General features: G+C 47.6%; 7 protein-coding genes, 1 long non-coding RNA gene and 1 other non-coding gene across 14 annotated transcripts; 4 read left to right on the forward strand and 5 right to left on the reverse strand.

The window, feature by feature from the left end:
* Window positions 1-10,517: 10,517 nt before the first annotated feature.
* Slc22a17 (solute carrier family 22 member 17) lies at window positions 10,518-17,834 on the reverse strand. The gene is made up of 11 exons (XM_047539379.1): window positions 17,817-17,834; window positions 16,712-16,852; window positions 15,998-16,501; window positions 15,806-15,909; window positions 13,402-13,556; window positions 12,664-12,829; window positions 12,327-12,472; window positions 12,071-12,176; window positions 11,695-11,912; window positions 11,298-11,409; window positions 10,518-11,145 (listed from the first exon to the last, which is right to left on the reverse strand). Exons 1-11 carry the CDS (start codon window positions 17,832-17,834, stop codon window positions 10,857-10,859), a joined length of 1,959 nt encoding a protein of 652 aa, XP_047395335.1. The 3' UTR covers window positions 10,518-10,856.
* Window positions 17,835-20,190: 2,356 nt separating this feature from the next.
* On the reverse strand, window positions 20,191-20,264 carry Trnav-uac (transfer RNA valine (anticodon UAC)). The gene has a single exon. It is a non-coding gene; the product is annotated as a tRNA-Val (tRNA).
* Window positions 20,265-20,496: 232 nt separating this feature from the next.
* On the reverse strand, window positions 20,497-30,540 carry Efs (embryonal Fyn-associated substrate). 2 transcript variants are annotated; one of them, XM_047542431.1, is made up of 6 exons: window positions 28,779-30,540; window positions 24,957-25,235; window positions 24,566-24,706; window positions 23,744-24,466; window positions 23,380-23,469; window positions 20,497-21,487 (listed from the first exon to the last, which is right to left on the reverse strand). In XM_047542431.1, exons 1-6 carry the CDS (start codon window positions 28,794-28,796, stop codon window positions 21,053-21,055), a joined length of 1,686 nt encoding a protein of 561 aa, XP_047398387.1. In that variant the 5' UTR covers window positions 28,797-30,540; the 3' UTR covers window positions 20,497-21,052. The 2 variants fall into 2 exon arrangements, with proteins under 2 accessions (XP_047398387.1, XP_047398388.1); XM_047542432.1 differs by lacking the exon at window positions 24,566-24,706.
* A 6,592-nt stretch (window positions 30,541-37,132) lies between these two features.
* Il25 (interleukin 25) lies at window positions 37,133-41,611 on the forward strand. 2 transcript variants are annotated; one of them, XM_047541564.1, is made up of 4 exons: window positions 37,133-37,257; window positions 38,082-38,195; window positions 38,373-38,617; window positions 40,830-41,611. In XM_047541564.1, the coding sequence occupies exons 2-4, from the start codon at window positions 38,187-38,189 to the stop codon at window positions 41,083-41,085; spliced, it is 510 nt and encodes a 169-aa protein (XP_047397520.1). In that variant the 5' UTR covers window positions 37,133-37,257; window positions 38,082-38,186; the 3' UTR covers window positions 41,086-41,611. The 2 variants fall into 2 exon arrangements, with proteins under 2 accessions (XP_047397520.1, XP_047397519.1); XM_047541563.1 differs by having other exon boundaries at window positions 38,082-38,617.
* Window positions 41,612-42,183: 572 nt separating this feature from the next.
* On the forward strand, window positions 42,184-48,371 carry Cmtm5 (CKLF like MARVEL transmembrane domain containing 5). 3 transcript variants are annotated; one of them, XM_047541566.1, is made up of 5 exons: window positions 42,184-42,601; window positions 43,457-43,720; window positions 44,207-44,299; window positions 44,491-44,575; window positions 46,184-48,371. In XM_047541566.1, the coding sequence occupies exons 1-5, from the start codon at window positions 42,476-42,478 to the stop codon at window positions 46,201-46,203; spliced, it is 588 nt and encodes a 195-aa protein (XP_047397522.1). In that variant the 5' UTR covers window positions 42,184-42,475; the 3' UTR covers window positions 46,204-48,371. The 3 variants fall into 3 exon arrangements, with proteins under 3 accessions (XP_047397522.1, XP_047397523.1, XP_047397524.1); XM_047541567.1 differs by lacking the exon at window positions 46,184-48,371 and adding an exon at window positions 44,661-46,159 and having other exon boundaries at window positions 42,197-42,601; XM_047541568.1 differs by having other exon boundaries at window positions 42,212-42,601; window positions 43,568-43,720; window positions 46,184-48,366.
* Myh6 (myosin heavy chain 6) lies at window positions 47,150-71,734 on the reverse strand. Its single transcript, XM_047541561.1, has 38 exons — window positions 71,705-71,734; window positions 71,125-71,368; window positions 69,645-69,788; window positions 69,235-69,391; window positions 69,117-69,144; window positions 68,796-68,907; window positions 68,441-68,533; window positions 67,704-67,767; window positions 67,339-67,437; window positions 66,711-66,814; window positions 66,480-66,618; window positions 65,720-65,988; window positions 65,288-65,458; window positions 63,729-64,038; window positions 63,035-63,105; window positions 62,671-62,758; window positions 62,467-62,584; window positions 62,196-62,319; window positions 61,781-61,917; window positions 59,751-60,006; window positions 59,368-59,610; window positions 59,043-59,219; window positions 58,621-58,766; window positions 58,275-58,365; window positions 55,794-56,183; window positions 55,319-55,445; window positions 55,112-55,230; window positions 54,327-54,523; window positions 53,634-53,817; window positions 53,282-53,447; window positions 53,077-53,201; window positions 51,848-52,156; window positions 51,324-51,527; window positions 50,336-50,461; window positions 49,857-50,132; window positions 48,515-48,610; window positions 47,555-47,689; window positions 47,150-47,225 (listed from the first exon to the last, which is right to left on the reverse strand). Exons 2-38 carry the CDS (start codon window positions 71,323-71,325, stop codon window positions 47,202-47,204), a joined length of 5,820 nt encoding a protein of 1,939 aa, XP_047397517.1. The 5' UTR covers window positions 71,326-71,368; window positions 71,705-71,734; the 3' UTR covers window positions 47,150-47,201.
* Window positions 71,735-76,692: 4,958 nt separating this feature from the next.
* On the reverse strand, window positions 76,693-98,641 carry Myh7 (myosin heavy chain 7). Its single transcript, XM_047541562.1, has 39 exons — window positions 98,512-98,641; window positions 96,583-96,791; window positions 96,179-96,322; window positions 95,740-95,896; window positions 95,627-95,654; window positions 94,942-95,050; window positions 94,767-94,859; window positions 94,603-94,666; window positions 94,125-94,223; window positions 93,783-93,886; window positions 93,035-93,173; window positions 92,814-92,932; window positions 92,545-92,694; window positions 92,112-92,282; window positions 91,223-91,532; window positions 90,906-90,973; window positions 90,494-90,581; window positions 89,543-89,660; window positions 89,272-89,395; window positions 88,862-88,998; window positions 88,349-88,604; window positions 87,282-87,524; window positions 86,957-87,133; window positions 86,037-86,182; window positions 84,720-84,810; window positions 83,624-84,013; window positions 83,257-83,383; window positions 82,960-83,078; window positions 82,067-82,263; window positions 81,344-81,527; window positions 80,992-81,157; window positions 80,731-80,855; window positions 79,860-80,168; window positions 79,417-79,620; window positions 79,172-79,297; window positions 78,788-79,063; window positions 77,613-77,708; window positions 77,356-77,490; window positions 76,693-76,821 (listed from the first exon to the last, which is right to left on the reverse strand). The coding sequence occupies exons 2-39, from the start codon at window positions 96,781-96,783 to the stop codon at window positions 76,804-76,806; spliced, it is 5,808 nt and encodes a 1,935-aa protein (XP_047397518.1). The 5' UTR covers window positions 96,784-96,791; window positions 98,512-98,641; the 3' UTR covers window positions 76,693-76,803.
* On the forward strand, window positions 85,981-100,796 carry LOC124977763 (uncharacterized). Of its 2 annotated transcripts, none has more exons than XR_007107254.1 (3): window positions 85,981-86,216; window positions 94,913-99,933; window positions 100,499-100,796. It is a non-coding gene; the product is annotated as an uncharacterized LOC124977763 (long non-coding RNA). The 2 variants fall into 2 exon arrangements; XR_007107255.1 differs by having other exon boundaries at window positions 94,918-99,933.
* Window positions 100,797-121,695: 20,899 nt separating this feature from the next.
* On the forward strand, window positions 121,696-130,221 carry Ngdn (neuroguidin). Its single transcript, XM_047539959.1, is given in 12 exon segments — window positions 121,696-121,772; window positions 122,102-122,161; window positions 122,901-122,972; window positions 126,844-126,981; window positions 127,317-127,341; window positions 127,344-127,400; window positions 127,485-127,537; window positions 127,774-127,894; window positions 127,990-128,158; window positions 129,284-129,440; window positions 129,586-129,643; window positions 130,042-130,221. Coding segments are annotated over 12 exon segments (942 nt in total). The 5' UTR covers window positions 121,696-121,760; the 3' UTR covers window positions 130,062-130,221.
* Window positions 130,222-138,268: the final 8,047 nt, after the last annotated feature.

The raw sequence follows: 138,268 nt of genomic DNA on the forward strand, positions 1-138,268 counted from the left end.
GACTTCACTGTTGGGCCCTCCCTGAAGTATGGGGGATTGAGACCAGGGGCATTTTACTAGAGCTACATCCCCCGCCCTATTTATTTTGAGACGGTCTCACTAATTTAACTAGGCTAGTCTTGAACTTAGGATCCTTCTGCCTCAGCACCCCCAGTTGCAGGAATTATGAGCATGTGCCAGTATGTCCAGCTTTTTCTATCTTTTGTTGGGTAGTTACTTGGCCATCTTAATAAATTTCTCAGTTTTATATTGTAATATCAGATTGGTCTTAAACTTCTCAGGTACTACATCACTCCCTAGTGCAAGCCTTTGTAGGCTTTCCTTTATCTACTGGGATAGCTTGATATTTAACCTTTGCATACTCTTATTTTGCTGTTCACTTCTGTCCAAATGTTTTATGATTACCTCTGACCTGGGTGCTCTTTTCTCCAAAAATCCTAGGTTAAAGAAATGGATGTGTTCTATATCCATGAAGCCTTAATCCACCTCTCAAGTTGCATTGTATTTGAATTCTCAGGTCAGTGTTCACCAACATATTTTAGCATTTGATCACTATACTATTTCCTATTGTATAATTAGTTAGGCATTTGAGGTCTGTCTTTAGGTACAACTAGAATAGTGTGTGGAAACTTCTGTGGGATACTGGATAGTGTTGAGTATTGGAAGAATTGAACTAAATGATTCTGTTAATGCTGGAGAGGTCTCATCTATCCACCAGGGGGCACTACGTGGCTAGCTCTAAATAAATTGGTTCTTGGAGGGTAATTTTTTTCTTAAATAATTTTTCAGTTGTAAATGGACCCAATACCTTTTATTTATTATGTGGTGCTGAGGATCAAACCCAGTGCCTCAAACATGCTAGGCAACGCTCTACCCCTGAACCACAACAGCATCCCCAAGGGTAAATATTTAGAACCCTTTTCTGGTTTTTATTATGTTCAGTCAGTTCTGCACCATGTCCATTCTCTCCATTTCTATTTTTCACTGCTTAAGCAACCCTTTATTTGTCCTTTGGCAAAAATGCCCTATGAAGCCACCAGTAAGTTCCAAATACAAACGTTTGGAACTAAGATTTTTCTGAATTTGATACTAGTTAGGTTTTCCCTGCTACATCCTGGCCTACTTAGATGTATTGTGCATTCTAGTTAAACGCTAAATTTTCACGTATGGTTTTGCTGGTCCATTGAGCCTACTCTGACCATCCTAGCTGCTCTGTCAAAGTCATACACATCCTTCAAGGCGTGAGCCACATAACAGCAAAACCTTTCTTGATTCTTTAGTTAGAATTAGACATTGATGTACTCAGGGCAAATTGTTACTCTCTCTAGCACTTAATGATTTTATCATTAAGATAATTGCATTCCTTTTTCTTCAGTAGAAGGCAGCCTTCTTGAATGCATAGATTGTACCTTTGTATGTTTCATAGTACCTACCATTTAGTAGATGCTCAAAAGATGTTAATTCTCTGTGGGGTTGCATTTCCTGTCCTGGAGAAGGCAGTAACAACAATAGTGTTCCCTTTGTCCTGGACTTGGTCCTTTCTTTCTCTTTTTTCTTTTCTCTCCTATCCTTAATAGGAGTCTCGTCTCTACCTGGCCTCTTCATTTTTTTCTTTATCCTCACCTGTGGTTTCAAATGCTCATGGAAAGAAAGTTGCTATCCCAGAGCAAGCTCTGTCATTTTTGTTATATGCTTTCTGTTTATCACTCATGTTAAGCTCCTTGTTAACTGAAGAAGAGGAATGAATTTGGTCTCAATAGATTTCAGATTGCAGGGAATGGGCTTTAGAATAAGAGATTAGGAAAACCTACTTAGAAAGCTTATCTAAGGTGGGGGTTTGTGAGTCAAAATTTTTTTAAATTTTTTTGTCTTGTTTTTATATTTTTGTACTGGGGAATGAACCCAGGGTTGCTTAACTACTTACTGATTACATTCCCATCCCTTTTTGTTTTTTATTTTGTGACAGGGTCTTACTAAGTTGCTGAAGCTAATCTCCAACTTGTTATCCTCCTGCCTTAACCTCCTGAGTCACTGGGGTTATGGTTGTGTGTTGCTGTGTGGTACTGGTGATTGAACCCAGCAGCACTTTACCATTGAGCTGCATTCTACATCCCCTTTTACTTTTTTATTTTGAGACCAGGGCTCACTAAGTTGCCTAGGCTGGCCTCAAATTTGCACTCCTCCTATCTCAGCCCCCAGAGTTGCTGGTATTAAAGGTGTGTGCCACCATGCCCAACTTGAGAGTCAGATGTTTAGAGGCCTTTGGGTAATACAGAACACTTTTTGTTGGGGTACTCATGATTGAACCCAGGGCCTTGCACCTGCTTTGCAAGTGCTCCACTACTGAGCTATACTCTCACCCCTTTTTTATTTTTATTTTGGGATGGAGGCTGGTCTCAAACTTGCAATCTGCTTGCCTCAGCCTCCTGAGTAGCTGGGATTACAGGCATGCACCACCACATGTATCTAGCTAATCCAGTACATGTTAAGGCAGGATTTGCTTAACCTGATATTGGCTATGGAGAAAAGCATTTGCTGTTTTTTTGTTTTGCATTTTCAGTTTAGGTTTGTTTTATTTAAATTTAATGTTAATTCCATCCAGATTCCGCATCTGTGGCTCCATTCAGATATCCAGTAGTGTCAATTTGCTTCAAGTTATATGTACTGATAAACAAGTTTGAGCTAGCAAAAGGGAGGAGGTATGCTGAGGGAGGAAGGGTAAGAAGAAAGAAGGAAAAAAACAAAAGAATTAAACACACGTGCAGACTCTCCCTACCACTTCAATGTTTACCTGCTTCAGAGGGAAAGTAAAATTGCTGGACTTGTACAATAATATAACCTTTTTTCTTGCTTTTATATGGTTATGAGAAACCTTTTGGAAGTCATGGTCAAATTTTAAAATAACCCTGTTAATTGCTCATGCCTCTTTCCCCTTTATTCTTATTAATAATCATTCAAACAAATAGACCTTTATTGAGTATTTACCAAGTGCTGATCACTATTATAGGTACTAAGACTTGTAGCAGAAAAAGTAGCCACTCAGCAAAGCAACTTTATTGAAGAAAGGTGTCAGTTTGTTATGCTTCTGATTTGTATCCCACTAAAAAACTTCCACTGATTTTCTAAAAAACTGAGATATAATTAACATACCATGATATTTACCTTTTAAGTGTATAGTTCAGTGGTTTTTTAGCATATTCTATTTAGGTATTTAATGTATATATTATTAGTAAATATAAACTATTATTAGCACCTAATCTTGGAGCATTTTCATCATCCCAGAAATTTTTGGGGGCGGGGGCAGTACCAGAAATTGAACTCTGGGACACTAAACCATATCCCCAGCCTTATTTTGTATTTATTTAGAGACAGGGTCTCACTGAGTTGCTTAGTGCCTCACTTTTGCTGAGGCTGACTTTGAACTCGAGATCCTCCTGACATGTCTCCCAAGCCACTGGGATTACAGGTGTGGGCCACTGTGCCTGGCAAGAAGCTTCATACCTGCCAACAAGTACTCCCTGTTTTCCCCTCCTACCAGCCACTGGCTACTATCGGTTTACTTTCTATTTCTGGATTTGCTGTTGGGTATTTCATATAAAAGGAATCATATGTGGCCTTTTGTGTCTGCCTTCTTTCACTTAGCTTAATGTCTTCATGGTTCACCCATGTTATAGTATCATCACTATTCCTTTTTATGGCTGAATACTTCATTTTATAGATAAACCACGTTTTGTTTATCAGTTGATGGATATTTAGGTTGTTTCCATATTTTGGCTGTTAAAAATAGTATTTCTACCAACATCTGTGTATTGACTATGTACTAGGAGTGAGGTTTCTGAGTTATATGATACTATGGTCTAAGTGTTTGTGTCCCCCCAAAATTCATATGTTGAAATCCTAACCCCCAAAGTGTTGGTATTACAAGGTGGGGCCCTTGGGGAAAATGATTTGGTCTTTAGGGAAGAACCCTCATGACTGGGATTAATTCCCTTTTTAAGAGGCCCCAGAGAGCTGCTTGACCCCTTTACACCTTTTGAGGACTCAGGGAGAAGGTGCCTTTATGAACCATAAAGTTGGACCCCACCAAGCACAGAATCTGCCAATGCCTTGATCTTGGACTTCTCAGTCTCTAGAACTGTGAGAAATTGATTTCTGCTGCTGGTAATATACCCAGTTTATGGTATTTTGCTATAGCAGCCCAAACAAAGGGATTAAAACATGGTAACTATGTTTAACCTTTTGAGAAATTGCCAGACTTTCCAAAAGCAGCTGCATCAATTTACTTTTCCACCAGCAACATATGAGACTTCCTCTCTTTATATCCTCACCAAACTTGTTCTTGTCAATCTTTTTTGATTATATCCATCCTAGAGGGCGGCTATCATTGTAGCTTTGCATTTGCCTTAACTAATGATGTTTAGCATCTTTCATGTGCTTACTGGCCATTTCAATATTTTCAGTGAAGAAATATCTATTTGGATCCTTTGCTCATTTTTTTTTCTTTTTTCTTATTTATTTATTTATTTTTTGCTACTGTGGATTGAAAGGCAATCTACTACTGAGCTAAATCCCCAGAGCTCTTTTTATTTTTTATTTTGGTACTGAATCTTGCTAAATTGCCTAGTTTGTCCTCCAATCTGCAACCCTGCCTAAGCCTCCCAAGTTGCTGGAATTACAGGAATGTGCCACCACATTAGGCTACCTTTGCTTATTTTTAAATTAGGTTGTCTTTTTGCTGGTCTTCTTTATACATTCTGAATACCAGACACTTACTAGGTAGGTGATTTACAAGTCTTTTCTTCTACTTTGTGAGTTTTTTCACTTTATTGATAGTGACCTTTGAAACACAAAGAGTCACAAAAATTTATGTCTGTCTCCTAGTAGTTTTTGTGGGGTTTTGTTTGTTTGTTTATATTGCTTGTTTGTTGGATTTGATATTATTTGAGATGGGATCTCATATTGCTGAACCTGGTCTTCAACTGGTAGGTTCAAGCAATCGCCTTTACCTCAGCCTCCCAAGAAGCTAGGACAACAGGCATGTGTTTCTATTCTTGGCCTTCTCTCAAGAATTTTATAGTTTGGGCTCTTACATTTAGGTCTTTGGTGCATTTTAAATTGATTTTTGGGCTTGGCGTGAGCCAGGGGCCTAACTTTCTTCTTTGCATGTCTCTCTCCAATTGTCCTATCAACATTAAATGGTCTTGGTCTCCATTTTAGACATCAGTTGACAAATCTCTGGATTCTCAGTTGTATCCTTGAATCTATGACTATGGCAGTATCACCTTGTCTTCATTATTATGTTTATGATAAGTTTTGAAATTTTGGAAATGTGGTCTTCCTATTACATTCATCTTCAAGATTGGCTGCTTTGGGTCTTTTACATTTCCATATGGCTTTTAGAATCAGCTGGTCAATTTCTGCAAAAAAGAGACAGCTGGGATTTTAATAGAGATTATGCTCAATCTGTAGATCGGTTTAGGGAATATTGCCATCTTATGCCCCCCCCCCCCCCCCCCCCCGTTACTTTTCTTGGTTTTATTTTTTTAGGTATTGCCATGTTGAACAATGTTAAGTCTTCCAGCATATGAACACAGGATGTTATTCTTTGAACAGTGTTTGATAATCTTGCTCTTTTGTTAAATCAATTCCTAAATTTGCTTTTTTTTTTGCTAATATAAATGGAATTCTTAATTTCATTTTCAGTTTTTTTTGCTGTTGCATATAAGTACAATTAAGCTGGGTGTGGTGGCACACACCTATAGCAGGAGATTGCAAGTTTGAGGCCAGCCTGGATAATTTATTGAGACTTTATCTCAAAATAAAAGGGCTGGCAGCGTATCTCAGTGGTAGAATGCTTGTTTAGCATGCATGAGGTCCTTGGTTCAATCCCCAGTAGCCCAGTACTACCAAAAAAAAAGTACAAGTAATTTTTTTATGCTGATCTTCTATCCTGCAAGTTCAGTAAACTTGCTAAACTTATTTAACAGGTTTGTGTATGTGTTCCTTAAGAGTCTCTCTTTATAAGATTGTGTTATCTGCAATGTAATTTTACTTCTTTCTTTCCATCTGAGTACCCTTTATTTCATTTTCTTTCTGCCTAGAACCTCCTGTACAATGTTGAACAGAAGTGGCTAGAACAAATCTCCCTCCCTTATTTCTGATCTTAGGGGAAAAACTTTCAGTCTTACATTGGTTATGCTGTTATATGGGATTTTTATAGATGCCCTTTATTTTCTTTGCTGGGCTGGGGTGTAGTTCAATGATAGAGTGCTTGTCTAGCATATGTGAGGTGCATGTTTGATTCCCAGCATCACAAAATAAATACACACACACACACACACACACACACATCTGCTGTTCTCCAAAGACGACATATTCTGTCATGCCTATACACTTTGCATTATTTCCTTCTCCTCCTTTCCTTGGCAAACTCAAGACTTCTTGGAAGATTCAATCTAAATATCTAAGGAACTTTCCATGACTGTCTCCTATAGAGTGTGACCTTCTGGTATAGTCTGAATGTTTGTGTTCCTCCAAATTTATATGTTAAAACCTTCTCCCCAGTATGATAGTATTGGGAGTTGGGGCTTTTGAGGGTGGTTACAGCATGAGGACCCTACTATTATAAAAGAATTAGTGCCCTTATAAAAGAGGCCTCTGAGCTGGTTGCAGTTGCATGTGTCTGTAATCCTAGTGACTTGAAAAACTGAGACAGGAAGATTGCAAGTTTGAGACCAGCTTCAACAACTTAGCAAAACCCTGTCTTAGACTAAAAAATAAAAAGCACTGGGGATGTATCTCAATGGTTAAGCACTACTGGGTTTAGTCCCCAGCACCACCATCCCACCCCAAGAAAAATGAGACTCCTGATAATTGTCTTGTCCCCTAAAATGTGAGGATGCAGCTAGGTGCTATATAGGAACCAGAAATTTGGTCCAGACACCAAATCAGTCAACACCTTGATTTTTGAGCTTCCCAGCCTCCTGAACTGTGAGAAATTTCTTTTAGTTATTTTCTTTTTTTATATTTTATGGTGCCTTGCACATGCTAGGCAAGTGCTATATCACTGAGCTGCACCTCAGCCCTTTTTATTTTGAGACAGGATTTCATTAGGTTGCCTAGATTGACTTTGAACTTGAGATCCTCCTGCCTCAGCCTCCTTAGTGGTTAGAATTGTAGGCATAAGCCACCATGCCCTGAGAGAAATTTCTGTTGTTTGTAAGCCATTCAGTTTTGGTATTTTGTTTATAGCAACCTCAACAGACTAACATCTTTTCTGCTCAGAGCTGCTCTAGTACTCTTAACATTTCTCTGCATTTTCTATAGAGCATTGTAATTATTTGTCCCACAGTCTTTACCCAGACTGAGTGAGGTCGGGTGGGGACTGTGTGCTACTTTAGACCTGAGACCCACCAGACGGTAGTAGCTAATTTGTGAAAGTTGGTTGCCAGGCTAGGCTGACTGAGAAGTCATGTAAATACCCTTATATTGCTTTATATAACTTTTTTCTTATTTTTTTTTTTCATATAACTTTTTAAGTTTAGAAATGTACCCTGTATATCCTTTTAATTTTATTCCCAATAGTACATTATGGTTCCTAGTTATGAATTTAAAACATTTTTAAAGTCCATGATACAGTCATTACAGTCTCTTCAAGAAAGGTAGTCATTTCTCTTATTTGCCTGGAAACAATTTCCTTGTAGTTCCTGGGGTACCTAATGAACTTAATTTTAGACAGTGATACTTTCTCTCGTGACCTTTATAAATATTTTCTGTCTGGCATGCAGGAGAAAGATCGCAGGCTCTCACTTCTCTGAATCTAGTATTTACCCATCACATAACCTTAAATAAGTTACCTACTTCTCCATTTGTAAAAGCCTAAAAAATGACAGTTCTTTTTCATGGAATTATTAGTGAGTATCCCATGAGATATGTGGTTGGTGAAGTTCAGAGCAACTGACAAGATGCCAGTTGTTTTAGCTATACATATTGACCTTTTCTGCCTAGAGTAGGAGTTGTTCAGGGACGAAGCATTGTATCTTCCTGTGCTTTACTGATGCCTCTATTTTCTTTGTCCTTATCTCTGGTGGAATCAGAAAATCTTGCTCACTTTTACCTACCTTCCACACAGAGGCTACTAGCTTTCTGATTATTCTTTTTTTCCTTTCCTGAAACTTTTTTTTCATGTTTTTACTGGTTATGTAGAAATATCCCTTTGATCTATTCCTTGAAGAATATATTGAGCAGTATCTTTAAGATATAAAGAACTCTGGCTTTCAGGGACTTTTTTCTTTCTTTTTTTGTGGTCCTGGAGATTGAACCAGTAGGTGCTCTACCACTGGGCTACATCCCCAGCCCTTTTTATTTTTTATTTTGAGAGTCTCATCAAGTTGCAGAGACTGGCCTTGAACTTATGATTCTCCTACCTCAACCTCCCGAGAAACAGAATTACAGGCATGTGCCATTGTGCCCAGTATACATGGACTCTGCAAAAAGTTCAAGAACTTTCCTATCTACCATTCTGTTGCACAATGTCTGGAGTTAGAAAGGAATATGATCTCTTGTTTCATCCTTGTCGAGCTAAAATGTCAACATTGGAGTCAATTGAAACCCAATGGATATTACTTTACACATTGTATGCTGCAGGATGTTTAACTGTGAAAGACCCAGAGTAGGGTAGGAACAGCAGCCAGAAGATCTGGGTTAGAATCCTGGCTCTGCTATTTAATGTTAACCCCCTTTATTTCTCCTTATACTCCATTTTTTCAGTAGTAAAGCAGGGATAAAAATATATTGGGGGTTGTTCTAATTAATTAAATGAGGAAGGTCCTGATGAATTCTCTGGTAGCATTCTTGAGAGTCTAGTAGCATGGCCTGATTCATAGAGCTTGGGCCTCAGATGTGATCTGGCAGAAGAGAAAGGAACTCTGGGGTTGCTGGACTGTAGGTTAATGGACCTTTCTTTTCTGGAAGGAACTGGCCTCAGGACTTCCATTTTCCTAAGAATCTCTTTCCAAAGACCAGTCTAGGAAAATCTCACCCTTTCCAGCCTCCAGGAATTTGTTCCTCTTGGCCTAGAGTTAAGAGCATTATAGAAGGGGCTGGGGATATAGCTTAGTTGGTAGAGTGCTTGCCTTGCATGCACAAGGCCCTGGGTTCAATCCCCACCAAAAAAAAAAAAAAAAAAAAAAAAAAAAGGAGTGCTATGGAGGCATTGAAGCCCAAGGGCTTCTTGCTTCTCTGTCACCTTCAAGAAGCAGCCTCTTGGTGCTCCAAACCACTAGCCTCTTTTCCTCATTAATAGTCCTAGTGTTTGATGGATTTTAAGCTCCTTGAATGGTGGCCTATGACTTAGTATCCAAGATGGCTCTGCTCCGTAAATCTGTCACAGGAAACACTTATTGAAAAAATGAACAAATATTCAACTTTTCAAACATCTACCACTTCAGACATTGGTGTTTCAAAGTTGAATAAGATCCATCCTGAAGGAGCTCACCATACTTCAAAAACATCTTGTTCAATCCTCATAGCAATTTCCTTGAAGGAAATTGGAGGTTAAGAGATTTGCTCAAAGTAGTAAAGCCAGGCCAGGGCTAATTGGATAGGTAGGCCCTGACACTAAGGTGGAAGTTCCAATTACCTGCTGCCACCTCCCAAGGAGAGTCCACTCCTTACTGACAAGGGAAATGCCCAAATGTTAGGGGTAGGGAAGGTGGCCATAGTATGTGGTGCTGAGGTCTAGCTCTGGGACATCTCCACTCTGACACATTAGCTTTGTAACCTTGGGCAAGTTACTGAGTCTGTGAGCTCAGTCTTCTCATACGTAAAAAGAATAATACTATAGTGGATGTCCTTTCTTTTTACCTGAACAACATCCAGTCCCACTTATGGTAACAGTGCCCAGGTTTTGCTTTCCTCTTCTTAGTCGTAACAGAGGTGGGAGTAGCATGTTACTCAAACAAGCCAGCCATGTGCTTGCTGGAAATGAGTTTTCTTTTTTTTTTTTTTTTTTTTCGGTACTGGGGATCAAACTCAGGGCCTTGTGCTTTCGAGGCAAGCACTCTACCAGTTGAGCTATCTCCCCAGCCTGGAAATGAGTTTTCCCTTGATAAAAATGTTAATGGTCCTGCTTCCTGTATTAGGAGACCTTTCAACTCCTGACTTTTTATGGCTAGGTCTGCTTCTTCCATTCTCACTATCAACCTGCCCTAGTACACCTAATAAATTCCCATTTTGTCTGAATTCATCAGAGTCCATTTTTATTGCTTACAACAAAACCTCATTGATCCAAATACCTACCTTACAACTGTTGTTAGGATTAAAATATGAAGTGTGTAAAGCACCTAGTGCAGTCCAGGCAGCAGAGCAAGCAGTAAGTGAAGATAGTTGTATAAGTTAATTTTGGGGGGCAGGGCACAGGGAGGGGGAGAGGAGATTGTTAATGATTTGTGTTCCACTGAGAAGCCTTTCCCCAAGAGACGGAAGGACAACAGCAGGGAGGGAAGTCCAGGCTGTGATATGCTCATTTATTCAAAATGTCTTTATTGAAACAGAATGATAGAGCAAGAAAGAATGAGGTCTGGGAGGATGTCTTTGGGCACAAGATGGAGCCCAGACCCATGGTTACAGTGTGGAGCTCTCTCCCTGTTCCCTGACTCGCTGAGGACATGAACACAAAGCAGCAGGGAGGAGATGGGGGTGGGGGTGGCCCTTGGAGCTCTCCTCCATGGCTGGTGTGAGGTGCCTTGGAGCCTTATGGGCAGCCCTGCCTTCCTCTCTCTTCCTGGTCTCCTTGCCAGGGCCCTGTGCCATCTTTCTATATGGGCCAGCCTCACACCAGGGTGCTCAGAGGCCGCTCAGAGGGCAGGATTGGGGGTAGCAAGCAGTGGGACATGGTCACAGCGGTTAGGGGGTGGCTGCCGCAGTAGGGAAGGCCGGCGGCACAGCTCCCCATCCCGGAGCACCTCAGGCAAGAGCTTGCGCTTGGTCTCTGGCAGAAGCATAATGCTGAGGATGCAGAGGAGGGCACAGGCCGCCAGCACCACGTGCTGCAGGAAGGCTCCATGGCCCATGTGGAGGCGCTGGGCTGGACCACTCAGCCCCCCAAGTGCCCCCAGTGCCATTATTAAACCCAGGCCACGGCCCCTGGGGGAAGATATAGGAGACACTCAGCCAATAGCTGTGAGTCTCACCCCAACTATTCTCTAGCAGCTTCCTTCCATCCCTCAGGCTTTGTCCTCAATAAGAGGCCTTGAGGCCTGGCCCTGCCCCTGCCCCTGGAAGTACCCCTCTCTCACCGGACAGTGGTGGGGATGACTTCAGCAGCAAGGAGAGTGCTGAGGATAACTGCAGCTTGGGAGGAGAAGAGCCCAAGGACAGAGAAGGTGGTGATGGCAGCCTCGTTCAGATCTGGAGGATCAAGAGGGATGACATGAATGGTGGTGGGGAGATCATGCCTGGCCTAGTCCCTGGTGATTCCCTTTGCTCTTAGATCCGATGCTCTATGTGGGCTCTGGGCATTCACTAATTGGGGGAACAGACAGGGTTGCCTGGCTAGGCAGAGGCTTGTGGAAGCTATGGGCAGGGTCTGGGTCTTGGGAGGCCTGTGCAAGAAGTAGTGGCTGAGCCTATCTGAGGCACCTCTGTTAGGGTTCCCTTGTTGAGCCCACACCATGGGGAAGGGAAGATGCTCACAATCCCACAGGCCCAGCAGGACCAGGGAAGCAATGCCAGTGAGGGTCATTGATAGAAGCAGGATGCCCCGACGGCCAAATCGATCCACGGTGACCCCCAGGAAGACACAGGCCAAGGCTGCTGTGCCACTGGCCAGCAAGGAGCACAAGTAGAAGTCTGATGGGCTCCCTCCTCCTCCCACAGGCTGGTAGCAGTGGCGAATGGCGTGGGCAATGAAGCTGTGACCAGGGGTAGGGAAGGACAGAAAAGTGTCTGATTTACCATCTGCAGCCTTCCACATCCCTGGTTATCCTCTATAGGTCTTCCAGCCTTCCCCACCCAGGCAATCCCCATCCCAGATACTGGGCTGGCCCTCAGCTCTGACACTCAGGCTCACTTGGTGAAGCCCAGGATAAGCAGGTTTTTCCAGATGTTGCGGTAGTTGAGGAGGGATGCGAAGGAGAAGGTGGATGTTGTAGGAAGAGGGCAGGTGTTCTCCAGGTCTTTGGGAAAGGACAGAGAAAGGAGCTTAGAGACAGCTAAGAATCAGGATCCTCCCACATGGGGGTGGGGTTCCTGGGAGATGGCACACAGGCAGAAGGCACCTGTCCTATGTGCACAAGGTGTCACCCATAGAGAGCCCTGCCTCTTACCTTGCAGGGCCTCTTGGGCTTCTTCTCCCAGCATCTGCCCATGGGGCCGGTTCCGCTCAGCCAGGATCCTCAGCACAGACTGAGCTTCCTCAATCTGCCGCTTCACTATCAGCCATCGTGCCGACTCCAGAAACAGACCAGGCCAGCTGAAGGCAGGGTGGTGGGGTACAGTGAGGCTTCCCCTCTCCTGACCCAGGGCTAGGAAAACTCCCACCTCTGAGGGACTGAGACAGGCCTGGACCAGGGGCAGTTGAAGAAGAGGAGGGTTCTCTGGGCTAAGAGCTGGACTGGAGGTAGAGATGGAATGGCCAGGCTACACATGAAGGGCAATACTAACCCATAAAACAGGAAGAGGATGCAGGGAGCGGTGATCATTCGCTGCAGAAATCGCCAGTCCTTAGAGACAAGGGCCAGGCCCAGGAACAGGAAGTGCCCTCCCACCCCCACCAATTCCCCTGCCAGGGCCACCCGAAGCCTCTGGGTTGGGTCGCACAGCTCCAGGCCTAGAGATACAGCAGGGACAAGGGAGAAGGGAGAGGCCAGGGAGGAAGGAGACGAGAGGAGAGAGGGAGGGAGAGAGGAGGACAGAGAGCTAGGTCAGACCCTGAGCAGAGGTTGCAGCCATCACCTCCCACAGACTAACCTCTAGGTGGCAAGGAGCTGAGAGATTGTGCAGTCCTCTCTCCTCTCCTGCTCAAACCTAGGAGGGGTCTAGGGTCAGTCTCCCTGAGAGTGATCAGCATTTCCAGTTTACAGGCCTTTCACATCAGGTCTCCTGTTTGACCTCCATCTCATCCCTTGTCCAAGATCACATACCTTGTCAGGAATTATTTTTAAATAAGGTGATATTCCCTGACAGCATTGCTGTAAGTCCAGGGCAATACTTTAAAGATTGTGGGGGGAGACAGATGTGAGAGAAGCAGGGCCTCTGGATACTTCAAAAGCCTGTCTAGAAAATACAGCTGATTCTGGGTAGCTGAAATTCAGGGCTGAAGAAGGGGCAATGGGGACCCCAGGGATATAGAAAGGCAGGTGTGAGACCCAAGGGAGGGACATCTGGCAGGGTACCACTTACGCATCAGGTAGACACCGAGGTCAACTCCAGCAAGCAAAAAGCCCAGGAGGAATCGGAGGGCCATGACGCCAGTGGAAGAGCCTGCAGCAGCTCCTCCTACCCCACAGGGGCCTACCAGCCCCAAGGTCAGCAGCACAATCCCACGCCGGCCAAACCTGGAAAGTGAGGAGGGCTTCTGGTTACCTAGACTTACTGGAGGGAAGATGTCTTGGGTGGGACCCAGCTGGCCATTTCAAAGCTAGTGGTATGAGGATAAGGCTCCCAGAGCAAGAGTTGAACTGAGACTAGAGAAGATGAGAAGGGAGAGTACCATGTGTAGGTGATGTCTGGCTACTAGGCACTGGGATATGGCTATGGTTTGTGGGAGGTGGAACGATTGACTCTTGGGGCTATTTGTCATAGGGCATTTAGGCTTAGATGTGAGGTTGCCCATAGGGGGATGGGATATTGCTTTGAGGATTTGGGACCATTGATCTTTAGGGATAGAGCTATTGGTCAGTAGGAATGGAGCTTATCTTGTTCAAACTAGTTAGAGATGATATAAGGGGTTGGAGCTCCTCATCTGTGGAGGTAAGGCTACTGGTCACTCTTGTGTGTGGGTATAATTTTGGTCAGTGAAGATGGAGCTATTGCTCTTAGGGGCTGAGTAATTGATTTGGGGGATGAGAGGGATGGGTACTAAGTAGGAGATGGAGCTATTGATCCATGAATGGGTCTATTAATCTATGGGGTAGAACTTTTGACCAGTGAGGATGAGACTATTAATTTTTGGAGAATGAAGAATTGGTCTTTGGGGATGGAACCATTGATTCATGGTGCAAGGGTCTTAGTATCCATATGGATGGGTATTCAAGGGCTGAATCTATTAATTCATGGGGATAATCATTAAGTATGGGGTCATAGGCCAGGGGAGATAAGACTATTGGCAAATGATGATGGTCACTGACAACAAGTCAGCGAGCACAGGGCTACTAATCCTTAGGGGATAGACTGCTGATCTTTGGGGATAAGACTACTGATCTATGAAGATTGGGGGTCACTGGTCATTGGAAAGGTAGCACTGATCCCTGGGAACAAGGTCACTAAACCAATGGGGCAAGGTCATTTTTCATGAGGATGGCTTATTGGTTAATGTGGCTTGCAGCCCTAGGCCTGCCCCCAGATTTCTGATTTTAGGAGACTAAATTATTGATCTTCGGTAATGAGGGCCATAGGAATGAGGCTACTGGCCTGTGAAAAAGAGGCCATTAATGAATGGGGATGGGATACTGACCTGTAGCTTTAGGATCATTGGTCCATAGGTGTCTATTGGGCAGTGAGAATGGGTATTAATTTTTTTTTTTTTTTTTTTGGTGCTGGGGATCGAACCCAGGGCCTTGTGCATGCAAGGCAAGCACTCTACCGACTGAGCTATCTCCCCAGCCCCAGGTATTAATTTTTAAGGAACTGGAGTATTGAATGTCAGGATGCCTTTGATCCATGGAAGTTGAGCTATTAATCTACTTAGGTGGGGCTGTATCAGTGAGGATGAGTAATCCACAGGGATGGTCAGTGGAGTTGGAGTTCCTGATCAGTGATGATGGATGGTGTCAAGAAGAAGAGATGGGATTTTTGATCTATGGGGAGAATTACTGGTTGGTGGGGACAGGCAGTTGATGAAGCCATGATTTGTGAAGATGGGAATTTGGGTCTGAGAGGATCTGAAATCCTGAGGATCTATGAAGATGGCACTAGCAATCTATGAGGGGTGCTCTTGAGATCAATGATGCCTGACAGTGGATTTATTTAGTGGTAGGCATGAAACTATGGGTTATTGCAGATGAAGGTACTCTTCTTTTGAGATATCTGTTGATCCATGCGGGAGGGACCACTGTTCAGGGTTGGGGTTGTTTGTAAAGTTGAACTAGTGGTCAGTGGGAATGGTGCTGTTGATATTTAGGAATTAACACTGATATTTAGGAATGAGTCCATTGAGATGGAGCTAATAGTACAGATGGGCTATTAGCCAGTGGGGATTTAATCTGTTAATCCATGAAGATGGTAAGGGAGGCAATTAGGGTGAGAAGGACTACAGAGGAAGAAAGAGGACTTAGTCATAAAGACAGGGTTTTTGTTTAGGGGATGGGACTATTATCTTTGAAGATGAGGTCATTGGTCCATGGATATGGAGCTACAGATCAGTGGAAATGGTCCATGGAGGTCATTCTGTGCAGAAGAGGTATGTAAGGTGCATTTCTTGATGGGGAGTGAAGTTGAGTCAGGGGTAGGTCATTGAACGGAAGTCCAGAGAAGGCCAGCTGAGTCCAGCGAATTGTCCTCGATCTTTTGCAAACACCAGCTGCTTGGGCTAGCTTCCCTAGTACCCCCTCCTCTCTACCATCCCGGCCCCCACGACAGCCCTCACCTGTCTGCGGGGTAACCCAGGAACAGGTAGCCGGAGGCAAAGCCCAAGATGAAGAGGATCTGCTCCAAGATCACCTGCCAGCCCAGGTCACACACCAGATCCCACTGGGGATGTGAGAAGGGTGCAGCAGGTGTGAGGCCCCGCCCTTGCCGCCCTAGGCCCGCCCCCAGACCCGAGGCCCACCTATCTCACCTGGCCGATGGCGTTGGTGGTGAGCACCGGCAAGCCATTGTAGTCCCAGTCCTTGAGGCAATGGTTGAAGTCTGGTGGGGCGAAGCCGCTGCACGAGGGGTCTGTACTGGTGGCGACGCGGCTGACTGCGCTGGCTGCTAGGGTCGCGCTGGCGACGCTAACGCCGCTGGCATTGGGGGGCTGCTCCCAGCCAGAGGCGTTGGGAGGGAAGGCCCCGTAGTGGCAATGCAGTGGGGGCGCCAGCGTGAAGATGGGGTCGGAGGCCAGACCCAGCGCCACGAAGAGAACCGGCAGGCAACAGAGGCCGAGCTGCAGCTGCTGGCCGCCGCCCAGCGCCCCCACCTGGGCGAGCAGCGCCTCAAAGCTGAGGGGGCCTGGGGGCACGGCCAGCGACAGGCTGCTGCCCAGCCCGTCGCCGCCCGCATCGCCCTCCCCCTCCCGCTCGCGTTCGCGCTCACCCTGCAGCTGCTCGGTGGGCACCGCATCTCCGAGTGTCCCGACCTGCTGTGGGGCGAGGTGGGGAGTTGGGGGCAGAAGGGTGAAGCGGAGAAAGTCACAGAGCAAGGGGAGTTAGCCGGTGGGAGGCTACTCAAGCTAGGGCAAGGAACGCAGGTAGGGACAGGGGGATGCGCGAAAGGAAATGCCGGGCGTTCAGCGGGGACCAGGCGGGGTGCGGGATAGAATGGCGTAGCCCCCAGAGGCGCAGGCACTTACTCCGTTGGAGCCGGGGGTGATCTCTACGGTGCTGTCGATTTTGCTGCCGCCCCCGCCATTAGGCTCTGGGGTCCCGGTGGCCACCCGGGGAGCCAGCTTGTCGACCACAGCGGCCCTGCTGGCCCACGCCAAAAGGATGCACTATCCTCTGGCCCAGCTGCGCGCCGGGTGCCCGGACACTGAGAGCCCAAGGGACCCCGATCTGCAGCTCTGCAGCCTCGGGCGCCTCCTCAGTCTCTGCGATCTCTGCGCTGCTTTCCCCTCCTCTTCCTCTAGACTTCCCTCCCCTTCCCACGTCAGCAGAACCTTCGGTCCAGACTCTTCGTCAGAGAGAGGAAGGGGGGCCAGGGCCCAGGGGAGGGAGGGGCTGGGGGCTCTGTCTTCCTTCCCTGGGTCTGCGGGCCACTGCGGTGAAAAGGGAAAAAAACTGAAGGATAGTAAGTAACTCAGACAGAAGCCAGAGGGTTCTCCTTCACTTCCAGTTCTTCCATCATCCATTCATCCACTCCTTCATTCATCAGTGAAATTTATTAAGTACCTACTATGTTCCTTCCAGGCCTTGTCTAGGCTTTGGGGATAATAGAATGGACAAAACCGCCATCTGTGGCGGGGCAGACATGTAAACCAGCAATTGTAGTCCGGCTTATGCATATGGAGGACTGGTTTGGCACTGTACTCAGCTCTCTAGCTTCAGTCCTTTACAAGGAGACCACTTCTCTAGGTTTCACCACTCCATACTGATTGAATCTCCATCATTTTTCAACAGTATTGGCACTCTTGATCATCCCTTCCTCTTTCTTTCCTTTATTCCTTTATTTCCTTTCTTCCTTATCTGCTAAGTCCCACATTCCCTGGTTTTCTTTCTTCTACTCCTTTTCTCCATGCAGGCACATCCTCCTATTCCTTACCATTATTCTGGTCTGCAATCCTCAGAGACTTGGTTCTGGACCCTCTTCTCACCTCATACTATTGTCTCCACTTTGGGATCTCACCCATTCCCAACATTTCAATCACCACTAGTACAAATGATACAAACCTGAGTCTCAGATTTACCCTCCAGTTCTCACCCCTTTTCTGAGCCCAGGATCCATTTTGGATAACTCACAGGGACCTCAAATTCCATATGACCAAACTCATGTTCTTCCCCACTATAACCTGGTCATCTTCTAGTGCTTCCTCCTTCAAGGAATGGCATCATCCAGTTTTGGCCAGTTGCTCAGGGGACAGACCTTGAAATTTCCTCTTAACTTGTCAAATCATTTACAAAATCCTACCCATTCTACTTCCTATATAGTTTTCAGATATTCTGCTTCCCTTCCATCTCTACTATTACCAATACTGCAGCCTTCTAATTCCCAACTGGATTTCTGCATCCTCTCATTTCTACCCCTCCCCCATCTATTACTTATGCATGCACATGGAATGATCTTTTTAAAAATGTAGGTCTGCTGGGCACAGTGGAGCACACCTGTAATCCCAGTGACTTGGGAGGCTGAGGCAGGAGGATGCAAATTCAAGGCCACCCTCAGCAAATTAACAAGGCTCTAAGCAACTTATTTCAAAATAGAAAATAAAAATGGCTGGGGATGTAGCTCAGTGGTAAAGCGCACCTGGGGTTCAATCCTCAGTACAAAAAAAAAAAAAAAAAAAAAATCTTGTGTGTCTGTTCCAGCCTATCACCATGAAGATAAGTGTCCTAGACAGCTCACAAGCTCACACATGCTGCTGCATGCCTGGTCATATGCTCTATGCAGCTCTGTTTCACTTCTTGCCCCAAACTTGCTGCACTCCAGCCACCTGGCCTTCTTTCAGTTTTTGCAATGTCACAGGGTCTTTGCACAAGCTGGTTCTTATACTTAGATGGCTTCTTAGTCAAGTTTTCCTCATCCTTCAGCTGTCAGCTCAAGCATCTTTGCCTCAAAACCTTCCCTAACCCCTATACTTGCTACTCAGTGGAACTGAGGGACCAGCAGCACCCATATCATTTTTTTTTACAGACTTTCTTTCCTTTATTCCTCAAACAATATAGTATCAACAGGTTAAGCACCCATCTCATTTGAGAGCTTATTAAAAATGCACAATCTCAGCCTCACCCAGACCCTTGAATCATTTTCTGTATTTTAATTAGACCCCCAGGTGTATGTACATTCAAGTTAGAGATGCATTTCTCTGATTTTTACACTTGATAGGCATTTCATTCCCCAATCCCAGGTAAGGGCTAGGAAGGGCCATGTGTCAAGTAAACTAGGTCATTCCCCTTTCTCTGCACCCAAGCACCTTTCACTAGTCTCCTCTATTTAAATTTCCCCAATACAGGAAACCCTTCTTTTCTAATACATCAAGACTCCCACAACTTCCCCTCCCTCTACTCCTTTTAGCTTTTCTTCCAGAGTTACTGCAATGCAATCACAGCCAACATACCTTAGGGATTTATTGTCTGTATCTTTGACTTGGATAACACTCTCTTAATTTTATGTGGTGCTGGGCTGTTCACATGCATTTTCTTGGTAGGTCCTTATAGCTACCCTGTCAGACCATTATGATCCTCCTCACATTAAAGCTAAAACCAAACTCAGAGGTGACTGGCATGATTTGCCCAGATATATAAGTACATGGCAGATCTGAGACTTGAACTGCAACCTCTGACTCCAATTCTGGGCTCACCTATTGAAATTCTGTCTGGGAAATGGGAGAGGCTTTCAACACATAGGGGTGAACTGTTGATCCCAGAATCTGGAAATTTTTTCCTTGAGAATGAAATGAGAAGGGAGCCCAGAATGGAGGAGGCAAATTCATAGGGTGCCGAGGTACTAAGATTGTGATTGAAATCTAAGGTGCCCCTTATGTGGTTACTGTGCTAGGTTATTGGGAATGCAGAACTGAAGCCATGGGTCTGTGGCAAATGGCTGGAGCGATACCCCATAGAAACCACAAGCTCTTGACTTCACCAAAGTCTTGAGGACTATGGACTTCCAAGCCATTGTACTTATCTGTCATCTTAGGTCCCCTAGAAGACAGTTTGTCCAGAGGAGTTATCAGTAGGAAGCCTGGGAGGAGTGTAAGGGGCTAGACATTTTTGGAGTCACCTAAGTAAGAGGTACTAGTTAGCCAGCAGCAGTTTCTGGTTGGCCAGAGCTGGCCTATGGTGCAACACTGAGCTTAGGTGTGTAGTTGGAGTGACCTCTAAAGAGGCACTGAGGCCCTCAAGTGGCCAACTTCTCTCCACATTTGCACCTCTCTAGTGACATCATCTGATGAAGGTTTGATCTCCAAGTCAGCAAACTGGGCTTACCTTCCTGGAACACTAGTCAGATTCTCTTGGTTGGTTCTCTTCTTTCTCCAGGTGTCATCTCAGGCCTCACTCCCTAGCCTTCCTACCTAATGTCCCTCCAGTGGTCCTCTCTTCCCCTTGCTCACCTCTTCTCGTTGCCCTGTTGATTTCCACCACCAAGCGTCCATCCTGGTTTGTTTGTTTGTTTTTGTGGTGCTGGGGATTGAACCCAGGGCCTTGTGCTTGTAAGGCAAGCACTCTATCAACTGAGCTACATCCCCAGCCCCCTGGTTTATTTTTAATGCACTTATTTTAATGACTTGTTGATGTCCACTCAACCCTCACTAGTAAGGCACATCATTCACCACATACCAGAGAATTCTCTCTGGTCCTGAGAACCAGTTCAGTGCACAGATGTTGAAGGAAGAACCCCCGCCCCCCATGGATATGGCGAGTGATGCCACCCCCACCCCCATCCCCACAGCACTCCCAAGAAGCAGAGTCAGGGAACCAGACCACAGGGTTTATTGAGATGCACACCCATGCTCAGGCCAACATTCCTGCCTTTAGAGGGGAGGAGCCCTCTGGAGTGTCCCAGACCTTCACATTCTAGGCAATGTCCTCTCACTGTCAGTTAAGTGAGGAACTGATTGATGTTCAGGAGCCAAGAAACAGGAAGGGAGAGAGGCTCTGTATGGTCCCAAGTTCCTGCTACTTGATTCTTGGTGCCCTAAATTTCCAGAGGTGGGAGGCTGTGCAGTGACCTCCAACCCTGGCTGGTAAGGAGGAGAGTCCAGTTCCTCCCTGCCTCAGAGGACCTGGTGCCTACCCCTGACAAAGCAGGGAATAACATTAAATATAAATAATTTATACAAAATGGCTCTCATACAAAAAGCTGTGGGTTGGGGGGAAGAGTTGCCTCTGTAAGAGGCTGAGATGACCAAAAGGGGCAGGAGAGGGGGAAGATACTCCCCTTCCCTAAAACAGCCCTCCATCCACCCAAGACCTGCAGGGGGCGGGGAGTGGGGTACGCCCAGGCAGGGGAGGGGCAAGGATGTGCCAACAGACCCTCAGGGAGCCAGACTAGTGAGCAGGGTGGTGAATCGTAGGGCTTGCCCTGACAGTTCTGTCACACACCGTGCCATCTCCTGGGTTGCAGGGCCTGACGGATAGCCCAGGGCAGCCCCCTTAACTGCCAGCACAGTGGCCTGCAAGGCGTGGCCCAGGGCTGTACCTGCAGTCCCGACCTGCGTTCGCAGAGGGGCAGAGGCTGCCAGCCGACCCAGAGTGTCCCCAACAAACACCAGGCGGTGAGCAGCCACCACCACTCGCTTGCTGTGGGGCACGAAGAGACTCGGGGGCTGCTTGGCTTGGGTGCTGGACATCAGGGCTGCCACAGCCGCCTGCAGCGCTGAGTAGTGGCTCTGGCACTGCCCTGCATAGAAGTGCAGGAGCTGTAGGTCTCCGGTGGACAGAACCAGCGGCTCCCCTGGGGATGGGACCTCCTGAGGGACGAGAGGGGGTCAGTGGGGACATGTTCCTCGTTGCCATTTCCTCCCTTCATCCTTCCGTTCTTCCTGAGAGCAATCCCTTCAGCTCTTACCTCCCACTGCTCATCAGAAAATTTAAATTCTTAGTGGCAGTGAATTGCCCAGACTCAATGTCAGACAGTTCTGGATTCAAATAACCTCAAACCTGACTTCAAACAAGTCTCTGAACTTTTTTGGTTTCTTATTTCAAAACCAAGATGTGTAGGCCTGGGCACTTCTCAGTTTATATCCAAAGGACTTAAAATCAGTATACTACTGTGACACAGTCACATCAATGTTTATAGCTGCTCAATTCACAATAGCTAAACTATGGAACCAAACTAGATGTCCTTCAACAGATGAATGGAAAAGAAATTGTGGTGTATATGCACAAAGGAATACTACTCAGCCTTAAAGAAGAATGACATTATGGCATTTTGCCAGTAAATGGATGGAACTGGAGAATATCATGCTAAGTGAAATATGCCAATCTCAAAGAACAAAAGGCCGAATGTTTTCTCTGATATGTGGATGCTAAATCACAGTAAGGGGAGGTGCTAGGAAAGAATAGAGGTACCTAGAATTAGAGGGGAATGAAGGGAGGGGAGGGGGTTTAGGGGTAGGAATGATAGTAGAATGAATGGGACATCATTACCCTATGTGCATATATGATTACAAGACTAGTGTTACTCTACATCATATACAACCAGAAGAATGAGAAGTTATACTCCATCTATATATGCAGTGTCAAAATGCATTCTACTGTCATGTATAACGAGAACAAAGAGAGAGAGGGAGAGAGAGAGAGAGAAAGAGTAGGGTTGGGGATGTAGCTCAGTGATAGAGCACTTGCCTAAGTTGTGCAAGGCCCTTATTCTATCCCCAGCAACACACACACACACACACACACCAAAACAAAGGACAACAACAAACAGGGAGTCTAGTACTGCACTGTCCAATATAAACATAATGCAAACCACATGTGAAGTTTTAAATTTTTTGGTAGCCACACTAAGAAAAATAAAAAGAAATTGGTATATTTTCTCTAACTCCAAATATTAAAAATGTTACAGTCCCATGTTATCAATATGAAAATTATTAAGTTATTTCCATAGTAAATCTTCAAAATCCAGTGTGCATTTTATATTTACAGCCTACTTCAATTCAGACTAGCCACATCTTGAAGATGTGGTAACCACATGTGGTAACTATATTGAAGAGTGTAGTTCCAGCATGTATCTAACAAGGCTGTAGTGAACATTACTTGAGAAAATAAATAAAAAGGGCTTGACACAGTGCACTCACACCCTAAGCAGTATATGAGCCTCAGTTATCACTGTGATTGATGTTGAAGCATGCAGTGTGCCCAGCACAGGGTCTGGCACTTGGTAAATACCCAATAAATGGTTGTTCTTGTGTTACACCCATTCTAGATAGAGTGGAGGAAACTAATTCACTTTCCTGAGGTCCAGAGAGATTAACTGATTGCTTTGGGTCCCCCACTTCTTAGTGGTGGAGCTGGGATTAGGAGCCAGGTCTCTTAGTAACCCAGGAATTCACAGTTGGAAGGAGCCTTAGAAGTCACTGGGCCCAGTTCTGACCCATAATCCAGAAACTTTCTGTTCCCCTGGTTGCCCAGCTTTGATTCCTCTCCAACACATTCTTTCCCCTCTTTCTGAATGTCTAATATCCTCTTCCAAGTTCCAGCACCTTCCTGTTGAATTCTAACTGCTCTCTACTCTGTCCCTGCTTCATGTGAACTCTAACCCCATCCTAATCTACTTCCCTCCATGGTTTGGTTAATACTCCTTCCCCCAAGTGCCAGCTCTCTTTCCCCAGACCCCTTCTCTAGCACGCCTAAGAGTTACCTGCTGCTCTGGCAGTCCCCTCTCCAGCAGTCTGGGATCCTCAGGGAAGGCTTTATCCAGGAGTTTAGATCCCTGAGCTTTATCCATGCCCTGCAGAGGGGATCAGGTCTCAGTGTAGGGGTGGTGGCTTTCCCAGGCCCCCTTCTTTTCTGAGTTCCTTGACTCGGGAGGGAGCGCTGGTGTTCCCAGGCTGGATTAAGGGGGAGTGTGACACTAGTACATGTGGTAAGGCCAAGAACTGGGGTTCTAGGCCACAGCATGGAGGGCCAGGGAGAGGTGAAGGAGGATGGCAGGGAAACTCTGCCCCAAGCCTCCCCATTCCGTCTCTTGGGGCATTTCTGGGTGTGGCCCAGGAGGAACTCACCTTCAGGTGGACGTAATCATACTCCTCAGTTATTGGGATGCCTTCATACTCATTGTGGGATCCTGTTGGATTGTCCTCCACCTCCCTGCCCTCTGGATCTCCCTCGACCTTGGGGCCCCCAAAGCCAGGCAGGCGGGGTGGGGGTGGAGGCAGAGGCCGGTCCTGGATACTGCCCTTTCGGCCTGGGGCAGGAGAGGGAGCCGGAGAAGGGCTGGGAGCCTCAGGGACAGGCAGGGCAGGCAGAGGGCGCCGGGACAGGCTCTCAGCAGAGGGCAGCCGAGGCCTGTGTGGGGGTGGAGGGCTTCGGGCCAGGAGCTGGGCCAGGGTGTCCAGTTCACTGGAGGCTGAGGCTCCTGGGGGCTCTGGAGAAGGGGGTGCCTCCGGACCCAGCAGGGGCACATCGTAGATGCCCTCATCAGTGTCCCCACTTTCCCCGTTTGCCAGCAGTTCTTCAGGTGCTTCATACAGGTTGAGGAGGGCTGATGCCCGTTTCAGGTTGGAGGGGGCAGCATAGAGGGGGGGCCCTGGTTCCCGCCCCCCTTCCCACTCCAGATCCGGTTCCAGCTCTGTGGGTGGCTTTGGGGCTAGAGGTACATCGTAGGGAGCTTCATCCTCCCCAGGGTGCTGCTGGACAACCCGAGTCACAGGATGGGAAAAGGAAGCTGGGGAGTCATAGGGGTCATTGGAGGGAGCTCGGAAGGCAGTGGGAGGCACATCATAGACCTGGAGAGAGGGAACAGTGATTCACCCTTCAGTTCAGCAATGGACCAGCCCTGAGGGTGTTTGTCCCTTACCCAAAATACACAGACCTTTAGCCCTCACCTCCAAGGCATCTCTGGGAGCAGACAGCTGGATCCCATTGCCTCTGGGGACCTTGTAGATAGAATCAGGGGAGGGTTGGCAGGATCTAGCCAGAGGTCCTGAGGCAGGACAGGGCCGAGCTGGGGGTGGTACCACATACACCTGGGGGATTAAAATAGGTGGGTGGGTCTGCAGGAGGGGGCTGGTGAACCATGTTAGACTTGGAGGAGCTTAGAAACCTGCCCTGCTGTGCTGCCGACAGGGACACAGAACTAACAGGCAGTACAGAGACTTCAGGGAGCGCAGGGGAGAAGAGCAGTGATCTGGGGAACCTGCCTGGTTGGCTGGCTGCAGGTCCAGGGGAGGACAAGGGGTCTCCAGGTTTGGAGTTTGGGGGGGCTTCAGCTCTCACCTCCTGTTCCTCATTGCTGTGTTCTGGGGTTGGGTGTGGTGAGCCAGGCTGGGTGGGGGGTGTTGTGGAGAGGCTGGACTTGGGCGCTGGGCCAGCAGGAAGAAGCTTCACTCTGTTGGCAGGCACAATGCCCTGCTGGCCATGCAGGGAGCAGAGACACCAGCCGTCCAGTCCACCAGCACCCTCCTTCTGCAGTACCCGTAGAACGTCCCCTCGGCGGAAGGACAGCTCCTGGGGGGACTCAGCGGTGTTGTCGTACAGTGCCCGGGCCAGTTGGGCCTAATAGGTAAGGGGGAAGTGAGGAGAGGGTCTGTACACATCTATCTGGTCATGGGAAGACTCTTTAGAGCTTCCCATTCCCTATAACAATTTGACTCCTGACTCAGCACTGATGGGTCCTGCCTTGCCTCTGGCTTCATTACCTTTGCACTCCTCTTCCGTAATATTCTGGCCTCAGGACCTTTGTACTTACTGTTTTCCTTACCCAGAATGCTCTTCCCCTGCTTTCATCCTTTCGATCAGCTTAAAAGTCTCTTCCTCCTTCATCAATGTTTGCCCCACCCATTCTCTTCATTTCTACCATTGTTTCTTTCACAATACCTTATATTATTTGTCTTTTTTGTTATTTTAAAATTATTACTAGCAATTTCTTCCCTGCACAGTGAGCCCTTACTTCTTCTTACTCTCTGTAATAGGGCCTCACCTGGAACTGGTCCTCAGTAGACATTTTTTGAATTAATTTCTCCCAAAGCACATTAAGAGCTCTTGCTAAGGTCTCTCATGGAATCTCCTTCACCTTCCCTCTGTCCCCTAGTCATTGCCCCTCACATGCAAAAGCTTAGATTAAGCAGTTGCAAAACCCCCCCTCATTCTAAGGGAGATTGAGAAAAGCCCCGTTCAGGCACTGCCTAGGCATACATAATATGAAAGAAAACAGAAACCAAAGCAATTGTTTTGTTCTTAGTCTGAGCAAATAAGGTTCTACCAGGAGAGGCTGAGGTTACCATGGTGAAAAGTGCATATGCTCTAGTGTGTGCACAAGGAGGGGGGCTGGCAGGCCAACCAGGAACAAACATCTATCTCCCATTTCCAGTCCTGTCTGGAGCTTTTTCCATTGGAGTCACAGCTCAGGTCAGACACAAAAGCTAAGTGGAGATGACATTTCCACCATGCAAGTCTTTGCATTCATCATTCCATTTAATTCTCACAACAACTTTATGGGGGAGGAACTAGTATCTCCATTTTGGAAAGGAAACTGAAGCAGAGAGGTTAGTGCTTTGCCCAATGACACATGGCTGGTACAGTAGTGGAACATGATTTGAAGCCCAGGCTGTTTGATTTCAGAGCCTGAACTCTCAGCCACTTTACTCCATTGCCTTTCCATAACTGCAGATACATGGATTTGCTTATTTTTGTTTTGTTTTGTTTTAATGGTACCAGTGGTGGAGTCAAAAGGGTCCATGACTCAAAGGTGAGTCAAGCACATATCAAGTCTTCCTTATGCTCAATTTCCCTTTGCTATAACCCTTCATGGTGCTCTTGTTCCAAGACATGCTTTGGCAGAATCAAAACTAAACCATTCAAAATGTCAAAGTATATTATTAAAGGACTGTGTCTGTTGGTAGGAACTTGGGCAATGGTGGCATACACAGCAGTGTTGGAGAACAGCTTCTGGCCAGGTAACAGTGTGATCTGACTAATTCAGCAAAACCCCTCAAGCTAAAGATCTCAGGCAGGCTGCCATGATACCCTGGGGAGAAGGAAGCCCTGCTCAGACAGCTCTAGTGCATGCTCCTCTTGGTTGGTGTTTTCTGCTGGTGGGCAGGAGTTGTCCAGCCCTTCATGGCTAGGTAGTTTTAACAAATGGACTCCTACTCTTGCTTGGTTCCAGATGGATCCAACTATTTTCTTTCTTTTTGTTTTTTGATATTGTTTTAGTTGTCAACAGACCTTTATTATATTTATTTTTATGTGGTGCTAAGGATCGAACTGAGTGCTTCACACATGCTAGGTAATTACTCCACAACTGAGCCATAACCCCAGCCCCTATTTTCTGATTGTTTTGTAACTCCTAAAGGATATTGTCCCACAGGGGGAAAAGAAATTTAAAAATATGCTAACCAGACAACACAAATTCCTGGTTGGCTCCACACTTTTCTTCCTAACTGTAAATTATAAATCAGTGTTTTGGATCTAGTCAGGGGATTAAAAGCAAAGTTCAAGAGGCAGATGGACCCGGGGTTGAGTCCTGGCTCTGACCCTTTTTAACTGGGTAGCTGTGGGTAAGTTGTTTGACCTTTCTCAGCCTCAATTTCCTCCTTTGCAGAATTCCATCTCTTTATCCAAATACTGTTTTTTGTATAATGATAGTAGTGACCTCCCAAGGCTGTTGTGAGGGCTGCATGAGATAATGCATTAAATAACCATGACAGCCAGGTATGGTGGCATGAGCTGGTAGTCCTAGCTACTTCAGAAGCTGAGGCAGGAGGATCCCTTGAGTCCAGGAGCTTGAGATCAGCCTGGGCAACATCGACCCCATCTCAAAAAACAAAAATGTGACAAAGTTTAGCATAGGGCCAGTTGTAGCAAGTGCTCAATAAACACTAGCATTATTAAGGATCCTGTGAGCTTACTCAGCATAAATATCACTCCCTCCCCCACAAAAAAATATCTACTTCCTGGGACTGCAAACTTCCTGAGCCATCACCTTATACCCAAGTACTTCCTGAGGATCTCCCCCTTTCCCAGCTTTAGGCTAGTGTCTTCTAGTCATCATGATTGAGGAACTAAAAGGGATCTGGGAAGGAGCCCAAATTCAACAGGTCCTTAAGAGGAATGGGAGGGTGGGGGTGGGCGGCTCTGTTCTTCTCTTTCCACTCTCACAGTTCTCCCCTTCAGAAGGGATCAGAAAACAGGTGTTACCCTTGCTTTCCCTGTAAATTCGAAGCAGGGCCCAAGGAAGGCAGAAATTGGGAGTTGCCTGAATTCAGAGTACTTGAAGTGCAGGACAGAAAGCAGAGGGGTGGGTCAGTGGAGAGCTCCTCCCTGTGTTGGGTTTGAATTCTATCCAATGGGGCCAAACCTCTGGGCCTTGCAGTTGTAGAAACCCAGGCCAGAGCTACTGATAGAATGAGTGATGATGGGTGTGGCCCCCTGCTCTATCCCCTAGAAGCTGCTAGGGAATGGTTCACTTAATGGAAGTGGCAGGGGGCCACTGTGGCTTTCTGAGAGGCCGCCTCCAACTGTCCCATCATGCCAGCTGTCTCCTCCCTTTGTCCTCAGTCTCCGGAAAGTGGCCTGAGGCAGACTGACATCACCTCCCCTCCTCCCTCTATATTCTGTCTCCCTTGCCTGATCACCCTCCTTTGCTCTGTTTGCCTCCTTTCCTCCATCCCTCCTCCAGAGATAGGTCTCCTATGTCCTTTGGCTTCCCATTTTTCGTGAGCAGCTCCATCCTTTCAACCGTTTTTACTTTGCTTCCCAATCACAGATCCCTGCCAAACACCAGTGGCCATCTGTTCCCGCCCAGAAAGGAGCAGATAGGACTGGGGCTACCCTTGCCCCCTCCCCTCCATCCAGCAGCAACCTCTAGAAAGAAAGAACCTAGGGAGGGGGAGGAGAGGAGGGGCGAACCCAGGAGCAGAAGGAGCAGGGGATGAGTGAGAGGGAGAAAGGAAACAAAAGTGATAGGACACAGCCTCCTGGAGAAGAAAGGGATCGATCAAGAAGAGAGACAAAGAGAGGGCAGAAATAAAAGCCACTGGAGTGCAGGCAGGCTGGGGAGTTTTCTGCCCCGCAGCCTCCTCTCCCTGGTGGACTCACCGACGTGGCAATGGCCATGGCTTTGGCCTCCAGCGCCGCCTGCTTCAGGCCAGGCTTGATTTTGCTGACTTCAGCGGTGGCTGCCCCGCACCATGCTTCGCGGCCTCCAAGCGAGGAGGCCACCTCCGGCTGTGGAGCTTGAGCAGTGGCCTCCGCCAAGGTTGGAGGAGGAGAAAGAAAACCCACAAAACTTCCCAAATGGGAGGCAGCTTGGCCAGGCAGGAGGAGGAGAGGGGCGGGCCGGGGCGTCGCTGCGGGACCTCATCCAAGGGGCGCGCTCTGTACTGTCCCCACGGCCTCCCGGGGGCCTCTGGGTTGGCCAGGCCCCTGGAACTGCCTGCCCTAGGCCACCGAGGCCTCGTTGGCCCGCATGGGCCGAAATATTCGTTACTGGGCTGGGCGGGCGAGGAGGCGGGATCTGGGGCTGCTCTCGACGCCTGTTCAGGCCGCTCAGGACAGCCCTGAGGGCTGGGAGAAGCCGCCGGGACGGTTGGGCTGGACGAGCAAGTTTAGGGGTCAACCCTTTCCACCCGCTGGCCGCGCCGCGGAGCAGGTATCCCAGGGCTGTGGTCGTGGCGGCCCCGGGCACTGTGACAGGACGCGCTGGCAAGGAAGACGAGCGAAGACCTAGCCTTTTGTCCCACTTTAAACTCGCCCAAATAGGCGAAAGGAAGCCAGGCTGGCGCCCAAGTCCTCCGACAGCGTGGCCGTAGGGCTGGGTGGCCGGAGTGGCTGTTTTCTGCCCAGAACCTTGCACCCGCGGCGATGAGGCGGGTTCTCGCCCTACACGCTAGCTTTCACGTCCCCGGGGGGTCTGGGGACGCCAGGCGCCCGGGTCACAGCAAGCAGCGCACAGGTACAACTCAAAGTGGCGGGACAGCCTTCCCGCGCCCAGGGAGCAGAAGGGCCCAGCTCCCTTCCACCTTCGGCCCCGGGGTGCAAGGCCGTGAGCTCCCGCCCCCACCCTCGGCCCGGGCACCCGGCGTCTGCCCCGATCGCACGCACCCTTGGCAAGGCCCCTCGGCGCGCCCCAGGGGTTGAGGCAGCTCCCAGGTGTCTTTGGGAACGAAGAGAAAGGCCACGAAGCAACAGAAGGAGAGGCAGGGGCAAGGGTCCTGTGGGCTCGCCTAGGATTAGGTCGGGGTGGGGACACCAAGAGGGCTGGGTAGGCTTCGGAGTGCCGCGCGTGGCCCCCGGGCTCACCCCTCGCTCGCGGCTCCCCTTCCCTCCCCTTCCCGGGTTCCGGGCTCCCTCTCAGTGCAGTTCTTTCTCCTCCCCTCGGGCCCTCTCCTCTCCTGCGCGGGGCTCAGTCCTGGGGATTAAGAGAAAGGAGGGAGGGGGAAAAGGGAGGGGAAGGGAAGGGGCGGAGGAGAAAAGGGGACGATCCTTCCAAAGGCGGGTGTTGAGTTTCAGCTTAGGACCTTGGGGCCAAACTGCCGGTCCCTGTTCAGCCCCTCTCTCCGGCTCCTGCTTCCTCTGGACCTCTCGGCAGACCTCCGGGTGGTCTGGTCTTCTCCCTGCTGGGAGCTTCGCTCTCCCCGCCACGCCCCCACTCTCCTCCGCCAGCCCCGCGCCTCTCAGTCTCCTTTTCATTAGCCCCACATCTGTCTTTCTCTTGGGGAGGGAGCGCGCTCCTTCCGCCTTGCTGGGGTCCTTAGCCGAGCCTCTTAGCTCCTTAGTGCTGCCTCTGCAGGGGTGGCAGGTTTTACCGGGCTGTTCTTTCGGGGCATGGGCCAGGAGTCTGGAGCTGGATGGACGTGGATTCTGGTCCTGGCGAGAAAACACGAAGCCTTACCATCTGGATCTGCAAGACGGGCCGGTTGGGCGGCCTCTTGGCCTCCCAGCTAGTCTGGGCCTGTCGCCCTTTCTCAGCCTGCCTGGCTCTTGTTGCTTCTAGAAGCAGGGTTGGGGACCACAGGCACAAAAGGGCAGAAGTCTTTCCAGAGTGTCTGCAGATCTAGCTCCCAGGAGTTTCAACTGAGAACTGGGCTCTTAGCCTCCTACATCTCTCCTATCTGCCTCCCTCCAACCACCCTGCTTCCTGGATCTTTCTTTTGGAGCACACATCAGAGCCTCCAGTGGCTTGGGAGAAGCCTATATTCCACTTTTGAGGTTCCTGGTATTTAAAAAGCAAGATAATAATCAGAGTTGAAAAACTGTAGTGTATTTTCAATGTTTATGTTTAACAAACACTTCAAACATAAAATAGACAAGGGCTATATGCATAATCTCATTTGGAGATAATATCAGAAGTCTAATTTAAGGCCCTCTGTGGAGGAGAGGCCTTGGTACTGCCCTCCACCCCCATATTCTGCAGGCTCACACATCCATGTTGCTCAGCATGTGGGGAAATTCCCTGTCCCAACCCCTTCCTCACCCTATTACTTGGGTACCTATGAAGGAGCCCCTGCAGAAGGAAGAAATGTGGAGTCCTTGGGGTGGATTAGTGGGAGATTCTGATGTGGACGTGGGGTCAAGCAGTGTTGGCCCTGGGCTTGGTTGTCAGTGATGGAGTGCAAACCTGGTCAGGGCATGGGTCTAGGAACTTGGAATAGACTGAAACTCCATCAGGACATAGAGGAATTTTTAAATTTACAGATACAGCTGAAGGGAGAGCTCCCCCATCCCAGCTCCAGTTTGGTTAGAGGTGGTCACTAGGAAAGTCTTTCATCCTACTCCAGATCCCAGCCCTGGTGGGTCTGGCTGTCAGGCCCACTGACATGCTGCTGCTAGGGAGAGACTGGGTATAATCTTTGCTCAGGGTCTGCCAAGGCAAATTTGGGGTCAAGGGGAGGTGGGTAGGATACTCTGTCCGCAAAGATGAGTGCTTTACCTGGCACAGGAAGGTAGATGGAAGCTAGAGGAGGCTAAGAGCCAAGGAAGCTGCCAGGACCAGGCAAGATAGTGCCTGGGCAGTGTAGGTGATGGACAGCAGAATGCACGCCAGCATGAAAAAAAGACTGTGCTTCTGGAATGCCCAGGCATGGAATGGAGCCAGTCGGTCTTGGAAGTGAATACTGGTTTATTAGCTGTGTGACCTTGGTCAAGTTATAGACAATCTCAGAATCTTTTTTTTTTTTTGGTACTAGAGATTTAACCCAGAGTGCTTTAACCACTGAGCTACATCACCAGCCCTTTTTATTTCTTATTTGAGACATGTTCTCACTAAGTTGCTGAGGACTTCAATAAATTGCTGAGGCTGGCCTTGCAATCTTCCTGCCTCAGCCTCCTGAGTTGCTGGGATTCCAGGCATGTGCACCACTGTGCCCAACTTCAGTTTCTCATCTTTGGCATTAATTTTGGTGAGAAGTAAATACATGGAAAGTGCCGGGCACACTATTCTTTCATACTTTCTTCTTTACCTTGGCTCCCCACAGTGTGAAAACTGAAAAGGTATCTTCGATGAAGACAGGAGGAGCCTTTCCCATGTCCTATACCCTTTGCCCTCTCCTTTGCCAACAGAGGTTTACGGTGATTTGAATTTGGTTAGGAGGAGCTGCAGGCTCCAGATGCCATTGGAGAAAACCCAGGCTGGGGAGGTCGTGGAGGCCCTGTGGGGGTAGCAGCTTCAGTAAGTGGAGCTCCCAAGATTTGTCCTGGGCATAAGGAGTAGAAAGGCATGAACCCTCCATCTGGCTTCTAGGTCCCCAACCTCTATTTTTCCCCTTCCTAGCAGGATCCAACCAGCTGATCTCTTCCTCTCCTCACCTTGAGACTTCCTTGGCCTCTTTGATCCCTCTTGTTATTCAAAACCTCTCAGGTGCTTGCTAATTCTTCTAGTTCTCATCTGTTTGGACCCACAGTACCCTGACTGTCTTGGTTGTAATCCTGGTTCCAACACTAGCTTGTGACCTTGATGACTTTGTGACCTGTTGGAGCTTCTGGTTTCTTGTCCCAAAAGGACAATAATCATGGGCATAATAATGGAATCTAGAACACCAGCTTGTTGTGAGCATTAAGAAAATCTTGAGAATGGTGCCTGACCCATGATATATAAATGTTGGCCAAATGCAACTATTATTATTTTTATTTGGTGGCTACCCTGGGGAGGGGGGTGCACCAGGATATCGAGGACATGGTGTCTGCCCTCAAGAAACTCATATTACTTATATAGGCTTGAATCCAGTCAACACCTCCCCACTGACCTTAGAATAAAATTCAGATGTTCCACCATGCCCTGTTTAGACTCTAAGTGATCCGGTTCCTACCCACCTCTTCCACCTCATCTCTTACTCCCTCCTTTACCTTTTGTTTTTCATCCACATTGTTCTTTCTATTTCTTAAATATGCCAAGTTCTTTCCCACCTCTAGGACATTGTACATCCTGCTCCCTCTGTCTAGACCACCCTTCTCCCAGATCCCTTCCATCATCACATCAAATACTACAGTTCCTGATTTTCTGAGTTAGAGTTGCCCTCCTGCTCCCCTCCCCAGTTCCACTGTAGCTTTATCTTATAACACTGTTTCATTTGCCTTATAACACTTATTATTATCAGAAATTATTGTGTTTCCTTGTTTATCATCTGTCTCTTCCGAAAAAAGTTTCATGAGGCAGAGACCTTGTCTGTCTTATCTTCTTCTGCATTCTTAGCATTTAGAGTAGTAGTGTTTAATAAGTATTTGATGAATTGATGAATGTACAGACATTCATGGCTGTAGGACACAGCTAAGTAAGCTGAGGGTCCTGGTGTTAGTCAGATTTTTGTTACTATGACAAAATACTTGAGGAAAACAACTTGAGGGAGGAAAGACTTATTTTGGTTTGTGGTTTCAGTCTAAGATTGGCTGACTCCATTGCTTTGGGCCTCTGGTGGTACAGAACATCATGGTGGAAGGGTGTAGCAGAACAAAGCTGTAACCTCATGGAAGCCAAGAAGTAGAAAGCAAGGAAGGGGCCAGAGATAAGATATAACTTCCAGAACACACCCCCAGTGACCCACTTCCTCCAACTGGGACCTACTTCCTAAAGTTTCCACTACCTCCCAATAATGCTATCAAATTATGAATTATCAATGGATTAATCCACTGATGAGGTTAGAGCCCTCATGATCCAATCACTTCCCTAGAGCCCTACCTCTGAACATTGCTACACTGGGGACCAAGCCTTCAACATGAGCCCTTGGCAGATATTCCAGACCACAACTGTCCTCCTTGGGGAGGCACTACCAGTGTGCTGGGAGTATTGAGTTGTTGGGTTCTTTTCCTGTTAATTCTGATTCTCTATGTGTTTCCCTGAGTTCTTCTTGAAGGCAGGCTCTTGAGTCAAAGCACTTTTGTAGTTAAAGGTGATATCTAAGAATAATTAGCACCTGGTGATAGTGCAGGCCTCTAATCTCAGTGATTCTGAGGCTGAGGCAGGAGGATTGCAAGTTCAAGTCTAGCCTCAACTTAGCAAGACCCTCAGTAACTTAGTGAGACCCTATCTCAAAATAAAAAAATAAAAAGGGCTGGGGATATAGCTCCGTGGTAAAGCACCCCTGGGTTAAATAAATAAATTAGCAACTGGTATCATTATCACCTACCAATTAGAACTGAGAAACAATATTCTGGAAGCCTCTATCCATGCCAAGCATTTACCCTTTAGTGACTAGATCATAGGGGGGTGTGTTGGGGTGGGGTGTTTCAAGACTGAGGGCAGCATCTACTTATTAGAAGGTAAAGAAGTATCTCAACATTATTTATTTTGTTTGTATCTTGAGATGAAGTCTTGCTATGTCACCCAGACTAGCCTTGAAATCACAATCCTTCTGCCTGAGTCTCCTGAGTAACTGGGACTATAGCCATGCACCCCTGTGTCTGGTATATCTTAACATTTTAATAACTGGTGCTCCAGCCTCACATGAAGTGAGTGCAGATGGACTTCAGTGGACTCTGTTGAGTCCTCTGGATTCAACACTGTTTTAGGAACTGAGGTGCAGAGCAGCTAGGCTGGTTAGCATCTTTCTGACTATCCAGACCAACTCCCGGCACTACCTTGCTAATACATGCATTTCTGCAAATGAGGAAGGAACAGAGGGAGGACCTAAAGTCAGAAGTTGGAGCTGAACTGAGACTTTGAGGAAGAAGGTAAGGACTTGAAAATTTTTCTGAGAAGGGGCAGGACTATCATATTCTAACTCCCTATGAGCCCCAAGATCCTTCCCAAGCCAAGGGTGGGAGATAAATTCCATCACATCTTTCCTTCCCTTTCCTGGTACGTGCTGACCACTTTTTCCAGGGACACAGGGGTAGGGATCCCAGAAAACCTTCTTTGGCTGTCAGGTCAGGCCCAGGCAAGTCAGGACGTGTTGGGAGGTTACCCTTGATGTCAGGTGCTGGGCGAACTTTCCTTTGCTTCTGCCTCCAGCATCCTCCTTATTGCCACCTCCACATCCCCACACCTCCCCCAGGGATTCCCTGGAAGCTGAAATGACTCAGGGATTCCAAAACTAGTCACCCCAGGAGGAAACCCTCTGGAAAATGTTTCTCATGGCAGGTAGTCACCCTAAAGAGTTCCACAAAGCTGCTACCGAGATAAGGACAGAGACTCTGAGCAAACGGGGTGGGGTGTGCACATGTAGCTCAGAGAACAGGTTCTTGGATCAGGCCCAGTCTTCATAGTGTGGGAAAAGCCAAGCCTGGGGGAGACTGTGTTCTTGGAGGAGCCCTCCCTCTGCCTTCTAGGGGTTTCCTCTGCCCTCAGGTACAGAGGAAGGGAGATTCCCCAAAGGCCTCTCCTGAAGGATAATGTCCCCAGTAACCTAGGCTAAGTACTTTCTGCAGTGTCAGCAAATGGAGCAAGCATCTGGGATCACTTCCAGCTCCTTTGAGCAACCCTTCCTGCAGGGGCCCAAGATCAAGAAATTTGGGCCAAGATTAGACTATAGTTCTGTCCCCTCTGCCCTGGGATTCTGATTATTTCGAGGAGATCCATAGGAATCGTGTTCTTCTGAAACAGCACTGTACCCTAAGAGCCTGGCTAGGGTTAGGGATTGCCAACACCAGAAGCCATCCTGAGACCATGTGGCAGACAAAAGACTGGGCAATAGGAACCTGGAGCAGAGGATCCCCTCCAGCAGGTACAGGTGAGACCTGTCCAATCCATGCCTCAATGAGTATGTTCCTGGCAGTCTAGCCCAGGGACCCTTCTTGGATCCTGACTGACTGAATTTGGCTACTTAAGAAATAGGCAAAAGCTGGAAAAAAGAAATATGAGCTTTATACACTTTGATCAAACTAAGGAAAAGCAGTTAAAATGCTTCTCTCCACAGGCCCCACAGAAGCAGTTACAATTTAAAGAAACAAAAGCCAGGTGACATACATTTATAGCTTTAGTCATCCTGTGTTAGGATGGGGGCAGGGGGTGGATCTTGGTTCTGCCTCTGCTCTCCCACTTCTTTGGTGTCTGTCAGGGTTGGGGATGGCAGTCCTTTAGCTTCCTTCTCAACAAGAGGAAGTTTGTTCTTAATTCAGAGAGGTGACCCTAAATTTACTGTTTCAAACAGAAAAGTATTCACTGTGGTGACTCCCCTTCCGTTTGCCGCTAACTGAGGGTTGACCTAGCTCATATGTCAGGGACTCAGATTTGGAATTCATCAGGCTTAGGATGGAAAACCAGCTTGGCCTCTTTCTAACTATGTGACCTTGGGTAAATAACTAAATTTCTTTGGGTCTGTTTCCTCACCTATAACATGCAGATAATAATTTCCATGTCCTGGTCTTATTGTCAGGATAAAATAAGATGATGCATATCCATAAGATGATGCTTATCATCCTACTTGGCATGTGTAAGCAAGTGCACAGGAGCCAGGTCAACAGTTGATAAAAGGGAGAGGGTGTCTGGGGGCACAGGTGTCTGTGGGCAGTGGGAGTAAGGGATGGTATTCTGCCCTCGTTGTGCTTCCTAAGAGCTCCTGTTCTCCCAAACACCCCCAATTTTTCCAAAATGGCCTTTCCCCACTGTTGCAGACCCCGCCAAGACTCACCAGAAGCACTTTCCCCAATTTTCCAGAATACCCTCTGACATTGTGACTCTCTTTTAGGGTTGCTTTGCCCTACAGCATTTGAAGGAATCCTCCTCACTCTACAGAAAGTTATTCCTGGTTCCTTCTGTTTATTTCCCGAGTCCTTGGTTACTAGAGGAGTATTTTCTGAGGGAAAGCACATGCAAATCAGGAAGCATTATTCTAGAGACAATGTCTGTGTATGAGTGTGTTGGGGTGGGGTGGTCAATGGGCAGGATGAAGAGAAAGGCCTGGACGGAAGTGAACTCTGGCCTGTTTTCTGCAATCCTCCTCAGCATGCTAGACCCCTGCTGGCCTGTGTTTTTGGGGTCCTCCTTTCTGGAGCATATATACTCCCTCTGGTTGATGGTGCACCATGTTACCGGAGTGCTGAGGCTGAGTGGGGTCCCCCCATAGCCTGAGAATGGCAGCTATTCATGCCGTGAGCCTCGTCCTTAAGGCCTTGTGGGTGAAGATGACTTCCTCTCAGGCCTTAGGTAAGGTTGTTACCATGCTCCTCCTCTTCCTTGCTCCACCTTCTCATTTGTGCAATGGGAACAGTCACCCACACCTTCTTCCATCAGGCCCTGCCCATCTAGACAACAACTCGTGGGGTCAGGGTCAGGATTAGGATTAGGACCTTCCTGGCATTCCTGCGGGGAGGTGGGGTTGGGGGGAGGCCTGTATCCCCATTCCCAGGAAGAGGCCAGGGAGAGTGTGGGGATGGGGATGGGGCAGCAACTAGAGAGGGTGAGGCAAAGTCAGGGAGCAGGTACTGAACATTGGGGGGTGCGAGTCTGAATAATGGGGGAGAAACCATAGATAATCGGGTCATAGGAGTTGGGGTCATCAAAGATGGAAAGAGGTCAGAGAACCAGAGGGATGAGGGGTCAAAGGAGTTGGAGAGAAAGGGAATTGTTTACTAATGTGGGTGGTCAGGGACATCTGAAGAAGGGGAAGAGTGGACATCAGATGCTAGGTGGGAGTTGCAGAGATCATGGAAATGAGGCCTCTGGAAGAAAGGCCAGATGATATTCCCTAATTTAGGGTGGAAAACCAACCAGGAAAATTCCTATAATGCCAGTTACAAAGATGCATAATAGCAGAACGTTATTGCTTTGACCCACACCGGAAAGCGTAAAGAGCAAAGCTTACCCAATTAGCTACCAGGCAGATAATGATGTCACCACAACTTCCATGAAGGTAGCATTCTAAACAGCTTTTGGAAATGCTTTCAGGTTTTTTCGGTTTTGTTTTGCTTTTTAATCTCAAGTCACTCCCTCCAAATGATAGTGGAAATAAATTTGAATAAACAAAACAGGTTTGCTGAAAATAAAACCAGGACTCCCAAACCATTCCAGTCAGCCTGCTTCCAGAAGGCCAGTCAGTCAGGGCACCACCAGTGGCTGAGTGAGCAGCATCCAGCATGTACCAGGTGAGTGCAGACGCTGCCAGAGGAGTTGCTGAGAGGAAATTGAGCAGAGGCGTTACTGAGGGTAGAGGGAGGCCAGGCTCCCAGGTTTGGGACCTCAGAGAGCAGCTGGGGAGAGGTTTGAATGGCAAGGCGACTGGATTAGGTGAGAGCAGTTCCCTCACTGGCATTTTCCTACAGGTGGTCGCATTCTTGGCTGTGATGATGGGAACCCACACCCTTAGTTTTCGACTCCAGAAGGACTGCAGCCACTGGCCCAGCTGTGGTACCAGCAAAGGGCAGGATCTCTCCGAGGACTTGTTGCAGGGACCAACTGTGTTCATGTCTCCCCTGGAGCCTGACACCCTTGTCCAGCGCCCAGAATCCTGCAGGGCCAGCGAAGATGGGCCCCTAAATAGCAGGGCCATTTCTCCCTGGAGATATGAGTGAGTTGGCCCTCCCCTCTCAAATATAAAGCCTGCCTGTGCTTCCCTCTGTGTGCTGTCAGGGTGTGTGAAGGAGCAGGCAAGTTCTGCTCAATTCTAGCCTATCTTCTTTTGATCTCAAAAGCCATGAAGTTTCAGGAATTAACAAGCCTAGATTTGAGTCCTACCTGTGACTTCCATTGGGTCAGTTGGGCCAAAAACTCACCCCAAGTTATTTAATTTACTATTTAATCTGTAAAGTGAGATTATACCCCATAGGCCAATATATAGATCAAATGAAATCATGTCTGTAAAACCTGTACTTAATATTGATTCTCTACTTTTCTCCTCCTCCTCCTCCTCTTCCTCCTTTCTCTATAATAGCCCACTTTTTAAAAACTAAAATAGTAGGGAATACAGTATGATACAGGCATGAAGCATCCTAGTACCAAATGTAACTGCCCTGGGTCATGAATAGGTTATAAGTATATGAAGATTGTGAAGCCCTCAATTCTTGGGGGAAGCCTGGCAGCTAGAACCCTCAGCTGCTTATCTTTTTTTTTTTAATATATATATATTTTTTAGTTGTCAATGGACCTTTATTTTATTTATATGCAGTGCTGAGAATCAAACCCAGTACTTCACATGTGCCGGGCAAGTGCTCTACCACTGAGGTACAACTCCAGTTCCATGAGTTGTTTATCTTTTTTTTTTTTTTGCGGTGCTGGGGATTGAACCCAGGGCCTTGTGCTTGCAAGGCAAGCACTCTACCAACTGAGCTATCTCCCCAGCCCAGTTGTTTATCTTTGATCATGATCATGTTATCTTATTCTTTTACTCAGTGTGCCACAGAAATATTATAATTCTCTATTTGTGCCATGATGTGAAAAATATTAGGAAGCACTGCAATAGGGACAGAGATGAAAAAATGTTTAAGATTAGTGCCTTAGGGATCCCAACCATAATTCTTTTGTCTTTGTGTCCTTTTAGGGCTTCTGCATTTCTACTCCCCATGCCTCTCATTCTACTTAGTGGTTTTGGGAATGGATGAAGTTCAGTGGGGGAGGGAGCCCACTTTAACTGAGATTAGATCTCAGGTGGAGTCACCAATTCATAATGCTTTGGAGTGGTCTCAGAAGGTTGGTTAGTTCTGGACCAAATCTGAGGCGTGAAACCTCTTGGGGGAGATTGGGTGCCAGATGACTGACTTTACTTGGGCTCAGACCCCTGGTTAGGAGAATGTGAATCCCTGAAAATCACTTATTCAGCCTTCCCCAGTCTGTTGTATACAACACTCATTCTATAAGCTGCTCCTCAGAAAAAGTGATGATGTCAAGTAAGCTTGGAGCAGCGGCTCCAGTCCCCACCTCCTGAAATTCATCATGCCTCTCATAACACTAAAATCTGCAAGAAGTCTGAGGAAAAGGAACCATTAAACTCATTGTTTCCTAAACTCATTTGACCTCAGAACCTTTTCTTGAAGGCTGTTTATGAGGGAACGCCATTGGGAAATGCTATAGAGGCTGGACCCCAGTTTTCCAGGGCTTCTCTGTATGGAAAACAGTCTCACAACCTTGGGTGAAGGGTTCCTGCTCTGCTGTTGGAGTCCAAACCTTTGGAGTATTTACTTTTTCTGTTTTTCAAGTCTATTTTTGGTCACAAAATCTTTTCAGAATAGGCAAAGAAGTCTTTCCATGCAGTGTTAAGTGTCCTTATCATATATGCTTGGGCAGTGTCTGGTGGGTATAGGAATGACTCCCTCTGGAAAGTGGGACTGGTGGAGAGAGATTGACTTCTTTTTTTTTAAGTTTATCTTCTTATACTTGGCTGTCAGAGTAGTTTTTACTTTTGAAACAATTATAATTGTAAAAGCCCTGAGATGTAATAATTACACTAAGAAACCTCATACTAAAACCCAGATAGATATATGGAAGTAGAACTGGTTGAGTGGAAGCTGAGACAGAAGTCTGCTCATCTTTTCCTGCCTCCTGAAGGACCCCAGGACCAGGTGGAAAACAACTCTTTTGTCCCTACGTTCACTTTCAGTCAGGGAAGATAAATCCCAGAGAGGAGGGTGGTGACTTATTCAAAGTTACACAGCATGCGGGTACCAGAACTGAGACAAGAAGTCAGTCCCCAAGTGCACCATGTCCTTTCTCTAGCAGCCCCAGCCCACCTGGCCCTCCCTGTTCTTGCCTGTCCCTCCAGGGACTGACCAGTTACATCCCCACAGGTTGGACAGGGACTTGAACCGGCTCCCCCAGGATCTGTACCACGCCCGTTGCCTGTGTCCACACTGCGTCAGCCTACAGACTGGCTCCCACATGGACCCCCTGGGCAACTCGGAGCTGCTCTACCACAACCAGACCGTCTTCTACCGGCGTCCGTGCCATGGTGAGCGGGGCACCCACCATGGCTACTGCCTGGAGCGTAGGCTCTACCGCGTCTCCTTGGCTTGTGTGTGTGTGCGGCCCCGTGTGATGGCCTAGCTGTGCCTGCCACCTGCCTGAGGCCAGACCCATTTGCAAGACTGGAGCCAGGTGTACAACCATCTTGCTATGGTGGTCCAGGATACCCAGGCTTGGTCCCTCCGAAGCACCACCTGTACCAGCCGGCTCCTCAGACAGGATGGGGGCCTTGGGGAGGACACACACTTCAGCACTTTTTGGAAGCACTTTTGGAAGGGAGCAGCTGCAGCTTCTGGCTGCTGGAATCTGTTGTCCTGGCATTTCCTTTCAGAAAGGACCTTCAAAGCTCTGCCCATTTCTGGAGGTCACACTTCTTATCCTCCCATCTGCAGCTGCCCTAGCCCAGCACAGGCACTTTTTTCATATTTGCTCTGTTGCCCCTCATTTCATTTGTTCATTCATTCATTCATCCATTCACCAAATACTCCGTGATCATCTACTTTGCACACGTCCTGATGTAGCTACAAGTCCTTTGACATGGATCGTTCTGAGGAGGAAGCTGTTATTGAATGTGGAGAGATTTATCCAAATAAATATCTGTATTTTAAAATGACCTAATTTGTCTCGGATCCATGGTTCTTGAACATCCCATGGCCCTTAACCCGGCACCTGCTCCTTCCTACCACCAGCCCTCACCTACTGCCTGCTCTGCTAGCTCTTCATGCCCTGCAGAGTTTCTGTTACACCCTCCCATCCCTTTCACTCTCTGGCTCCCTGACCCAGCCCTGAACACCAGGGAAGGGTCAGGCCTCCTCCTGGCATGCTGGAGAGACAGAGGCCCATTGAGGCACTGCAGCAGGCATACAGCACCCCCTTGTCTCCCCAACAATCCGCCTTTGTCCTCTGCTGCAGCTTGGTCCTGGGGGTGCTGCCTGGGCTGGGCTCCAGCTCCCACCCTCCCTAAAAGGAAAAGGGAGAAAGGACCAGCCAAGGAAGAGGGTTAAGTTTACAGGAGGGGGAAATAAACTTATTCAGGCTTAGGTCACAGAGGTGCGGGGGGAAGGGGGTGTCCTACTCCTGCACCGTCTAATGCTTTCTCCCCTTTCTTGCAGTTTCTTTCCGACCTCCTTCTCTCCCTCTTCCTTCTCCCATTTACCAGGCTGGGTTGGGCTCCAAGTAAGGGGAGGGGTTAGCCACGCCTTCTCAGCCCTCCCCGTGTCCTCCTAGGGGGCTGGAGCAGGCAACAGCAGAACTCTCTCTGGGCAATTGGGTGAAGGCCCATTGGGAGGCCTCCCCAGCGGCTGCCTTCTCCTGGGCCCCCAGGCAGGCCTCTCTGCTTCATTTTTAGGTTTCTCCAAGTGCCTTCTGTATCCTGTCTGCTTCTGCATTCTTCCAGGTTTCTGGGTCTCTTCCTGGGCTGGTGGCAGTGTGTGGGTAGGTGGTGGGGCTGTGCCCAGTGGGCCCCACGGAGATGTTTAGTGCTTGGAATCGCCGGGACTGGCCCCCCGAGGAGCGGGCAGCTGCAGAGCTCCAGGGCTTCGCTGTGGACAAGAACTTCTTCTCTTCCCTCAAAGGCATCCTGCTGGAAACTGAGCTGGTAACAGCTGCCTCCCCAATCTGGTGCTTCCCTCTCCCCCATCCCCAGCTCCCTGGCCCACCAGCCCTGAGCTGGTTTTCCAGGCTCACAACCCAGAAGTTCTCTTTTTGGGCTTTCTAGATGCTTCTCCTGTCTCTAGCTGTGCCTTCTTCATCTCTTAATTTTCTTGCTGCCTCTCCATTTGAGGGCAATTATAGCAGGTTTCAGTTGCAGCAGGACGGATTGAAGTTAGACAGAAGGACATCTTTCTGGGATGTGGAGGGAGTGTGAGGGATAGGACAGGTATAAAAGCTGGCCTGACTTTTCCCGGCATCTAGGGTGACCACTTCTTGGCATGTCTAAGAAACCCAACTACCAAAAAGGGCAGATTTCCTACAGCTCTGCTTTATTTGTTGACTGCCCCCCCCCCCATGAATATCTATTCTCAGTAAAGGATCTTCTTACTCAGCAAGATCATGGTATAAACCTAAGGCCTCTGCCTATCTGCCATCCTGTATTGCTGGGGAGCACCTGCCTTCTAAGCCTTCTCTCTTGGGGTGGAATCAAAGGCTCTGGTTCTCTTCAGAGAAATTTAAGACATTTGAGAGTGGAAAGAGCATTGTGGGCCAGGGCTGTCTCCTGAGGTGAAGGGACTTTGTGGGCACAACTCCAGAAGCATACTCTGTTCCTGGGGGACACTGCTGTGGTGGATCACCATAGGCTAGCACTCCCTGGAGCTGTACATCTTGGCCTTACTGCTGGGGTTGCTGGGGTTTCTGGGGCTGGAGATGGCCCTCAGTGGTCAAATGCCCTGGAATGGTGTCCCCAACACCAGGGATGGGAGATGTGCCAGAGCTCCTCATTATTCTCTTTAAGGAAGGGAGGCGGGTGCCAGCCTGTGGGGTTCCTGAGGAGGGAAGGGAAAGCCAAGGCCTGGCCAGTGCATGTGTCCCCTTCCGGGCAAGCTCTCCACACTCGGTCCTGCAGGCTCTGACTTTCATCATCTTCATCTGCTTCACGGCCTCCATCTCCGCCTACATGGCCGCGGCACTGCTGGAGTTCTTCATCACGCTCACCTTCCTCTTCCTCTACGCCACCCAGTACTACCAGCGCTTCGATCAGCTTAACTGGCCCTGTCTGGTGAGGAGCCCTGCCTTTCTCACCCCGTCTTGGTCCCTTCCTTCCATCTGATTGCTGAGTTTTCCTTTCTTCTCCTAGCTCCCCTCCACTTCCACACCCCAGCTGGGCTTTGTCCCAGGCTGTGCCCTGTATTCCACATTGTGCTTTCACACAGACAGATTTCACAGTTAAAGGGTCCCTAAAAACGAGGAAGATATATGTCCTTTAGGTCTGCCTTCCCACTCACAAAGGCCCAGCCTCAGCACTGCCCTGCCTGGGCCTGCAAGTTGGGGTGCTCCAGCCACTTGCCTGGGCTGGCTTTTCCCAGTCCTTGGCTGCTGTGGATTCTGCTCCTATTCCCCGGGTAGCATTGTGAGCTCCCTCTCTTGAAAGTGTTCAGGGCCATCCCTATGTAGGAATTGAGGGTTCCCGAGGGCCGGGCTGCTGACTAGCCTGGGAAACCTCTGGGTGATATCTCTCTGCCTTCGAATGTCCCCGGCTCCCCAGGACTTTCTCCGCTGCCTCAGTGCCATCATCATCTTCCTTGTGGTCTCCTTTGCTGCTGTGACCTCCCGGGAAGGGGCTGCCATTGCTGCTTTTGTGAGTCCAGCCCTGTGGGATGCTTTGGCCCCTTAGGACCTCTGACTGATGCTTTGACACTTCTTGTGTTCAAAGTAGAAACCAGTGCCTGGAGCCTGGCTCGTCCCTCTCCCCGTACCACCCACTTCCCTCTCCCTTGATCCAATGGCTCAATAGCCTCTGCTGTGCTGTCCCTGATCCTTCTCCCACAGGTTTTTGGCATCATCCTGGTGTCTGTCTTTGCCTATGATGCCTTCAAGATCTACCGGACTGAGATGGCACCCAGAGCCACCCAGGGTGAGTCTGCTCCCTGAGATGCCCCTATCCCCACCCTAGCTGCCTCAGCCTCATATGGCTTCCCTGCCTGGTTCCATCCTCACAGGGAATCAGCAGTGACTTCTGGGCTACCTGTCTCCCAGGCCCACCCAGACACAGGGAACCATGGAGCCCAGACATGTCTCCTTTGGATTCATTGACCCCCTGGTCACCATCTCCCACACCAGGTCTACAGAGGCATGTGCCTAAGAAGCCAGTGGGGATGTATTGGTGGAGCCTGGTGCCCTGGGCCTGATTCTTGATAAGGTTCTGTCCAGAGGAGGGAGGGGGAGGAGGAGAGGGAAGGAAATTGTGCCCCCAAATTAAAAGATTCAAATTCTACTATTGAGTCTTCTTGCTCTCCAGAAATTAAGGCAAATTAGGAATGTCAAGTAGTATTCATGGAAATGTTGCCTGGAGCAGATCATGATCCCTATCTGGGACCAGGTCTGAGCAGTGAGGAGGTGGGAACCAGCCTGAAGAAGCTGAAGGCATTCACCAAAGCAAAAATGCCCCACAGCCTGAGGCAGCAGAGGGAGAGATTTGAGAAATGCTGTACTCAAGGCCACTCTATGATGTGCCTGGTGGTTGGGCACCTGGAGTTCTGTGACCTGATGTGAGGAGGTGTCCACTCCCTACCTGCACACTCCTGTCAGTGGGCTTGAGCTGAGGTGCTTGCCTGGGGGCTTGTGTAGAGCTCCCCCTCGTGGTGTGGGGAGGACTTAGTCAGCAGGTGTCTGGGGAGAGGGCAGTCAGGGCCTTCAGAAGAAGAAATTCACAAAATATCAGCTGGTCAATGCCCTCATTCTACATAAGTGAAAATTGGGGCTCAGTTAGGGGAAGTGACCTTCTGATTTGTGACAGAGCTAGGGCTAGAAACCAGCTCTCCTAACACCTAGGCAGGTGTTCTAGATATGGTACGATATGAAGCTTCCTTGTAGCTCTGAAAACAATGACCCAGCCTCATCTGCAGCTCTTTCCCCCAATGGGCCTGCTTTCCCAGCTTGCTGGTTCCTCAGAGCACTTTTCCTGAGTGCCTTTTGTTCCTGTGCTGGGCACCAGGCATTTAGAAGTGAAGCCCTGTCCTTGAGCCCTCATAAATTGGGAGACAGGCTGGAGGACCTCCCACAATGAAAGTTATGGGAGAGCTCAGCTCCAAGAGGGTTTGGAGCAGCACCCACAGCCTGGGAATCAGCTTGGCCAGATCCATGGAGTGCAGTGCAGCTGGGATTTCCCTGCCCGGTCCAAGGCAGGGCCCAGCTCAGTGGCTCCATCCAAGCTTACTTGCTGTTCCCTATCCCCAGTGCTTGATTGTTCCTGTCATGAAATGTCTTCCTTTATCTTTTGGGGTGCTCCTTACAGTTGCAGGCCCCAGTCCCCAAGTCCTGCTGGACCCTGGATCTTGAGTTGTGGGGCAGTGCTCTGCTCCCTGGGTGGTGCCCACTCCTCTCTTGGATTGACTTTGCCTGCCTCTGGGTTCCTGTTCTCCTATCCTTGTGTCCTGTTCCTCATCAGATCTGACAGCTTCTCCTGGCAGGTTCACCAAGGCTAGAACCAACTGGATTTTGTTTCTCTGGATTCTGCTCACAGCTCTCAGGCTTTATGTATAATTAATCCTCAAGACCAGTTGACTGACCTGGCCGGGGTGTAAATGGAAGGGCACCACCTGAAGGAGGTATAGAGGAAGCTCAACTGGGGGAGCTGGGGAGAGGGGTGCCAGGTGAAGGAATGAGAAGATGGTCTGGAGAAATGTCTGGATGGTCTTGTCAAAAAGTTCAGTGGAGGCCAGGGCTTTGCTTTGAGTAGCAGGAAGTCAGAACCAGTTGGACCCTGAACAACTATGTGACCAGTCCTCAGTAGAAGCTCAGAGAGAGGAGAACCTTGCTCAATGGTGAGTGCCTGTGTATGCCCCTGTGCTTGTACATGTCTGAGAGTGAGAATGGACGAGCGTTGCCATGTTTCATCCACCTTGCATATCGAATGGGCTCAGCATTGACTTGCCCCAGAATCCTGAGATCTCTCATAGAAAGGTGCTGACCCGCAGAGGCTGGGGTTAGACCCCTGGGGCTGATAAGGGTCATTCCCGTGAGCTATTTCTAAGGAACTGACTACAGTAGGACCTGTCCCACATCCTTTCCCTGCACCTCCCTTCCCAGGAAGCTCTGAGCCACTTTGGGTATCAGCAGGAAGTTCGTTTGCAAAGAGCAGGTATCCCAGGACAATTTCAATGCCTCTAGCTGCCTCAGAGATGGGTAGGTAGGAGGGTGGCTTCAGCTTTGGCATCAGATTTCTGTATCCCAGTGTCTATAATTGGTTCAGCCTGTTGGTGCCTTTATTTCTTCCACTGCTAAAATTTCTGCCCTTTTCCCTTAGGGTTGACTGAGCAGAGCTGGCACTCATGCCAGCAGGCAGGACACCTCACTTCTCAGGGCTTGGTTTCCTCCTCTAAAGATGTGAGGTGCTTTGCTTCCCACAACTGATACAGAGGCTGTGGCCACCAGCCCTCTTGCTCCAGGATGGGCTGCAGGTGGGAAGGACAAAAAGGCACAGACAGTGTCAGGTCTCACGTTTATTGTGGGTGAGCCTCAGTCAGGTTTTGGAGGCAGCATCACTCTTCATCATGCATTTTTTGCTGAGAAAGGAAAAGAGGTTGTGAGGGGCAGTGGCAAGAGGGAGGAAGATGTGGGGAAGATTCGCTAGGGTTTTCAGAGGCAAAGGGAGACACCCACAGAAAGGGAAAGGTTAGGGCTGGGGATGCAACTCAGTGGTAGAGTGCTTGCCTAGCTTGTTCAAGGCCCTGGGTTCAATCCCAAGCACCACCAAAAAAAGCAGGTGGCAGTTAGGTTTCAGTGATCTTGGGATCCTTGTTGTGGGTGCTTACAGTTTAGGGGATGAGGGGATGGGCATGGGCTCTCTGCAGAGATTCCAGTCTGACTATAGCAGCCCAAGTGAGGGACCCACCTTGGCACTGATGTCACGGCTCTTGGCCCGAAGCTTGTTGACCTGGGACTCAGCGATGTCAGCCCGCTCCTCTGCCTCATCCAGCTCGTGCTGCACCTTGCGGAACTTGGACAGGTTGGTGTTGGCCTGCTCCTCCTGTGGGGAGAGGGAGGTTGTGAGGATGAGGTGAGATGGGGCCTGGGACAAGCTCCTTGTCCCTGAACCACTCACTCCTTACCCAAGTTCCTGCAACAACCTTTCCAAGGGTCGCCCGCACCTGGTATTACACCCTCCTCAAACTTTTCCAGTTTTCAGAATCCTTCACGGCCACCCAGTGCCCAGAATGAATGTCATGCTGGCATGCTCCCCTCTCCACCCCAGAATCCAACTTCACTACACCTATTCCAATCATGACATGATGCTTGCTGACCCCAGAACTTCCTGCACAGATGTGCTCATTCATACCTCATGTCCACATTTTCCTGCTCACCTGATGTCTTCCCCACTGTGTGATGCCTAGTCAGGTTCCCTTTCAGGCCTGATTCTAACTGCATTGCCACCTTCCTGCCCTCAACACCGATGGCTCCTCTCCTGTATTAGCATCTCCACTGCTTTCCTCTGGGCTTATGGTGTGTGGACTATGAGCAGCTGGTGGGCCGGTGCTGGGACACTACATCATGAACTCAGAGTGTCTGACACAGTTCTGAGCTCACAGGCATAGAGAATAAATGTCTGATAAAGATTAGAGTTGAGGAGCTGGGGTTGTGGCTCAGTGGTAGAGCGCTTGCCTGGCATGTGTGAGGCCCTGGGTTTGATCCTCAACACCACATTAAAAAATATTTAAAATAAAGTTATTTCCATCTACAACTAAAAATATCTTTAAAAAAAAAAGATTAGAGTTGATGCTTCATTCAGGCCTGGCTATGGCAGATACACAAAGTAGGTGTGTTGATGAAAGAAGGGAGAAAACCACAAACTCACTGCCTCCTCGGCCTGGCGCTTGTAGGCCTTGACCTTCAGCTGCAGCTTGTCCACCAGGTCCTGCAGCCGCAGCAGGTTCTTTTTGTCCTCCTCAGTCTGTGGTGTGTGGGTGGGAGAAACCAGTTTTCAGAGAGGAACAATTATAGTTACCTTTTCCTCCTCCATATTCCACTCTTCTCCTCAGGCCTCAACCACCCCTCCCTCCCTCCAATAGCCCAGGTCAAAGAGGTGGCGGGTAAGAGTTCATCTCTGACTCTACTTATAGGTTGAAGGCAAGGCAAGCTTCTGAGTCTGGGACTCACAAAACAATGAGGCTTGTGGTTCAAATGCTGGAAGTCAAGGAAGGCACTCAGAACCTAATGGAGTTCCCTAATATGGTCTTATGGATATGGATATGCCTGTGCCAGTCTTAATCTGGTGGATAAGTTTCCCACCTATAGCAGCTTGGCTGCTCTTGTCTAGTGGTTCTGAGGTGACCAGAGAGAAATAATGAGGAAGGCAGAAAAAAGTGGGTATTATCATAGTCCAGATTATTCTAATCTATCATAGTCCAATATTCTAATACACTGCCCTGGGCCAGAATTTGGGCATCAGGATCACTGGTTCCAGCATCACTTGATTATTCCTATCTCCATATCATGTATGTGCCAGGATGCCCTTTCCAACTTTGTCCGCAACAAATCTTCAGTTCTACATCTGTAATCTCTTTCCTGTGCCTCTGATAGCCACCTGTCAAATAGATTAACATCTCCATCTTCTTGGTCTTTCCTTTCCAGAAGACTGAAAATAACAGGGCAAGGGCCAAAGCTCTGAGCTATGCAGATGGAGGTTTTTCTCTAAGGCCTTCTCTGTGTGGGTCCCAGAATTCCCATGAAGCATTCTGAGTTTTTTCCCATCACCTGATTCATGTCTTCCTGTCAGGCTGGTAGAAGGTGGAGAGATTTCTTGGACTATTCTGAAGCCTTCATGGTAGCACTTTGAGTTATTAAAAAAAACCTAGGATGGGGTGCTGGGGAGATAGCTCGGTGGTAAAACTTAGTATGCACAAAGTCCTGGATTTGATCTCCAGCACTGCAAATAGGAATCAAACAAACAAATCTGGGGGGATTCTGGTTAAAATAACTTTCAGGAAATAGAAATGGATTCTCCATTTGCTACAAAAATTCATGGACTCAAGTGGAACTGACTCAAGGGAATGTGAAAGAAAATAAATCTACAGACAGCATCTCAAAGAGCAGGTGATAGGAGTGCTGCCCAGCATTCCTTGACAGCAGCTCAGCAGGTGCCCTGTGTGTGCTGGTGAAGCAGCTGCCACATCTACTCCTGATCCACCTGCCCGCACCTGGTAGGTGAGCTCCTTGATGCGCCGCTCACTCTTCCTCATGCCCTTCACCGACTCTGCATTGCGCTTCTGCTCTGCCTCCAGCTCGTTCTCCAGCTCCCGCACCCGGGCCTCCAGCTTCTGCAGCTGCTTCTTGCCACCCTTGAGGGCAATCTGCTCGGCCTCATCCAGCCGGTGCTGCAGGTCCTTGATGGTCTGCTCCATGTTCTTCTTCATGCGCTCCAGGTGGGCACTTGTATCCTGCTCCTTCTTCAGCTCCTCTGCCATCATGGCGGCCTGAGCACAGGAGAAAGGATAAAAGAACTTGGGCCTGGGGCCTGGGCCTCTTCCTCTTCAAAGGTCTTCTCTCTCCCATCCTGCTATCTGCTTCAGCAGGCCCTGTAGCCCTAAGCACTGCAGACTCAGGCTGCTGGTGCAGCTGGGACCCAGAGTCCCTGTGTGTGTCTGTAGGAGAGGCAGGGAAGTAGGCAGTCACTCACATCTGTGATGGCCTTCTTGGCCTTCTCCTCGGCATTCCTGCACTCCTGCACTGCCTCCTCCACTTCAGTTTGGAGCTGGGTCAGGTCTGACTCCATCTTCTTCTTCTGATTAATGAGGCTGGTGTTCTAGATATGAGTAGAGAAAACTATCGTATACTTTGTTATCTTTTTCACACCACAATCCAGAGAGAATTGAAAGTGGTCACACTAAAACAACAAACCCTGCTTTGAGGATAGACATTGTTTTGCACCTGTTTTCCACCTTCCTGTGGATAAGTTCTAGATATTATATGTAAAACTGCTTATCTCTGAAGAAAGACTTCAAATAGCAAAAGGCCCACAGTTCTACTCCTGAACTCTTCAGTTGCATGTTTATGTAGGAGCATGAAAATATTCCAAGGAAAATAAAAACAAGTTCTATACCAGGACAATATTCTGGAAATGATTACAGTTAGAGAAAGAATGTAGTGGACTAAGGAAGAGAACACAAGTTCAGTGGATGGTGTCATTTGTGCACACACTAAATTACAAGACAAAACTCCGCAGGGCACTGCAATAGATGGGCACAAATACCCACTGCAGAATATAACTGAAAACAGTGTGAGTGGAATTGCAGAAAATGGTAGTCTATCTGTAGTTCAGGTGGCAAAGAGATTCAGTTATGTTTCTTTAGACTCCCATCTTTACGGAGCAATCTGGAGGCTGTCTTCTAGGTCAAGGGTATGGAATAACAGCATGCATTCTACTACTCCCAGATTTGTGACTTTGGCAGCCATCACCAATCAATCATGACACCTTTAGTTTTTGAGGCTAGACCTCTTCTCAAGATAGTGTTTCTGACAGCTGCTACTAACATGAGAATTGGACCAAGAGGTGAAATAATTTGCAATCCTGGTAGGACAGACTCACTTGGAACATCTGGTTTCTGTAGATGTCTTGGGCTCTGACACTCAGCAGGGTTCCACATGATGGCCCCTGAACCCCTCACCTGGGAGTGCAGCAGCTGCACCCGCTCACTGGTCTCAATCAGCTCCTGCTCAGCCAGCTTCCGTGACCGCTCAGTCTGCTCCACCACAGCCCGCAGCTCCTCCAGTTCAGCCTGCAGCAGGGTGTTGCGCCTCTCCACGATGGCAATGTTCTCCTTCAGGTCATCATTGGCACGGACTGCGTCATCCAGCTGGATCTGGGTGTCCTGAGGGGAAAGCACGAGGGGATGGGCCGGGCACTGTACCATCAGGCTCCCATTCTGGCTCTGGCACACCCCATCCTACATTCATCAACCTCTTGTCAACTGAAGAAAAAGGGGCATGTCCTCTCAACAATTCTCTAGCGCTGGAGGCGGAACTGGTTCAGGACATTCATATTTTCCAGCCTCCAAATTGGGAAGGCAGGTGGCTCCCACTTTCTCATCTTTGTTAGCCCAAAACCATTTTTTTCTGGCCTTCACTATTCCTCTGGGCTCTCCCACTCACTCTGACTCACCCACCTTCTGAGAGCCTCAGGTCCTGTTACCTTCAGATGGGCTTGGGCGATCTTCAGGTGCTTCTGGGCCTCTGAGGCTGTCCTGTTGGCTTGGCTGAGCTGGATCTCCATCTCATTGAGGTCACCCTCCATCTTCTTCTTCACCCGCAGGGCCTCATTGCGGCTGCGTGTTTCTGCGTCCAGAGAGGTCTGCAGCGAGTCCACCACCCTCAGGTGGTTGCGCTTGGCCTGCTCCATCTCCTCATCTTTCTCTGCCAGCTTCCGCTCAATGTCGGCCTTGATCTGGTTGAACTCCAGCTGGGCACGAAGGATCTTACCCTCCTCATGTTCCAGGGAGGCCTGAGAGGAGGATGGGGACAGGTGTCTGAGGTGGACAGTCAGGGCCCAGGGTGGAGTCGGGGAGGGAGGCCCATAGGATGTCAGGTGTCACTGGAACTGTGGCCTGAAGATGAGATGGGGAGGTGGGCCCTGCTCCCAAGATCCTGTGGAAGAGGAAGTGCTGAACTTCCTGGGCTTCCTGACTCATGGGGCTTCCTCTGTGAAGGAAGGAGTGTGAACCTCTCTTTTGCCAGACCCTTGGCACTAACCTGGCAGGGATTTGTCACCCACCTAATGATCACAGAAAAAGAGGGATTTCTGTAATGCAAAACTCTCTTTGTTTTCTAGGTTCCTCTCCTTTAGTGAGAAAAGTTAGAAGTCCCCAAACTCAGGGCTGTTCTCAGTGTCTTAAGAATGCACAGAAACAATAGCTAATGTAAATGTTTTAGTGGGTTACATCATTAATCTTCATAATAAGCATGGAGGTATGTACATAATAAGATCTCAGAGGTGGTACATTAATGTCATCTAACAAACAAGGACACTGAGGCACAGAGAGGTTAAGGACCTTGCCTAATGACACAGAGGAAACTTGGTCCTCAAACCACTTCAAACTCAGGTCTCCACTGTCTGAGTTGTTATTAAGATGGCCCGGGCTGGGGATACAGCAGTACCGCAAAAAAAAAAAAAAAGAAAAAAAAAGAAAAAAAAGATGGCCAGATTCCAACTTCAAAAAATCCTCTGCCTAAAATCAAGACTGTGACATGTCCCTTTGTGCAGAACTTGGCATTGGAGTTATTCATGGGTAGTGGGGCAGTAGATAGCCTTTCACTAGGAATGGGAGCTAATAGGTTTTGTCCTGTTGTCAAAATCATTCCAGGGCGAGGGTGAGGTGAGACAGTGGGGCAGGCTTGGGGGCAGTGCAGGGAGGGCCACCTCACCTCAGCCTCTTCCAGGGCTGACTGCAGCTCCAGCTTCTCTACCTCCAGCTGCTTGCGGACCTTCTCCAGCTCATGCACATTCTTTCCTCCTTCTCCCAGCTGCTCAGTCAGGTCGGAGATTTCCTCTGGGGGTCAAAGAGTCAGAAAGCTCAAAACATGGTCCACTCTGACCCTGTGGTTCCGCCCTGCCTTGGGGCCAGCTCACCCTGCAGGTTCTTGTTCTCCCTCTTAAAGGTTTCCAGGTGCTCCAGAGACTCCTCATAGGCATTCTTGAGCTTGAAGAGCTCCGTGCTGAGGGAGCGCGCCTCCTTCTGCGAAGACTCCAGCTCCGACTGTGACTCCTCATACTTCTGCTTCCACTCGGCCAGGATCTGCGGGGGACGAGGCTCACTGTGCAGCCTCCGCATCCAGTCCCACGTCCAGGGCTGCTCCAGGCCCCTGGCCCAGGCTCAGCCTTCCTCCCCTGCCTCCAGGGAGGTGGGCTCTGACCCTGCACTAGCACCATCCCTCTGGGCCCCCAACCCTGCACACTGGCTGTGGCCCCACCCATGGCTCACCTTGTCAAAGTTCCTCTGCTTTTTGTCCAGAGCAGCGGCGGCAGCGTTAGAGCGCTCCACGTCCACCATCAGGTCCTCGATCTCGTTCTGTAGCCGGTGCTTGGTCTTCTCCAGTGAAGAGCACTTGGCATTGACGGCCTCCACGGCCTCCTCAGCATCCTGTAGCCTCTGGGCCAGCTTCTTCCTGCGGGGTGGGGGAGGGGGAATGTGTGTGTCTGATTCTACTTGGGAACAGTGGGGGGACTAGTGTTGACTTTCTCGCTGGTACTGCAGATGAGGAAGACCCATGCCCTCCACAGCTCCTTGGGACACTGGAACCCCTGCCTAGGGGAGACAAAACTGCTGGTGCCTAGAACAGTCCATCAGCACAGGCTGCTCAGCTTCCTCCCACTCCCTCATTAGGCTGATTGTTGATAGCTCCTCTGACCAACAAGCTTTTTGCTCGTCTTATACGTGAGCATTAGGTATAACCCGGGCCAAAAGCTCGCCTGTCACAGGAAGAGGGTCAGGGCCAGCCAGGGCTCACAGATCACAGAATCAAGGCTTTCTTTCTAGCACCTCTATTTCCCGCCAGGTTTCACCCATCCTTCTGTCACTCCCGCCCCAAACCACTTACTCATATCCACTCTGTCTATCTCCACCCCAGGTCCTCTGTTCCTGTCTGAGAATCAGGGTGGGGCATTCGGCACTCACTTGGCCTCCTCCAGCTCCTCCGTCCGCTGGATGGCATCTGTCTCATACTTGGTCCTCCACTGAGCCACCTCTGAGTTGGCCTTGGACAGGACACGCTGCAGCTCAGCCTTAGCCTCCATCTCCTCTTCATACTGCTCCCGCAGCAGGTCACAGTCATGCCGGGCTGACTGCAGTGCATGGGCCAGGGCGTTCTTGGCCTGGGGAGAGGCGGACACCAGGAGGTGGAGGGAATCCTTACCCCCATTCTCTAGATCCTTATATGTATTTATTTCAATCAAGCCCAGCCTCATCCAGCATGAGCACTGAGGTGGAATCTTAGTCTTCAAGTGGCTTCCCAGTTTGCCCACCCCGCACCTTTACAAATAAGGAAAGACGTACTAACTGACTGGGTGTTGCTTAGCTGGAGGGTTGGAGAAACTGGACTAGTGTCCCCCATTACAGAGGCCTCTCTCCAGCCTCCAGGCCCAATTCTCTCTCTCTCCCTCCCTCCCTCCCTTCCTTCCTTCTTTTTGTTTTTTAAACTAGGGATTGAACCCAGGGGTTCATGAATTCTAGGTAAGCACTATACCACTGAAGCTACATCCCCAGTACTTTTTAATTTAAGAGAGCCTCATTACTTGCCTAGGCTGACATCAAACTTGTGTTCCACCTGCCTCAGGCTCCCATGCAGCTGGGATTATAGGTGTGTACTATTGAGCCAGGCTCTCCAGACCCAGTTCTGGAGTTGAGGTTCAATGCCCAGGGACACCATCAAGCCTGTCCCTCTTCTCCTAGTTGGGCCTCACCTTGCCTTCCTCCTCCAGCTGCCTCTTGAGGTCTTCCATCTGCTGGGTGTAGGAGAGCTTCCCCCTCGTCAGTTGGGAGATCAGAGCCTCCTTTTCCTCCAGTTGCCGGGCTAACTCTCCTATAGGCAGAATGAGGAGTTTGTGGGCTGTGGAAGAGAAGAAAATGCCCTGTGCAGGACAGGAGCAGGGATGGTCAGGGGCACCCACCATTCTCGGTCTGCAGCTTGGCTCTCTGCGTGGTGAAGTCATTGAGAGAGCGCTGGGCCTCTTCCAGCTTCATGCGGTACTCATTAGCCTGGTCCTCCAGGGTCCGAGACACTTTCTCCAGGTTTGCCTTCAGGCAGTAATGGACACAGAGAAGGTGAATGTGGGAAGGACCAGGGTTGGCAGGGAGAAGGGACTGGGTTAACCAGACTACAGGAAAGAAGAGAGGGCGAAGGTGGGAAGAGCACAGAGGGCAGGAGGGTGACAGAAGCAGTGTGGGAAGGGATCAGTCTGAAGAAGGGACATGAATCCAAGAAGGGAGGAGGTGAGGGCCAGGGAAGAGCAGGATGGAAAGGAGGAGAAGATCAAGGGAGATGAAGGGAGTGAGAAGGACAAGAGAGATGGCACATAGAGAGAAGATGGAAGGAAGGCACAGCTTTGGAGAGAGGAGGGAGGGGAGCGGTGGAGCTGGGCTCACCTTGGCCTTGATGATCTGCTCCATGTTGGAGGTGACATCGTCCAGCTCCAGCTTGAACTCGCTCTTCTCCTTCTCCAGCTTCTGCTTCACCCGCTGCAGGTTGTCGATCTGCTCACCCAGCTCGGCCACGCTGTCAGCGTGCTTCTTGCGCAGGGCCGCAGCTGTGGCCTCGTGCTGCAGAGTGGCCTCCTCCAGGTCCCTCCTCATCTTCTGGAACTCAGCCTCTCGCTTCTTGTTCATCTCGATCTGCACAGATGTGGCCCCGCCAGCCTCCTCCAGTCGCTCACTGATCTCCTCCAGCTCTCGGGACAGGTCTGAGCGCAGCTTCTCCACTTTGGCCCTGGCAGTGCGCTCGGCCTCCAGCTCCTCCTCCAGCTCCTCTATGCGTGCCTGTGCCCAGATGTGAAGGGCTCAGACCTGCTGCCTGGACACCTCCATTGGGTCCCCACCCCGAGACTCTGAAAATTCCCAAATGGTTTGGTTCCTCTTGAGCAGTGGTTCTTAAAAGGGGCAATTTTGCACCCCTAGGGGACAGGTGGCAACGTCTGGAGGCATTTTTAATTGTTATGACATAAGTGGGGATGCTACTGGCATCAAGTGGGATATCACTAAGCACCATTTAATGCACTGACCATCAACAAGAATTTAGTTGAAGTGAAACCTTCAAGGCAAATCTTGAGGGTTTCCCAGACTCCATCTGGGCATCTGCCCCTCTAAATTCCAAGAGTCTGTGTTCTGAGGAGAACCACGAGATCCTAATGAGATCAGGAATCTCAAAGTCCACAGTTTCACTGTCTTACCATAATACAGGAGAGAGGATGCTTATATTTTTACAAATGTTTGCAACAACATTTCAATTGCCTCAGAACAATCAAATACTATTGTAATTTTCCAAATTAACTACAAAGTCTGATCCACCATCTTCCTCACTCTTCAGGGCTTCCTCTTTTTATGACCAGGCCTGGAGTCTAGCTTGATTGCTCCCTTTAGGTCAAGTGAGTGCTAGCAGAGCACCCTTCTCTTTATTGTGCCCCTATCTCTTTGCTCTGGCCTTAGCCTTGATTGTGACTAAATTGGGAGAACGTCCCATTTGATCTGCTGTTTGGTTAGCCAGAAGCAAAGGGGAAGATTGGCATTCCCTTCATCTGGGAAAATAGGTGGCTTTAGTGGACAGTTGAGTAGGTTCTGGGAGGAGGAAAGAGGGGACCTGTGCTTCTATTCCTGGGATGGAGAAGGTGGAACTTATGCACAAGGATGAGAAGAGGAAGGGAAGAAACCACAGCTCATTGCCAAGACTAGGTGAGGATAACAACATTGTTGTTCTGGGTCCAAAAGGCCAAAGAAGTTGCCCATGCCCAGGGTAGAAGATCCTGGGAATGGCCCAATATTCTGGTTAAAACCCAGAGGAGGCACCCAAAATTGGATGAGAATCTCCCTTGGACAGCTTAAATGAGTCAAATTGTGTTTATATGCTAGTTGTACCCTGGGCCAATGACCCCATGTGCTGAGGGGAGACGAGTTCTTTCTATAAGCTGCAAACTACTCAGAAAATGAGAGAACAAGGTCCTGCCCCAGTAGCTGAGTGCCTGTTTTCACTACGCCCAGATATGGCCATGCTTCTTCTGTGGCTATAAAATTGAGACAGTACCTGCCTTTAGACTTCCAGGGCTTGTTTGACAAACCCACCACTAAAAACACATTAAAGTTCAATGTACATTAAAGGTAAGAGAGACTGGATTGGGTTGTTTTTGTTTTGTTTTGTTTTTTGAGATGAGTCCTGCTGTGTTGACTAAGGCCTGCTTCAAACTCCTGGGCTCAATTGATCCTGCTGCCTCAGCCTCCCGAGGAGCTGGGAGTACAGGTGTGTACTACCATGCCTGGCTTATGGTTGTTCCTTTGTTCTCCTCTTGCAGAGGGATGAGAGAGATGAAGATGAAAGAATATTTTCTTGCTAGGGGTTGGCTGACTTCTGTAACTTTGCATTAAAATGACATTAATGTGAGCTTTCTAGCTGACACAGTGTTCCATACACATTATCTCCTCTGGTCCTGAAAGGCAGGTTTGTCAGTCCCATTTTACAGATGAGAAGAGAGTCTGAGGATCAGAAAGGGTGACTTGATCTGAGAATCAGAAAGGTGGTAGGAGCTTCCCCCACCCATGCTGAGGGCAGAAATCCCTGATGGAAGGATCAGGGGAGAACTGAGTTCCATCACTAACCTCAGAGCAGAAAATCCATCATGCAAAGCACATCTCAGAAAGAGAAACACTTTTAGTAGGTACAATTCTCCCCCAAAATAGCTTTGCTGAAATAATATGTCCTTGCTCTACTAGGGGTAGGCTGGTGTTCTGGGGTTCCTGTAAGTCAGGGATAGTTGGGTCTCTGGTGCTGCCTGGAGTTCTGGATATTGTCTAAAACCCTAAGCAGCTCCCTCAACCTCAGGACATTGAACTGCCCCTTGGCTGCACTGGGAAAAACATCACCTGGTTTTCCTTCAGTTTCTTCTGCAGCTGAAGGGCCAGAGCCTGCTCATCCTCAATCTTACTGTTCTGCTGATTAATGTCAAACTCCTTCCTGGAGGAGAACAGGGGTGGTGATTGGTGGTCCTCCTTCCCCTGGGCCATTTTTTTTGCTTGCCTCAGCATGGCAAGCTGGCCCAGACATAAAGCCCCCCTCCCTTCTGGCCCAGACAGTGAAGGTGGAGGGTTGTGATTACCCTCATTTCCAGTGTATCATGGGTACCCACACCCAGTGGAGGTGCAGCACCCAGGGCCCCAACTACCAGGTCCAACACCTCCATTAACCCTTCCAGACTGCCATGGTGCATACTTCTTGAGCTTTTCTTCCAGCTGCAGTTTGTCATTCTCCAGGTCCATGATGCTCTCCTGGGTCAGCTTCAGATCACCCTCCAGCTTCCGCTTCGCTCGCTCTAGGTCCATGCGCACCTTTTTTTCTTGCTCCAGGGATCCCTCCAGCTGGTGGAGAGAAAAAAATGAATAATGTCCCAAAAACCTAAAATTCATACATGTTCATCTACTTTCTCTTAAACTTGAAGTCCAATGGGTTTGAAACTCAAATCAGCAGAGAAATCCTGAGAGCATGTACGATTCAGAGACCCAGCCTAATGCAGAGAGCAAAAAATCTCCAGGGACCATAGAACTTAGTTTGAGGGATCAGAAACTCCTTTGACCATTGGTGTTGACAGCAAAATATTGATCTGAGGGAGATAGGACATGGTTCTTTCTACTCACATCATCCACCTGCTGCTCCAGCTTCATCTTAGACTTGGTCAGGGTATTGACTTTGTCCTCCTCAGCCTGAAGGTCATCCAGGGCTTGCTGGTGGGCCTCTTGCAGAGCTTTCTTCTCCTTGGTCAGTTTGGCAATGATCTCATCCAGTCCAGCCATCTCCTCTGTCAGGTTCTTCACCTGTCAACCCCAAATCCCAGCCCCTTTAGGGTCAAAGATTACTAATCTGCAGACATCTATGGGGACCTCCAGGCCAAGGACCAGGACCATATTCTGGCCTGGGAATCCTGAGGAGACCTGGGTTGGAGTCAGAGGGAGCTGCCCTCACCTTGTTCTCTGTTGCGTGCTTCTCCTTTTCCACCTTGGCCAGTGTCAGCTCCAAGTCATCAATGTCCTTCTTGAGCTCAGAGCACTCATCTTCCAGCTTGCGCTTCTTGGCTGTGAGCTCAGCATTCATCTCCTCCTCATCCTCCAGCCTCTCAGTCATCTCCTTCACCTTGGCCTCCAGCTGGATCTTGTTCTTGATCAGCTGGTCACAGCGCTCCTCTGCATCATTGAGGTTGTCTTGTTCCTGAGAGAAGAGGACAGGGAAGAAACTGGTGATTAAAAAGAGGAGAGATGCAGGGTCTAAAGAGAGCCGAGCTCTTAGACTTGGAGTTATGATCTGGGTGAAAGAAAGGGAGAGATGACCAGATAATCACATGGACTTACTGCCTGCACTTGAAGCTGCAGGTCATTCTTCTCCTGTAGAAGGGACACCATCTTTTCCTCCAGTTCCTTGCGGCGAGCCTCAGACTTTTCCAGCGTCTCTTTGATGCGCCCAAACTCCTCCTTCATGTTGGCCATCTCCTTCTCTGTCTCTGCGCTCTTCAGCAGTGGCTTGATCTTGAAGTAGAGCTTCATCCATGGCCAATTCTTGACTCCCATGAAGGCCCGAATGTTCCACTGGATTACCAGCAGGGCATCCCTGACGAGGAAATGTGGAGGCAGGGAGGAACCCCATGAAGGAGCACTTCCCAATCATGGAACCAACTGCACTTAGCCTTCCTCCCATCTAAGCAAGTTTGTAGGCACCAGAAGCAGGAGCCCTGTCTTGTAGCCTCACTCCCTGCATGTACTCCCAACCCAACATCACTACACTGAATATGGAATTGCTCAACAAAAAACTATTATTTAATTCAACCAAAGGGTAGTTTTTATCTTGCATGGTGGAGCATTAATAGCAATAGAAGCTACCACTTTTGGTGTCTACAGTGTTTCTATTCTCATGAGACCTCACGTATGTTAAAAATCATGCACATCTGAGAACAACTGTAATGTGTATGTTATAAAGCATGAAAACAAAATGACTTTCATGAACCCATCACCCAAACAAGAGGTAGAGCTTTACCAGCCATTGAATCTACCTATGTGCTACTCCCTGTACCATTCCCTAGGTCCCCCACCAAAAGCAGTCATTGCTCTGAATCTTTGTTTGCTTACTTAAAAAAAATACTTTAACAATATATGTATTGTACTAAGGACTGAACTCAGGGCACTTCACCACTGAGCTATATCTCCAGACCTTTTTATTTTTTATTTTGAGACCAGGTCTTACTAAGTTACTGAGGCTGGCTTTGTGGTCCTCTTGCCTCAGCCTCTCTCATTGCTGGGACCACAGACATGTGTCACCACACCTGGCAATGTATGTAACGTTAAACAATGCATTGATGATTTTTATTATTTGTGAACTTGATAAAGATCACATTATATAATATGTATCCTTCTGTGACTTACTTTTGTTCAAACAAAAATATGCTTTAAGCCAGGCGCAGAGTGAACACCTGTAATCCCAGCTACTTGGGAGGCTGAGGCAGGAGGATCACAAGTTCAAAGCCAGTCTCAGCAACTTAGTGAGGCCCTAGGTAACTTAGTGAAACTGTCTCAAAAAAAAAAAAAAAAAAAAAAAGGGCTGTGGATGTGGCTCAGTACTTAAGTGTCCCTGAATACCAAAACGTCTCTAGTACCAAAACCAAAACAAAAAATTAACAATATGTTTTTTAAAAAAATTTTTTTGTAGTTGTAGATGGATAGCATGCCTTCATTTTATTTGTTTATTTTTATGTGGAGCTGAGGACTAAACCAGAGCCTTACATGTGCTAGGCAGGCACTCTGCCACTGAGCTACAGCCCCAGTCTAACAATATCCTTTAAGGTTCAACACACTGTACTATATACTTGTAGTTCACTCTTTTCATTGCTTTGTAATATTCCACTGAATGGTTATAATACTATTTATCTGTTCAGCTTTGGATAAAACCCCTGGAAATTCAGGTTGTTTTCTAGATTTCTGCTATTATGACCAATGCTTCAATGATGATTCTTTTCTTTTTTTCATGGTGTACATGTGTAGTTGCTCTGTGGAAATTTACTCAGGAGGAGAATTAAAAAGTTTATGATTGTTCATTTTTAAAAGATAATGATAAATCAGTTCCAAAGAGGTTGTACTAATTTACACTCTTAACAGTGGGTCAGCCCTCTAAGTGTTGGTCTAGCTGGTGCTTTAAAAAGTTATTTCATTGGAGTATTTTTATTAAAAGAGAATTCAAAATGAAACCCAAGGTGGTAAAAAGTGAATTTTTCAGGCAAGCAAGTAATTGGCGAAGCCAGGATATACAGCCCAGTCTTCCGAACCATGTTAGTTGGCACCTCTTGTCCACCTCTTGCATCTCTGTGGTGCCTTTCCTTTTCCTCCTGCCTTACCTGCGCTCCACGATCTTCTTGAACTCAATGCGCATGAGCTGGCCCCGGGACTGTGCCTGGATGCGTGTGATGATGCGGCTCAGCCTCTCATCTCGCATCTCCTCCAGGAGCCCCAGCAGCCCGGCCTTGAAAAACACCTGTGGACAAGGGTTAGAAACAAGGAGACCTCAGTCTCAGAGAGGAGATAGATATCTGGGTGGAGAAAGAGTGGGAGGACCCTGGATGAGTTCCCAGAGGACTCATCACCCAAGCATTCTGCACCCAGTAGTGCAAATGCAAAAAATTAGAGAGAGAAGTGAAGTCTGTGTTTCAGCTCTTCAGCTGATAAGGAAGCCAGGAATGGGGTTCTACCTCCTGCAGCTTCACCCAACATGGCTACCTGCCTTGCAACCACCCAACAGGGCTCTAGACTCACCTTGGTGTGTCCAAACTTGTACTGGTTGTGGTCAATGTCCAGAGAGCCCAGCAGCTTCTCTGCCCCTTTCCTGCTGTCAATGAACTGACCCTCAGGGATGGCCGCTGGGTTCAGGATGCGATACCTGGGGAGGAGAGTGCCTGAGGTCACCTGCTTTGTGCATGGATTCTGCTCTGCTTACAGAATTCAAGGGCTGCCTGCAGACTCCTGCTCCTTCCAGGCAGCCCAAGCTCCCCCTGCTCCCTGCACTCTGGGGCACGTCTGAACCCACCTCTGCCGGAAGTCCCCATAGAGGATGCGATTGGGGAAGCCTTTCCTGCAGATGCGGATGCCCTCCAGCACACCATTGCAGCGCAGCTGGTGCATGACCAGGGGGTTGTCCATCACCCCTGTGGCAAGAGGTAGGGGAGGGGGTCAGTCTCAGGGTAAGTGGATGACAGCATTCTCCCCAGACCAAAACCTTCCCTGGAGTCACCTGGAGCCTTTCGTTCATTGGGGATGATGCAGCGCACAAAGTGAGGATGGGTGGTCCTTAGGTTGGTCATCAGCTTGTTCAGATTTTCCTGGGGTGGATAAGGATGGAGAGTTAGGAACCACAAGGGTCTTCCTTTAGGTCCCTGAGCCCTGGGTCCCAGGCACCCTGTCACCAGAACTATTCATGGGACAGGAGGTTGACAACTAATTCATGATGTGATTTCAGGTGTGTCTAGAATTTACATGCTAAAAATTGCCCCATAACTTTGGCCTCTTTCCTCCTCAACCTCAGAGCATCAGGATAGGGCAATGCAGCCTGAGGTTTCCCCCCCAGAAGTCTTCAGGAATCCCTGGGCCCTTCTTACCCGGTGGAGAGCAGACACCGTCTGGAAGGATGAGCCCTTTTTCTTGCCTCCTTTGCCTTTACCACTATCCCCTAGTAACAAGAAAAGGAACGAGGAACAAGAGCTTAACAACAGAGGAACCCTAGGGCAGGGGCAGGGCTCTGGCATTCAGCAGCTATGTGACTTTGGTCAGTCTCTTCTCCAAGTCTCAGGTTTCCCTGAGGATGGAAGTAACTACCTCTAAAAGCTGGAAAGAGGATTGGATAAGACCGAGCACATAAGGTGGCTCATTGATAGGCACTGAAATCCCATCAGTAGCCTAATCTCATTCTTCTAACCCTATCCTCCATTCTTATGTCTTCCCACTTTCTAGTTTTCCTATATTTTAAATTTCAATCCACAGCCTTTTCCTTCCTTTCTGAATGACAGGCCCATTTGTTCTACCATGTGTTCAGTGATCCTCTCACTGTATATTAAGAACTGCTCGCATGGCTCTATGCTGGGTCTGGGACAATGTTGTGCATATCACCCTTACTGACCTTGAGGAAAGACATGTGCACCACTGTCCAAAACACAAAGTGGATGATGGCAGGTATTACTGGGGAGGTACAGATGGACTTCAGATGGATTTCCCAACTAATAACCTCCCCTTGCCTATTTCTGAACCTTGCAGCTCCACACGTCTCTTGGTTCAGTGGAGGGGCTGCTTCCTTACCACTATCAGCAGAAGCATAGGAGGAGAAGAGTGTGGCCATGAGCTTGAGGGAGGACTTCTGGTACAAGCCCACCACTGTTTCATTGAGTGGGTCCTTGTTCTTCTCCAGCCAGCCCAAGATGTTGTAGTCCACGGTACCAGCATAGTGGATCAGGGAGAAGTGGGCTTCCTGCTTCCCTTTGACATTGCGTGGCTTCTGGAAGTTGTTGGACTTGCCCAGGTGGTTGTCATACAGCTTGGCCTTGAAGGTCATGTCGGTGGCCTTGGGGAACATGCACTCCTCTTCCAGGATGGACATGATGCCCATAGGCTAAGGTCAAGGTCGGGAGGTGGAGAGAGAATCGCTTAGTATATTCCCAGGCTTCCAGAATCCCACTTCCTGGCAGAGAAGACTCTATAGCCCAGTGTTGCTTGTGGGCCAAAGGGAGCCTGTACTTATATCTCTTGTCCCAGAATAGGAAGCCAATATTTCTGGAATTAACCTAAATCCAATTATACTCAGGTCTAGCTTGTGTAACCTTTCTCTGCCTCAGTGGACCCAGCAAAGAGCTATGTACTCCTAATCACCCCTCAAGACCTCAACATCTCACAATGTTGCCCATTTTTTCCTGATGTCTCTGCCCCAGGGACACCAGGCCAGGGACAGAAGTGTCAGAGGAATCAGACTGCAGGCACAGGTCAGACGTCTCTCTACTGGTCATTAGTAGCAATGCTTCAAGAGTCGGTTAGAGGGATCCAGGTTCTGCACAGCACTCTGCCCTTCAGAGAATGTGGTTCCTGGCTTTTCTTGGGGTAGGAATCCTTTTGACAATTTGGTTAACCAAAGAATGTCTCTCTAGGAAAACACACATATGCACCTACACATACATATATCTATGTTTGTACATATGCTTTTTTCCTACAGTTTTAGGATAATAACCCAAAGATTGTGAGAAGTTCCCATTTTCTGAAGGCAGTGACTGGCTAGATGCAGGTTGGATACTCAGACTGTCTCTGTGACCATACCACCCTTAATGCTCCAGATCTTCTCTGGTCTCAGAAGCTAAGCAGGGTTGGACATAGTTACTACTTGGATGGGAGATACTTTGGCTCTGGTCCATGTTTGCAAAGAGCAAAGGCACACCAAGGGCAGTCAGCACTGGCATGGGTGACTGCTGCTCACCTATCTCTCCTGAGAAGTATCCGTAGAGAAGAAGGGCTGCAGACTGGCTTATCTCAGTGAACAGCAAGGGAATGGGAAGCCAAATGTATCTAGTTTCAGCCTAGCATCTTTCCATGAATGAGGCTTCTTATGGGGTGGAGAGGGGCCACTCCTTCACTAAGCTTCACTCTTAACATAGAAAGGTAACCACCATTTTGGGGAATAGGATTAGAGGTCCCAAGGAAAGACCAAAGGGGCTCATCCTGTGTATGCCCATGATTTCACAGTGGGTGAAAGCTGGGTCTGGAAAAGGACCTGGGATTCTGGGGACTCTAGTTTCTTGAGCACAGAAGGGAGAGAGGCTGCCACTTTGTCTGATATGGCAGAGGAGGGGGACGCAGTGGGCGGGGCCAGGCACCTTCTCGATGAGGTCGATGCAGGCCTGCAGGTCCATGCCAAAGTCAATGAACTCCCACTCGATGCCCTCCTTCTTGTACTCCTCCTGCTCCAGCACGAACATGTGGTGGTTGAAGAACTGCTGCAGCTTCTCGTTGGTGAAGTTGATGCAGAGCTGCTCAAAGCTGTTGAACTGCAGGCGGGGAGGGGCAGGAGCAGGTCAGGCAGGCGGGTGTCTGAGTGGTCAGGGGCGTCAGCCCAGGGCTGTGCCATGCAGTGTGCCCAAGCCCAGCAGGGGTGGGACTGGTCCCCTCCCAGGTCAGGGCAGGGGAGTGGGGCTTCCCCTGAGGTCAGGGATGATGACTGCCCTGTCAGTGCCACTGCCTTCCCATGCTGGACCCATAGCTGGCCCTTCACAAGCGACTGTGAGTGTGCAAGAGGCTCCCTGGCTCACATCGAAGATCTCGAAGCCAGCGATGTCCAGGACTCCTATGAAGTACTGGCGTGGCTGCTTGGTCTCCAGGGTGGCGTTGATGCGTGTCACCATCCAGTTGAACATTTTCTCATACACTGACTTGGCCAGTGCTCCAATGGAGTAGTATACCTGCTGCACGCTCTGCCCCTTAGTGACGTACTCATTGCCCACTTTCACCCGAGGGTGGCACAGCCCCTTGAGCAGGTCCGCTGAGTTCAGCCCCATCAGGTAGGCGGACTTGTCAGCATCTGGTTGAGGAGGAGAGAGTGAGCACTTCCACTGATCCTCCCTCCCTGCCCCAACCCACTTCTGGTCAGTGCAGCTGTGGATGTGGGAGGATTCCCTGTCTGCCCACCTCCCCTGTGTCCCTGACCTTCCCAAACTGTCAACCCATCTCTTGGCCCCACAAGCCTCAGGTTCTCCAGGAACCAGCCTTTCTGGAGACAGTGAGTGGACAGAGACCTGGCTGGGCTCTAACTGAGAAGAAAGCCTATATGCCTGCCCCTCAGAAAAGGCCAGCCTCTCCCACCACCTACTTCTTTTGATTTCCTTCCACTTTCTCTCTTGGGGTCCAAACAAGCCTGTTTTCAACCCAATTCCTTAAGAATTGTGGAAAGGACCTTTGGAAACAGCATGGGAGATGCAGCTCCTATGGCTATATCTGGCATGATAAGTCAAGAGGCCTCTTTGGCCCAGTCAGCACCTTGGGCCTCTTGGTACTGCTGCCTGCCCTGCCTACCTTCTGTGCCGTCTGGCTCTGCCTGCTCCTCCCGCTGCTTCTGCTTGAACTTCATGTTTCCATAGTGCATGATGGCGCCTGTCAGCTTGTAGACACCAGCTTTCTCCTCTGGAGTGAAGCCCAGCACATCAAAGGCGCTCTGAGACAGAACCAGAAGGGTAGAGGGTGGTTGGAGCAGTGGCCAGGAGCTCTCATGAACCCTCACAACACCACCCAGGCCTCCTCACTCACATCAGTGGCCATGAGCTCCTCAGAATCATCGATGGAGGCCACAGACACCTCTCCCTGAGACACGAAGGCATAGTCGTAGGGGTTGTTGGTGACCAGCAGCATGTCTGAGAAGGCAAGGGAGGACAAGGACAAGGCAGGGACAAGGAGATAGGGAGAGGGCAGGGAAGGGAATGGGGAGGAGAATGGAGGAAGAATGGAGGAGAAGAGGGCAGGGAACAGGTACAGAAAAGGAGGATCAGCAAGGACCAAGGAGAGAATCCAAAGGACATGAAGACCTACGTGGGGGACCCAGGAAGGGAAGATCCCTGAAGTCCCAACAAAAAGAAAGGGAGGATGGTAGGGAATGGTGTGTGGGGAAAGGGGAGGCAAGTGAAGAGAAGGAGAAAAGTCAACCAGAAAGGAGAAGAATTGTGCCAGGGAGAGGGTGGAAAGAAGTCAATGAGAAGGAGTAAGGAGTGTGATGGAGCAGTGGGGAGGCAGGAGATGCAGGGCTCCCAGGTGGGGAAGGAAGAGAGTGCGCAGAGGGAAGGGGAGCAGGCAGGTGGCAGAGTGAGGGGAAGGAGGATCCGCACTGCACATAGATGGGCTTTGGGGTAGGTAGTGGGGCAAGGGTGCAGGCAGGGCTCACCCAGCAGCTCTGGCTTCTTGTTGGACAGGATCTGGTAGAAGATGTGGTAGTTCCTCTCAGCCTTTAGCTGGAAGATCACTCGGGACTTCTCCAGCAGATCTGAGGTGGGGAAGATAGAGAAAGGTGAGGTGGGAGAGGAAGGAAAGTGAGGAGAGCCAGCAGAAGGGTGGAGATGGGGAGAAAGGTTCCTGCAGAACAGTAGCAAGACCCATGGGAAAAGACAGTTAAAGAAAAAGAAAACTAAATCCACAAAGCAGATGCACACCTAGGGAGAAGATGGAGGGAATGAGGAGATCGGGCTGTGACTGGAGGGGAGGCAAAGGAGAAGGACTCAGAGGATGGGCAGGCTCCCTGTTGCTACTCACAGGTCTCTATGTCTGCAGAAGCCAGCTTTCCAGTGGCTCCAAAGTGGATCCTGATGAATTTCCCCTGTGGGCAGATGGGACAGGATAAGGGAACTGACCAGAAGGGACAGAGTGAAATCATGCACCTCAACTCTACCCAGAAACCCTGGTGGTTCTGGAATATAAATGACCTATTTGGTGTCTCAGTTTCCATTTTCAGTAAAATAGAAAAGAGTGTCCATGCTCACATACCACTGGGGATCTGAGTGGAAGCAGCAGCCCAGGGACTAACACATGGAGAAGTCTCCTGTTTACGCCTCTTATATTATCTCACATAATCCTGCCAGTACTATGCAAGGTAGACATCATGACCCCTGCTTCATGGTGACGGAACTGGGCTCAGGGAGGTGTGGGGACTTGCTGAGTACACAGAGAGTCAGGCCTCTGGCTCCAAAAGCCTGTGCTCTCTTCTCATGTCCAATGCGGGAGAGCTTTACAAATACTCAGAGATATCTAAAATATGACCCAAATCATCCCTTTTAATTGACTAGGGAACAGCTGTGGTGACTCTGGACCACTTCCCTTGGGTTCCCAGAACTGGGTCGTGAGGGTTTTTTGTGTGTGTGCACATGCTTGTTGATATCCCAAAGCTAGATACAGTACAATCAACTGAGTGTGCCAACTGTTGGCAAAAATAGCACCCCCTTCTCCTGTCAATGCTGGATGAGGCCACTTGGCAGTGGTCAGGGACCACTCACGAAGCGGGAGGAGTTATCATTCCGAACGGTCTTGGCGTTGCCAAAGGCCTCCAGAGCAGGGTTGGCTTGGATGATCTGGTCCTCCAGAGTGCCCTGTGAAGGGAGCAGAACCATGGGCATTCATCATCTGTCCACCTCCAGGTGGTGTTGGGAGGGCAGCAAGGCTGCCGTGGCCCTGGGGGGTGAGGTGGGACTGGATGAACTGCTGGTGCGTCTGCAGCTCCTAAGGGAGTCAGACCTCAGATCTCAGAGTGTGACTCCTGCTAAGAAGGTCTTCTGCACAGTGTCGACTCTGAGGAGCCCTGCACTACCCCCAACACCTTCTCCCCTTCTGAGCCTGTGACCCACACGACACCTTGTTTGCATTGGGATTGTCCTTCTTGCCGCGGTCACCTATAGCTGCAATACTGGCAAAGTACTGGATGACACGCTTTGTGTTCACAGTCTTCCCTGCTCCGGATTCTCCACTGGGGACAACAGGGACAAATCAGAACCCAGGATTCCTGCTGTTGTTCATAGAGAGCTCAGCACTTGCTTTCCCCTTCACAGTCTAAGCAACCAGAGTCCAGCAGAGTATGAGATTTTCCCTCTAGAAAGAGTCCAACACCTTACACTCCCTGCAAGCAGCTCTGGCTACCACTACCCCCACCCCCGTGGGTGGATGGCACTTGCTCACGTGATGAGGATGGACTGGTTCTCCCGATCTGGAAGAGAAAAGAGGAGAGGAAATTCAGTGAGGGCTGAGGGCCCAGCTGGGTGTTGGGTTGAGGGCACAGGTCAGGTGCAGGGCTCACCCGTCAGCATGTACTGATAAGCGTTGTCAGAGATGGAGAAGATGTGGGGTGGGGCCTCGCTCCTCTTCTTGCCCCGGTAGGCGGCCACCACCTCGGCATTGTACACAGGCAGCCACTTGTAGGGGTTGACAGTGACGCAGAAGAGGCCTGAGTACGTCTGTAGTAGGAGACAGGGTTGGGCATGAGGTTAGGGAAGGGGGAGAGCTTGGGATGGGCACTGGTGATAGTCAGGGGCATCCCTGGTCATTTCAGCCAGCTTCCCTCTTTCTGTAGCTGACCAGGGTTGGAGGGGAGACGGGACTGGGTCCCTTGGGAATGTCCCTATCCCCTTTCTTTTGGGAGGATCCCCCTGGCCGACTGAGGCCTCCATCCAGGACAAGGAACCCCTGCACTGTGCCACAGTCGCTCACGTAGATCATCCAGGCTGCGTAGCGCTCCTTGAGGTTGTACAGCACCGCGGGCTCATGCAGGAAGGTCAGCATGGCCATGTCCTCAATCTTGTCAAACTTGGGAGGGTTCTGCTGCATCACCTGGTCCTCTTTCACGGTCACCGTCTAGAGAGGAAACGGGTGGTAGGAGAGGATGACCACATTCCCAGTCTGTGCTTGCCAGCCTTGTCCTCTTTTCCCAGGACACAACGTTGACTTGGCCTTGCTCCCCTAGATCTTCCAGGACCAGGGTTCCAGCTCTGCTTCTTCTAGCTGCTATAGTACACATTTCCCAGATAATTTTCCTGATCACAGACTTTCCACCCTAGAGACTGTCCTAGGACCCTTTTATTTTGCCAGTTCTCCTGATCCTGTCCAATGATCATCACCCCCTGTCCCTATGTTTTAAGTATCTAGGGGCAAACCTGGGTGCTGGCAGCTCTCAGATATGTGCCCACCTTATGTGTTACCCAGAGTTGTCTCCTGGGGCCAGTGCTCTAGGGCATCAGTTGCTCAAGGCAAGGGTTTCCCTTACCAGAAAAGCAGCTCACCAACCCTACACATCATCTCAGCCGCTGTTGATGTGGTTTGATTGGCATTGGTCAATTTGCCATGGCATGACATATTAGATCCTGTCAGTAGGTATTCCAGCATTTTTTAAAGTGGTGGTTGTGGCTCTCAACAAGTAAATGATTTGCCCTCACAGTGACCAGATAGTGGCAGAGTTAAGATAAGAATCAAAGCAAGTGCCTCTTGGGTTTTGGCACAGTATTACATGTCTCAGTAGATGCAACATTCAGTCAGCAAATACAGAAGGTTCATGGCTCTGAACCCTGCTGGTGACCTGTGGTGATTCTCATGGCTAGGGTGAGCAAGCTGGGAGCAGGGGCTTCTGAGTGCCAGTCACTGGTCCCAGTACTGAGCTTTCAGCACAAAAGTTCCAATATGTCCATTTGGGTCTAAGAGTTGGCTTTCGGTTTAGGTGAAGAGAATTTGAGAAAAGCAACCAGTGGAGGAAACTGAGGCACAGAGAGGAGGGATACAAGTGCTGGAAGAGGGATCTTCTTTCTTTCTTGCTCAGGGTCTCACTAAGTTGCTGAGGCTGGCTTTGAACTCTCAATCCTCTTGCCTTAACCTCCCAAGTGCTGGGATTATAGGCATGTGCCACCATGCCCTGTGGGGCAACAAGGAGGAGGCTTCATTTAATGGTGTGTCTGTGCCTTCTTTATCTACAAGCCTTCTCTGGGGGGGGGCGGAATAGTGAGCTTCCCAACTCCTTCCAGCATCCTCTCTGGCAGGGGGGCGGGTGCATCTTCTTAGGGTCATCTGAGAAGGCTCAGATCCTGTGCTGTCGAGGGAACATGGCCTGGCATCCCTGCTCTCTCCTCAGGCCCTCAATTCCCACTACAGGTGGCTTCCCCCCTCTCCCTACCCCCCTGCCCTGCTATTATGCCCCACACACCTTGCCATTCTCAGTCTCAGCAGTGACCTTGCCCCCTTCCCGGGATACAATCTTGGCCTTGACGAACTCTTCCTTGTCATCTGGCACAAAGCACTCAGTGCGGATGTCGAAGGGCCTGGTCTGGGCCTCCAGACGCTCCTTCTCTGACTTGCGGAGGTACTGGGCTGCTGCCCCAAAGTCAGCCATCTGGGCGTCTGTCATCTTGTTGCTCTTCTGGGTCCGAGGCAGGAAGGACCTGTTATTCCTGAGGTGTACCCAGACTTTGGTGGGTGGCCTTGTCCTTTTTGCCCCTACCCTTTGCCCCACCTCTTCCCTATTGCTTTCCACCACCCCAATAGGTGCTTGCCTAGGCACATACTGCACCACCCGCTCCTGTCCCGGGAGTTCTGCTTCCCTTGCCCTCTGAGGTCACCTGAAGGAGGACTTCCAAAAGGGGGTTTTGTGGGTTGGAATTGACTGGAGTTTGCCAAGGAAAGGTGCTAAGCTGCTTGGGAGAGAGACAGAGGACCCTAGTCCAGCAACCTGGCTCTCAGGAGAAATCTGAGTTGCTGTCTATGGAGAAAGTTAGGGTGGTTCTCACCTGGTTATCTCTTCTCAGAGAATCCTGAAGAGTTGGGACCACAGGTGGGGCAAGGTAGCCCAGAGGTGCAACCGGACAGAGAGAAGAACAGATAGAATGAACAAGAGATACAGGCCAGTTGGGAAGAGGAGACTTGACCCAGAGAGCCAGACTGAGCAGAACAGACCAAAGCAGGGAGTGAGGCAGAGAGGCAGAATGAAAGAGCAGAAAATATGCAGAGGGGCTGGGGATGCAGCTCAGTGGCAGAGCACTTGCCTAGCATGCACCAAGCCCTGGCTTCCATCTCCCGCATTAGGGGTGGGGCAGGGAGAGGGAGGGAGAGAGAAAGAAAAAAAGAAAGAAAGGGCACAGGGTTAGTGAAAGTGTGAACCATGACATGCAGACACAGAGTGAGAAACAGAAAGGCAGATTAAAACACAGCCAAGAAGGAAGGGCCAAGGAGAGAGACAGGTGGAGAAGCATGATCTGGACAAGGATTGGTGAAGACCAAGACCAGATAAGACCAGGACAAAGGGAAGGAAAACACCCAAAGGAGGGAAAGGAGGCAGTGTGTGGAAGACACAGAAAGGTGTGGAAGAGAAATGGACTCAGAAGAAAGAGGGCTGGTGTTGCCAGTGGAAACCACTCTCGGAGGGAACTTCCTGGGCTGGAGGAAGGCAGCCCTAGCAGAATCCATGGACCTCCAGTGGGCCCGCACCCTACTCCCAGGGAAGACAGGTGCCCTCAAGGGGAGCTGTCTGCCCTGACTGCAGAGCCCTCATCCCAAACTCCCTCTTACCTGTGTTGGAGGAGTCTCTGTCTGTCCACAGAGCTCCAGTCTCTTTATATCTCACTTCCCCCACCCTGCTGCCTAAATTTGGAGTCCTTCCGGAGGGACCCTCTCCTCCCACCTATCTTGCCTCCTGGCTCCTCCTCCCTTGATCCCTTGGCTCTGGAGGTGACAGGAGGACAGCAGGGCCCCCAGGTTTGCCCATGAAAGGTCTGTTGCCCCAGCCCCTCTGGCTCCAGGGCCTTTTTTTAGTCCTTGGGCACATTCCTCCCCTCCAAAGGGCTGATGGGCAGATAGTGAGAAGACAGGACCTTCTCGCACCTCCTCCCCCGCCCGCCATGGCCCTTACCTCGGTTATTTTTAATCTGAAGGGTGAGTTGAGCACACTGGGTGAGGGTCACCTTCTCCTGCAGGACAAATTCTTGTCCCCTGCCCCCAAGTCACAGGCCCCCTCCTTGGTTCTCTACCCTCTCCTTTCTACACTGGTTGTCCTCACACAGCCTCAGGCTGGGAGCATCTCCCTGCTCTCTCAGATCTGGAAAGTCCCACAGTTCTGGGGGCAGAGAGGGCACTGTCCAACTCCCTGACTCAGTTTCCCTTCATCAGGCAAATTATTTCTGTTCTGCCCTTACTCTGCCCAAATGCTCTGCTTGGTTTCTATTCCCCAAGTCTCCAGCCAGGTGTTCCCTCAAGGACTTGAGGCTACCTTGATTTGGGGGCACATCTGGAGCTCCCACCCCTTTCCTGGTGCTGCTGACACAGTGGAAAAGCTATGTGGGAGAGACCTCTCCCACATAGCTTCAGGTAGACTTGCACAGAGACTCACAGTCTAGTACCGTCACCGGCAGACTTGACCAGCCATAAGTTCACGGCCATTTTCAGCAACACACAGGCAGATTTTTTTACTTACCCACTTAAGCTTGCAGCTTTCCCTTCCTGCTTTTATGCACATCAGTGCACACATTTGCACACCAACATTTGCACACATAGGTTTTACTGTTCAACTGCCACCCTTCATTCCTGGTGGAGAGACCAGAGGTGTTAATCCTGGGGCCTGAGGGAGGACGGGTGAGGGTGGGGGGCTGCTCCCTTCTGCCTCTCTGGGCTGCCAGAGGGTGCAGGTGCTGCTGAGGATGGCTGGGGCGCCTAGCAGTCCTGGGGATTTACACCAGCTGGGCCCCGGGCTCTGCATTCCAGGGGTGTGGGCCTCTGCAGACTGCCCTCTGCCCCAGGTAGAACTCTGGTGTCCCCTCCCAACACTTCTGGGGCTCATACTCACATGCCCTGCTTCATGATGTCCTCAAGTGCCCGGGTCTTCAAGGCACCCCTCCCCATCCTCCAGGGCTGCCACTTCTCAGAGGCTGTAGGTATTGGGTCTTCAACAGGCCGTGACTGGTATGACTTAGTGGACATTGTGTTCAGGAAACAAAGCCAGACTCCCCTGCTCTGGCTTTCCTCTACACCCTCACACCCAGGAACAGTCTACCAGCTTCTCCCTCCCACGCCATCTACTGTCACCTCTCAATATAGCTCTAGGGTGTGGAGGTGGGTAGGACAGACAGGGGTCAGCTTCTCTGGGTAGAAGCAGTCTCCATTAAAGATGTGGCTTCCCCCAAAGGTCATCAACCCCCTAGGACACTTCACTGACCCATTATGGGGATCAAGAACACACATCTCTCACTAGGGGATTTGTACCCTTGAAGGAACCTGAGTTGATCCCAAATCCCCATCTCCTGCAGGTACATATGCCAAGTTGTTACTCCCAGGGGATGCAGGCCACCTGTCCCCAGCTCTAGGTCACTCAAGGTGCCAGTATGCAAACTGGGGGTTAGCCCATGACCCAGTGCGTCACTGCCTGCTTCCCATGTCCCTGGGGACATGATAAGGGGCTGAGAACACCAGGTCAGGTTGGGTCAGGTCCAGGTGACAAAGACCAGGCTCTGTCCTCAGGGAACCCAGTGCACCAAGCATGCCAAACTTGGTATAGGTGGTGATAGGAGGGGTAAGGGTGGGCAAGTGGTTTCTGCTTCTCCTATGGAAGGAGGAAGAAGGCAGGAGTTAACTTGGCTCTGCGCTCTGCCCCCCTGTACAGTCCTGGTTTGCCCTCCTCTTCCTTTGCTAGGCCCCCTCCTCTTCCCTGGCTCTCACATACTCTTCTCCATCTTCGTTCAGCTGCTTCCCAAACCAGCTCCGCATTCTGCTGGGAGTCCTGGAGTGTGCAGGCACAGGAGGGAGACTCCAGTCCAGGTGAGGAAGACCAGGAGACAGGGTTGATTTCCTTGGCCCAGGTGGCCCCTTTTCTGTCTGGCTCCCTGTGTCTGCTGTCTATCTGTCCCTGCGTCTGACCTTTCTTTCCCTCTGCCTGGTTTCCCAACTCAAAGTCAGCTCTGGCCTCTGCTTCTCCTTGGGACCATGTCTCTGGCTATCCTGGGGTCTGACATGAGACTTTGCCTTGTCTTTTAAGCTCTTGGAGCTCTCGGCCTGTCTCTGCTGCCACATCTTGTTCTGGATTCCTCATCTACCTCTCTCCTGCTTTCCCTCCTCCTTGGTTTTCCTGACTCTTGCATCTGAGGGTGACCCAGGGTTCTTCCCTTCACCCAGTTTTCCTTCCTGCTCTTTGAGCTTCTCTGTGTGAGGCTCTCTCTTTTCCTCCTCTCCCTTATCCCCTCTCAACATCCTCCTTTCTGCAGGGACTCAGCCTGGAGTTTGCTGTCTGCACCAGCCTGGCTGCCCTAGTAGCATCTAACTCTTGCTCTCTTAGGTTCTGGTTCTTAAATTCCCTGAACTTTTCCATGCATTTCCATCTTCACATGTGTCTTCCTTTTTCTCTGCTCATCTCTTCATTACTCTCCAAGTCTGTTTCTAGGAAGAGGAGAAGTGAGGAAGGAGCCAAGAGGAAGCTGGGAGGAACTGGGCTCCTTCTAAGACTTCCTCTTGTCTGGTATCTTTCTTTTTTCTCTGTTTTCTCTGCTCTTGCTATCTCTGGGTTCTCCCTTCCTCTCTCCACAGTACCTCCTCAGGTCTTTCCTCTTTCCTTCCCTGTTCCCTTTAAATGCCCTCCCTTCACCTGCTATTCTCGATACTGCTACCGCTCCTCCCTGGCATAGTGCCCTTGCTCTGACTGCTTCACTCAGTGCTGAGCCCAGGGAGGGCTGTGGAGCAGGACCTGGTTGTGCATGGGGTATGTGTGCACAGGGGTGGGGGCGAGGGGAAATTCAGTCCAGGGCTGACCAGGTTCCCAGAGGAGCTAGCTATGTGACCCATTATCTCTCAGGCCCCTAGTCCCAGGCCTACCCTAAGCAGCTCAGCTGTGGCAGCGACTCCAAGGGTGCAGGGCTTGCTTGCTTGGAGGAGGCCTTGCTCCTTCCTCCACCTCCCAACCCTCCAGGGACTGGTACCTCCCTTCATCCCTGGGGTCTTTCCTAATTGGCCTTCCCCAGTCTTTCCTCTACTCCTTCCTCTGCCTACCTCCCCTGAGATAGCTTGCCATACGTGGTCCAAAGAGCCCCATCTTCCAACAACTGCTTAAGGGGGAGGACTTGAGAATGGAAGTTATAGTGGGGATATAAGAGAGAAGAAAGGGGTACCTGGAAGAAAGGGGCTGAGCCTTGGGATGAGAGAAAAGAAAGACAGGTGGACTGAGGGTGCTTTTCTCCTGGCTGTGGTAGGGAGAGGCCTGGGCCCCTTGAGGGGCTGGTGTTGGAAGGGCATGTGGACTACAGCCATGATGCTGTATTCTCTGAGACATGCCAGGGGCTGCAGTGTAGAGGACCATTATCGCAACAGCCTGAGTGGCCCACACCCCTGTGGACCCATGGACACTGGTCAGTTCCTTCACACTAAATCTCCTCCCCATAGCCCAGATTCAGGTGTTACCAGTGCAGAACAGTGTTGACTGGGGCTGAAATATAGGACTTCGTGTGTCCTAGGCAAGATTTATGGATTTCCCTAAATTCCCTTTCACCCCGAGGAATGCTAGACCAAGGAGAGGGCTAGAAGGACAGGTGTCACCTCTCTGTTGATTTGGCTGGGTGGGAGATCCATGGGGGGATTCATGGGCCAGTTCTGCTCCTGGGAGGGTTCAGAGCCTCACAGACTCCCTGGGGAGGTCTCCTAGTCTGACTTTTGAAACTACCCTTCCTCCTCTAGAACTCCTCTACCCCTACCCCAGCCCATGACTGTCAGGCAGTGAAGAATAGTATAGAGGCAGGCTTTCAGCTTCAATGAAAATTGCTTTATTCTGCATTCTTCCAAGGGGTTGTTATGAAAGGTGCTGGGTCTTGGACTTCATTGGCACCCTCAGGGCTGGACAGATCAAGATGTGGCAAAGCTACTCCTCATTCAAGCCCTTTTGAAAGAAAACAAAGTTCAAATTAGCTCTGGAGAGGCAACCATGTGGGCAGATGGTACAGAAAACAGGTGAGAACAGGGCATGGATGGAAACCCTGAGGTGGGGCAGACGTGTTTTCACTATCAGTGAGAGGGGGTGTTCTGGAGGTAGAGCTCTGGGGTGGGCCAAAGGGAAGCTGCCAGGTGAAGACAAGATGGTACCCTGATGCTTGTCAGAAGCCACTCATCTAGGAGGGAAGTAGAAGCTAGCAGTTGAGGCGAAATTGAGATATACTGGGTGGATGTAAATTGGAGTCTTGTAGGGTTGATGACCACCCTAGGACTGGGATTTACAGATCATTGAAAGTTAGAATAGGAAGAATCTTAGAAATCACAGGGAACTCAATTATCTTGGCCTCTGGGGCTTTGTGGTTCAATAAGGAAATAAATGATAAGGAGGCAGCTGTGGTGTGTTGGGTGCTCTATTTGAGGCTGACAGAGCAGGTGCACCTGCTGTTGGGGGCGACAAATGCAGCTCAGGGGCAGGACCCACCTTGGCACCGATGTCACGGCTCTTGGCCCGAAGCTTGTTGACCTGGGACTCAGCGATGTCAGCCCGCTCCTCTGCCTCATCCAGCTCGTGCTGCACCTTGCGGAACTTGGACAGGTTGGTGTTGGCCTGCTCCTCCTGTGGGGAGAGGGAGGATGTGAGGATGAAGTGAGATGGGGCCTGGGCTCTCAGCCTTCAGCTTAGGGGGCCAGCTCCCCTTGATTCCTCCTCCAGGCCTTAACCCCAACAGAGTCACTCACCGCCTCCTCGGCCTGGCGCTTGTAGGCCTTGACCTTCAGCTGCAGCTTGTCCACCAGGTCCTGCAACCGCAGCAGGTTCTTCCTGTCCTCCTCAGTCTGTGGGGGAGGGGTAGGCAGGAGTGAAGCTGGTACAGTCATTATGTACAGCTTCTCTTGTCTTCTTTATCCTGAATGTAATATTCTGAACCAATTCTATTCTCTGACTCTCACTAAATGCTTGAATTCTCCCTATAATTTCTTATCCAAAAGTGTGACTATTTCTGGACATGGTGGTGCATGCCTGTAATCCCAGTAGCTCAGGAGGCTGAGGCAGGAGCATCTCGAGTTCAAAGCCAGCCTCAGCAATTTGTCTAGGGCCTAAGCAACTCAGTGAGACCTTGTCTCTGAATAAAATATAAAAAGGACTGGGGATGTGACTCAGTGGTTAAATGTCCCTGGGTTCAACTCCCAGTACAAAAAAAAAGAAAGAAAGAATGAAAAAATAAGAAAAAAAAATGTGAATGTTTTAAATGATGTGTACCAGGAAGGAATACAAGGAACAGATGGGATTCCTGAAATTATGCCCCAAATTGTGTGTGTGTGTACTCTTCTATGGAGCAGACTCATGAGGGTGTGGACCTCATGGAAGATAAATTCCCTGGCTCTGGAACTTGGTATGTGTTGGGATGACTTTGGGGCTGTGACTGTGATAGAATTTCCTGGGCTGCAATGGAGTGACAAGGACTTGACCTAGGTTAAGGACAAAGTGTACTTATAGGGATGGTGACATGCTGGATTAGAACAGAAATTCTAATTGAGAGTTTGATTCTAGAAAACACCATGGATATCTAGAGGGTACTGTCCTGAGTAACTAAAGTTTTTGAGATTTGTTTGAAAGGCTTTTTGGTGTGGCTTTGGTGTCTTTTGGGGTGAGCAAGCCTACACATTTGCTTTTTGGGGGCTGTCTAGAGGCCTGGGTATATCCCTAAGGTGTGGGCTGAGGAGCATGTTGAGGTGGTGACTGATCTGGGCCTGGTGACGCCCTGGTGAGGCAGGGCTAGGCAAAGTGAGATAGGGCCACCAGGGGCTGCACTCCAACCCCAGAAAAGGTAAGAGCAAACACTTCATTCCCTTGGGTGCTTGTCACTATGGCTTAGTGCAAAGGCTAGAGCCACCGCCCTGCCCTGGGAGCGCACCTGGTAGGTGAGCTCCTTGATGCGCCGCTCACTCTTCCTCATGCCCTTCACCGACTCTGCATTGCGCTTTTGCTCTGCCTCCAGCTCGTTCTCCAGCTCCCGCACCCGGGCCTCCAGCTTCTGCAGCTGCTTCTTGCCACCCTTGAGGGCAATCTGCTCGGCCTCATCCAGCCGGTGCTGCAGGTCCTTGATGGTCTGCTCCATGTTCTTCTTCATGCGCTCCAGGTGGGCACTTGTATCCTGCTCCTTCTTCAGCTCCTCTGCCATCATGGCGGCCTGAGCACAGGAGAGTGGGAGCACATGGTCTAGTCAAGTCCTTCACACCCTCATGGCCGAGCCCAGGGGGACATGGGCCTGGAGTGGGTGAGCAGGGTGGGGACTCACATCTGTGATGGCCTTCTTGGCCTTCTCCTCGGCATTCCTGCACTCCTGCACTGCTTCCTCCACTTCAGTCTGAAGCTGGGACAGATCTGCGTCCATCTTCTTCTTCTGATTGATGAGGCTGGTGTTCTGTGGTAGGTGGTGGGCAGAGCAGGAAAGGCATTGAGCATCCCTGTGTGACTCCCAGCCTTACCAGCTGAGTCCTGCAGCCCCTGCTCCCTCCAGGAATGCACAGGGGCACTGCCCACCTGGGAGTGCAGCAGCTGCACCCGCTCACTGGTCTCAATGAGTTCCTGCTCAGCCAGCTTCCGTGACCGCTCAGTCTGCTCCACCACAGCCCGCAGCTCCTCCAGCTCAGCCTGCAGCAGATTGTTGCGCCTCTCGACGATGGCGATGTTCTCCTTCAGGTCATCATTGGCACGGACTGCGTCATCCAGCTGGATCTGGGTGTCCTGAGGGTCAGGAAAATGAGCATGAGATAGAAAACTGGCCTCAGGGTCTTTGCAAGGCCCTTGCATGGAGCTGGATGTGGGTGGAGAGCCCATTGCAGTAGCTCAGGAGGGACCTGATGGAGGTGTCTGCAAGGACCTTGGGGCAGGAGGGATCTTGTGCCACCACTTAACCAGGACACATGGAATCCATTTCCCTTTCTGGGTAAGGGAACCTTCTGTTTCCAAGAGTCTTTGTGTACCTTCAGCAAGCTCTGGAGGCTCTTGACTTGCTTCTGGGCCTCAGCAGCCATGCGGTTGGCATGGCTGAGCTGGATCTCCATCTCATTGAGGTCACCCTCCATCTTCTTCTTCACCCGCAGGGCCTCATTGCGGCTGCGTGTTTCTGCATCCAGAGAGGTCTGCAGCGAGTCCACCACCCTCAGGTGGTTGCGCTTGGCCTGCTCCATCTCCTCGTCCTTCTCTGCCAGTTTCCGCTCAATCTCTGCCTTGATCTGGTTGAACTCCAGCTGGGCACGAAGGATCTTGCCCTCTTCATGTTCCAGGGAGGCCTGAGAGGAAGGTGGGGACAGGTGTCTGTGGTGGACAGTCAGGACCCAGGGTTGGGTGAGGGCTTCTGTTCACAAACCATGGATACAGAGAGGGTGCAAGAGTGACGTAAGTGGCTCAGTCAGAGAAGCAGAAAGAGGAGGGGGAAAAAGAGAATGTACAAGGCAAATGAAAATAAGCCTAAGAAAAGGTGATTTGGGCCCTCACAGTGGAGAGCCAGCTAGGAAGACAAAGAGGAAAATGAAGAAAGAGGTGTTGCCAAGGAAACAGAGGCAATCAGGCACAGAGTATAAAAAACACAGAGGCAGGCAGAGGAGGAAGGGGAGGTGAGTGGAAATAGGAGCTCATCTAAGATACAATAGGTGAAATGTTTGCATGGAGTTCAGTGGCCCCACATGCATTCTTTCCCCAAATATTTGTCGAGTAACTACTATGTTCCAGGCACTGACCTGATGTCTGCAGATGGGTCAGTGCACAAAATGGACCCAGGGGAGATGAGAGCAGGAACTGCAGCCATGAGCTTGGCCTCTGCCACCCCTCCCCTGCTCTACACTGAGCATTCACCTCAGCCTCCTCCAGGGCTGACTGTAGCTCCATCTTCTCAGCCTCTAGCTGCTTTCGGACCTTCTCCAGCTCATGGATGCTCTTTCCACTAGAACCCAGCTGCTCAGTCAGGTCAGAGATCTCCTCTGTGTGAAGGACATGTGACTCAGTTGGGGACTGCTGTGGTCCAAAAGGGGCAGGAGGTATGTCTCTTTGCTTGAGGTCCCTGGGCAGTCCCCCACAGGGACATTGCACCTGTGGGCTGCCTTGGGGCTAGCTCACCCTGCAGGTTCTTGTTCTCCCTCTTAAAGGTCTCCAGGTGCTCCAGAGACTCCTCATAGGCATTCTTGAGCTTGAAGAGCTCCGTGCTGAGGGAGCGCGCCTCCTTCTGCGAAGACTCCAGCTCCGACTGTGACTCCTCATACTTCTGCTTCCACTCGGCCAGGATCTGCGGGGGACGAGGCTCACTGTGCAGCCTCCGCATCCAGTCCCACGTCCAGGGCTGCTCCAGGCCCCCGGCCCAGGCTCAGCCTTCCTCCCCTGCCTCCAGGGAGGTGGGCTCTGACCCTGCACTAGCACCATCCCTCTGGGCCCCCAACCCTGCACACTGGCTGTGGCCCCACCCATGGCTCACCTTGTCAAAGTTCCTCTGCTTTTTGTCCAGAGCAGCGGCGGCAGCGTTAGAGCGCTCCACGTCCACCATCAGGTCCTCGATCTCGTTCTGTAGCCGGTGCTTGGTCTTCTCCAGTGAAGAGCACTTGGCATTGACGGCCTCCACGGCCTCCTCAGCATCCTGTAGCCTCTGGGCCAGCTTCTTCCTGCCCAGGAAAGTGTGGGAGAGGATCGGGAAGATTGAAGGTGTAGATTTGGACAAGTGGACATGAGCCTTTCAGAAGACAACCTTGAAAACTCAGAAGTAGTGTTCAGAGAAGCCTAAAGACAGGCCCCAGGGACCAAGAACTGGGCAGGCAGAGGATCTTGGTGGCGTGTGTGAAGACCTGCGGCACCCAGGAGGGGTATGGGGTGGCGTCCCTCTGACCCTGGACCAGCCTCTTGGCTGTGATGTGGAGAAGGCGTGGGCTTCTGCAGATCCTCACCTCCCCCACCACAGTGCCCTGCCCCGTGGGAGCACTCAGCCCTCAGACAAACCTTTTGTTCGTCTTATATTCGGATGAGAAACATAACGCGAGCAAAAAGCTTCCCCGAGAGGAGCAGGAGGTGGGGCCGGGGCAGGGTCCTCCTCTACTGTTAAACACTAGCTACGCATCCCCTGTGTGGAAGCTACTAAGGAGAGGACTGGGCAGAAAGTTCTGACCTCAAAGGGGCCTCAGTCAAAGGCCGGCTGACTGGGACTCACTTGGCCTCCTCCAGCTCCTCCGTTCGCTGGATGGCATCTGTCTCATACTTGGTCCTCCACTGGGCCACTTCTGAGTTGGCCTTGGACAGGACACGCTGCAGCTCAGCCTTAGCCTCCGTCTCCTCTTCATACTGCTCCCGCAGCAGGTCACAGTCATGCCGGGCTGACTGCAGTGCATGGGCCAGGGCGTTCTTGGCCTGGGGAGAGGCGGACACCAGAAGGCGGGGGTCAGCTTTACGCATGAGGCAACCCCAGCCCTTGCCCATTTCCTCACCCCAATCTCAACTTGCTCCCTTGGCTTCCCCAGTGGATTTGGCACATTTTGCTGAGTACTAATAACAAAAAGTGCCAGTCCAGCACAGCAGCCATCATCATTACTGCCATTTACAGGAGGAAGAAAGACTCAGAGAGGTCAGGAGGTTTCCCCAAGATCACCAGGCTATAAGAGGCAGGTTAGTATTGAGCCCTGGACTTTATTTAAACTCAAGTTCTTTCCCTTTTTTCATAAACTCAGCAAAGTGCTAAGAATAGGTCCAGTTTAGCGTCTTTCTTCCGTTTTCAGATTGTCCTGCTAATCCCAGGATCCACTGATGAAGTCTCTGCATCCCATACCTGTGCCCAGCCAAGACTATAACCTGCCTCCCTAGTTCATTTTCTTGCCACCTTCTCATACCCTGTCTTCCCCCCGGGGGCACCAGCAGAGAGGTAGAGACCCTGACCTGGGGAATAGAGTTAGAAGTCATGTGGTAGGGTTGGGTTATTATTTCTTTTTGAGATTCTCAGACACTAGTGGATAGACAGCAATCCTCATTCTTGGGAAAAGAAGGGATGCAGATGCAGGGCCAGTTGGTGTGCCCCTTGCTTGGGCCTGGTTGCTGGAGTCCAGGTCTCACCTTAACCTCCTCCTCTAGCTGCCTCTTGAGGTCCTCCAGTTGCTGGGTGTAGGTAAGCTTGCCTCTGGTCAGCTGGGAGATTAGTGCCTCCTTCTCATCCAACTGCCGGGACAGCTCACCTGGGTTGGCATCAAGGCACTTTCAACTCTTGAAGGTTAGCCATTCCTCTCTCTCCACAACTCCTCCCTTAACCCTTAGGTCCCATTTTCTGGAGAGACACTGCATGTGCATGTGAGGGGTGTGTGCACCTGAGCCTGCTGTGGCTCAGGAGGCCAAGAGACTGGGATCCAGGCTTACCATTCTCCGTCTGCAGCTTGGCCCGCTGGCTAGTGAGGTCATTGACGGAACGCTGGGTCTCCTCAGCCTTGCTTCGATGCTCATTCATCTGGTCTTCCAGGGTCCTGCACATCTTCTCCAGGTTAGCCTAAGGGAGGGATAAATTATGCGTGGATATTGGGGGTGGGGGCTGAAAGGAATGAAGGGGTGCAATTGAAGGAGAAAGGAAGAGGGAAAGTGTGGAAGGGAGGAGGGAATTAGAGAACCATGTAGAGGAAGGGGAGTGGGAAAAGGAGCCATCAAGGAAGAAAGAAGAAAAGGGAAGAAAGAAGAAAAGGGAACAAAGTGGTGTTACCTTGGAGGAGGGGAGTGGTGGAGCTGGGCTCACCTTGGCCTTGATGATCTGCTCCATGTTGGAGGTGACATCGTCCAGCTCCAGCTTGAACTCGCTCTTCTCCTTCTCCAGCTTCTGCTTCACCCGCTGCAGGTTGTCGATCTGCTCACCCAGCTCGGCCACGCTGTCAGCGTGCTTCTTGCGCAGGGCCGCAGCTGTGGCCTCGTGCTGCAGAGTGGCCTCCTCCAGGTCCCTCCTCATCTTCTGGAACTCAGCCTCTCGCTTCTTGTTCATCTCGATCTGCACAGATGTGGCCCCGCCGGCCTCCTCCAGCCGCTCACTGATCTCCTCCAGCTCTCGGGACAGGTCTGAGCGCAGCTTCTCCACTTTGGCCCTGGCAGTGCGCTCGGCCTCCAGCTCCTCCTCCAGCTCCTCTATGCGTGCCTGTGCCCAGATGTGAAGGGCTCAGACCTGCTGCCTGGACACCTCCATTGGGCCCCCACCCCAAGGCTCTAAGACTCCTAGCCTGCTGGGAACATCAAGTGAGTTCAGTTCTACCAGAGAGGTGGGCATGAAAGCATTTGGGGAAGGTGGTTTGAACAGCAGAGTTAGCCTTCCTTTAGGTGGATGCAATACATTCTCTTTATGGAAAGGAAAGCAGTTGAAGTTTGATCTTGAAGGACAAAGAGGCCTGGGATATTTACATCAGTTAAAAAAAAGATAAAAATTTAAAAGCAATATCTGTCTGATTAGACAACTGTAGACCTAACTCAGTGTCTGCTGTTGAGAACCTCAGAGCTCACTGTCAGGGTTGAAAGGCTAACAGGGTAAGGCTAACAGGTAATGGGGAAAGGCATGGCGACCCAGAGGTCTGGAGTTGTCTTCCCATGGCCACCCAGCTAAAGCCAAGCTGAGACAGCAAACCAGGATTTCTACCCTCCAGACCTGGACCTTTTCAGAGTTTCTTCTCATGTTTTCTTTGGATCACACAGTCCCTGTAGGGGACACTGTGATAGCTTTGTGTCTCCTTTCATGAACACATAGTAAGCTCCTGTAATGCTAGGGGATGGGATATCCTGTAGGAGGGGAGCAGGGAGGCTGAGAACCAACTAGGGACTACAGTGTCCAACCTGGGCTTCCCAGACCTCACCTGAAGCTCTTTGAGCTTCTTCTGCAGCTGGCTGCCCAGGGCCTGCTCATCTTCAATCCTGGCATTGAGTGCATTCAGCTCAAAGTCCTTCCTAGGGAAAGATGGAGTATAAGGTAAGGAAGGCTATTTGTGCTCTCTGGGGGCACACAATAGCAATTGGAGATTACCATAAGACATGATTTAATCAGAAAAACAGTGTCCAGGGGTATGGAAGATCCCTGAAGCTGTAACACCTGCTATAGGATTGAAGTCCAACAATGATGTAGTGGGAAGAGCCTGGTAAACTGAGCTCCATGGGTCTTTCCTCTCTTTTTTTCTTTTTTCTTTTTTTTTTTCCAACTATAAAATGAGGGGGGTTGGACTAGCTTATTTCAAATGTCTCTTTTAGTTTGATGGTCTTTAGTTTGTTACTGTTACTTTGGGCAACTCGTTAACCTTTCTGAGTCTTAGTTTTCTCTTTGGTAAAGTAGGACTAAAGGTATTTTTAAAAAGCTGGGGAGGCTGAGGCAGGAGGATCACTAGTTCAAAGCCAACCTCAGCAACTTAGCAAGGCAACACAAGCAACTCAGTGAGACCCTGTCTCTAAATAAAATATAAAAAGGACTGTGAATGTGGCTCAGTGGTTAAGTGCCCCTGAGTTCAATTCCCAGTAACCACCCCCCAAAAAGTGACTGAGGAACCAATGGAATCCTAGATTCATCATTCATTCATTCAGTAAATTCTGCACCTCGGAAAGTGGGAAGTGCAAACACAAGCCAAGGCACCATAAGATCATCAGATATCAAAATATGTTCTGCAAGTCACCATGCACCAAGTCTAGAAGATGGGTGCATGTTCTTTGGAAGAATTTGCAATAATTGGGACCACAAGTTATTAAAAAAATATGAACTGGTCCCTCCACTTCTTGGGCATGTGGGCAGACCCAATTTTTTGTGGCCCTTTGGGTTTTCTCCGAAAAACCCAAAGGGACTTTCCTAAGAGATTTTTATGTGGCAGGTTCCTCCATTTCAAGCAACTAGTCTCCAATAGTGTCATGTAAAAAGAGACCAAGCATTTATTTTCATCCCTACTGAGTGCCCCACAGGAAGAAAGGGCTTGAAGGAAACTATTTGCCAGGGAGGACAACAAGGCCCCAATGTATGGGTCTGGGGGAGCACAGCCCTCTTCCTGAGGGTACTTGCTGCAGTTTAAGCATCCAATTATGGAAGCTGTCTGAGGGCATTGCCTCTCAGGTTGGGTGTCACCTTGTCCTGCAGTGGGCAGAGCAGGCTGTAGGGTTGGGGAGGAGGCAAAGTGGTGGGCAGGGGAACGTGGTACTTTTTTAGCCGCTCATCCAGCTGCTGCTTGTCATTCTCCAGGTCCATGATGCTCTCCTGGGTCAGCTTCAGGTCACCCTCCAGCTTCCTCTTGGCTCGCTCCAGGTCCATGCGCACCTTCTTCTCTTGCTCCAGGGATCCTTCCAGCTGGTGGAGAGAAGGCCCAGCCATGCCCCATGAGGTCAGGTACCTGACATGGTGATTTTGTAGCTCAGTTACTCCACATTTGGGGAATCCTTGGAGAGTGTTTGAGGCTTAGAAAGACTAAGAGTGGGCCAAATATTACCAGGGGTTGTGAGAGCACCAACCATGGAGAGGCTGCTTGATACATATGTAAGGAATGAAGGAATGATTGTGGGACAAACTCAAAGCTATAGTCATTCGTTCAGCATCCTATAAGCACCTACTGGTACCAGGTTCTGTGGTAGGACCTGCAGACACAATTGTCTGTACAGGTTCCTGTTTAAAGCTGTGACAGATATTTAAATAAGTGTAGAGTGATAAGGCATTCGTTGACCATACACCCATCTGAGGGAACAGTGATCACTTATGATCAGATCTGCCCAAAATTTCCAAGTGCAAAGATCCTCCTTGAGGAGCCTCACAAAATTCCCAAAGAAATATATCATAGTATTACAAGAAGCCCCCTAAATCCTGTGGTCAAAGGAAGAGATATATAAGTTTAAAGTTAAATTAAATAAGAAAGTCCATCTGTATCATTGATCACATCAGTGAGATTAGATGCATAATTTAGAATTGACCTATCTCCTGATTTCCTTTTCCCCAGTTTCCTTCAGAAAGGTATCAGGAGAATGAACTTCCTCCAACACTTCCCTCCCAAAATACACAGCCACACAGTCACACCCTTCAAGCACAGATGGACATTTTCTATCTAGGCTCTGTCACTCTGGGTCTACTTACATCATCCACCTGCTGTTCCAGCTTGACCTTGGCTTTGGTCAGGGTATTGACCTTGTCCTCCTCAGCCTGAAGGTCATCCAGGGCTTGCTGGTGGGCCTCTTGAAGAGCTTTCTTCTCCTTGGTCAGCTTGACAATGATCTCATCCAGCCCAGCCATCTCCTCTGTCAGGTTCTTCACCTGTCAACCCCAAATCCCAGCCCCTTTAGGGTCAAAGATTACTAATCTGCAGACATCTATGGGGACCTCCAGGCCAAGGACCAGGACCATATTCTGGCCTGGGAATCCTGAGGAGACCTGGGTTGGAGTCAGAGGGAGCTGCCCTCACCTTGTTCTCTGTTGCGTGCTTCTCCTTCTCCACCTTGGCCAGTGTCAGCTCCAAGTCATCAATGTCCCTTTTGAGCTCAGAGCACTCATCTTCCAGCTTGCGCTTCTTGGCTGTGAGCTCAGCATTCATCTCCTCCTCATCCTCCAGCCTCTCAGTCATCTCCTTCACCTTGGCCTCCAGCTGGATCTTGTTCTTGATCAGCTGGTCACAGCGTTCCTCTGCATCAGCCAGGTTGTCTTGTTCCTGATGGCAAGGCACAGAGGGAAGGATGTTTAGTAGGCAGGGTCCTTGTCCTCATGGGTAGATGAAGGGAGAGGTACAGCCCTCAAAGAGGAGAGGAGCGCTACAATATTCTCAGTTGAGCAGAACCTTGGAAGGATGGGAAAAGGAAGAATTTTAGGGCAATGTGGCTTGGGAGCATTTGGGAGAGGAGGAGAGAAGGAGGAAATTCTCTTCCTCTAGACTCTTCCATTGAAGGAAGGGAACTGCATTTACTGATGCCAAATACTTTATGTATGTACAAGGTATTCTCTGTTTAGAGATGAAGAAATTGAGGCTCAAAGATGTCTTGTGGGCTGGGCATGGTGTCACACACCTGTAATCGCAGTGACTCAGGAGGCTGAGGCAGGAGAATCTCAAGTTCAAAGTTAGCCTCAGCAATTTAGCGAGACCCTAGGCAACTCAGTGAGACCCTGCCTCTAAATAAAATATAAAAAAGAGCTGGAGATGTGATTAAGGGGGGTTAAGTGCCCCTGAGTTCAATCCCAGTACAAAACAAAACAAAACAAAACAAACAAACAAAAAAAGATTTGTTGTTTCCCTAAGGTCATAAAATTATTAAGCTGTGGATCCAGGCTGAACCTAGGTAGAAAGCATATATATTTAAAAGTTAGTTATTTTCCCCTTTCCTCCTCCTGAAGGACCACTTTGGAGGTCTTTGGAAATGAAATCCTAGAATCTTCTGCCTGTGAAGGACAAGATGTGAGCCCCTGGGTGGGGAGTACAGAGTTGTTGGAGGTGTAGGAAGAGCAAAATGGAAGGGTCAATAATAACGCCAGGAGCCTCACAGCCTGCACTTGGAGCTGAAGGTCATTCTTCTCCTGCAACAGGGACACCATCTTCTCCTCTAGTTCTTTCCTGCGAGCCTCGGACTTCTCCAGTGCATCTTTGATGCGCCCGAACTCCTCCTTCATAGTAGCCATCTCCTTCTCTGTCTCTGCGCTCTTCAGTAGTGGCTTGATCTTGAAGTAGAGCTTCATCCATGGCCAGTTCTTGACTCCCATGAAGGCCCGAATGTTCCACTGGATTATTAGCAGGGAGTCTCTGCAAGGGCCCAGCAAGAGAGCCGGTGAGAGAGCCATCCAGCATCCTTCCCACTTGTGGCCCTGACTCCCAGGTAACACCCCCTTTCCTCCATCCATTCCACCCTCCCTGAGGTCCTCCAACCCTGAGAACTATACTGTATCTATGGGAGCCCCTGCATCTCTTTTTGAAGACTCAGTGAGGTCTTTCTTTTGACTCTGCCTTTGAACCAACCTGGGCCTTGGAGAGACTGGGAACCTCTTCTTGAGATCTCTCACCTGCGTTCCAGCAGCTTCTTGAACTCCATTCTGGAGAGGACACCCCGGGACTGTGCCTGGATGCGGGTGATGATGCGGCTCAGCCTCTCATCTCGCATCTCCTCCAGCAGCCCCAGCAGACCTGCTTTGAAGAACACCTGCAGAGAAAGTGTGTGTCGGGTGTGACCAGAAATTTGTATGAGGGAAAAGAGGTGGTGGGGATTATCTTGGGAACGGCAACAATTTAGAAAAGAATTGAAGGGAGGAGGTCAATGGCAGTTGGAGTTGGAATGGGGGAAGTGTTGCTGGGATGGGGAGGGGTAGCATATGGTTCAGAAATATCCCTAAGATGATTGGTAAAGGGAGCCAGGAGGTGAGGAATCAAAGGACAAGAGACATTTTTAAACAATTTGTTTCCTGCTTTTCCTCACCTTGGTGTGTCCAAACTTGTACTGGTTGTGGTCAATGTCCAGAGAGCCCAACAGCTTCTCTGCCCCTTTCCTGCTGTCAATGAACTGACCCTCAGGGATGGCCGCTGGGTTCAGGATGCGATACCTGGGGAGGAGAGTGCCTGGGGTCACCTGCTTTGTGCATGGATTCTGCTCTGCTTACAGAATTCAAGGGCTGCCTGCAGACTCCTGCTCCATCCAGGCAGCCCAAGCTCCCCCTGCTCCCTGCACTCTGGGGCACGTCTGAACCCACCTCTGCCGGAAGTCCCCATAGAGGATGCGGTTGGGGAAGCCTTTCCTGCAGATGCGGATGCCCTCCAGCACACCATTGCAGCGCAGCTGGTGCATGACCAGGGGGTTGTCCATCACCCCTGTGGCAAGAGGGGAAAGCAGAGGAGTGTGTGAGGAGAGCAATGGGAAAAGAGTCAAAAGTTCTGGGTTCTGATCCTGCAACTGGCACTTATTAGCCTAAAATCTTAGCAAGTCAGTTAATAATATCCTCCATTTGTTTAATTTTTTCCCTAGCTACACTTTTAGGAATAACCAAAGGCTTTCACATTTCTTTTTTTATATGTCTCTCTTCTGTTTTTATAGGTGTGGCCAGGACAGATATATTCCATTTTCTGGATGAGTAAGCTAAGGTCAAATGGGTTAGTGACTTGCCTAAGGTCATGGAGCTGATCGAGATCAGAGCCAGGCCTTGAACCCAGGTCTCTGAGCTTCTTTCTGTCTCCTTACATATAAAAATGGATTGACAGTACTTGGTGCAGTGGCACACACTTGCAATTGGCTGCTTGGGAGCTGAGGCAGGAGGGTCACAAGTTTGAGGCCAGACTGGACAACTTAGTGAGACCCTCTTTAAAATAAAATGAAAAGGGCTAGGGATAGAGCCCAGTGGAAGAGTGTCCCTGGATTCAATCCCCAGCACAGCACACACACACACCATGGATAGACAATCCTTGAATTTCTCATTGAGGGGTTGTAAATCACTGCTGAGGTGATATCCATCAGAGTGCCTTACACACTATCCTGAATGACACATTCCAAATGTAAGGTAACACTGGGAGCTGGTGGTCTGGGAGACCTCACAGGGGACAGGAAGAGAATAATGTCACTTGGAAAGAATAGTGTAGTAGATGAGGAGATGACTTAGAGGGACCTGTCCCTGGCCCATCCATGGGCTGGTCTGAGTTCATAGGCTCACCTGGGGACTTTGTCTCATTGGGGATGATGCAACGCACAAAGTGGGGATGGGTGGAGCGCAGGTTGGTCATTAACTTGTTCAGATTTTCCTGTGGCAGAAAAAGCAAGAGGAAAAGTAAAGAAAGTAAAAGAAAAAGAAGTAGGAAAGGAAGAGATGGAAGAGAAAGAGAGATGGAAAGAATGCAAGGAGATGAAAGGGGTGGAAGGCATGTGGAAATGAGAAGAGAGATAAGATTAGAGGCCAGTAGATGAAAGAAAGGGATGACAGAGAAAAAAGGATCAAGAATGGCTAGAGGAGACTGGGAGGGAGAGGAATAGGAAATGAAGAAGGCAGGGAAGGGCCAGGGGTGGGGGTTTGGGAACCACAGTGGATAGAGAGCTTTGATGAATTGGAGCTGGGGTCACACACTCACCCTGTGCAGAGCTGACACAGTCTGAAAGGATGAGCCTTTCTTGGCTTTGCCTTTGCCCTTGTCAACAGCTGTGGGAAAGGGAGACAACAAAGGAACATCATGGGAGATTGAGGGCATGGGGTGAAGAATCACAACTTCTCTTCACATCCCACTGGCTGAGAGTCTTCAATGCAGTCACCTCCACTCAGTTCCATCCCACTAAGTCTGTAAACCCCAGGAGCCTGACAGGAAAGAAGCAGGGTATAGCAATTGACCTGTTCCAGAAGCATGGCAGACACCCTGCTCCTCAGTCCCCTGGGACCCCAGTCTCTACTTACGTGCATCAGCCCCAGCATAGTTGGCAAATAGGTTGCTGAGAAGCTTGAGAGAGGACTTCTGGTACAAGCCCACCACTGTCTCATTGAGTGGGTCCTTGTTCTTCTGCAGCCAGCCCAAGATGTTGTAGTCCACAGTACCAGCATAGTGGATCAGGGAGAAGTGGGCTTCCTGCTTCCCCTTGATATTGCGTGGCTTCTGGAAGTTGTTGGACTTGCCCAGGTGGTTGTCATACAGCTTGGCCTTGAAGGTCATGTCGGTGGCCTTGGGGAACATGCACTCCTCTTCCAGGATGGACATGATGCCCATGGGCTGGGGGTGGAGGGGAGAGTGTCATTGAGCGTGCTTCACACAGTGGAGATGGATTCTGCTTCACTGTCAATGTTTACTCATGGAGATGCCCCTTGTATCAAGCTATTAGGCTCACCTCTGAAGACAGTTACTATGGACTGGCATCTGCTCAAGCTTTCCACAGGTGGAGAATTTTGTTGGTGAGAGGGACTCTAGTGAAAATCTTAGAATGTGGCTGCTATTTGTGGTTTACACATCACTCCATCACCCAGATCCCTGAGGTGCCAGGGTTGAAAATAGGTGTACTTTTATGACCCCACCCATACCACCCTTACACATCCTGATCCTTGGATATAAACCAGGGCCATTAAACACTCCAGTGGGGGAGGTTGTCTTTCAGGTGTCCATCCTCCATGTGTCCACTCTCAAGTCCCTGGAAACTCAGCTGTTTCAGATGCCTCCCTTTCCTGGATAATAGGACAACACAGGACTCTGGAAACTGGGGCTTGGAACTCTTCAACCTCAGTCCTATTATTCAGAGGGGCTGTCACTTTGTCTGATATGGCAGAGGAGGGGGACGCAGTGGGCGGGGCCAGGCACCTTCTCGATGAGGTCGATGCAGGCCTGCAGGTCCATGCCAAAGTCAATGAACTCCCACTCGATGCCCTCCTTCTTGTACTCCTCCTGCTCCAGCACGAACATGTGGTGGTTGAAGAACTGCTGCAGCTTCTCGTTGGTGAAGTTGATGCAGAGCTGCTCAAAGCTGTTGAACTGCAGGCGGGGAGGGGCAGGAGCAGGTCAGGCAGGCAGGTGTCTGAGTGGCCAGGGGCATCAGCCCAGGGCTGTGCCATGCAGTGTGCCCAAGCCCAGCAGGGATGGGACTGGTCCCCTCCCAGGTCAGGGCAGGGGAGTGGGGGCTTTCCCTGAGGTTAGGGATGATGACTGCCCTGACAGTGCCACTGCCTTCCCATGCTGGACCCATAGCTGGCCCTTCACAAGCGACTGTGAGTGTGCAAGAGGCTCCCTGGCTCACATCGAAGATCTCGAAGCCAGCGATGTCCAGGACTCCTATGAAGTACTGGCGTGGCTGCTTGGTCTCCAGGGTGGCGTTGATGCGTGTCACCATCCAGTTGAACATTTTCTCATACACCGCCTTGGCCAGTGCTCCAGTGGCATATATCACCTGTGAGGTAGGGGAGCGACCCAGATGAGTTGGGTTGCTGGGAGAAATGAATTTGAAAGCTCCCACTTCTCCATACTAAGATCCCCACCCCAACCATTTATCTTCTGAAGATGACCCACCTGCTGGACATTCTGTCCCTTGGTGACATACTCATTGCCCACTTTCACCCGAGGGTGGCACAGCCCCTTGAGCAGGTCAGCTGAGTTCAGCCCCATGAGGTAGGCAGACTTATCAGCCTCTGGAAGGAAAAGTCAAGTAGCAAGGTTGGTAAGGGTTCCACAGCTCTGCAGATGTAGCCCTCAGTGGCTCGACAGCTCCACCCAGCTTCCCTGCCTCTCACCTTCAGTGCCGTCTGGCTCTGCCTGCTCCTCCCGCTGCTTCTGTTTGAACTTCATGTTTCCAAAGTGCATGATGGCGCCCGTCAGCTTGTAAATGGAGTTCTTCTCCTCTGGAGTGAAGCCCAATACATCAAAGGCGCTCTGTAGGCAGACCCCAAATTGGAGGATCCCAGAAAAAGAAGTATGACTGGTAAATGAGATCACTCATAAGTTAGGGAGAGCTTGAATCCTTAGTCCCTGTGGGTTCCCAGACTCCCACGCCCAGCAGAGAACTCCAAAACAAAGATGGAAGATGCAAGAGCAGGGTGTAGCCTCGGCCCCGCCCACTCTCAGTAGTCCTGGGTCTTCTCTGGAGCTGCTACACACTTATGCTTCCAGTTGCTATGCTTGCTCCCCTCCTTGGCCTCCCATACCTGTCTGTATCTGTTCTTTACCTAATATCTTGTCTCAGCCCCCTGACTCCCTTTCCCTTCTCCTTGGTAATGACTTATTTCTTGCCTTGTCTGCCTCTGTGTCCCAGGCTTCCAGCCCTCTCTTGTTTAACTGAACACCAAGTACTGGCCTGGCCTGTCTCATCTCACACATATCCCAACACACCCTTGTAACAGGGCACATTTTGGCTGTCAGGGAGGCCATACTGCTTTGAACAACAGATAGTCAGTGACTTTGCTTTATTCCTGACATAGTAGACTTTCCCCTTGTGTCCCTGCTGCCCATTTTCCATTCTTGGCTTGGTCCTCACACACTTACATCAGTGGCCATGAGCTCTTCAGAGTCATCAATTGAGGCCACGGTAGTCTCTCCTTGGGAGATGAATGCATAATCGTAGGGGTTGTTTGTGATCAGCAGCATGTCTAGGAGGGTAGAAAGTGGTTTGAATATGATATAAGCCCCTGACTTTCATGGGGGCTGCCAGCCATAGTACATAGCCCAAGAGCAAGCACAGGATAGGGCTTGACTTGACTCTGCAACCCACAGACCTGAATCCAACAGCGCCAGGAAGCCCAGGGCATGCTAACAGAATCCAGCCACAGGCAGCAGGGACCAGGTTGCCATGGAGATAGCTGGTCTCCGCTGGTGGCTCTGACTCACCCAGCAACTCAGGCTTTTTGTTAGACAGGATTTGGTAGAAAATGTGATAATCTCTTTCTGCTTTCAGCTGGAAAATAACCCTGGATTTTTCCAGAAGGTCTGTGAACAGTCAGATAGAAGGAGAGAAAGAAAAAGGTTAAATTTTTTGATATAAGAAAAAAAGAGGAAGATAAGTGGTAAATGTAGTAAGTAAAAGTCAGAGCGGGGAGACTGGCATGATACACGGAGATCACACTCACAGATGAAGACAGAGACCCAAAAGGAGAGGGATTGTCTCAGAGAAAAAAATCCCAGAGAAACACACAAATGTGCAGAGACAGAGACGGAGAAAGAGCCAGAGGAAGTCTCAAAGACAGACAAATAGACAGACCTGAAGACACAGACACATAGAGATAGACAGGAAGAGAGAAGAAAAACAGAGTGGGGAGATAAGATGATCAAGGACAAAGGTGAGCCCTAGCAGATTCTTGGTACTCACAGGTCTCTATGTCTGCAGATGCCAATTTCCCTGTAGCCCCAAAATGGATTCGAATGAATTTCCCCTGAAGAGATGGAGGAGGGTAATGATGAGTTGGGGGAAGTCTCATACTTGAGGCCATCCCTTAAACCCCTATTCCAAACTCAAGGTCAGGGACCACTCACAAAACGGGAAGAGTTGTCATTCCGGACAGTCTTGGCGTTGCCAAAGGCCTCCAGAGCAGGGTTTGCCTGGATGATTTGATCCTCCAGGGTGCCCTGCAAAGGTCGAGAAGAATGGCAGATGAGAGTCTTCCCTTCCCTTTCTTCAGTGCAGGCCCTTGGAGGACAACCAGCCTACCTTGCCTGGATTCTGGTCCTTTTTGCTGCGATCACCGATGGCGGCGATGACAGCGAAGTATTGGATGACCCGCTTGGTGTTGACCGTCTTCCCAGCCCCGGATTCTCCGCTGTCAGGAGAGTCGGGCTCATTAGGCAGAGAACAACACGCTCGAGTGAGGAGAGAATGTATGTCCTATCTGAGAGTAGGACCCCTGAGCAGGAAGCTGCTGGATAATATGCACCCAAAACACACAGCTGTCTTCAGACATTCATAGGGTCAGGGGTAACAGCCAGGCAGAATACCTCAAGGAGGCACTGGGTTTGGGCAGGTTGAGCTCATGCTTGATGGGGCAAGGTCAATGGAAGGAGATGGGTCTCAGGTATTTTAGAAAAGAATGGGTGGGGCTTAAAGAATGGGGAAAGTTCCTGAAGGAAAATGAAGAGGTGAAGAAGACATGGTGGCAATGGGCTTATGGGTAAATGGAACGTTAGAGTAGGCAAAGGAGATGAGAGAGGAAAAATAGGGGAGGGATGGGGAGGAGAAAAGAGGGAAAAGCAAAGAGAAGGGTCAGAGTAAAGATCAGGGAAGAAAGGGGAGATGGGCGTGATGGCAGAGGGGAAAAGGAAGGACTGTAGTGCTCTGGGTCCCTGTTGGGGCTGGGGTTAGGGATTCTGAAAAGGAACAGTGCAGGAACTATACTCACGTGATGAGGATGGACTGGTTCTCCCGATCTAGAAAAGAGGACAGGCAACAGGGTGAGGGCTGAGGGCCCAGCTGGGTGTTGGGTTGAGGGCACAGGTCAGGTGCAGGGCTCACCTGTCAGCATGTACTGATAAGCGTTGTCAGAGATGGAGAAGATGTGGGGTGGGGCCTCGCTTCTCTTCTTGCCCCGGTAGGCAGCCACCACCTCAGCATTGTACACTGGCAACCACTTGTAGGGGTTGACAGTGACGCAGAAGAGGCCTGAGTAGGTCTGGTAATAGAAAAGTGGGTTCCAGTGATGAAGTTGGGCGAGGTGGAGATTTTCAGAGTTAGAGAAAGACCCCAGGGGAGGAGAAAGGGAAATGAAAACCTCTAAATGGGTTCTTGTGAGTCATGCCAGCTCCCAGGGTATTTGAATGGAGCAAGGATTTAGGGTCTAAATAGATAGAGTGCCACACTGCCTGGGCACCAGAAGCAGACATTTTGACTCAGGAGTGGAAACCCTTGGGCCAGGATGGTTCCAATGGAAAGTCTGGTGCCTCCCTCCACTCACGTAGATCATCCAGGAGGAGTAGCGCTCCTTGAGGTTGTACAGCACCGCGGGCTCGTGCAGGAAGGTCAGCATGGCCATGTCCTCAATCTTGTCGAATTTGGGAGGGTTCTGCTGCATCACCTGGTCCTCCTTCACAGTCACTGTCTGCACATCCCCCACAGACCATTCTGTCAGCCTGTTTCCCCTTCTCCTCCCTCATCAGGGAGAGGAGGAGGGCAAGTTACAGGACCCTGGTGTCCAGCAGGGAAGGAACCAGGATCTCCCTGAGAGCATAGATTGGATTCTGGGAATGAGAACGGTTCTTTAAGGGTTTGGATCTGTACCCAAAGGGAAGGAGACCCAGTCTGGCATGGTGGCATACGTCTATAATCCCAGAGGTGCGCCCACCCCAGGTAGACACCCACCTTGCCATTCTCAGTCTCGGCAGTGACTTTGCCACCTTCTCGAGACACAATCTTGGCCTTGACAAACTCCTCTTTGTCATCAGGCACAAAGACATCCTTCTTGAGGTCAAAGGGCCTGGTTTGGGCTTCCAGCCGCTCCTTCTCTGACTTGCGCAGGAAGGGGGCGGCAGCCCCAAACGCAGCCATCTCCGCATCCACCATGGCTGTGCCTAGAACGAACAGGAGTAGCTGACTTTCCTCCCATTGCTCTCTCCCTCCAGTGGGGGCCCCCAAACCTAGCACATACTCAAGGGGAGTTATCAGTGAGTCCCACATTTTTAACCAGAGAGCAGCATAGCAAACCTACCACAGTAGAAAGGACAACTAGCTTTCGTTCAGACTGGGCTGTCTGAGAGCAGGAATCTGACTATATCCATCTTTGACCCTCACCAATCTCTGCCCTCCCCTCAAAGTAACAGGTAAGCTGATTTTGGTAGCCAAGATGTCCTCCCAAAGGCAGGGCAGAAATGGGAGTTCCATAGGTTGGCTTTGGGACTGTCATGCCCAATCTCCCCAGATACCCTGCACTCTGTCTTCAGTTTTTCTTACATTGGTTCCTCAAATGTGTCTAGAGATGAGGAAAGGGGCCCAGGCCTACAGGGGACCTGGAGAGTGACCCAACCTGCCTAGCACCACCTCCCCTCTTCTCCCTGACTCTGTCCTTTGGCACCCACCCTCCCCTGGAACTGAAAACAATCTGGAAGTGGTGGCCAGTTTCTCGGGTCCCATGTTCTTTCTTCCTTTCCAAATACTGTCCCCTCTTCCCCAAGGACTAGTTCTAACAGTTTCCTGGTGTTAATGCAACACTTGGGCCCCAATCCTCCCACTCTTGTGTATATCCAGAGAGGGAAACTTTTTTTGAGTCACCTGAAAGACAACAGTGGTCACATTCATTCAGTGCTTTCCACTAAAAACACTTCTACGCATGTTCACTTACTCAGTCCTCACCCCACTGGAGAGATAAGGGAATCAGGTATGAGTAGCTTGCTTGTCCAAAAACACAAAACAATAAGTGATAGAGCCAAGTCTTGAACCCGAGCCTCATGACTCCAAAGCCAGTGCTTTTCGATCCTGTCCCCATTTTGCCAGACTTTGTGGGCATTTTTAGAAATAAGACACCGTGAGTGTCCTCACACAGACCATTCATCACACAGCCCAACACTGCCATTGCCACATGCCCTCTGATGAGCACACATGCTTATCCACACATGTCACACAAAGGCAGGCTTCCTTTCTATACCTTAGGACCCCCCCACAGTGTCCCACATGTGCCTCAACAACAGATGTGCACATAGACATATGTGTACAGAATAAATAGGCTTGCGTGGCTGTGTGACCACACCATGTGCCTGTGATCTCCTTCTGCAGGGTTACACACTGCAATAGTCATGACTCCTGTCACAGAGCAAGGCCTCCATGTGTATGGACACGGGAAGTTATATGTCCCAGAACTCACTGAACTAGCTTCCTATATAATCATTCTCTGCCATCTTTCACTCCTCCCCCAAATGGACCTGCTTGTCCTCTGACATGATGATGAACACATCTCCCACTTATCCATATATTAGATAGTGAAGTACACACCCTCCCTTACATTCAAAACATGTGCGCTGGTACACACGTGTGCGCACACACACACATAGACACACACGCTCTTCTTATGCATTCTGGTCCTATATGCTCAGATACAGATATCTTCCCCTGGGAATGCATGAGCCCCCTCATGCCCATGGCACAAACATACATGTTTAGATCTGCACATGTGTGCTCAATGACCAGACCTGGTACTCTGCATACAGCCCTACAAGAAGCTTGCTGTTCCTAGGGGAACCGCTTCTTAAACCTGGAGCCCCCTTATCCCAGGGGAAGGCCTCCAGCTCCCATTCCTACCTGAGAGCAGCAAGGAAACACACAGAGAGCAGGAGAGAGCTGAGAGTCAGACCTGGTCTCAGGGGCTGTATATATGGGGCAGCAGGGTGCCCCCACCCCCACCTGCACCCAGTCCCTAGCCGGATTTAGAAAGGGCTGTTGTCACTAAAAGCATTTCCCCCGCCCTGCCCCCCCCTGCCCAAACAGTGCTCCCCCTCCCCCTCTAGCTAGGAAACAATTGGAAGTGGTCGTCATTGTTATGGCATGGAGTGTGCAGGGTCTGAGTTCCAGGGGGCGGGGTGGCTCAAAGTGCAGCAAAAATATCTCCCAGGCCAGACCTCACATTCCCCAGCTGGCTAGAGAGCAAATTGACCACGACCACCATGACCTCTGGCAGACTGGGCGCTGGCTGTCCTGTACAGTGCACTCCTGGCCCCTTTCACTCTGCCCCTGCGACCCCTTACCCCCCCCCCCCCCCACACACACACACACTGGCCTGGCCCTATTTCCACAGTGTCTTCCCTGTTTCCCTGCCCTGGGCCTGTATCCAACTGTGAGATGGGAAGAGGCTGAGTTTCAGCAGCAGAAAGGGATAGGGCAGAGTTGGGGGCATGGCCCCAAGGAGGGAGCTGACCTGGGGCAACTGGAAGGAAGTGTCCTTGTCAGGTGGTAGGAACAATGAATGACCAGGAGCTTAGACATGGGGACCCTGGCTCAGGCACTGATTTCTTTGGACTAGCAGTCAATGTGTTGAGGTCACTGAGCCTCAGAGCCGGATAAGTCTTTAGTGATCCATCCAAGTTCTTCATTTTAGAGGGAGGGGAAGTGTCTTTTCTAAGGTTGTACATAATGAGAACAGCAAGATTTCAAGGTGGGAGACCTCAGCAGACAGGGGACAGAGCCTGGAAAGGGAGACTGGGATTCCAAGGAGGTAAGGACCCACTGTGTCAGAAGGCAGGACCCAGTGGCCTGATTGTCCCCATTGGGAGTCCTTTCCTGACTCATTTTACTCATCTACCCTGCAGGTATTAGATGTGCTAGCCCAGGGCCCGACCCTCTTAAGGCTATGGATAATATGGCTGCTCAGAGTGAGGAGACCCCTACCAATACTGCTGTTGCCTGACCCACTGAGCCTCCACTGAGGTGACCTCTGTCCAGACTTGGTTGTGATCAGTCTTCTGGCAAGTGGGGAGAGAGACAGGATAGGAAAAACCTGCCCTGCTCCTGGAGGCCCAGGGAGCAGCCACAAGGGAGGAGAGGAAAGGAACCGCTGGGTGTCTGCGTGCAAGCCTCACTGCTCCGTGTCCAGGCAACGGCTGCGTGGTTTGGTTTGAAATCCTCCCTTCTTCCCAAGCACAGCTCTCAGCGCATGCGGATTAATTCATCTGATTAACTGTCAGCTTGGAGGAGAGAGGCAGGCCTGGGGGATGGGGTGCCCAGCAGGTACATTTTGAAGGTGGAATGGGCACAGCAGGGAAGGGGAACTCCAGGAGAGGGCCCCCATGGGGGTTGCTCAGTAACCGAGTCTGAGGGCATTGAACTGTCGGGGGGCGTGCAGGCAAGTGGGGGACAGATCACAGACTGCAGGGGCTCTGTCTGACGCAGCAGCGGTGGCTCTGCAGTGCCAAGGTGTACAGTTGCTGAGGTAGCCCCAGCGGGCCTTGCTGCTAACATGCCCAGCAGAACAGAATCTTGGGGTCCTGGCTCAGCCCTGCCAGATGCTGAGGAATCAACTCCACTGGTAGGGACTTCAGGGATTAGTAATAAAGGGCAAAAGCTCTTTTACCACCCCTTCCAGCTTTCTAAGCACAAAAGTGCTATCCCTTCCTGATTTCCCAGGGCTCAGGCACAGATGCAGGCAATTGAGATGCATAAAGGATGCTCAGGACACAAGTAACCACTTCCAAACCCTGGCCCAGTGTCTTCACCCTGGCCCAGCCTCTTCGGCAGTGCAGTTGGGAGGCCTTTTCTACAGTTAATCAATCACACTTTGTTTTTCTTCTTTCAGGTTTAGAGGGCTCTGGTCCATTGATGTTTCCATGTTACTCTTCTTCACTCTTCAATGCAAAGTAGAACTCAACTCCCTAACTCTGTGTTCTCTGACTCATATTGGAGGGTTCAATGTCCTTAAGGACCCCCACTCAGTCTCTGACTCCTCTAGTACCTGCCCTTGGTGCCCTTGGACAATCCATCATGATCGTCCTCCTTCTTCTTTGCTCCTTTATGAAGACAGATTCCTTTATTTAACAAGTATTTATTGAGTATCTACTATGTGCTTGGTTTGTTCTAGTCCTTGAGAATAAAACAATGACCAAAAGAAAGATCCCTCCTCCGGGCAACTGTATTCAACGGTTAGAAGTAGAATCCAGACCTAAGCTTATTGCCAGTGCCTTTGAGCATGCACGTGCATGTTCCTAGTGGGGGGAGTGAGGGCTGGGGTCCATGCTGTGGGGTGGGTGGCAACTGTGCAGCATGTACTACAGAGTGATAGCAGACAAGACAAAGGAGAACAAACCAAAATGCTATAAATAAAAGGGCTGAGGGAGAGCAGCCTCACCAAGGTAGACCAAATAAGGCCTGAGTGGAAGGAAGGTGATCTGTCTCCCTGTTCTTCACCCCCCTCCCCCCCTCCCGGCATTGTGCCTGCTTTGTCTGGGCTCTGTCACCACCCTGATCAAGTGTCAGGCCCAAACAGGGGCCATTTGCTGTGAACGTGCCAGCAGGAGTCCAAAGAAAAAGTTGCTAAAATTACTACCAGGAATTGCGGGGTGGGGCAGGGGGGCACTATGGCAAACTAAAATAGACCTTAGCATGGAAAGAGGGAAATCAGAGGATCCCCAAAACCCAATGGGAAGGGAGAAGTAGGGGGCAGAAAGAGGCAGGGGACCTGGCCCTGGAGGAGGAATGAGGCACCAGTTGTTTTTGCACATGGGAGAGGAGACCTGCCAGTGAATGGGGGTGGGGTGGAGGCCAGCTCTCCCATCTGCCTGCCTCTAGAATCCCTGACCTTGCAGGGACCTGATTCTGGCTCCACACGAGCCTGGGCTTAGGGAGCTGAGCTTTGTGCCTGTGTCAGGTTTCCCTTTACAGACAGCTGCTCCGTCTTGTCATTCTTTTGTCTTCCCGCTGCCTCCGACACCTTTTGTACCTCTGTACCCCTGGCTCCCTACTCCACAATCTCTGCTTTCTGATCGACAGTGGACAGCTGGAAAGACAGCCCAGTTAGTTTGGGGTGCTTTGGAAAGGTAGATCTCTCCTTTGGGGAATGTTTGGAGGGGTACAACTCACCAAAAAGAAGGCATCATGGAGAGTGACCAGTCTGGATCTGGAGCTGGAGGCTTGGGAAGGCCTGTGAGGAGCAGCCTGGGGAACTTGGAGTAGGTCACAAAATCCACCTCGAAACCCATCTCCTCCATTTTCCAGCTGTGTAGTCTAGGTCAGTCATGTGATCTGTCTGAGCCAGTTTTATCATCTATAACATAAGCATAGTCATATTTACTCGAACAGGTAAAGGGTCTAGAATACTCCAGACATATAGTGGGCCCTCAAAGCAGGCAGTTCTTATCCTTAAGAACATAGACCTAAGGAAGCCAGACTATAGGTGGTAGGGCCGATTACTCTACTGTAAGTCCTTTGTTCTATATCCCCCTCAGCCCCACTAAATCCCCTTGGGTCAGAGGTTCATGTGGGCCTGGGTGGATCTGGCATCCCACAGTACTGTGCTTTCATCTGCCCAGAGGGTGGCCGTCCATCATGCCAGGGGGCCAGGATGTTCAGGTTGTTCTAGGCTCAGCCCAGGCCCGCAGTGCAGCCCTGAGTCAGGAGAGGCACCATTGCCTGACTGCTGTCCTCACGAAAGGCCAGTGTATATCCTGAGACCCACCAGGAGCTGGCCCGGGCCAAAAGGTGACATAGGCCAAGACACCAAATGAGAGCACAGACCAAGCATCAGCCAGAAGTTTTTGTGTCCTAGCCTGAATATCTAGGGGCCCTGGTGGAGCTGTCTGGTAGAGTTGGGCTGGCTCCAGAGCCTGGAGGTTGGGCTGTGGATGGGAGGCAGACAAAACTAGAGTCCTAAGGAGATGGGTAGAGCCAGCCTTAGGTTGACCAGGGGTCCTTCAGCAATTCCAACCACCCCTGGGCTGCAGCCAGACTAATCATAGGATGCAGAGGTCCTAGAAACCTCTAGAAGGAGAATTTCTAGGGTACTGTGATGTGAAATAATTGAGAAAACTAAAAAACAACATCCTGAAGTCATCTGCTGGACACTGGTGTCCAGACTGGACCCTGTGTGCTGCTCTCTTTCTCTCTTGTTTCTCTCTATGTTAGGTTCCAGTTGGGGACACACACAGGCCTTTGATCCTCCACGTTAGAAACTCTGCTTTGTTCACAGATATCCCTAGGGTAGTGTCCTGTAGCTGCCAGCTTGGCCAGCACAGGATATGGAGAACCACGGGATATACTGGAGTGGAAGTTAATTTCTCAGTAAGAAGCCAAGAGACTGAGTAATCAGCAGTCCCCTCCCAAGGGAGAAGGGATTCTTTTCCTCATTCCTTTTGTCAGATGCCCCTCTTCCTTAAGCAGCCTTCTGGAAACAAGCCTGTCTCCCCACCCTCACCTCTACTCCCTAACCATAAGGGCAGTTGAGTGAGCACAATCACACGTCTGCACACGCATGTGTGCATGTGTGCACATCTCTGCACAACACACAGCTGGCAGATCTGAGTTACCATCTGCAGTTTTAAGGTAGAACACTGGTGTTTGGTGAATTTTCCTGAAGGGCCTCCATTCCAGTCCCTAATCAGTTCATCCTGTCTCATTCTCTTTCTACCCCCAGCTGGGTTCTTGTCAGTCATCCAGGAAGATGCCTCACTGGCCCTGCTGTATGCCAGGCTCTTTGCAGGGCACAGGAGGATTGCATAGCCTCTGCCTTACAAGCATTCCCATGGGCCAGGGAAGCCAAATGCACCATGCTGGAAACTCATGGACCAAACAGTATGACCCAGATCTGGAACACACAAGGGTAGAGATGTTCTTGTCCAATGTGGATTAGATCAGTTTAAAGTTTCCAGGTAGCGACATGGAACTGGAGCTTCAAGGAAGGATAAGGCTTTGAGAAGCATTGTAAATCAGATTGTATTCTAAGTGGTGAAATCATAGGATAGATAGGCAAAGGTATGGAAGGCAAATAGTGTGGTAAGTTAGAAAGGACCCCAGAGAGTGGACCGCGGATGTAGCTTAATGGTAGAGCACTGGCTTAGCACGTGCAAGGCCCTGGGTTCAAGCCCCTGAACTCCCACTCCCACACACACATGCACACAAAAGAAAGAAAGAGAGAACTGGGAGGACCCAGGCCTTATCAGACTATGCTATGGGGTCTGGAGACATAAGATAGAAAGGAGGAAAAAAGGTGGGGTCACATTGTGGAGGAGGGGATGGGAATGTATGAATGTCTATTTGTTCCAGGTACCATGCACATTATTATACACATTACCTCAATTAATACTCATAATTGCCTGTCACTTAAATTGCAGTCTGTGGATAACCAATGGGGCTCATAGAAGCCAAGATGATTGCCCAAAGTTAAGCAGCATATGTGTCTTTGGAATTCCAACCTATGTCTGTTTAATTCTATAGTGCTTTCCACTGATCTGCCATATTTCTCAGACCAGAAAAATGAACAATATCCCAGAAGCAATGAAGAATAACCACAGCTTTAGCTGTATTATGATGTCCTGAAAGCAGAGTTTGAGGGACCCATCAGGGTACTGTGGGGGCACTTTGAGGGAAGAGAGGCAGGAGATAAGGAGTCTATAGGAGGCTATAGTAACAATCAAGGTTGAGAGTAGGGTATGGTGGCACATGTCAGTAATCCCAGAGACTTGGGAGGTTGAGGTAAGAAGTTGGTAAGTTCGAGGCCAACCTTGGCAACTTAGTAAGCCCCTCAGCAACTCAGTGAGACTCTCAGCAACTTCACAAGACCCTGTCTCAAAAATAGAATAAGAACAGAGTTGAGAATGTAGTTCAGTGGTAGAGTGCTTGCCTAGCATCTATGAGACCCTAGGTTGAATCCCCAGTACCATCAAAAAAGAATGTTGAGGGGCTAGAATTGTGGCTCAGCGGTAGAGTGCTTGCCTGGCATGTGAGGCCCTGGGTTTAATACTCAGCACCACATATAAATAAATAAAATAAAAAAAGACTCATAGACAACTAAAAAATTAAGAAAAAGAATGTTAAGAGACATGAAGAGGAAAGGATAAGGCTAGAAGTTCTTCCTAAAGAAGGAATAAAGTGCTTTGCTGACAGGCTGGATACTGGAAATGGGGAAGGAAGAGTCAAGAAGCCATTAGGCAGGCAGAAGGAAAGACAACGTGTTCACTGTGGGGGAGTTGGAGGTAACAGTGGGGAAACCAACCGAGGGTGTTTTACTGTCCTGTAAGAAGTCAGAATTATGGGACTGGCAGACAGATCAGATGAAGGAGAGCTGGCTGCCTCAGGGTGGTAGAAGAAGACTTGAGATTGGAGACAAGAGGAAAAACCCAGGAGATGCCTTCAGTGCAAAGATGACAGAAGGAAGAGAAGCCCAGAGAAGATGGAGAAGGCCACTGGAGAGGCCAGGAGAACGAGGAAAGGAAGTTTCCTAGAAGCCACAAGAAGCATTTCAAGAGGAGCAGGTGGCCAGTAGTGTCAGATTCCAAAGAAAGGCTGAGTATCAGGAAGACAGAGAAGGGAACTTGGGTAATTTTGGATCGAGCAGCTTCTGTTGAGCTTCAGGGCAGAGCCGGGCTGCAATGAGTTAAGGAGAAAATAAGTGGACAGGAGGTGGAGGCAGTAGGTATACACCGAGCATTTGAGGAGTTTGGCAGTGAAATGAATGAGATTAGGCAGCCACCAAAAGGGAAAGGGGCCAAATGGCATGGTTTATTTTGTTTTAAAGATAGGGTAGTCCTGAATGTTAAGAAGCGGTGATAAAAGATGCCCTTGTTTTGTTCTCCATTCCCTTTTACATTTTCTGTTTTCTTATACCTGTCTCCTGGGAAGTCTGGAGGATAGTTTGGGAATACCTGGAACTGGGGTTTCCACCACCTAAGGTGGGTTTGCAAATGTGAGGCTTAGCTGGCTCCCCGCTCATCTCCAGATGTACACACAGGGAGCTTGGAGCAGAACTTGCTGCTCTTAACTTACCAACTGACCTGAAAAAGGTTTCGACCTCTTAAGTTTATGGAATGGGGACTAAAGGAGGTCTGGAGGGCAGGGAGCAGCCTCGTGAGCAATCTGGAACATAACAATGACTGGTAACTCAGTGTCTTCTCCTTGGTATTTGTATTTACTTAGAAAGATGATTCTGGTTGGAAGGTACAAGTGCCTCTATTGGCCCAACCCATAACCCTGGCCTGGGATGACTTCCTGGTCTCTGTAGGTAGAGCTCTTGCTGATGTTCCAAGAGTTTGGTAGAATGCTGAAACGTCTCTGATGTTCCTATTCTTCAAGGACATATGACCTTCCTGCCACTGGTTGTATAAGTGTTGGTGAAGGGCAGAATTATAATTCCAGTTCTTTGTTACATGTGCCCAAAATTCTCCACAAAATTAGAAGGGGATTAGGTTGACAGATACACACACTATGCAGGTCCTTCTGGACATGGGAAAGGGTGGTGAACTGCCTCCTGGTTTGAGACTCCCAAAGTCAGATTTGGAAGAGAGGAGCTTGGGGGGCTGGCTGTTGCTTTCCCTGAAGGGAGCCTTTCAGGGGCAGCAGGTGACCTGACGGACTGCCTCTTGGGCCTATGGACAGACAAGTGACTGACAACCGATCAGGCTCCTTGAAGTCTGAAAGGACGACCTGCAGCAAGAAAGAAGAACTTCATCAAAGGACTTTGAATTTACTAGATTTAAAAAGCTGAAACATTCCAAGCAGGAACAATGGGAAGGGATCAGGAGGGTGCAGTTGTTGATTTGGTGTGAGTGGGGAAAGGTCTGGAAGGTATCCCTGAGGAGCCTGGGAGAGGGGTGAATAAGGAGGCCTGAAGAGTAGCAAGGCTGGAACTGGCTGAGCTAGGTCCAGCTGTGGGATCCAAGGCAGTCTTGGAAATAAGTCAACACAACAGAAAAAGTGGCAGAGCTGCATGTTTGTGTGTTATTGGGGGAGATGACCTTGCTCAAGGGCAAAGCCAGGTGCAGGGAGGGATGCCAGGGCAGGGGCATGTACAGATTCCAGCCCTGCCTCCCTGTGCTGGGCCCCTTGTCTCTGAGATTACAGTCTTGGCTTCCAAGAGCAGTTCCAAAGGGGTGGGGTAAAACAAAGCAAAGGCCCTTTTGTGGTGCTGGGTCCTAAGAATAGCTGTGGCTGGGCTCCAGGAGGTGTCTCCTACAGCCTGCGTGTCCTGGGACTTGTTCTCAGAGGTGTCCCTATGTCTGGTGTCTGGGTTCTGATTGCTAGTTGTTGGGGGAATGGAGGCCATTAGCCCACCCCACCTCAACCTCTGTTACCGCTGCTCACCGGGTTCAGTCAGGGGAAAAAGCAAAGCCACAGGGTCAGAGGAAGAGTGAACACAAAACTGGCCTAGATGGAGCTGGAGCTGGGGCTGGGGCTGGAGCTCAGTGGTGCAGCACTTGCCTCGCAGATGTGAGGCACTGGGTTCCATCCTCAGCACCACATAAAAATAAATAAAAATAAAGCTAAATATTGAAAAAAAAAAAAGTTCTAAATGTGTTAGGGGAGGGAGGGAAGACAAAGGTAAGCCTGGGAAACAAATCTGGATCCTACAGCAGAAGACAGCAAGACTCTTAGCAAGAGAGGGGATGGGACAAAGGCACCAGGAGAGGCCAGAAGTGGACAAAGGAAACCATGCATGGAAAGACATGTAGGAAGTGGTGGAAGGAAGTGGATCTAGGCAGAGAGGGAGGGAAAAAAAGGTGCAAGGGACCAGAACATGGAAAGAAAGGGATGAGGAATTGGGTGGGGGACAGGAGGAGGGTAAAGGAATGAATGCAGGTTGGCAGAAGAGAGCAGAGGAAGGAGGAGAGAGAAGGGGCAAAAGACAGGACTACTCCTACAGCCACAGGGGCAGGGCGGTGGCGTAGCTCTTGGAAAAGCTTAGGAGAAGTCTCTCCAGTGAGCGCCATTCCTGTGAGATAACAATGCAGTTCAAATCCCTCCCTAATCTCCTCTCCTATTATTAGCCCTGTGTCTGCTCTGTGGAGAGGCCACAGGTGCTAGGGGCCCTGTCCTTTCCCCAATGCCCTTGGCTAGAATTAAACAGACGTGCCTGCGTGGTCATTTGCTAAGCATGGTCCCTCTGGCTTCTGTGCAATGTCACTAGAGAAGGGTGTCGAGAGGCGGTGGGAAGGAGGTGGAAGGTCATTGGACACCCCCTGTGGATGAGGCAGCATGCAGACAACCGAGTGGGGTAAAGAGACATGGCAAAGACTGTGCTGATAGTTTTCAGATCAATAAAATATACGTAAGACCAACATCATAACAAGATGCAGGGTGAGAGAGTTAACACATGGAAAACAACTGAAAAAATGATCACATAGACAGGAACACAGAAGTTCTGCTACGGAAGGGAAGAGCAGAGAGGGAGGGTTTCAAGGCAGGTAAGTTTGGCCTTGGGTCTTCAAAAATTGGACCTTGAGGAATCATGTCCCCAGTTGCTGGCCAGTGTTGTGTGCATTCTGGAGGGAATGAGGGAGACCCTAGGCATGATTTCTGTGCCTACTTCTCTGGTCCAACCTCTAGAGGACAAGGTTGCTGTAGCAGAAACCAGTGTGTAATGGAATCCTGGAATTTCTAAGTAGAACTGGGACTTACTGCCCTTTACTTGAGACTGCTGTTTTCTTTCTTGCCCAATGTCTTCTTTTTATGTTTTCCCCTTGGCCTCCCTCTCATCTTCAGTCTCCCCAAAATAATGTTCATTGTTTTTATTTTTATTTATTTTTTATGTTTGTGGTGTTGGGGATTGAACCCAAGAGTGCCCTACCACTGAGCAACATCCCTAACCCTCTGTAGTTTTTATTTTAAGACAGGGTCTTGTTAAGTGGCCCAGGCCGACCTCGAACTTGAGATCCTCCTGCCTCAGCCTCCTGAGTAACTGGGATTACAGGCATGTGCCACCATGCCCCGTGATTGTTTTGATTTTTTAAGTGGTCAAAAGTTATTGTGTTTATTTTTATCTTGAGCTTTTTTGACTCTGATGAATCTAATAAAATAAATGGATGATGAATAATGTACCAAAGAGGGTGAACAGCTGCCGTTCCTACGAGGGCTCCAATTGCTCCTGCAGGACAGGACATAGATGAGATTCCCTGAGTCTTATTCAGGCAGAGGGTGGGGGAGGGTGGATACACCCTGCTCACTTTCTCTCTCTCGGTCTGTATTTCCATCTATCCTTCTCAAATCTCTTTTTCCTTCCTCCCTCTTTCCTCCCTCTTCCTCCATTCCTTCTTTATTTCAAATCATGAAAGTAATCCTCATTACTTTAAGAATTCAAACCCATTTTGCCTTGTACAAGGTAAAAGATATGAAGCCCTTCCCACTATACAATCTCATCCTAAAGATAACTATAGGTAATAGTTGAAGTATATCCATCTGGAATCTTTTATGTATATGTAAAAAAATACATGTTGTGAGGGATTTTGTTTGTTTTAGACTGAGGTCTTGCTATGTTGCCCAGGCTGGCCATGAACTCTCAGGCTCAAGTGATCCTCCTGCCTTAGCTTCCCAAGTGGCTGGCACTACAGGCATATGCCACTGTGCCTGGCATGTAGTAGTAGTAGTAGTAGTAGTAGTAGTAGTAGTAATAATAATAATAATAATAATAATAAACAACTGGGATATACAAAAATGAAATATTTGTAGAATTTGGAAGTTTCTCATGTCATGGATGACCCTAGCAGGGACTCTTCATTTGGACTTGCATTTTTCAATCAGCAACAGATATAGAGGCTCCATAATAATCAGGTCTCAAAAAGGAATCAAAATGAATTTTTAAATGAATCAAAGAGGCCAAGGAAGGATAAGTAAATAAGAGGAAGTCAACATTTTCCCCTTTCTATATCAGCTCTTCTTTTGCCCTTGAATAAAAGGGGTCATTTGGACAGAGAAGACCTGCCTGGGAGCAGAAGTGATGGTAGGCACATGGTGGTCTTGGGTCATGTGGAGGGGTTATTACCTATCTCTGCCTGTGAAAAAGACTTTTTTTTTTTCACAACAGTAACATTGATATAATTTATTTTGCAATGTCACTTCTGAAACATCATTTTTTATGCTAAGAAATTTATCTGACCTTTTTTCTCTTTTGAACACTGTAACTTATCCCAAAGGTCACATTTGTACCTGTCCTTTGTTGTGGAAGTTCTGAAGTTCTGACTTTTTAGACAAAAGTCAATCAAAAGTTCTGAACAAAAGCCTAATTTAGTCACTGACTCTGAAGCAGCTCTTGAACTGACAGTTGGTATAGCATGGACAGTTGGACTCCTGATGTGAAAAAGCATGGGACCAAAACCATCAAAATCACCCAGTGCTCCACTCTCCTGCTCTATGCTCCTCCTGGCTGCACATGCCACAGAGCCAATAATAGTTCCTCTGCACCTTCCCAGAGACCCATCCTATGCCCTGGTCAATCAAAGGGAATAATACAGACTAGAAAAAAAGAAAGAAAAACATAAGGCGATTATTATGGATCCTGAGAGTGCTTAGTCAATTGAAAATGGGTCTGAAACATGGGCCCTTCCTGTTCTGCAAATAGGGAACATGCAAGCAGAGGACTGAGGATGGGAAGGAATCAAGAGAATGGAGGATGGGAAAGAGGAGTGCAGGGAGTAGGGTCTACTGCTGAGCCTTAGAAAAAGGCCTCACCTCTCTGGGCAGTGCAAAGGATCCTGGGGAGGTGAATATGAAGTAGTCTGGCTTTCAGTCCCTCTGTCCTTTTCTCCCATGCTCATTGCAACTGCAGCACCAGTCCCGTTCCAGTCACTGGCACCATTTCAGGATCTAGGAGGAGGGATCCAATGGGCTCTGGCCCACACCTGGAAATTCAGCTTCAGTCTTGTTCTTAAGACTTGGGCCCCACCCTGTGCCATAGTCTGGTAACTGAGCCCTAGTCTTATTCCCTGTCAGAGGACCTGTCTTAGTAACCCTTTTAGTACTTTTGCCTGCTATTCCCCAGAAATTTAATTTTATTTTAAACCCCAACCCGGAAGCTGGGGGTCCTGCTCCCTTCTAGTAGGAGACAGCATATTTTAATGCCTAAGAACTAGGTTTTGGAGTCAAATAGCCACAGATTCAAAAATCCTGGTTTTACCATGGACCAGCTATGTGACCTAGGACAACTGAAGACTCTGAGAGAAAAAAATGAGGTATCATATACAATCTCCTTACTCAAAGCATATTCTGTGGACTGGCAGCATCAACATCTGCCGGAGTTTGTTAGAACTGCAGAATCTTGGCCCCAACCTAGGCCTATTGCAATATTAGCATTTTAAGGAGACCTCCAGGTGATTTCATGCACATTAAAGTTTGAGAAGCTCTAATGTAGAGGGAAGAGCACAGCTTTTAACCACGAAGATCTTGCTTTATATCTCAGCTCTAAACTTCAGTCTAATCTATAAAATGTGGATGGTAATACCTACCTCATATACTTAGCTTGAGGATCAGTAACTGATCTTGAAGTTACAGGCACAGCCCACAACAAAAAGTGAATGCTGAATAAGTGGTATTTATTATCATCTATTACTACCACTTGCCTGTTTGGCCTTCCAAACCTATTCCAGGGCCCTATTGTAGAAAATCTTCCTGATTCTTTATTTCTTTTTCTTTTTCTTTCTTTTTTTTTTTGGTACTGGGGACTAACAACTGAACCATATCCCCAGTCCTTTCTTTTTTTTTAATCTTATTTAGAGACAGGTTCTTACTAAATTGCTTAGATCCTTGCAAAGTTGCTAAGGCTGGCTTTGAACTTACAACCTCCTGACTCAGCCTCCTGAGCAACTGGAATTACAGGCATGTGCCACCTTGCCCAGCACATCTCTGATTCTGACTACTTTAATAGACTAATTCCTTTTATCTACCATTAGGCTGGTCTGGTTGTCCTTCCAACCTCTGCCCCATGGCAGTGAGTCCTGTCTAGTTCTAGATTATAGTTCCTTCCAGGTTGACTGTTCAGTTAGAGTTAATGGGCATAACAGTTAACAGGAACATCCCCCACCACACCCCCAGGAATTCATTCCACCAATATTGATCAAGTACCAAATTTGTGGCAAGCACAAGTTTTGACTTCAGAAGTTCACAGCTTACTATTGTTAGAAAGGTAAACAGAAGCACAATGAAATTTTGAGTTTATCTGAGTAAACAGTAATTCATGAATCAGGCAGCTCCAAACCAGAAGTGATTTGGGAGTTCCATAGCTGAAGGAGTGCAAGGGGAGGCTTTTATGGGATGAAGATGGAAGTAAAGCAAAGAAAATTTTTGATTGGTTACAGTTATAGAGTTGCCTTATTTGATTTATCCTGTTGTTAAGTCCCCAGTGCAATAACTTGTTGCTGCTTCTGATTGGTTGAGTTTATGTTCTGTTTTTCAAGGGATAGCTCATATTAAGTTTTGCTTATGTTTGCATATCAAGCAAGGTGAGAGTTACTTAAGAGGCTTAACTAGCTTCATCTGCTCAGGGATCCTTCAGGTCCAGTCTCCATTGTAATTTCCTTTGACAACGTAGAGGAGCAGGCAGGCTCAGAGGCAGTGGCAATGTAGCGCAACAGGTACTACGAAGGCTGAAGTACCAAGTGCCATGACAAAAAAAATCCTGCATGTCCTTGGAGCAGCATGTGAGTCCACCTTATCTGGAGTAGGGATCAAGGGACTCTCCCTGGAAACCACACTTAAGGTGAGATCTTCTGGAAAGGCTGGAGGTAAATGTGAGATCAGAATAGCCAAAGGTTCGAGAGGAGCTGAAACCGATTCCCTGTGGCTACAATGGGAGTAATCAGGGAGACCATGGTAAGAGAAGGGCCTAGAAGGCAGGCGGGGGCTAATTGTAAAGAACTTTGTGGACCATGTAAGGGAGTCATGATTTGAACCTATAGACACCAAGAAGAGATTAATGTGTGTGTGTGTGTGTGTGTGTGTGTGTGTGTGTGTGCTTTCTTTTGTTTTATTTTCAGGGTGTATTGGGGTGGAAGGCAGGGTCTTTTGCATGCTAGGCAAGTGCTGTACCACTGAGCTACATTCCCAGCTCTATTAATATGTTTTAAGAGGGAAAAGTGACATCAACTGATTGTATAGGATAGGTGCTAAAAACAGTCATTTTTGGAAAAAGTAGTATTAAGTTTTATAATATGTTTGCATAAGCAATTCAAGATTTGTGGTCACAAGTAGGAAATGAAGAACACTGCCTGCCTATAGAAGTTGGGCATTAGGGAAGAGATGGGGAAAGGGCCCATGGAGAAAGGCATTTCTTATCATTTCTACTATACTGTACATCCCACCTTTAAAATATTTTGTGTGTTCCCTTCTTTTCCATTCTTAAAAACACTATGCAAGGCCCCCTTTCATGCTTGGATAATTGCAATAGCAACTTAACTTAGTTCTTAACTTAGTCCTCCAGCTGCTCATTTCACCAAATGTCCAGCAGACTTAATTTCTTCAAGTGCCTCTTCTTACATATGTCATTCATAGGACTCACTGGGTTCCCAGTTGTCTCAAAGACAAATCCTGGACTCTGTCTGGTATTTAAAGGCACTCCATGAACTGCCTGATTGCCCCACTTTATTCTGTCACCATCTTCCTCCTCCAGATCTCATTGATCTACAACAGCACCCTCACCCTAGCTTGGGCTTTTCCACTCCCTGACTTGGGTGGGAATTTTCTTGCCTGTCTTTCCAGATACAATTCAGTGGCTCTTCCATGAACACACTTTCTGATCTGATACAGTTACTCCTAAAATGCATAAAAGCATACAAAACTTTTGTTGAAACTCTACAAGTACAAAGATGATACCCAAGGCAAATTCTCCTACCCAATCACAATCACTATTCTCGTTTTGCCTGTTCTTTCCAAGGGGTGTGTTTTGTGGGGGGAGATCATTATCTTTCTTTTAATGGCTGCTGTGTGTGTGTATATATATGTATATATACATATGTATGTATATATTTTTAAAATATTATTTTCATTGTCAATGGACTTTATTTTTTAAAATTTATTTATATGTCATGCTGAGGATCGAACCCAGTGCCTCACACATGCTAGGCAAACACTCTACCACTAAGCCACAACCCCAGCCCACTATATATTTTCAAAAATTTTTGGGCTGGGGAGATAGCTCAGTCGGTAGAGTGCTTGCATTGCAAGCACAAATCCCTAGGTTGGATCCCCAGCACCGCCAAAAAAAAAAAAAATTTTATGTATATAATCTTACATTTTATCAATCCAGATTCTATATTTCTAGAACCTCATAATTTTTATAACTTTAATTTATTGCACTAATATTTGTAAAATGGGAATAATAAAAAGGGGGTCAACACATAGTATGATTTTTGATTAGGACACAGAAAGAAAATAGGAAGACTGGGAGACCCTAAACTCTGCTATATGTTATCTACAAGAAACCTATTTTAAATATAGAAACACAGCTGTATTACAAGTAAAAAGATGGAGAAGGATAGACCATGCTAACACTGATCAAAAGAAAGCTGAAATAACCATATTAATTGTAGACAAAGAAGACCTCAGAAACACAAAATTATTGGGGATGAAGAGGGAGCATTGTATAATGATAAAGGGGTCAATTCTCCAAGAAGACGTGACAATTCTTAGTGTATATGCACCTAAAAAGAGAGGTCAAAATACATAAGGCAAAGACCGATAGAACTACAAGGAGTAATAGATAAATCCACTATCGTAGTTGAAGACTTCAACACCACTCTATCAGTAGATATGGCAGATAGAAAATGATAGATTTGGCAAGTAGAAAATCAGTAAAGGCTTAGTTGACCTGAACAGCCATCAATCGACTGGATCAAATGTTTAAAATACTTCATCCAGTGACAGCAGAATACACATCTTACTCATGTTCACATGGAACATTCCTCAAGATAGTCCACATTCTGGGGCATAAACACACCTAAACAAATTCAAAAGAATATGCATTGTACAAAGTGCATTCTTAGATCACAGTGAAATTAAACTAGAAATCAATAGCCAGAAAGAGATCCGTAAAATTTCAAAATATTTGGAGATTAAACAACATACTTCTAAATAACACATAGGTTGAAGAATAACTCTCAAGACAAATTAAAAATTATTTTAGAATAAATCAAAACAAAAATACAACTTACCAAAATTTGTGAATTCAGTGTCAATTCAGAAGTTAGTATCACCACAGAAATAGTAAAGAAAAAGTAGTAAAGAATGGTTTGTTGTAAATTTCACTTTGAATGACAATAGCCATTTGCAGCAGAAACGAAAAATGGGGTAAAAGCTATTGGTTGCATGAGAAAATTTTAAGAAAGTAAAATGAATACTATCAAGAAACATTTTCAACACACAGTGATCTTGATAACAAGTTTCCACTCAATAGTGAAAAAGAATTGATGAAATTAGTTCTGAAATAACAATTAAATGTCCAGGGGCTGGGGTTGTGGTTCAATGGTAGAGCACTTGCCTGATATGTGTGAAGCCCTGGGTTCAATCCTCAGCACTGCATATAAATAAATAAACAAATACATAAACAAAATAAAGGTTCATTGACTACTAAAAATATTTTTAAAATATTTTTAAAAATTAAATGTACAAATTTAAGAAAAATTATTTTTAAACAGAATCTGAGATTGTAATTTTATCTAGCTATAAAATGTCTTAGATTATGGGGCTGGAGATATAGGTCATTGGTACAGCACTGCTTCCTTAGCAAGCACAAGACCCTGGGGTCAATCCCCAGCACCACAAGAAAACAAAACAAAACCCCACATAAATCCATTTTCTGGATGGGATATGTAAAATAAATTATTATTTCAGATATGAAAATTTCACCCGAAAATTGTGAGGAAAGGCTAAAAAAGAAAGATTTTTTTTAAAGTTGAAATATTTTAAATTTGAGCTATTAAACTATTGCCCATAGAACTCAGGACATTTCTAACAATATAAAGTTCACTTGGTTCAAAATTTCAAAAAAATTGCAAGTGCCCTTTCTTTCATCTTATTTCCTTTCTTTCTCTTTTGATACCGGGGATTGAACCCAGGGTTGTTTAACTACTGAGTCACATCCCCAGTCCTTTTTAGTTTTGATTTTGAGACACTGTCTTGCTAAATTGCTGAGGCTTGGCCTTGAATTTGCCATTCTCCTGCCATCTCTCCAGAGTCACTGGGATTACAGGCTAGCATCATCATACCTCTTTCTTTCTTTTTTGGTATTGGGAATTGAACCCAGGGAAGCTTTACCATTAAGCTATATTCCCAGCTCCCTTTTGAATTTTTTTTTTTTTTTAATTTTGAGACAAGGCCTTGCTTAAATTGCTGAGGCCAGCCTTGAACTTTCAATCCTGCATCAGCCTCCCTAGACTTTAGCTTTACATGAATCATGCAGTATAAGAGACCCTGTCCAATTAATACTTTCGGTGGCTGTTGTTTTCTTTTTTGTGTCAAAGGATTTCTAAATTTATAAAGAAACGCTGTCAGTTTGAGGCTCCCTCCCACCAAAATCAAACTCATGGCTTAAAAAAATTTTGTAAGATATGAAAAATTTAGTTCTTATCAAAATGGATGGTGTTCCAGTCATGTTAGGTTAGAAGTCTAAATTTACTGGAATTTTAAAACAAGAAACAGACAGCATGGTAGCATACGCTGTAATTCCAGTGATTCCCGAGGCTGAGGCAGGAGGATCCCAAGTTTGAAGCCCTCCTCAGCAATTTAGTGAGGCTTGAGTAACTTAATGAGAACCTGCCTTAAATAAAATATTTAAAAAGGGGTGGGGATGTAGCTCGGTGGTTAAGTGGTTCAATCCCCGGTACCTAAACCAAACAACAACAACAACAACAAAGGCAGAACTGATGTGGCTACACATGCCTGTAACCCCAGAAACTTGGGTAGCTGAGGGAGGATCATATGTTTGAGGCCAGCCTCAGGCAATTTAGTGAGAACTTCTCTCAAAAAAAAAAAAAAAAAAAAATCATCCAAAGGGCCGGGGGTGTAGCTCAGTGGTATAATGCCTCTGGATTCAATTCCCAGTAACACAGAAAACAAAATAATAACCAAAAGCACGAGAGGCAGAGAAGATTATCAACACAGAGGAGAAGGCAGTGTGACTAAGAAAGCAGAGACTGGAATGATGTGACCAGAGTCAGGGAATGCCAGTTTGGAAAAGTCCAGGAACAAATTCTCCCCTAGCTCCTTCATAGGGAATGTGGCCTCACTGACACCTTGATTTCAGACTTCTGGCTGCTGAATGGTAACATTATAAACGTCCTTTGTTTTAAGTCAACAAGTTTATGGTAATTTGTAAAAACAGCCATAGGAAACTAATAAGACATGAAAGATAATTTTAAAAATCAATAACAAATTTAATAAAAGAAATGCAAAACTAGACTCTGAAAACTACACAATATTGTTGAAAGAAATTAAAGAAGACCTAAATAATTGGAACGACATCTCAAGTTCATGGATCTGAATGTTTAATATTGTTAACATTAAAACACTCCCCAAATTGATCTAGATTCTACATAAACCCTATCAAAATTCCAGCAAGATTCTTTTGGCGTAAATTCACAAACTGATCCTTAAATTCATACTGTGAACCACCCAAGATAGCCAAATAATCTTGAAAAAGAACGAAATCAGAGGATGAACATGTCTATTGTTGCTGAAATCTCGGTCCTTGTCCCCAATGCCAATCCAATAACGAGGACACGATTTTGAGAAAAAGGAAAAAGAAGGTTCATTGTTTTACTAGCAAAGGAGAAACACAGGGAGCTCCTGGCCCAAAGGCTGTGTGATTCTGCCCATCAACAGGAACAGGGGCTTTTAAAGAGGGATTCCATGAATCCTCTGTCTGGAGTTGTAATTCCCTTGTTAATTTGGGAGATAGTTATTTCTGAGAACTTCTGGTCCATCCCCAAAGTCTGGGTTATTTCGTTCCTATGGTGGGTGTGTACTCAGAGACAGAAAACTCTGACTAGGATGGGGAAGAAAGGTAATCATGTTTCCCCTGAGATTATGGAGGGCGAGAGATTAGGGAAGAGCAGGGAGAGAGGAAGAGAAAGAAACATGTCCATTTTTTAAAAAGTTGCAGTGGCAGAGCAGAAGGGTTATATTCAAAGCATAAACTAAACCACTATTACACTATTTATTTATTTACTTACTGGTTGATCTATCTATTTATTTATTTTTGTGGTACTGGGGTTTGAATCCAGAGATGCTCTACCTATGAGCTACATCCCCAGCCCTTTTTACCTGATTTCTTAGTTTATAGTTGTTTTTGTTTGTTTTTGGTACTAGGGATTGAACCCAGGGGTGCTTTACCACTGAGCTCCACCAACCCTTTTTATTTTAATTTTTTATTTTGAGACAGAGTTTTGCTGAGTTGCTTGGGGCCTTGCTAAATTGCTGAGGCTGACCTTGAACCTACGATTCCCCCTGCCTTAGCCTCCTGAGTTGCTGGGATTACTGGTGTGAACCACCATGCCCAGCTAGTTCTCCATTTTAAAACTATTACAAAGGTACAGAAACCAAGATAGTATGGTACTAGTATGAGGAAAGACATATAGATCAATGAAATAGAATTTAAAATCCAGAAATAAATTTGTACATTTATGGTCACTTGAGTTTCAGGAGAAGTGCCAAGACAATTTCACGGGGAAAGAATAGTCTTTTCAACAACTGAATATCCACATGCAAAGGAGTGAGTGAACTCCTACATTACACAATGCATAAAATTTAAATCAAAATGGATCAAATGCTAAGTGTAAAACCTCAGTTTTTGGAAGAAAACCTAAGCACAAATCTTCATGAACTTGTATTAGGCTACACTCTCTTAGATGTGACACCTAAAACACAAGCAACTCAGGAAAAAATAGATAATTCGACTTCACCAAAATCAAAATGAAAGACTTTTGTGCTTCAAATAATGCCATCGAGTGAAAAGACAACCCACAAAATATTTGCAGATCATTTGTTTATGAAGAGACTTGCATCCAGAGCATGTTTAAGAACTCTTGAACCAATGATAAAATTATAAATAACTCAATGAAAAATGGGATATGCAAATGGCCTATAAACACATGAAAAGATGTTCAGCATTGTTAGCCACTGGAGAAATATAAATCAAATCCACAAAAGACACTACTTCATGCTCACTATGGTGGCTATGATTTAAAGGGTAGATTATAACAAGTGTTGGCAAGGATATGGAAAAATTGGAACTCATTTATTGCTGGTGGCAATGTAAAATAGTGCAGTCCTGTTTTGGCCTGTTATTTCTAAAATGGTTAAATATAGAGTTACCATATGATCTAGCAACTCCACTCTTATTTATGATTTTTTACTTCTTTAAAATTTTTAAAAATTTTAAATTACACATGACAGTAGAATGTATTTTGACATATCATACATACATGGAGTACAACTTCTCATTTTTGTGGTTTTACATGACGTGGAGATTCCACTGAACATAGGAAAGTTACGTCCAATTCATTCTACTATTTTTCCCATTCCCATCCTCCCTTCCCTTCTTTTGCCTTTGTTTTTAATCCAGTGAACTTCTATTCTTCCCTCCCACCCCACACCTGCCTGCTTATTGTGAGTTAGCATCTGCATATCAGAGAGAACATTTGGCCTTTGGTTTTGGGGACTGGTTTATTTCACTTAGCATGAAAGTCTCCAGTTCCATCCATTTACCAGCAAAAGCCATAATTTCATTCTTGTTTATGGCTGAGTCATATTCCATTGTGTATATATAACACATTTTCTTTGTCCATTGGTCTATGGAAGGGCACCTAGGTTGGTTCTATAGCTTAGCTATTGTGAATTGAGCTGCTATAAACGTGGATATGACTGCATCACTATAGTATGCCAATTTTAAGTTCTTTGAATATATGCTGAGGTCCACCCCTATTTATATACTCAAAAGAAACATGCTCCCACAAAAATTTGTATACAATTGTCATAGCAGAACTAGTCATAATGGTGAAAAAAAAATTCTTTCCAAGACCTTTTTGGAAGCAACCAAAATGTCCATGAAGTGATGAATGAATAATCAATATCCATACAATGAAAAATTAATCAGCAATAGAAAGGAATAACATTCTGATGTGTGCTTTAATGTGAATGAACCTTGAAAACATGCTAAATCAAAGCAGTCAGTCACAAAAGACTTCATATTGCATAATTCCATGTTTAAGAAATGTCCAGAACAGGTAAGTCTATAGGGAAACCAAGTAGATTAGTGGTTGTCCAGAGCTGGGGTGGAAGAGGGGTGGGGAAAAAGGAGGAATGGGTACTGGTTTCTTCTGGAGTGGTAAAATACTCTATAATTGATTATGGTAATATTTGCACAACTCTAGTGAATACAGCAAAAACCACTTAACTGTATCCTTTAAATGGTGAATTTTGTGATGTGTATATTAAATCTCAAAAAGGATATTAAATTTGCTCAGACTGGGATGTGCCTATAGTCCTAGCAATGGGAAAGTTGAGTCAGGAAGCTCACTTGCATCTAGGAATTTGAGGGCAACCTCGGTAGTAGTGTGATCCCATTTCAAAAAATTAAATAGTTTTTTATCCAGTATATTGGTATATGTACATGTAAGTGTTATGAATTATGATCAGTTTGTGGAACTGTTCAAAGAAATAGAAAACAAATGTAATGATCTCGTGTTCTTTGCTTGTTGGTTTAATCTGTAAGAGCTTTACTGAGATTTATTATATTGTTAACTCCAAGACTTTCTTGTAACATAAGGAATGGTTGATAAGTACTTTAATAATTAAAAAACAAGTCAGTGAAATTCGTTTTCTTACGAATACTCGTAATGCATATAAACAAAGTTTGAAGTTCCAAGGAAAGGAAAAGCTTATTTTTTTATTTAGCTAGACAGAATTGAGGAACTGTTGAAATAGAAACTATTCATAAACAATACAAAAGCTGTTGGTTACCTACTACGCTTTTAGGGCACTCCTAGCTTCTGAGCTGGGCCTAACGCAGCAAATGACTGTCAAGAGACACTGCCGCCTTCCAGAGTCCAGCAAGGCTCAGAAACCAGGACTTCCCTCACCCAGTTTGCCGAGACAGGGGGCTCATCCTCAACTCCATAAGACAGCTCCAAGTCAGATCGGATTCTATTACTAGGTCGGCTACACCATCGCTATGGAAAAAAAAACCTCAGGGCCATCATCTGTCCTTTTAATGCTTTATTTCCCAATGCAGATGATGGAAACATTTTATGTCCATTCCACCGACTTCACAAGCCTGCCAGAAGCGAGTGAACTGGGAAATATTGAGAAAAGATGAGGGAGCATAGGAAATATGCGCAGACTGGGTCTGAACCAAGTTCTGAGGTGGCCCTGTAGGCCCAAGGGGAAAGTTACGTAGGTATAAACTGTCTCCTTGTTTGTAGAACGTATTCCTCCTGCTGTGGGCATGGGCGCCTTCCCTCTCCGCTCCCGCGTCCGCACGACAAGGGCAGGCTAGTGTCCTTGCAATCGGCTTCTGGCTCTGGGTTTCTCTGGTCCAGCTCTCGAATTTACAGATGAAAAAGACTGAGAGACCGAGTGACCTTTCCATCATCACACAAGGACTGCGTCTTGGAAGTGAAGCAGGCAATGGCGGCTCCGCAACATGAATTCCTCGGAGCGAAGCCGAGTTCCGCCACCTAGTGGCCAGTTCTTGTACTACAAGAAAAACTCCATGAAAAAGACTGGTACTGCGGCATCTGGGAGCCAATACACTCTCAGTTCGCTCAGTTGATTCCTTTATCCATTGGGAGCTTAAACTTTCAATCAATCACCAACGCAGTTTTTATTGGTTTGGTTTCAATCATTCTTCACAATTTACCAATCACATTCTTCTCTCCGAGACCATCTTTACGTCATTAGATTGCCTCCTGAGTCTGACGAATTTAGCCAGTTCCTTTATTCCATTGGCTATATCAGGTCCCGCCTCCCTCCCATCCTGTTCCAGACGGAAGTGAGAGAACCCCTATTCCTATTGGCTGCGGTTGTCTATCAACTCTAGGAAGCAGGTGTTAGCGCTCAGGAAATGCGACAACGGAAGGGGCGGGTTTGCAAAGATGGCAGCGCCGGTGAGTGTGGTGTACTTTCTCGCGTCGCTATTACGGACTGCTCCTTTCTTTCTAGTGACCCAAAGGACACTGTTGGCAGCAGGGAAGGGTGCTGATGAAAGTGGCTTCAGGGAGATGGCCTCTCTAGAGCAGCCAGGCAATAGTAGGGAGACTTGGGGCAGGAGTTACCTCTCCTTTCCAGTAACACGAGGGATTTGCTTTCAGGCTAGGCTGCCGGTGCACCAGGGTGAAAAGGCCCCAAGTGTGGAGTGTTCGAAGGAGAGGGGGAAGTTTCTTACCCCAGGTATTCCTTCTTCTTATTTGTATGACTTTTTCTTTCTCTTCTGTAGGGGGTGCTGGAGTCAGACGTGCCTAGTGCCGTGACACTCTTGAAAAACCTCCAGGAACAGGTGAGGAGTGTCGTCCCTTTGGAATAGATTAGTCACGGATTGGCTTTGACTTTGTGTGCTTTGGGAGCAGATATTTGGGTGCTATCAAATACCGTAAGAGTGGAATAATTTAACAAAAATCCTTTCAGATCAGAACTGAAAGTAATAGATTATTTCATCCAAGGAAATACAGAAAACTCTAAAACGAAGTCATTAGTCAGTTCCTTTTTTTCTTAAAGCTAAGGAAACCGATGCTGGAACAGGAGTGATTTACACTTTGGGTGCCCACCTAACATACATTTATATAGTTTTATGCTTTATAAATTCATTCAGGGCACATAAAGTTATAGTTCTTCTATCACCACTGTTCAATTCTCATCCCCTCCAGCATAGTTTGATAAGGATGTCCCCCACCCCCACAACTTTAAGAAATGTTCTCTTTTTTAAAAAAAATTTTAGTTGTAGATGGACACAATATGTTTATTTTGTTTATTTTTATGTGGTGCTGAGGATTAAGCCCAGTGCCTCACATGTACTAGGCAAGCGCTCAACCACTGAGCTGCAACCCCAGCCCTGTTTCTATCCTTTGAAGAACTATCAGAACCACCTTTCCTGTTCTTTCCCAGATTTGAGAAGATAGTACTGTTGTTTGGACAGTGTTTCAGATAATTTTTAGGTGGCATTGTTTAGCTTTTGCCTTTCACAGTTACAGACATGACTTGATGTAGCCTAGTCAGCTGTTTCTGTGGTCTAATTTCAGGTAGTGGCTGTAACCGCACAAGTGCAAGCACTGACCAAAAAAGTTCGAGCTGGAGCCTATCCTACAGAGAAGGTAAGATGTGTTTAAAGAGTAAGCATCCCCTAACTGGATGTTCTCAATAATTCATTCATCATAGATGTATTGTGTATTTTATCTCCCAAGTGCTAGAGCTTCAAAGATGGATAAAATCCTACTTCTGTGCTAGAATCTCATGGGGAAGATGAATTGAAGCAATAACTATGAGAATTAGCATTTACATTGCAGAGTCTTCAGGAGTGAGGTGCTAACCAAACAGTGAGAACTGCCAGAGGAGCAGAGGGAGTCAAATCAAGGAAGGCTTCTCAGAGGAGGTAGCAGGCTTTTGAAAAGTACAGAGGAGTCAGAAACAGAAGGAAGGAGCATGTACAAAGGCACAGAGGTCTGAAAGCATGGTGATGTTCTGGGGTAGGAGATAAGTAATTTCTGGATGAATGTACATTTCATATGTATGTGTGATGGGGGTAAGAAGTAAGACTGGAAAAAGTCATTCTGAAGACCTTTGTAGGCCAATGGAGGAGTTACTATTGTGTTTCATCTGATCTAAGATGCTAGTAATTAGAACCTACTACTTGATTTTATATATGGTAGTCCCCTTATCTGAATTTCACTTTCTGCAGTTTTAATTGCCTGAGGTTAATTGTGGTCTGAAAATATTAAATGAAAAATTTCTGACATAACTTATACCTTTTAAATAACTTTTATTATAGTGTGAAGTTATAATTGTTCCATCTTACTCTTTGCTGTTAATTTTTGATTGTGCCAAAGTTATAAGTTAAAATTTATCATTGGTATGTGTGCATAGGAAGAAACCGTGTGTGTGTATATATATATATATATATATATATATATATATATAGTATGTATGATTTGGTATTATCCTCCCCATTAGAGACATCCACTGGGGGTTTTGGAATGTATCACCTGTGGATAAGGGGAAATTACCTTCTTAAGAAAGAATCTATTAATCTGTAACATAATGCTAAGATACTATTGACTGAAACATGCATCTAAATTTTAGAGATGTTAAAATATGAAAATGGTGCATCTAAAAATTGAAGTATGATAGTTTCCAAATTAGGGTCTGGTAGAACCTATTAAGGGATTATTGGTATTAGTCAGTGTGGGAGGACAACTCTGGAATTCTTATACCTACCTAAACTAGAAAACTCTGGTAATATTTGTTTTACATATTGAGCTTTTGACCTAAAATCATATTTAAGCAAACTCTTTTATAGGTAAGTAAAAATACAGAAGTCATTGTAGTAGGTAAGAATCATTGAAATTTTTTTGAATGGGAGTTATAGCAGACTTGTATTTTTAGAAAGATAAGACTATTCTTTCTCATGATTTTTTTTTTTTTTGTGGTGCTGGGGATTTGAACCCAGTGCCTTGTGCTTGCAAGGCAAGCACTCTACCAACTGAGCTATATCCCCAGCCCATGATTTTTGTTTTTATTGCATATCTTTAGTTATTTTCTCTCATATACTCATAACCAGTTTGAACTTGACAGCGCCAATGCCCAAGCATTGTCAAAAGATCCTGTTTCTCAAATTTTACCTATTTATGTCCTAGGTACCTTGCTTTGATAATATTAGTGCTGGGCTGTCAGCCTACTTCTTAGATCACTCCGTATTTGTTTATTCATTAAACAGATTTATTTTCTTTTGGGATCAAAGATTTTTTACAAGGTGCTTAATAGGTTTCAAATTGCCTTCATGTTATTTGTGCCTTGTGATTATTCTTTGGGGCAGGAATAAAATATTGTACATATTTTACATATGGGAAATCTGAGGTCACCAGGTTAAGTGACTTACCCAATATTTAATTACCAAATACCTAATTCAGAATTTAAACTCAACTTGTCATTCTTTAAATCCTTTTCTCATGCTCCAGTACCATACTGGGGCTACTAACAAGAATTAATTATATTAATTTAAAGATACCCAAGGCTCAGGTGAGTCAAACTGAGTTTGAATCTCACCTCTACTCCTATTACTTTGTGATCTTAACTAAGGTAAGGCTGTGGACTTTGTCAGTTTTCATTTTATGTAGTCACAAGACTCATTTGTCTTATTTTATAAGTATAACTTAAGTCATGCTCACATATATTGCTTTATTTTGTTTAAAAATAAATATAATATTCTCTTCATTTTCTGCCTATAAATATAGTACACTTTATTTATTGTTGGTGGTGGTATGAATCTAACCCTCATGTGTGTTAGGCAGGCACTCTTATCACTGAGCTACACTCCAACCTCATAATAAAATTTTAATTTTGGATAGTGTGGGAGATACATAAAACCACAAAGAAGAAAATGAAAAATCAGTTTAATCACCGCTTTGAGATAACATTCTTTTGAGGTTGTGTTTTTTGTTTTTTTGGTTTTTTTTTTGGTACTGGGAATTGAATTCAGGGGCACTTGACCACTGAGCCACATCCCCAGCCCCCCCCTTTTTTTTTTTTTTTTTTTTGCGGTGCTGGGGCTTTGAACTCAGGGCCTTGGGCTTGGGAGGCAAGCACTCTACTGACTGAGCTATATCCCCCAGCCCCCCAGCCCTATTTTGTATTTTTTTAAATTTAGAGACAGGGTCTCACTGAATTGCTTAGTGCCTCACCATTGCTGAGGTTAGCTTTGAACTCACGATCCTCCTGTCTTAATTTTTATTGTAAGAGTGATGTATGTGCTGGGTGTGGTAGCGTGCGCCTGTAAATCCAGTGGCTTGGGAGGCTGAGGCAGAAGAATCATAAGTTCAAAGCCAACCTCAGCAACTTAGTGTGGCCTAAGCAATTTAGAGAGACTATCTCAAAATAAAAAGTGAAAATGAGCTGGGGATATGGCTCAATGGTTGAACACCCCTGGATTCAATCCCTGGTCCGTCCCCCCCCCCCCCCCCCCCCCCCCGGCAAATAAGTACTTATTTTAATTAAGAATAAGTTAATTTAAAAATTGGCAACATTGAGACATTTTTGATTGTCATAACTTTGGGAAAGGATATAGATGAGTTGAGGCCAAGGATGTTGCTGAAAACCTGCAAAAACAGCACAGCCTCCATAACAAAGAATTAACTGACCCCAAATATCAGTAGCTCTGAGATAGGATACTTTGTTACAGACTTTTTAGAGGGATACTTTGTTGATTTTTTTTGCTTTTGTTCTTCTACTAGTTCTCTGAGCTTTGTTTCTCTTGTGTTAGCATAATTTTCTCTGTTGGCAATTTTAAGTGTAGCTCCTTCTTTCAACTATGGTAGTCTCCCCATATCCTTTAGGATATGTTCTTAGAACCCCTAGCTGATACCCTAAACTGTGAATAGTACCCAATCAAATCCTGTGTGTAATGTGCTTTTCCCTATAGGCCCTACGGTGTTGCCACATAGTAACAGAGGTAGTCCATTGTTCCTCATTTTGTGCTGTTACCCCCTTTTCATCACTATTCTTGCATGTTGAGGTCCTTATTAAGTAAAAGAAGGCTTATTTGAACCCTTATGGCAGTTGGTCTGATAACTGAAGTGATTACTAAGTGACTAATAGGCAAGTAGCATGTACTTTGTAAATACATTAGACCAAAGGTGACTCAACATCCCAGGTAGGATGGAGTGAGATGGCACAAGATTTCAGTACACTACAAAGAATAGTGGACAATTTAAAACATGAATTTTAAAACATGAATTATTCCTTTATGGAATTTCCATTTGGTATTTTTGAATTATGATTGGTTGTAGGTAACTGAAACTGTGGAAAGCAAGACCACAGTTGAGGAGGGACTATTGTACTCTAGATACCTTATATGAACTGATGGGGGAAGAACTTGAACTTGAGAAGTCATTATCCTGCTTGCCCTAGGTGCTCCTCCTGATTCTTTGGCTAAAACTGAATCTATATCTCTCACGGTTTTGTTCAAATCAGGGTCTCAGCTTCTTGGAAGTGAAAGATCAGCTGCTGCTCATGTACCTTATGGATTTGAGCCACCTCATCCTGGACAAAGCCTCAGGAGGATCTCTTCAGGGACATGCTGCAGTTTTGAGACTGGTAGAGATTCGCACGGTATGAGACCTTTGCTTCTTGGAGATGTAGGTTTCTATATCCTGAACTCTAAAGTTTCACATAGTAGCTCTCATTTAAGTGGGTGTTCTCAGGTTAAGTAAGGAAATCAAAAAAATGTTTTAAAGATTAAATAAACACTTTATTTAAGTATAGGCTGTTTATCAATTTGTGATAGTGATATGGTGTCCTAATTCCCACATATTTCCAATAGAAAGTTTGAGGAGCCAATTTTTTTTTTTTTTTTTTTTAAGTATTTTTTCCCCCAACACAGGGAACTCTTTTATGTGCTTGATTTGGAGAAAGGAATTTAATCCTTTTTAACTCCTACATTATAGGTGTTGGAAAAGCTTCGTCCCTTGGACCAAAACTGAAGTATCAAATTGACAAACTGGTTAAGACTGCAGTGACAGGCAGCCTCAGTAAGTGAGAGAACTATCATAAAAGTTATGGGGATCATCATAAAATTGCAAATCTTTTAAAATCTCTTGGGTTTTGTGTTTCAGGTGAGAATGACCCACTTCATTTTAAGCCTCATCCCAGCAATATGATAAGCAAGGTAAACAGTTGCATCATCCTCCTAATTTTCCTGAAGGAGCTATACAAACATGAACCTAATGGTGATCACCTGTGAATTGATTTTCCAGCATTTACCTTAGAATAATTCAATATGAGGTTCCCTTTTCTCCCTTTTGTTTGTAGTCCCATCTCCCAAGGGTACTACTGCAGCTTTGGAGTTTCTTCTCACTTGTCTGACAATGCTTCCCAACTTAGGAGACATTGTTCCTTTTGTAGTTGAGTTCTGAGGATGAAGAGGAAGATGAAACAGAGTATGGCCAGTCTGAGTCTTCAGGAAAGAAATCTACAGGAGTATCCAAGAAATACGTACCACCACGCTTGGTTCCAGTACATTATGGTATGAGTGTTGACTACTGCCTCCTTGGAATGAGTTGTGTTTCTCTTCTCCTTTTCTCTGTTTTGGGATAACATTTGTGGATTTTTATCACATAGATGAAACAGAAGCTGAGCGGGAGAAAAAGCGTCTGGAACGAGCCAAAAGACGAGCATTGAGCAGTTCTGTCATTCGTGAACTTAAGGAGCAGTACTCAGATGCTCCAGAGGAAATCCGAGATGCTCGCCATCCTCATGTCACTCGCCAGAGTCAAGAGGACCAACATAGGTCTGAGCTCTTGGAATTAGAAATTATTTCTACTTTACAGAGACCTGTTCTCATACTTAGGATAAATGTTGTTAATTCTGGTTCCAAAACAACCAACATCATATAGAAAGTGGAGTGGAAAATTTGGGATAATAGTTTTCAGAATTAGAAGTTTGAAATATGGGATGAAAACTAGAAAAAATAATTTTTTTTTTTTTTTGCAGTGCTGGGGATTGAACCCAGGGCCTTGTGCTTGCAAGGCAAGCACTCTACCAACTGAGCTATCTCCCCAGTCCAAAAAAATAATTTTTTTTCCTCCCCATTTCTGTTTAGGCTCAAGCAAATCCTATAAAGTCCCTATAGGACTTTAACAGCCTGTATTTCACTGTCACGATTCTTATTGTTTCAATGAAGGTAGAAAAAGCAGGTTTTTTTTGGGGGGGGTGCTGAGGATCGAACCCAGGGCCTTGTGCTTACTCTACCGACTGAGCTATCTCCCCAGCCCCGAAAAAGCAGGTTTTTATAGAGGCATTGAGAATGCTGTATAAATTTGGGGAAGAAAAGTAGAAAAGCAATTATAACTTCAATACAGGCTCATCAACTTTGCTCATGTACAGACTGTACAGTTGACAGATTTGCATGAAAGGGCCCATTCATTCAGTGAATCCCACTTCTAGAGAATTCTACTCATAGAGCTAAAATAAAAGAATTTTCTTAATTCAGGAGGCTGAGGCAGGAAGCTTGCAAGTTTGAGTTCAGCCTCAGTAATTTTGTGAAGGCCTCACCAACTTAATGAGACCCTGTCTCAAAATTAAGATTAAAAAAGGGCTGAGGATATAGCTCAGGGGTAAAGTGCCCCTGAGTTCAATCCCCAGTACTGAAAAAAAGAAATAAATGCTGATGTAATATCTTCAATAGTTGTATGAATGGGCTATGGATTCATATCTAGGGGTGAGGGAAGTTCTAGCACAGACAGCATTTCATTGGTATTGATCATTCTATATAATTTTATTAAATAGTGTATTGGTCTGCTATGAAATCTGACTAAGCCAAGATGAGTAAATGCCCAGGCCCAGGTTCTGGACTAGAGCTTTCTGGCACCATGGTTTGAGTCTGCTGGAATCAACGTCTGATTTTCCGTGACAGGATTAACTATGAGGAAAGCATGATGGTTCGTTTAAGTGTCAGTAAGCGAGAGAAAGGACGGCGAAAACGAGCAAATGTCATGAGTTCACAGCTTCATTCCCTCACACACTTCAGTGACATCAGTGCATTGACAGGAGGAACTGCTCATCTTGATGAGGTGAGGATGAGGTACAGTGGTAGGAGGCAGCTATCATGTTTAGCTAAATAAATGTATTTGGAACTTGGAACCATGAGGAACTTGGGAAGGGATGCTGGCCCTTGGAAATGCATTGCCATTTCTTCACTTCTCTTTTTGTCTCCAGGATCAGAATCCTGTTAAGAAGCGGAAGAAGATACCTAAGAAAGGTCGGAAGAAAAAAGGTCAGTGTACTTCTAGGACTAAGTGATCAAGTACGAGGTAGGGAATTGAAATTGGATTTGCCATCCCGATGTCACCAACCCCCATAGTGTCCCTTCCATACCAAGTTTTAGTCTCTTTAGGTGGGTTCTTTTTCACCATCATGCATAAAAGGGATCTCTAGATTCCATCTCCAAGGTCCCACAGTTCTTATTAGATTTCCTTAAATAGAACTGTAAGGGTCACCTGAAGGAACTATTATCCCATTTCAATTTCATTCTTCTAGTCTTTTGTCCTGAGAAGATACAGAGTACTACCTAAGAACCCACCCCTTTTGAACCCTCTCTAAATGTTCTTTTTTTCCTGTCCTTCAACTTTTCCAACTGTCTTTTGCCTCATTCTTGGTTTCCCTTCCTTTCAGGTTTTCGGAGGCGGCGGTGATTATGGGTGTACATGTTTTATGTATTTTTTGTCATCCTGGATACTTCTATTTTCATTGTATGTAGGTCTTTTCCTTGAAATTCATTGTTTGCTTTGGACATGTGGAAAGATCTTTAATAAAATTGATTTTACGTCTGAATTAAAACCCCTTTTGCACATGTATTGAGTGATGGAATTGCTGGGTATATGGGGTGTTTTTGTTGAATGGGTGGTGGAAAGGGAAAGAAAATTTTTCTTGGAAGTTCAAGAAATTTGGCTTTATAAATTTTCTTTGATAATATATTTTCCCCAGAAACTAGAAATTGGTTATTTAAAAAAAATTGACAGTATTGAGTAGAATAATCTGTTCCCAGCCCATGTTGCCTCAACTTTCTATATGACTTACAATAATATGATACAGTATCTGAAGTATGGGGATCTTAGATTTCCTTAATGTATCTAGCCTGGCCACCAGGTGGCATTAGTGGTTCAGGAAACCATCGGTACTTAACTATAATGGAATACAAGATAAAACCTTTCCACATCAGCAAGAGTTATTTTTGTCTCTGCTTCTCTATTTCTTTCTGAAATAACATGAACATAGAGATGATTTTTGGTCAGTTATTGAGAGAGTTTGTAGATAATAGTAGAATGAGTTGATTAGAGCAAAGAGTTGTTTTTCAGCCTCCATGACCCTCCTTCATCTAAGGCCTGTTGCCAGTCAGTAAAGGCCAGCCTTTTACAGAGAACTAAGGGTGCCAGAAAGCAGGCAAAAAGAAAATCCTAAACTTGATAGAGCAAAGAATGTAAGTTTCACAGAAATATCACCCAAGCTCCAGTCAGGAGACCAGTGGATCACATATCTGAGATGTTGTATTCTTTCTGGGGAATACTTCTGTTGGTGAGAGAAAGTGAAAAGAGGGCTAAAAAGGGGAGTTAAATCTACAGAATTAATTAATTCAAGTATTTTTAAAGGCTTTGGTTCTCATGAGCATCTGATTTTAGTGTCTGGGTTTCCCTGTGTAGTATCACAGACAGGAATATAATTTGGGGTCATTATATTACTAAAATTTTGATTCTAAATTCTTTGAATTTGGGTTTATACTTGTTTGCCTGATTGGGGCACGGGTTTGTTTTCAGTCAGATGTAGCCTGCTAGAAATCAGAAAACTGAATTTGTAGCTATCTCTGCTAATTCTGTGATCTTGTGTAAATCACTTAACATCTCTGGCCTTTAATTTTCCTCAACTGAGAAATGAATATATTTGAATTTCTGGGACTCCTTCCAAATCAAAGAGCTTCTATGAATGATGCCAGGATGGGCTTGCTTCTGGGCCCTCTAACTTTTAGTCTCTGGCAGATCCGAGGGAGTCTGACATGCCCAGGCTCTCATACTTTTGTTTCTTAAGTGAATTGAAACAAAGAGCACAAGAATAGATTTAGAGATTCTTTTTCTTTCTGAATGAACCAACTGGACAAGTGGCTCAGCTAAAAAATGCTTTGGTTAGAACTATCACACTCATTTCTTAGTTAGGACCACTATTATTTGTTTCTAATTTATTAAGATTTTTTGATTAAAATCTTTTCTTTTTTGAAAAGATTTAAAGTTATGTTACCTACTTACCTAAGTGCGTAATACTTAATCCTTACAAACATATGACATCTCCATTTTACTATTGTGGAACCTGAGACCTTTAGGTTGAACAATTTGTTGAAGATCACATTACTAATAAGTTGGAGAACCTGATCCAAAGGAACATGGGGAATGGAAAACAAGTGCCCTGCAATTCTTGAAAGTCTTCAGTGTTTGTGTAGACAATTTATTTTTCTCTTAGAGGCCTGGCCTTCAGAGAAACCACAAGCTCCAGACAGTATACTGGCCTCTCAGTGGCATAGCAGTGAACAGAACAGATAAAATCCCTGCTCTTGTGAACCTTATGTTAATTTAATTGAGTTTTTAATTCTAAGATACCTTATTTGCCCTGACCTTTCAGCAGGATTCATGATTATAACAGGATTAACAATTATCACAATAATTGTTAGAATTATTATTTCTGGGAGTATTTGAACCAAAATCATCAAAAATATTTAGAGTATATTGTTTGACAGAATTTTATGTGGTTTCTTGGTATGTGGACAAGGCATGACTGGGGTTAACTGTGGTTGTAGTGGGAATGAAAAATCCTACGTGCTTATGACCCATTTTCCCTAAGATTCCTGAGGACCTCCATGGAACCTTTAGAATTACACAGAACACAGTTTGAGAACCTATTAGTGTAGTAGAGCAAAAGAACTAAGAATTTCAGAGTTTGACTCTTCTGTTGTTCACTTTTTTTCTTTCTCTTACTTAGATTCTGTTCTGTGATACTTAAGACTGCATAAATGTCAAAAGATAGCAGATCATTTCCAGTGTTCACTGAGTAATGGCTGTCTTTAGTGCACAGGGGCACCTGTTCATTGTTATCACATGATGGTGGGAGAGTCATGGCTTTATTCTGAACAAGTAATTTGGCATTTCTGTCTTGATTTTTCATCCTAGGGAGATTGACAAAGGCCTGTTTTTGCCTCAAAAGCTTTGTTTTGTAGGGTTTTATGAAGACTGGGGAAATGTCTGTCAGGAGTTCACAACAATCATGAATATCTTGATGACCTGATTGCAGTTAATCAGTTTTCAGCACCACGGAGAGTTCATGCCCACATCTCATTTCTTGTCTTGTGTTGGTGGTAGATACATACCTAAACAACCCCATAGAACTGCATGGTATAGATCTGTCCTTGGAGATATACTTTCTCACTTCTGATTGAGTAAGAATTGGCATAGTCTTCAATGTCCTTTCCTCCCTGAGATCAGTTAGCTCAGTAAACCCCAGTGCGAGCTAAGATTTTGGCCAACTTTTTGAAGGCATATGAATGAAATTCTGCCTTCTGCTGTTTGGAAGCATCACTCATATTGTGTTACACAAGATTTTTACCAGTGCTTGAGAAAAATTCTCTCCCCTATTCTCTTTGCTTGCAGACCCTAAAGGAGACATAAAGTTGCTTTTTCATTCCTTGGACCTCTTTTTCTGCCTCTGCATAGAGAAACGCATCATTGCTTTGATTTGGCTCTCTGCCCAGTCTTGCTTTTGTATTTCTTTGATCTCATTGTTCAGAGGGTCTCAGAGAAGCCCCAAGAGCCATGCCTTTGCATGTTTAAGCTATTGATGCTTTTGAAATAACAGAGTGTCCCTGTGTAAGAAGTGTATTAAAGGTCTATCTTGAACAAATTTGGGTCAATAGGTGGCAGTAGTCACTGAGACCTGAGGTCTTGACACCTCCTAAACACAAGCACATTTGATGGCCATTATATTTAAGGGTGTGAGAGAGGAGGTCACATTGAGATAAAAACAGGGAAAAAAAGCAATCACTTTTGGTGAAATCCAGGAAATGCTAAGATGTGCTGGCTCTGTGGAGTGTTGTATGCAGGGAGGTTGCCATTCTGCTAGTAAAGGTCACTGGTGGGAAAGAGTGAGGTCTCAGGATTGGGGGGACAGATCTAACACATGGGTACTAGGGCTTCGAGCTAGGGTAAGGCTGTGTTAAATGAGAACCAGTGCTGAAGCGATAGGATTGGGGGAGTAGAGAGAGAAGTGGGGGAGGGAGGGGAAGAGCTGTGTGAAGGGACCATAGAAAGGGTGGGCTGTGAAGGGGAGGACTGCGGTTAGAGGGGGAGGGGAAGGCTGCTGTGATACTGAGCCTATTAATGGGGGAGGGGAGGGGGAGATATTAGTCTGCACTGCAGCTGCATTGGCTCCCCTCCCCCACCCTTCCCAAGGAGCCTGAGCAGTGCTGGCAAATCTGTCTTCATGTATTTATTATTATTAAAAATGTGACGGATCCTTCCTCCCTGGAAGCACAACAAATACTACTGATCACATTTCTCTCTCCCCTCCCTCTGCAGAGCTTTTGCATTCTCTCTTTCGTTCTCAGTACCCTGTCCTCCCCCCTTGGGCTGTTTGACTGGTGGTGGTTGAGGGGGGACCCTTTCCTTCCTTTATTTCTCAAGCTTGGTGGCTCCCTGGGGCTTTCTAATGGTGGTTGGGAGTTTCAAGGCAATGCTGGGAGGAAGCAGCTGAGTGAGGGGCATCCATTGCCCCAGGGAGGGAGCTGTACTTTCCAACATCGAGTGGGGAAAGGAAATCACTTGGAAATAAAGATAATATCCTTTCTCCAGCAAATGAAAGAAGAAGCAGACACTTAATTCTTTTCAGTCCCTGGCATTCCTCCCCTTTCATGCCCTTCTCTTTTCTACTGCCTGAATTCTGAGGGGGAAACCCCCTTGGAATGGAAAAAGCCAGGAGTTCTCTCTCCTCCCTCCCTTACCTTGTTAAGTCCCTCTCTTCCCAGGAGAGCCATATACAATTTATTCTAGCCTGCATGTTGTGTTACTGAGAGGTTTGAAGGGCAGAACCATGACTTCTCCTTACCTGTGCCCCAGACTCCCATGCCCAAACGGGGCGGGGGGGGGGGGGGGCCTCTTTGTTGCTGTCTGTAACCCTTCACCATACCCATAGGTGGTGCTGATGCTGCTCTGCAGGCTAGCCTTCCTCCCCAACATCATTCCTTCCCACCCTGTTGCCCTCCCCCTTTCCCCAGCCCTCTACTGCCTGATTGTTATTCTACCAACGTCTCCTCTACTGTTCCCTTCCTCAAATTAATTTTGTGGCGCTCTTTTTTCTGCAGTGCCATCTTCTTCCCCTCCCCGCTTCTCCCACTCTCTTGCTTTCTCTATTTCTCTTTCTGTCTGCATGATCTCTATCCCACTCCCCTACCTAAAATTCATACTGTACCTTACTATCCACCTCCCGCTTTTTTTTTTCTTTTTTTAATCTCTTCCACTCTTGGCATCTTTCAGAAGCCAAGATAATATAAGGGAGCCATAGGTGAAAGTGGTTTAGAAGAGAATGGGGTAAGGAAAACTTAGCCCAGCATTGAAGACTAGGTTGGGAGAATCACGAGACTGTACAGAAAATGGGTGAAGATGGGAGAGGAAAGGTATTCTTTACTGTCCATACCTATTTACTTCTTGGATTTGGACAATGAGAGTTTAACTGGCAGGGATTCTGTGTTATGTGAGTCTACACAATTTGGTTCCACACAGTGGGAAAATGAGAGTAGCAAGAATTCAGATATTAAGGGCATTATGAGAAACTTTTTGGTTTAGATCTCTAAGGATAACTCTACCTATGTAATCCTATATTTTGAAGACTAGAGGAACTCTGTATTCTTAAAACCTGTTCTGTGGTCCCTTGGGAGAGGTCTTATTGATCCTTTGAGTCCTCAGAAGGTCCTTGCTGAAGCAACTGTGACACCTGCATGGACACCTTGGCTGACTGGTCATCATTATTGAGCACAATTCTGTCTGTAGGACCTTGGCTCACTCTTACAGTCTGCTTTCTCTCTTTTCTAAAATTTCTTTCCTTTATCTCAGCTGAATTTACATGGTTGTCCCACTCAGCCCATAGTTCCCTTTATTATTTGGCCTTTCCAGAATATATCCCAAACTCAACAGATCATTACCCCAGTTCTTACCTTACTTTACCTCATAACTTTATCTGGAGACTTCTCATTGCATGACCATTACCTTAGACCCCTCAACTAATTCACCAGTATTATTGATTGTAAAGTTATCCAGTTTCTAAGATGGCTAATTCTCTTAGTGAATTATTCTTTATAAATTAATAGATGCCAGTAACTCCCTGAATAGTAGTGGTGAGTCTTTTCCTTGTGCATGTCCTAGGAATTGTCCACAATGTGGATAGTGTGGCTTCTTGTCTGCTGGTGGGAGGAGATTCTCCTTAGCTTTAGTGGCAATCCCAGAATGTCTGACTTCCATTTTTCCAGCATGTGTGAGACAAGGCTGACTCTCGGGCTAAGGAGAGAGTCAAGAATTTGCCGGACCCTGGAAAGAGCCAGAGTGAAAAGTAGGCTCAATCACCACCTGCTTTGCTTTATTAACTGAGACCTGAAGTTGCCAGTGGAAACCTGTCTCTTGCCTGCCTTTCCTGCCTTCATAAGGGGTATTTTTTGATGGAGTCAGATGGGCCAGTGACCTCTTCTTTTCTTCAGCTGATTTTCCTGCTGCCCTTCTTATTTATCTCTCATGTCCTATTTAGGGGACTCTAGTTAGGGTCTTAGTTCTTATGTAATGTAGATTTCTGTTCAGAACCCTCTCTTAAAGTCTAGGCTCAGTAAATGTTTGTTATAATGAATGATAGAGACATTTTAGAGTCCTTTGGAACAGTAATAAGTTTTAACTATTTCTTCGCTAGATGCTGAAAGTGGTATAGCTAAAATGGGTTGATTTTCTTTTCTTCCACTCAAAGGTGCTACAGGGAGAAGTGGTTTGTCCAAAACCTTGCAAATAATCATAATCAGAGCTTGCATTAGAACCTATGTCCTCTGACATCTACACTTGATTTTTTCTTTATTACCTCTTGGAAACCAATGTCCCCATTTCATCCCTAGGGTCACAGACAGTCTTAAAGTCAGATGCATGGTCAGGTAAGCTGGGGTATATAGGCCTAGTGGGCAAGAGGCCTGTCTCACCAGGGAGGGGCCAGCATTCCCTGGGCCTTATACAGCCCAGCCTATCAGAGGATCTTTGAGAGTACCAAGGCAGGGGATGAATTCCTTTCCAGATTCAATTTGACCTCCCAGCTGACTGGTATGCCCCTTCTCTTAAACCTTATTTCCCTAAGTACCTAAGAACTGGGTGAGCTTGTTGTGGATGCTAGAACTTTGGAATTTCCATTCTCTTTTGTTGTTCATTTGAAGCAAATTCTTCAGTCCCACTTAAATAATGTAAGATTATCTGGACTGCCTCCTCCTTCCCACAAGCTGGTCTAAACTCTTGTAGAATGTCTCTCTAGTGTCAAACCATCATTGTGACTATGTTAGTAAATGTTATCATTTTTATTGTTAATTAAAACCTAGACTAGAAAACATGCTTAGAAAGCATTCGTATTTTATACTTTAAGCCTGTGGCAACTTACTCTGAAAACTGCTTTGTTTCATCTTTCAGCCTTGGGTTTAGCCCCACGGGTGGGCTCTGGAGAATAGACAGCCCTTGAGTTTCTACTTCTTCTCTCCCAGTTTTGATGCACTTACTGCTGGCTCTTACAGGAAGCCTTAGGTGGTAAAGAGATCAAATCAGAATTCCTAGCCCAGAAAACCCTGTCTCTTAGCTACAGTGACCCTCCTCTGCCACTGCATTCAGTTTGTGGCAGTTAACACCAGAAAACCTTCATCTGACTTCACACCCTCCTCAGTTTCTTTCAGTCAAGTCTTAGGTAATCTGTCTCTGATGGCAGGCCTTCTTGCCCTCTTTAGTTAGCCCCTCCCAAGGCTTTAAGCCCCAAAGCTTCCTAGATCTAGCTTCCCGCTAGAGGGGTGCTTTCTGAAGCGAAGCCTTTTTACGCTTTCTTACCTCTTAAATCCTCAAATCAATCCCTTAAAGGATGTATTTTGGGCTGGGGATATAGCTCAGTTGGTAGAGTGCTTGCTTTGCATGGACAAGGCCCTGGGTTCAATCCCTAGCATCGCAAAAAAAAAAAAAAAAAGGATATATTTCCCCTCTGAGCATCAGATGACTCTTAAAGAGCCAGCTGGGTGCTGCTAAAAATCCCATTCCTCACCCATCTCCCTGCTGGAGCTCCTGGAATCGGATTCTGCAGCCTCCTGTCATTCTAGCCTCCTTTTGTGTTCATTTGGAAGATTTTCTCCATTGCCTTTGATAAATTCCTGGTTTGGCAGAAATATCCAGTATTTAGGAAGATCCTGCAGGATGAGTTCCCTGTCTCCGGTAGCTTTGTTGACCCACAGAAGGATCTGCTCCTGCTGTCTCCCTGTAGTGCTGCCCTTCCTGCTACCTGCTTTGACTGAGTGGGATCAATAGATGGAAGTCCTGTGCATGAAGATCCCATCCCTCTTTGTCCATCTTGGCAAACAGAAAGCGTGCCTCTACCCCTAACTCTCTTCCTTCTCCTCCATTACTTATTTCTTCTTTGCTTTCCCTCACTTTTCCCTTCTTTTATATGTACCCTTCTTTTCTCTTCCTTTACATCTCCCTCTTGTCCATCTGCTCAGCATTGCCCATCTATGCCCATTTCCTCTCCCCTACTTGTCTCATTCTTAATAGCTGTCTTCTTCCTCATCTGCTCATGCTGAGGAGACAGCATGGTATGGGGA

Source organism: Sciurus carolinensis, chromosome 2 (genome assembly GCF_902686445.1).
Source record: "Sciurus carolinensis chromosome 2, mSciCar1.2, whole genome shotgun sequence".
NCBI lineage: Eukaryota > Metazoa > Chordata > Mammalia > Rodentia > Sciuridae > Sciurus > Sciurus carolinensis.

What these genes read in the sequence shown, in the direction of transcription:
- Il25 (XM_047541563.1), top strand. Translation starts at nt 38,187, where the DNA reads ATGTACCAGGTGAGTGCAGACGCTGCCAGAGGAGTTGCTGAGAGGAAA. An exon ending in ATTTCTCCCTGGAGATATGA is followed by an intron (nt 38,618 to 40,829) that starts GTGAGTTGGCCC and finishes ACATCCCCACAG; the next exon opens with GTTGGACAGGGACTTGAACC.
- Myh6 (XM_047541561.1), bottom strand. Translation starts at nt 71,325, where the DNA reads ATGACAGACGCCCAGATGGCTGACTTTGGGGCAGCAGCCCAGTACCTC. An exon ending in CAAGCTGCAGACCGAGAATG is followed by an intron (nt 55,231 to 55,318) that starts GTGGGTGCCCCT and finishes TTCTGCCTATAG; the next exon opens with GAGAGTTAGCCCGGCAACTG. An exon ending in TGCAGCTGCTGCACTCCCAG is followed by an intron (nt 50,462 to 51,323) that starts GTGAGGGGTTCA and finishes ACTCATATCTAG; the next exon opens with AACACCAGCCTCATTAATCA.
- Cmtm5 (XM_047541566.1), top strand. Translation starts at nt 42,476, where the DNA reads ATGTTTAGTGCTTGGAATCGCCGGGACTGGCCCCCCGAGGAGCGGGCA. An exon ending in GGGCTGCCATTGCTGCTTTT is followed by an intron (nt 44,300 to 44,490) that starts GTGAGTCCAGCC and finishes CTTCTCCCACAG; the next exon opens with GTTTTTGGCATCATCCTGGT. An exon ending in GGCACCCAGAGCCACCCAGG is followed by an intron (nt 44,576 to 46,183) that starts GTGAGTCTGCTC and finishes TTCTGCTCACAG; the next exon opens with CTCTCAGGCTTTATGTATAA.
- Efs (XM_047542431.1), bottom strand. An exon ending in CTCCCAGAGATGCCTTGGAG is followed by an intron (nt 24,467 to 24,565) that starts GTGAGGGCTAAA and finishes CCCTCTCTCCAG; the next exon opens with GTCTATGATGTGCCTCCCAC. An exon ending in ATGATTACGTCCACCTGAAG is followed by an intron (nt 23,470 to 23,743) that starts GTGAGTTCCTCC and finishes TCCCCTCTGCAG; the next exon opens with GGCATGGATAAAGCTCAGGG.
- Myh7 (XM_047541562.1), bottom strand. Translation starts at nt 96,783, where the DNA reads ATGGTGGATGCGGAGATGGCTGCGTTTGGGGCTGCCGCCCCCTTCCTG. An exon ending in AGCACGCAACAGAGAACAAG is followed by an intron (nt 87,134 to 87,281) that starts GTGAGGGCAGCT and finishes TGGGGTTGACAG; the next exon opens with GTGAAGAACCTGACAGAGGA. An exon ending in CAAGCTGCAGACGGAGAATG is followed by an intron (nt 83,079 to 83,256) that starts GTAAGCCTGGAT and finishes ATGCCAACCCAG; the next exon opens with GTGAGCTGTCCCGGCAGTTG.
- Slc22a17 (XM_047539379.1), bottom strand. An exon ending in TCACCCCCGGCTCCAACGGA is followed by an intron (nt 16,502 to 16,711) that starts GTAAGTGCCTGC and finishes CTCGCCCCACAG; the next exon opens with CAGGTCGGGACACTCGGAGA. An exon ending in CCTGCTGGGCCTGTGGGATT is followed by an intron (nt 11,410 to 11,694) that starts GTGAGCATCTTC and finishes TTGATCCTCCAG; the next exon opens with ATCTGAACGAGGCTGCCATC.